General features: G+C 36.2%; 2 long non-coding RNA genes across 4 annotated transcripts; one reads left to right on the top strand and one right to left on the bottom strand.

Moving 5' to 3' along the window:
- Positions 1 to 20327: 20327 nt before the first annotated feature.
- Positions 20328 to 32760, bottom strand: LOC118687764 (uncharacterized). 3 transcript variants are annotated; one of them, XR_008508473.1, is made up of 4 exons: positions 32472 to 32760; positions 31662 to 31772; positions 31374 to 31451; positions 20328 to 22028 (listed from the first exon to the last, which is right to left on the bottom strand). It is a non-coding gene; the product is annotated as an uncharacterized LOC118687764 (long non-coding RNA). The 3 variants fall into 3 exon arrangements; XR_004980385.2 differs by lacking the exon at positions 20328 to 22028 and adding an exon at positions 28081 to 28949 and having other exon boundaries at positions 31354 to 31451; XR_004980386.2 differs by lacking the exon at positions 20328 to 22028 and adding an exon at positions 28081 to 28949.
- Positions 32761 to 43379: 10619 nt separating this feature from the next.
- LOC118687765 (uncharacterized) lies at positions 43380 to 99864 on the top strand. The gene is made up of 3 exons (XR_004980387.1): positions 43380 to 43425; positions 88212 to 88282; positions 99805 to 99864. It is a non-coding gene; the product is annotated as an uncharacterized LOC118687765 (long non-coding RNA).
- Positions 99865 to 144179: the final 44315 nt, after the last annotated feature.

Below are 144179 nucleotides of genomic sequence, written 5' to 3'. Positions count from 1 at the left end.
AATATGCATATTTATTACTGACATTAAAATACTTCTCCCCTTGTTCTACTTTGTGAAATGGCTACTGAAAATCTACAGTACTGCTTTGATAATATCTTATTCACATATATTTTTGATGTTTTTTATTTCTACAAATTCAAAGTTTGAGGGTTTTTGCCTTAGCTCAATAGGGTGAAGTGGTAACCTTACAGGAGACAGATTTACATAGACTTTTTCCAGATGATAGTAGTATCATAATCAGCTAAAGACATGAGGTTGCACTTCAAAAATTATCAAAAGTATGATGAAAGCTTCCCTTTTCTCTTTGAGCTCTCACAGTAAGAAATTTAAATTGGCCATGTCCGTTTCCAGATATGATTAAGAAATCCATCTCCTAAAATTTAACACAAGTTCTCCAAACATGTACCAACTCCTGCAAAGACATTGATGTTTGAAAGTCTGAAATGTGGTCTAGGGCAGGCTCATGGAGTTACCTAAGGGCAGCATCCTTAAGGCCACAGCTCAAGAGGAATTTACCAAAATGATCAGGCTTGGTAATGATGGAAAATGTGCATATCTCATTTTCAATGTTTTTTTATGTAATGAATTTCTTAAAAAATCCCCAGTATCCAGGAGTTCACACATTTACTGCATATTCACCTGCAGCAAAACTTGTGCCATACATGTGCTTTCCTTTTGCTTTAGAGGAGGAGAGGAGGCCTAAGAATGCTTTCAGGTGAAAGATTGTATTGAATACCTGTATCTCTATTAATGACATGAGTTTTGAATAAAAATATGTATGTTGATTTCCTTTTTAATTTTTTCACTTTGGATAAGTAATTTGGGAATACAACCTAGAAAAAATTACATCATATATAAAAGAGTCACTAAACATTGTTATAAAATTCAGGAAGAAAGCAGGACTTGAGGAAGAAAAAAAACATTCCGAAAAAAAATATGTGTTCAAGGTAACAAATGGCAAATTGTGGTGATAGCCTTTATAGGTTCTGAAGTTTAATTCTTTACAGAGTGTCTTGAAGAGTCTAGTAGTGGTGATTTATGTCACATCTCAGAAATTGTGTTGCTGGATTTCTGTTTGGAATTTACTTTGTGGGATCACCTTAAGAGCTGAATAGACACTAGCTATAAAATCCTTCTACAGTATTTTTCCCAAGGAGCTATTTCTATACACATGTGAGTAAGTGCACAATAATCCAACAAATAGTAACTTTCTTGTTGCCTTTCTGAGCCATCCTCCTTAGTGTTATGAGCTCACATCAAGTATGTTAATGTTAATCCTTTCTTATTTAATGAGAAAAATCTACAAGAACTCAAACATGGGAGAAGGAGTGCAATAAGTATGGGACTAGAATCAGTTGGTATTTTTCCTTATATGAGCAAAATATTCTAAAATTGTCCCTATTTTGTGTTTCTTCTCCCAAAAGAAGCAGCACATAATATACTGTGCAGTAAGTAAAAAGACTAAGTTATATAAATCAATATCACTTTTCTTATTTCAGCTGTTGAGTAACCTTGAAAGAAAGACTTTGAAAGAAAAAAATTTGAATGAAATAACCTTTAAAAATTACCTTGAAAGGCAGACTCCTTTTTTTTTCCATGTCAAACCTGTGCTATTAAGCTGATTCACCTTTAAGCATGTTGACTTGATTCAACTTTAGCAGAGCAATAACAATGCAAATACTAGAATTTGGAGAGGGTTTTCTGACTAATCCAAGAGTAAATTTTTCATTGGAATGACTGTCTTCCTTGGAGAAAGTGAGAAATAGTCTCTCCTCTGCTGTTTGTCTTTTTCGATGAATGTTGAGTTATCTGCAAAGATAAAGGATGAGTATGTATTTCCAAGATGTGCTTAGTCACTGTTTGAAGAGCTAGATTGAAAGTCTATCTGCTATGCCATGCTGCTTCCTACTTCATTGCTCAGAGGTTTCTCTCTTTTTTTCTTTTTTGTTCCAACTCTCCTTTTGAAAAGAACTACAGAAGTCCTAGGTCTAGAATTTGATATCTATTTTGGTAATTGGAGTTTACACACAGATTTATAGGAAAGGTATTACTAACAGAAAGGATGCTATATGAATGCTATTGAGTATTAGGAGATGATACTGCTGTGAAGTTGGAAGTTCAAGAAAACAAATCATAGGAATGTTTTAGGGGTCAGCATTTTAATTTTTCATTATTCTGTTTTAAAACTTCATCAGTAATTTGTAATCCAGAGACTATAATCTCTGCTAGTGAATTGGGTATTCCTTGAATACTGGCTCAGAGAAAAACCATCTAACCCATCTGTTACTCATTTCTGGCACACCTTGAAAAGAGCATCTAGAAGAGGCTGTTCCCAGTTCTGGGTCAAAGAACAGGTGGGGAGATATATCCTGTGTTTCTACCAGTGTAGACCGTACCCTAATTTTTAGGGAATGCATGAGAAAAAATTATCCTTTTCTCTTGATCTTATTTGCTCAAGAGTTTAGGAAGAGATGCTCAGTCTCCCTAATGCTTTTTCATTTAACCAGTCTGGAAAAGTAAATCAATAACTTAACTTATATTTGAAAGCCAAGATTTCCCTGAGTATTGGCTTACATCCATTGCAAACATCTGGCATCTGTGATGGTGTAGGAAATTTCAAAATAAAAAAAAGTAGACGTACTACTTTCATCTCTGATTCTCACACCCTACCCCTAAAGTGTCCCTTTAGTACTCTGCCATCCCAGTCACAGTCCATCCTTTTCACATAATCCATCACCTCAGAATCAGTCTCTAGGATCTTCCATCAATCCCTGTTGTTGTCCCTTCACTACTAAACTCTGCTTTTTATCAAAACAATCCAAGCAAAAAAATATCCAAATATCACAAATAATGTAATACTGAAATCTCTTGGCCTTAATTTCAGGATTTGGGAAAAAAAAATTCTTTCATCATCCAGTTAATCAATGCTGCCTGATTGCTGTTATCTTCCAGTTTAATCACACAGGAAGAAAAACGGCATCATATTCTGCAGTGACCTATACACTACTAATTCTTTTAAGTTCTATGTGCAAATTGGCAAGACTCATTTTCTCCCATGTAATATTCACCTTGACAGAAATGGATGATAGCAAATCACCTAAAACTTATATGACACTTCTGTTAGGAAGGGTTCAGTTTAATGCTCCAGGATTGTCCCTCTGTGATGACAATATGTCCCTCTAAGACAAAAAACTATTCAGTAACTGACTGATTCCAAAGCTTTTGCTTTCACTCTTTCTGTACATGACCCTCCCCATCACTTTGTTGAAAACACCTCAAAAACCTTGTATGAATGGCATTTTCAAGTTTGTGTCCTGAGGGCTATAGGCATTGTGCTCCAGCTTTGGAAAACTGAGTAATTCAGTTTAGTGATGGAACCACTAATACACAGTTTGGGATCATGTAACAGTACAATTTTTAAAAGGGCTTGTTGGGTTTATGTAAATTTTGGTGTAATTTTGTGAACATCTAATTATAAAGGCTAATTTTGGTTCACCTAAAATCCAAGTGACAAAAGCAGCTTAAGGAAAATCTATATGGGATCCATGTGAAAATGCCTTTTGAAGAGGATTCTTTTCTGTCTTAGTCATATAAAATTAAATGATTAGGTGATTTTCTGTTGTGTGAGTTTGTCCTTGAAACCTTTATGCACAGGATAGCTGTTGAAAAACAAAGACAGAAAGGAGAAAATGTGTTTCTGATTATCAGTGTCTGGAAGAATCAGACATTTGATGTTTTCAGTCAGGAGACATAGTAAGTTATTTATAACTTTTTATGGAATTTTGCAGCATCTATTAATTTTTATTATAATTTATAGGGGTTTTTTTCTATTATATTCTAATGAAGCAGATGTAAAATATTAAAAAGCAAGTAGGTATCAGCCACCAGGGATATTTTAGTTAATTAAACAAATGTATGTATGTACTTTTGGATGAGTGTTTCTATATGTGTGTTCAAAGGGGAGAGCAGAAATAGATATCTACCATTCCTTTGCTGCATTCATCTGTCCAACTGTATAAGCAATTCTCTGAGGAGGCTCTTATATTAAAATTCTACTTCTGATTTTGTAAGGTTGCTGCAATTGCAGAGTTAAAGATCTAGCAGAAATCTACTAATGTTCAAACTTAACAGACAACGTTATTTACATTTTAACACTCCTGTTAATATCTTATTTTAGGCTCTGAGTGTGATGGTTAATGATGAGTCTTTGAACATTGCCATAGCACTGCTGTCCTACACCACTACCATTAGCCTGCAATGCAGCAAATTGTTGACAGCTATAACAAAGCATCACATCTGCCTTGTGAGCTCTCGATGCTGAAATGCTCTCTGTTGCTGCACAGATGAGCAAATATTATTTCTGTTTAATACTATCACTCAAAACAATCAGATCAGTTGGTCACCCAGAATTGTTTTCCTCAGTTTGCTTTCTTCAGCAATACCTATGAAGTTTCCTTACCTGAAAAATATTTGAAGATCTTTGTAGTTAATTTGGGCTACAATCCATGAATGTGTGAAAAATTAGGTGATTTCTTTGCCATGTAAATGATCTTTTGTTGCAGGGTAGCAAATGCTATCTACATGACATGTTGCTGCATTTTAACCTCATTTCCAGTCAGCAACTGTACGAATGAAATGCAATAGTTGCTGTAGATCTACTGATTTTCATCTCTAAATTAATGTAATCTGCTCTGCTGCAGTCATTCTGTGAATACAAGGCTGTAAATTTAACTGACTGCTTTTTCACAGCAAGCTGGTTTGTTTGAGTCTTCCCTGTTTATAGGTAAATAAATTGAATCTTAGTCTTGTGTGCAAGCATCGCTGCTTTAAAAGTTATAACCAGTGCAGATTGGAATACTGATTCACTCCCACACAGCTAGTGTTCATGTCAGACTGCTACATATGTACAGTGGCTTGCAAAATTGTTCAAATATCACAGTAATACCCTCAAAAATAGGACCCTCCAGGAAAAGCAGTTTTCCATAGCAATCAATTACAGGAGCTGCTAAAAACTAGAAACTAGTCTATAAACACTGTTAGTGTGAAGTGATGAGCAATATAATTTCATTCAGTTTATTTTTGCATTGGTCTGGGCTGTATTTTTATTGCCCCACTGTTGTAATGGTGACCTTGCCTTTGTTTTCATTAATAAACCTTTTTATTAATTTTGAAAAAACAGAAACGGCTAATACTTTTAAAGTATTTAAAAGTAAAGATTTATGCTGCAGTCCTTTCTCTGCTGCAGTCCTTTCTCTGGAACACCAGAATTAATCAAGAGCAGAACATGAAGATTTGGTTTTGATGAAAAAAATGCAAATATGAAAACACCTCAAGCGGCAGTTTCAAGTACTTTGTCAGCTAGCACCGCTGCCTCGAGCAGCAGTCCTGACCTCCTTCTCTACCTGACAGCTTATTCTCACCCTGCTTTGCTTCCTCCCTTGGGCTAGCAGAAATGTTTGTGCTGCTGCTCATTGAACTAGATCAGGGAACCAATCAGAGCTGAAACTGCCTTTTTTTTCCTCAATTAATTTTAACTTAGATCAGATTCTCAATTTGGTTCACCACAGGATTGAATGAGCAGGAAAAGGCTGCTGGCCTATGAGAAAGGGAGGGTGAGATGCCTATTAAGGTAACATAAATACTATCTTAAACTGTGGCTCCAAATCTCTTTTGTCTCATTCTTGCTGTTCACATGTACAGAAATTTGAAATCTTCTGTTTCAGCTTAAATCCTTGATCTAACTTTTGATTAGCCAGGGTTTTATTTCCCCAGAATAACTAGTGAACCTCCCCAGGTGCCCCTGATATCTATAATCAAAAGGTATATCTGTAAACTGTATTATTCACAGTAAACATACAGTATAGCATATACACAAGGAAAAGGTGTTCAGTCTCATGACATCAGCAAGTACTTCATAAAAATAAAGTACAGAAACTTAAAATCTCAAATCTCAGACATTTAAGGAACTACATTAAACATTTTTTTTTCTTCAGCTCTTATTAGCTTTGTTAAAGAACCTGTCAACTCTGATGGAAGTTGCCTTCTAGGTCTATGGCTGAAAATATTCTTTGCATTATAAATGAGAGTAACAGCTTGGATTTGAACCCTTGTAAGAAATCACTAACACTGTCTTACAGAAAAACCTAGGAAGCATTTAAATCTGAGATATTAGTATTCTTTCAGGGTGTTAAGCAATTTAAAATAATTTCAGATAATATATATTGTTTATGTGGCAAAATTTTGGTAGCAAGTGGGCTTTAGAGAAGAGTGGCCTCTGTGAGAAGAGACAAACTCTCCCTGTTTTGGGCACATTCACTTTCAGCTGGCTCCAAAATGGACCCAGTGCTGGCTAAAGCTGATCCCCATCCCCATCATTCTCTGATAGAATATTTAGGGCAGGGTAAAAAGTGCTGTGCAGCAGCAAGAGAGAGAAGTGAGAGAAATGTGAGAAACCCTGAAGACCCTAAGAAAGGGAAACTGGACAATCGTACATAGTCCGCAGAGGAGGCTCCAGTGAAGTACCCTGTTCCCCTGTGGCAAACCCAACTGCAGCCTGTAGAGAGCTTCAGCTGGAGCAGAGGATGCCTTCATGCAGCAGGAGGCTTTCAGGAAGGAATGGTGGCCCATGGGGACCCGTGCCAGGGCAGTGTGTTTCTGGAGGACTGTAGCCCATGGAAAAGAACTATGAGGAAGAAGGGGGAAAACTTAAGGAGGAAGGAGTGGTAGGGATGAAGTGTTCTGAAATGACCATAACCCCAATTCCCCATCCCTTTTGTGCTGTTTGGGGTTGGGGAGGTACAACAGTTGGGAACGAAGAAGAAAAATTGAACTTGAGAAATGAGAGAAAGAAGACGTTTTTAGTTATGTTTTTTGTTACATACTGTCTTATTCTATTTTTTATTATGGACTTTTTAAATTGAAGGCTTTTAAATTAGTCTTCCTAAAGTTTTCTGTTTTGCCTGTGATGTGATCTCGCTGTCTTTGCCTTGATCTGTGAGTTTGCTCATCTCATTTTCACTCTATGCCCTGCTGAGGAAGGGGAGTGAGAGAGTTTGGTGGGCCACTGGCAACCAGAAGTTAACTCACCACAGGTACTAATAGTAAGACAGAGAAGTATATTTGCAGCATTTTGGTGAATTGGTCTTGTAGTATTTAATATATTATTGTCCATTCTATGAAAAATTATCTGGTTTAGAATGAAAATGTAGTAGTCTTCTGTTTCTGTTAGAGATACTATTTGGATTGAATTATGATTAAACTATTGAATTGAATTTTTTATTTAAGAACAGTCTGGAACTGATTTTCAAATTCTGTTTTTTTCAAGGCACTTGTAAATGATCTTGAGTAAAAAAATAAGGTTGCTCACATGTATCATCTTTTCTTGAAAAATGTGTGTTTGCTGCCTGAAAATTTTCATAAACAGAGCTGCCTTTTGTCAGCTTAATTTTCCGATTCTTGAAACCAATTTGATAAAAATCCAGCAGCCAACAAACACAAAACCAAAAACCCAGAACAACAGAAAGTCAGGGAATTGCTTTGAACTTGAGTTCAATGTATTGAATTTAATTTTGTTTCAAATTCTCTCCTTTGAAACTCAGAGAGTCAAACAGTTCATATTTAAAATACTCTCTGCAACCTATTCCTATGTTTTGTATAATTTAAGAAGTATATGTTTTGTATAATTTAAGAGGAAGGAGGTCCTAGCAAATTAGTACATCAAGGACTCAAGTCAAACAGATTTTAGGAGTGTTATGTCAGTCAGACAGCATTTTGTAATAGAGAAAATAATACATTTACAGCCTTACTTTAGAATAAACTCTTTTATAAGAGCAATCCAACTACATCATAGTGATATTTCACCTTAACAAAGTTAAAATTATATTAACTTATTTTGAAATTTGCAGTTCATTTAAAAGGTGTTTCTTGAATCTCTGTGTGAAAACTCAGTAATGAAGTGATTGTAACGAACAAAATATTTTTGAATTATTCTGAATAATAGTCTTGTATTTAGTGTCCTCAAGGCTGATGACAAGACTGCCCTGGAGATTTTTATTTTCAAGAACTGGAATACAATTTTGTTGTGGTTGTTGTTTGTTTTAGAAAAACATCAAATCTCTACATGTCTGGTTAAAACCTTTTGTGTTTCCCCCTTGAGACACGATGCTAATAAAGCTGTAATCCAAAGCCATTGCCCTTGGGTTGCTAGGATGGAACCTTCAGGTAGGAATATGTGAGGAATGAGGTGATTATCTCTTTTTTCTGACCATTTTGTATCAGTATACATGATAGTAAACATATAAAAGTGTTAACATATCTTGCAGCTTGAGCAGTAAGGGCACGTCTTAATAATGAGGGTTAAAATTAACACCCCTTGTGAAAAGAATGTGAGGACTTTTTGCAGTGGGCTATTTTTAATAAACATCAGGGTTAAACTGGCTTCACAGAGGGATCCTTTTCAATTTTTGAAAATGTAGTTTTACTACTAAATGAATTTTATCAATGAATTAATGTAAATTGTGAAAATGCACAACTACAACCTCCTTCATGCATTCATTTTTAAAACTGCTTGCATCAGTTAGGCTGTGTTCTTAACTACCAAAACCATTAACTTTAACAAGTATGTGATTAGTGCTAATGCTAATCAGCTAAACAAGTAGGAAAAAAAAGGTGTTATTGACTTCTCAGGGACTAATAAACTTACATATATGTTTTGATAAATAGAACCCTCACAGGTTGAATGGACTGGAGAGTAATTCAAATAGAGTAAAAGACTCCCTCCTTAATTTAGAGGATGAGAACAGAGCTGAAACTCTTATCACAGATAAGACAGAGCTTAGCTCTTCAGCAAATGCTAATTGTCAGTGCCTTTCATATTAGGTACAGAAACGAATGGCAATATTGTTCACACATCTTACAGGCAGTTTTCAGCTCTCTCTGTTAGAACATGTCTGTAAGGTTTCAGTTCTGCAAAGGTGCTTGTAGTCAGAACAAAATGAACCAGCCCTTTCAGTCCAGACTATGCTTACAGAGTTTGGGAGAACCTGGGACCATTCTCTTAATCTGAAGAAATACCTGAATAGTCAGGTAACTAACAAAATTATGATAAACTTCAGAGAAATTAGAACTGAGGAAAGTGCTTGCTAAATGCGTGCCATAGAACATGTATACTATTCAGTTTTTCTCTGGACATTGCTACTTTTCAATCTTTAAAATGATTATTTTGAAGAAGAGGTGTTTTGTCCTGTTATGAATCTGTTTTTTCAACAAGTGAAATGGGTCACTGCTTTTCTTTGGGCTTCTGTTCCTCTTTAGTAGTCTTCAGGTTCGCCCAGGTCCATCTGTAGGAACATTTCTGTAATAAGACTGTGAGAATTCTTACCAATTTCCTCAGTTTAGTGTTTTCCTCATATTTATTGATATTAATGTGGTGGATTTGAAGACCTTTTCTCAGGATATCCTCTAAAATTTGTGTCATCCTTCAGATATTAATTTGCTTCAGCACAACTGACTGGAAAAATTGGTTTCTGAACTCTGGAACTTATATCTGCAACATCCCTGAGTCAATATAGATGAGACATTATCAGGAGGTTTTTACCACTTGAGAGATTAGGAGTTATATGGAAAAATCAGTGGAAATTTATCAGTGGAAACTAGATTTTGAAGAGGGCACTTCTAATTAAATTGCTTCAATTGTTTCAATGTCTGGCAACTGTGCAGAAACTATAAGGACTAGCAGAAGACAAACCTGCTACACAGGCTCTTGGAGCCATGCTTTTTCACAACAAATGTTATTTAAGCAGGCATAAAAGTACAAGATCATTTTGGAAGCATGAAATATTTTATAAATGTTCACTATTAGGAGAGTAAACTCATGAGACACTTTCAAATCCTTTTCTACCCGTTAGGGTAGGATTATAACTGCAAGGCTTCTCTGGGCAGGTAAAGCTTTTTAAGTATAATATTTCAGCCATTAGTTAAGGCAGCAGCTAAGGCTGATCAAATATAATGAGGAGGTGAAAATTTGGGGGTCTTATTTTATAGTAAAAAAATCTGTGTCGTGCTTCTGCCAGCCTGATTTATCATATTTTAATTTTTTTCAAAAAAGGAACACTTCAAAATTCTTTAAAAGCTGGGAAGGTAAATATTCAGGCTTATGTCCTCAGAACTTAGCATTTGTATGGCTTCTCATGTAGCAGAAAGTAAGACAGCAAGCAGTCATCTCAGAATCAGTTCTTTTCTGAATATTGTGAGCTCCTTTCTTTGGATAATACTGACCTTTAAGACCAACTATGAAAGGGTTCTATAAATCCTATTCATAGGCAGCTGCTATTATAAGATTAAAAAGAAAACCAATGTTCAATATAGATTTTACTTCTCCTGTCTGATTTCCTTGTCCAAAAGAGTGGTAATTAAAGTGATGTGTGCTTTAGTGCTTTTACACTAATCTGAATGCTGAAATTCGGAGAAAGGATCTCTTTGGTTCTGAATGCAACCTGGTACATAACTGTTTCTATGCTATTTATTGATAAATAAAATACTCCTTAGTGGTGCAAAAGCAGACTTGTAAATTCCCTACTTTACTAGCTTAGTGTAGCAGAATTCTTGGAAGTCACTGAAAAATTCTTGAGAAACTGATGATGAAAATTTATGGAAAGAAAATGACAAAATGACATATCTGTTTATAAAAGAAAATTTGCCTACTCCTATGCAAAATTCAAAAGGGCAAAACCAGCAGAAACTAGAAAAGGATCTAAAACAATGCTAGCAAGATAAGTGCATAGTGAGTATTTCCAAACCCAGGAGCAGGTGAATGAACAGGGAGCTGATCAGCTTTGAAATGAGGAGCTCAGATGATATGACTATAAATGACAAGGTACAAAATGGAATGCAGTTCTAAGTGGGCTGAAGACAAAAATAGTAATAGCATAAGAAAGGAATTTTGAAAGAAAATTGTGAGCTTTAGCTTCTGTTTTTCTAATATAAGTATACAAAGGAACTATTTTCAGGTGCAATAATAAGGCCACTAACAGCTAAAGTTGCTCTCTTGTATTGTAAAGCAAAATACAGTAAATAGATATTTTCCTTCCTTTGTCTCTAAATAGGTGCCATTTGAAGGTTTTACCTTTGAAAAGTAAACATTAGCAAAAAGCTAATGTTGGTTTATTCGGTTCACTTCATAGACATGAAAATATTTCTGAAATCTCAAAGATTATTTCTGAAATGTTTCCTTCTGTAGGTGGTGAGTGGTCTGATATCTTAATCCAACTGTCTTATTTTGTGCATATTGTGCTAATTACTATGCAAACTATTTTCTGGTTATATTAAATTTGTGACTTCTTTTATTCTGAGCTTTGAATTTCAGTATGATAAGAAAATAATGAACTTAAAGCCTTTGATCATGAAAGTCTCAAACACAAAGAAATGTTCTGGATGTTCAAACATAGGGAAGTCCTAGAAACAACTCCAGTTTGTTCCATGGATATAATGCAGAGACATCGTTCATCTACACACTTATTGCCATTTAGTGCAAAAGTCCAACTTAAATGCTTTAAAATTTAGAAGAATAATTCAAGGATTACTTTCAGCAAATGTGATTTTCTTTGCTCCATTTTCTTCAAAGAATTGCAAGACTTGAATATTAATGCTACCAAAGTAATGACAAAGTTGGTTGTGATGGGAAATCTTATTAGTAAACAAAAGCTGCATCTGAAAAATATTGTCATTAAAAGCTATGTAGTAGTTAATTGAGTCTGATATGAAATTTAGTGCTGGAAAGTTAATGGCTAATGCAGCTATTTCACAGAGCTTGGTTACTGCAGGCTCTGTAATGATCTCCTTTGCTTCATGGCAACAATGAAATTAACCTATCCTTTGTCCTGCAGGTGTTGTTCTCTGATAATGCATATCCTCTACAAGTATGAGCAAATTATTTGCTTTGCATACAAATTGAGCATAAGCTGAATATATATGGATAGGAAAATGAGCTTTTCTTATATTTTTGAACTAGAGAATACAGACTGGAATATAAGTCACAATTCAATAAGCTGGCATCTTGGGTGACATAGAATAAAGAGTACAGCTAGGAATTTAGATGATTATTGGCTTTCTGGATTTCTACTTCTATGATTCTACAGTCTTAAAACCATATTGGACATAAACCCACAGATTAGCAAAACTCCCTCCTTATTTCAGTTTATGACTCCCAAAGGACAGACAATTTTAAGTAGAGTGGTCTGAAAAGCAGGCTGGGGAGATGAGGGAACTGGGGTAAAAGGAAAATTGTTAGGTTTTGATTATCAAGGTATCTACTGGATTAAGAAGGCAGAGGGCATTTATAATTTGGATTGAAGAACATATGAAGAACATCCTGGCATGGTGTCAGAAAAACATTGTGAGCATATCAAGAATGAAACAATATGAAATAATCTGGTATGGCTGGAAGAAGTTTTATGTGAATTCACATACTTAAACAAAAATTTAATTTTTTTGTTCATTCTAGTGACTAAACTGCTTGTGCACAACTTATTGGTTGTATTATCAAGAGATATATTTGTATTAGAAATTGTGAGAGTTGATTTTGGTTTCACTGTAAGAAGGAAAGGCCAAGAAAAGCTTAAGGATGCTTCCTCTTTTCTCTTTTCCAATTTTCCAGGATTCTAAAAGAATGTGGCAGGAGAGATGACAGACTAACAGAAGATTGATAGGTTTTAACAAATTGTTGTAGTACTGTTTTTAATGTAGACTATTCCAACTCGTTTCTTCCTCCTTGTATGAAAAGCAGACATAGGGGAAATGTGGGAAGTGCTTACTATCATCTCCAGAACAACAATTACTGCAGACAGAGTTAACTATAACACTCCTATCAGCTGGACTGTGTAAACCAATTCAGTTTGCACATTCAGTAGCCACATCAGCAAGGCAAAAGCAACATAATAACAATAAATTTCAGGAAGCAGCATGCTTGACTTATTATTGCAAGCTCAGCCTAAGCACCCAGTATTTGTTCATGCCATAAAAAGGATGCATAAACTTGGGTATAAACAAATATTGATTTTTTTGGATAGGAGGTAATTATCCAGGAATGACATTTTCAAAGACTAGCTTAGAGTCAGAAAATGAGTGGGAAACCATTCCTTTACATAAACCACCAGTTTAATAGGACAATGCTGTATAATTCTGTATGTCAAAGTCATTGATATATAACTGAAGAGGAAATTAGATGCTGGGTCAAGAAGCATGCAATATAGTAAATCTTAGTCAGCTTTTCTTTATTCTGAACACTACTTTTCTATTATTCAGGGGTTTTTTTCTCCCTATACATTTAATAGAAAAAACTCTTACGGTAAAGAACAGTTGTGTAAAAGCGTTTGCTTTTTGGCTTAATTTCCCAATATAGAAATGATATGAAGGAAATATTTGATAATAGACCCAGAAAAAATGTCGTTATCCTTAGAAAGGTCTGAAAATTAGTAAAGGAAGACACACAGAAAGCCAGAAAATCCCTCTGAGGAAGAAAAACACTGGAAACCATTTCTTTTACAATGATAGCATTTTTTTTTGTTGGAAAACTTCACAATTCTTATTTCAGTGAATGCTTTCCACCTCTCATGCACATCTGAAATCTTGAAGTCTATTATTAGTGCATAGAATTTAGATATCTCACAGTAATGGCTATTTGTTGGGAAGAGGCCTTCATGAGAATTGAAAACAAGAAATAATGCTAAAACTCACAGTGACTTTAAGAGTGCCTCAAAATTTTCAGTGATTGCAGGACAAGTTTGATAAAGACAGGAAGTAAAATTTATTTGTATGGCTCTGTGTGTACTGAGAAGTAGGAGAAAGAAAGGGAAAGTTCAAAAGGCAAGTGTCCATAACTTACTTTAACAATTTGTATATAAATTATAATACCTGAAATATTTCAGTATCTAATAATAGATGTTTGTGGGAAGTTCAATTTCAAACACCATATACATCAGTAATGTAACGGTCACCTTTTGTTTTTTTCACCATAGAATCACAGAATCATTAAGGTTGGAATGGAACTCCAGAGATCATCTTGCACAATCTCACTGCTCAAAACAAGATGATCTAGAGCAGATTGCTCAGATATGCATCAAGTTGGCTCTTTTCTTTCTCCAATAATTGAGACTCTACAGCCTCTCCAGGCAACACGTTACAGTGTTCAACCACCTTACAACCTTCAGCAATCTGTTAAAAAGTCTAACCTGAGTAAAAGATGTCCCAGCCCATGGCAGAGAGTTTGACTAGGTGATTTTTAAGAGATCCCTTCCAACGCAAACTTTTTAGTAATTCTACAGGAATTATACCTTCCTTGTGCTTAGTCAGAATTTCCCGTTTTTTAGTTTGTGTGTGCTGCCTCCTGTCTTTTTGTTAGGTGTTACTGAGAAGAGCCTGGCCTCTACATCCTTATTTTCTGCCATTAATTATTGATACTCATTAACAAGATCCTGCTGAAACCTTTCTTCTCCTGGGAAATACTCCCAACTCTCAGTCTTTCCTAGTTTAACAGATGCTGCAATCCTTGAATCATGTTAGTGGTCCTTCACTGTGCTCTCTCCAAAACATTCTTGCCTCTTGTACTGTGGAGCCTAGCACAGGGAGCAGCACTCCAGATATCTCACCAGTGCTGAATATAAGGGAAGGATCAACCACACAAATCTGCTTGCTGGTGGTGGTCTTCCTAATACAGTCCAGAATGCTGTTGACCTTCTTAGTTGTAAGGGTGTCTTGCTCGCCCTTGTTGCAGATTGATTTGTGAGAACCAAAGGGACAGAGTTAGTTTTTCAGTCTGTAAATCAAGTCCTGATCAAGTAGTCTGATCTCAATCTTGATTTGAAACTACAACATACCTATATTTCAAATGTATGCTTTATTTCTTATTCAAATGTCTAAATTCCACAACCAACCTTTGGACACTTTATTTTTCCACCTAACTGAGCCAAAATCTTTTCATCCATCTGGAACCTTACTGAGTTCTATCAGCTGTGGGGCATTTGTTTGTTTGGTTTTTTCCTTCCAATTTATTGATGTATGAGTTGAATTGGGAAATGCAGAAGACACAATGGTCTAGTGTCATATTATATAGCCTCTGTGCCCCATGCCCTCTATGATTATTCATATTCCAATCATGCAAAGATTTAATAATCAATAATTAATTTAGCTTTTTTAAAATGTCTCTATTAAATTTCCATCAGTATTTATCCTTTCCAATATGTGAAAACGGTCAGACTGGAAAATATATAGTTATTTGGGCCATTGGTTTTACCTTATTAAACCAGACATACAGTGACAGTTTCTTACTGGTCTTTTGAGATCCTCAGTTATTGAAACAGATTATTAATGGTCTAGAGACCTCATTAGCTGAGCCTTTTCGAATTAATGTTTGTAAATTATGTATAACTTGTGATTTTAAAAGTGCAACTTTATTAGCTCGTGTTTAAGTTCTGCCTAATATCTGCTTGGATGAAAAGTATTTTTTCCCTTCAATCACCACTTACTTATTTCCCAAACTTAAACTAGGTTTTACTGAAAAACTTTACTCCTCTATGTTAGCAGCTTTATTATTTACATCTCATGGGAATACCTAAGAAGCAACCAAAGATTCATTGACCGCTGAATAGTCTATATGGACTTCAGGGAATTAAAAAAAGATAAGAAGGGAAAAAAAACCACTAGTCACTGTCATGGTTTAAGCACAGCTGGCAAGTAATCGCTAAGCAACTACTCTCTTAAAATTACATTAAATTATAAAGTTAAATCTACTTACTCCATGTAACAGAAAATTGAGTTTTGAAAGAGGAAGTTATAGAAAGGAAAACCAGGAGAAGTGCACAATTTAAATACAGTAGAGTCATCTCAGGAAACACCCATGGGAAGGCAAGGAAGCTGTGACATTACTAGTATTCCCTAGGATTTGGGATGTCAAATATTAACTAAGACTAAGGAGTGATGTCTAGTGTTTTTAGAACTACAACTGTTTTACTAGAGGAGCAGAATTCATTTGATTAAGAAAACTGAAATTTTGGTTGAATTCATAGGTTATAATTAAGGTAGTCTTGGTATATTATGTTGTTATTATATTTTAAGAGTTCCATTATCATTAGCTTGCAAAGGTTCCATATTGCTAGAGTTTCATACCTCCTTGGTGGTTCTTATAGGCAGCTCCTCTAGGCACTGACCCTTCCTTGTTCTTGCAGCAGCCAACTGACTCCAATTCCCCTCAAGCAACCAATCCACTCTTTTATAACACTCTTCTGATTGGCTACAGCTGTGGCCTGTTAAAATGAGGCCTGCTCCTAATCTTTTATAATTAACCCAGCTGCAACTCTTTAGGGGGTAGGATTACTTTCTAGTACCTTCACCCACCTATATTCTAACCCCCTACAATATTAAACATAGCTCTGGTCCTGGGGTGGTTTGTGGTGCTCCCTGAGGGTTATGTACTACTTCTGAGAAAGACTGTGTCAGCTACATTGTGGACCTTTTCCTGACTGCAAGGCAATGCAATCATAAATATTTGAATACTCAACTGGATGTCTTAGAAGGTGCAATTGTGTGAGCTGAAGTTGTCTGCAACAAGCTTCACTTGTTGCTTTCCCAGGTGATTTGGTTTAGGGATACTTTCATTGAGGCATCCAAGGAACAATTCTGGGCCCACTCTGTAGTCAATAACTGTACCATTTAAGCAAAAAGTAGGGTGAGACTCTTTTCCATATTCACAACAAAATTTAAAAGATTTACTGACTTGCTAGTTATATTACTAGAGCCCTGTAATAGCCCACTTGATCCATTAATAGAAGATAAAAAGTTGCTAAGTTAAAATGGCTGTCTGTCAATTAAATGTATTTTACTTCCTCAAGTTCTGGGTTCTCCTTCCAGGTAAGAAATATGAAATCCTGTTATCTGAACAGATAATCTTGGGACAATGTATTTCAAGTAGGCCCAGAAAGTCTGAAGATTTGTCTTTAGTTTTAAAGTCTCTGGAAATCAGATAAATACAACAAACTTGTTTCTTTCATTGGCTTACAGGGCTGTCAAATCTACAAAATTGTATATAAACTGAGTCATCATTATGAGCAACTCTAACTTTAAAAACTATCTGTCTATCTGTGGAAATATAGATTTATTGGACTCGTGTGAAGATATCAGTGAGACATTTCTCTATGGAAGAAATTTAACTGAACTTTCTCAGTAAAACTGCTGAGATTTTGTTTCAAGGAATGTTTTCCTAATACTTTATACGTAAAACTGCAGCAGAACATAATTCTAGTCCAAATTTATTTTTTCCAATCTGACAGCTGAAAGGTAAAGGTTGAAAATGTCTCATTTGAAAAGTCTGATATAAGGACATAGATTAAAGAGAGCCTCTCATTTATCCCAACAGGATGGCCTTAACCTTTTTATTCCAAACATTAACAGTGGTAGAAAATGAACTTATAAAAGACTGAATGCAAAAGAAAAACAATAAAATATAAAAAAAAGAACACCTACACTGGAGAATACTGTGAAAAGTTAATAATGTATTGTCAAATTCTTCTCTGAGCTAAAATGGATCACTCGTTGCACTACAAAGTTTCAAGTTTCATGTGAACTAAATGTAGGAGTTTTAGGAATTAGGGATCTCATGAGAGGATAATATTCTTGCCAGTGCTTGACTGTATTTTTAAAAAATTTTAATGACTCTACTATTAACTATAGGCCCCTGAATGTAATGAATCACTTGGAAATGTGATGGAGCTGTATAAGTAAGAAATTATTCCAGTATTTGCAACAATTGCATCTCAAATATAACCACAGCATGTAAAATTTCTGTGAATAACTAATCTCTACAACAAAATACATCACAGGAGCATTTGATGGTCGTCAGAATCAATGGAATTTCACTGATGATAATTTATATATTAGAATACAGAAGAAAGACATTTGCCATTTTCAGCAAGATTATGTTGTGTGGATTTTTCTTTTATTCTTCCCCCTGCAACATTTATATCTGAGTGTTTCTAAGACTAGTGTCCTGCAACAGATGCTGCCAGCAATACTGAATACTTTCAATTAGTAGTTCTCTACTTCTCTGGTAGCTAAGCAACTGACCTGTGGTGAAGAATACATAATGATCTTGTGCATATCCACCTTAGAGTATCAGGGAGAGCTAGACTTCAAAACATGGGTTTGTTCTCCCATATTGATGACTTTGGCTTAGCCTTCTGTGAATTATAAAGTGTATTTACACTGTGCTTAATGTAAGTAGGTCAAAAACATAAATAAGAGGCTGTGTACGTATGTGGCTTAATGTTTCCCCATTCATTGAAATTACCATGCTGTTAGCAAGCAAACATACAGAACTCTATAAAATTAGGGTAAATAAGGATTTGATATCATCAATATACAATCATAATTAACTACATAACAATATTTTTGACTTTCCTTTTTAACAATTTGGAGTAATATGGTCTTGTTAATAAGGCAGTGTTTACTGAATGGGAATTTGAGAAAAAACAGCAGCTGGCACGGATTTAATCCACATAAAAGAGAGGCTCCTAGTTGTCAGGGGGATGGTAGCATGAGAAAAATAGCTGAGAAAAATAACCTTATCCTTTGTAAAGCCTTCCAGTACATTGAGTCTGTACCTCAGAGTTGGCCAGGACTTACTAGAATCCCAGATTCTAGAAAATGCCTGAGCAGTTTTCTCCCCTCAGCTTTGTTTGATCAGAGGACTTGCTTATTCAGGTCCAATGAAATTTTCACACTCTTAATCCATTTATTTATCACCTATGGGAGACTGAAGAATGCAAGAAGAATTGGGAGGGTCCTACATATAAAGAAAACCACAGAAAGTCTTTAAAAATCCTGGCCAAAAAAACTCAAAAAAAAAAAAAAATCCAAAAGAAGCCGAATAAAACCATTATATATTACTGGGAAAACATTGAAGTGGTCTAATTAGACCAGATAGAAAACATAAGAAAACTTTGGCCAACAGAGGTAATCCAAGTTTTGTGAAAACATGAAATTTTAAAGGTGAAGCTAGTTGTCAAAAATCAGTCTGGCTCAGCAGTCAATTTTGCAGAGCTTTAAAGAGTGTTTGGGTCAAAGTGTTTGGGTTTTGGTTTAGGTCAAAACATTCTTCAAGATAAAGAACATGTTACACTAACTGAAATTATTTGGAAAGTTCTCTAAGATGTTTGTGTCAGTCATGAAAAGTATTCACCTTTCATATAGTGTTTCAGCAGCTCTCCTTTTTCAGTCAGCTCAAGTCTCCAGGGAGGTTTTAGGAATTGTACTCTGCTGTAAAATTAATTTAAAGGGAAGAGAAAATGTGTGTTGTCAGAAAGACTGGAGAAACTAACATTTACCTAATGGAAATCTGGGAGAATGTCTGTAATAGTTCATGCTTCAGATTAGCTGTATTTATATTTCTTTTGGAATAACTTTTTATTTTTTTTTAAATCACAATTATCCTACCAGTCATTAAAATACCCTAATAATGACAGCTATAAGTTTGTAGTGAGTTGATCCTGGCTGGACATCTGCTTCCCAACAAAGCTGCACTGTCACTCCACTCCTCAGCTGTACAGGGTAGAAAATATAGAACCAAAGGTTTGCAGGTTGAGGTAAGGACAGGAAGAGATCACTCACACAATTATAGTTACAGGCAAAATAGACTCAACTTGAGGATATTAGTTTCAATTACTGCCAATCAAATCAGAGTAGAACAACAAGAAATAAAATAAAATCTTAGAAACCCTTGCACCCACCCTTCCCTTCTCCCCAGGCTCAACTTCACTCCCAATTTTCTCTATGTCCTCCCCGCCAGTGGCACAGCAAAGATGGGCAATGGGGATGTGATCAGTTCATCACACTTTTTCTCTATGTCTCCTTCCTCCTCAGTGTAAGGACTTCTCAAACTCTTCTCCTTCTCAGTGAAGGAACTGAGAGATGGAGAACCCAGTGTGGGTTCCTATCTCTATGGGTCCTGCCAGGACCCTGCTTCCCACTGGGTCACAGCCTCCCTCGGGCATCCACCTGACCTGCTCTGACATGGGGTCCTGCTCACAGAAGACATCACTGTAGCTCCCCCCAAAAAACAAACCAACCTTGCTTAATATTTATTTATTGAAACACACACTATCTGTAAAGTCTTCTTACTGTATGCTACAATTGCAATTTCCTACGGAGAGCGTCAAAACTGGTTTGTTTGACTTTTCAAGGTGTATATATTCAGAGCTATAATGTAATTTACTAGCTTTACCTAAGTTTGCAAAAAAATACAGCATGTACTGAAATTAAAAAAATTAACCAGAAAACAATCAAACAAGCAAAATAAAACTGTTTATTAATGATATTGTCTTTTTGCAAATAAAATATATTCAGCCCATTAGGTGAATAAAATGTCCTCAGGAACTGTCAATGTCAAACTGTATATGTCAATAGCTTGATAAGATCTTAAAGCCTCTACAGAAACCAGAAAACAACAGCGTTTTCCTTGGCTTGGCTCTGAGACAGCCTTGATTATCATTTTTGCATCACAACATCTTTGCAGGTAATTACTGTACAATTGAAATAAAATATCTGTTGTCATGTACTGTCTTTTAATATTCGTGGATATCAGAATCTACAAACCCACAAAAAAACCCCAGTGTAACTAAGTACTCAAATTCAATAATTAAAAAAAAAAATGAAATAAATAAATTCAGAAGTCAGACAGTCTAAGATGGCTTTCACTATACAGTTAAATAAAAATCTCAAGTTCCTCTCTGCAAAATCAATCTGAAGTTATATGGGCTTGTAAAAATATTGAATTATTAAAATAAATAATCTGAAAAATTATTTTCTAAAGCAAGTAATTTTCTATATCTTAAAGCAGAGTATTTAATTTGGGAACAATGATATAAAAAACTTCTAAAAGATAGATAGATCTGGATTCTATTTCAGTCTGGGACTGAGAGTCCTCTGTGATGTGAGGAGAATAGAGGAGAATAAATAAATCATGTGGTCTCCCTTAACAACTGTAGCTTACTGCATTGGTCTCATACTTTTTCAACAGTGATGGATATAGGATATGTTAAATAAAAAAAAAAAAAAAAAAAGGGGGTGGTAAGGGTACCTCGACTGCTCCTACTGCTCCTGCCTTAAACAGAGAAGAATTTTTCCTTTCTGTGAAGGAAAGTGTTACCTTGTTGAAAGAACTTTGTCTGACTCCTGGAAGTCTTTGAAGTGTGATGGTGGAAGAGGAACAAAGTGGAACAAGTACTATGATAGAGTGAAGGACTTTTTAAAAAAAAGAAAAAAGGAGAGAGGAAAAAAATCAGCAGCCAGTTAGGGGAAGAAGAGTGGAGAAGAAAAGCTGATAGAAAAATAGTCTGTATATGTATAATTGCAAGTAGAATGCAAAGGATCCTATATCCTATATAAAATCTCATTTAAAATTATATACCACTTTAATAAATTTTGTTCTCATTTTTGCTTTGAGTACTTCTAATTTTAGGGCTCATATTTTGGTATTTTATTAAGTATGAAGAACATAATTAATGCAATTCTGCCACATGTCACAGCCACTGTGAACGTTATCAGCCTGTTTCCTCCAGAATGGATGTTTAGCCAGAAGGATGTGGCTGTCTGCCTTACAGTGTGCAGATCCCTTCCTTTCTCCACCTGCTCTGACCATGACAGGTGTCACAGTGTTTCTCAGGGTTGTGCTGTTGAATAGTAAACCATGGTAGTACTCTATGCTACATCATATTATAGCACCCTACAAGAATGATCTGTTCAGTAGTCATTCAGAGGTTGGGAATGAAGAACCCAAAACATAAAATGCCTTCCCAATTTGATACACATTTTCCTAAATTTAAACCAAGTTACGGGGAAAGTAGTGGCTAATAGACATTTCTGATTCATGAGGATGTTGGAGTTGAACATGTCTATTGTTGGCTCAGGATGACAATTTTTTCCAACAGACTTATACACCAGGAGCAATCACAGATCAGCAGTGCTAGATGAGCTGCAGGAGGAAGCTGCAATCAGAGGAAAGGGAAAATTTGGATTAGAGCTGCATTAGCTATAAAAATAATGTTCTTACATGCCTACATAATTTGAAATGCAGGAATGGGTTGGAATGAACCATACATACTTCTCCATTCACAAATACATCCAGATGTGATGACAACTTCCAGAGAATAAGAAACTATCTGTAAAAGTCATTATTGTGAATTTCAAAGTGCTTTCTTAAAAAGTTATGATATTAAACAGAATTTTTTAGAGTCTCCTGCTTGGTTACTGCAACAGCATCCCTCAAAGTCTTAAACTTCACTTCCCATTCATTACCACTTCAAGGTGGTTTTGTTGTTGTGATGTCTGTTTTGAGTGTTTGTCATGGTTTAAGTCCAAGCAGTAAGCAAGCCCCAAGAAGCTGCTCACTCACTACCCCACTATCAAGATCGGGCTGGGTGAATTGGAGGGGTAAAAGCTGGAAAAATGAAAAAGCTGGGTTGAGTCAAAGACAATTTAATAGCAAAAGCAAAAGCAGCACACACAAACAAAGGAGAACAAGGAATTAATTCACTACTTCCTATGGACAGGAAGGTGGTCAGCCATCTCTGGGAGAACAGGGCCCCATCACATGTAATGGTGAGTTGGGAAGACAAACACCATCACTCCAGACATCCCCCTCTTCCTCTTTCCCACCACCTTATATGCTGAGCATGATGCCACATGGTCTGGAGTACCCCTTTGGTCAGTTGAGGCCACCTCTCCTGGCTGTGACAGGCTGCTCCTCCAACCTCCTATGTACCTCCAACTTCCCCCCAGCATGGCCGTACAAGAAGCAGAAAAGGGCTCGTCTCTGGGTAAAACATGCTCAGCAATAACTAATTCAATTTTGTGTTCTACACAAATCCAAAACACAGCCCCACACTAGCTGCTGAAGAAAGTAAACCCCACCTCAGCCCAAACCAGCACACTAATTCATTATTTTTAATTGCTCCTGCAAGACTGTATTATTACATACGCTTATAAGAAACCTTGTTTTCAGAGTATGAAGAAATAAAGGAAGTATGAACTATTTGTTGCCAGGTAAGTGCAGGAGCAGTGGTTTATATATTCTGTATACAGGCCAGCTCAAGATAGGTCTGTAATATATAAATGACTGCAGTACTTTTAAAGTCTGTAGAAGGAAGAAAATTAAAAGCTTCCTCCTGAAGAAGGATAAAATGAATTCTGAATATGGTCTCACAAATATTCTGTTTCCAGAAAGCTGCCTGTGTCTCCAGAAAGGGTATTCTGTTCAGAGAGCAATCCTTTGAAAGAAGATATTGATTTCACAATCTTGTGCAGTATCCCAACTACTTTTGCTGCATGAACCAGATAGCAAAATCTCTTGAGTTCTATGGCAGACATAAAAGTGGTGTCTCTACATGGAATAAATATATTGCTACATATTATTTATTTCCTTGTATTAAACCTTTTTCTGGCTTTAAAAGAGTTTTCAAGGTATTTGATACGTGAGGTCTTAATTTCCCTTCACCTAAAGTAGGAGTACTAGCAGTGGAGTATCCAGCAGTCTGTATAAATCAGGCAGCTGCAGGAAGTTGCTGTGCTGCCTGTTACTATGAGACCCTGTCATTACTGTTAATGGAAAAATTTCTAGACCAGGAACCTGTTTGGTGTTGTGATGTTGTTTTGTTTTTGGTGTGAGGAATTGTTTTCTAGATGTGAATGATGTGACTGAACTTTGTGAATATTGTGTGATGAATGTGGATTTTTCTGACAAATTTTAAATATGTGATTCACAGAGGCAAGGTGTGGAATAGTGTTTGCACCTCAAGGTGTTGGTAGCAGGGAGCTAGAGGAGTGGCTTCTGAAAGAAACTGCCAGAAGGTTCCCTTACATTTGACAGAGCCAGTGCCAGCCGTCTCCAAGGCAGACCCACTGCTGGCCAAGGCAGAGTCCAATGGCAACTTTGGGTGTAACAGTCAAAAAGAGGGTGGGGATAGGAGGTAAATGGTGTATGGACAACTTCAGCCAGAGAGATGAGTGAGAATGTGTGAGAGAAACAACTCTGCTGGCACCAAGGGGAGTAAAGGGGGAGGAGGAGGAGGAGGAGGAGGAGGAGCTCCAGGCACCTGAGATTCCCCTGCAGCCCATGGTGCAGCCCATGGTGAGGCAGGTTGTGTCTCTGCACCTCATGGAGCCCCATGAGGAAGCAGAGATCCACCTGCAGCCTGCGGAGAACCCCATGTCAGACTGGGTGGATCTGTCCAAAGGAAGATGTAACTGTGAGAAGCCCAAGCTGGATCAGGTCCCTTGTAGGGCCGTGTGGCCCCATGGAGAGAGGAGCCCATGCTGGAGCATGTTTGCTGGCAGGACTTGTGACCCTGTGGGAAACCCACTGATGGAACTGCTCCTGAAGGACTGCATCCTGTGGAAGGGAGGACCCATGCTGGAGCAGTTTGTGAAGAATTGAAGCCTGTGGGTAGGACTCCTGTTGGAGAAGTTTCTGAAGGAGTCCTTCTTCTGAGGAGAAAGCAGTGACAATGTGTCTTGAACTGACAACAACATTCCCCATCTGCCTGCACTGCTGTTGAGAAAGAGGTAGAGGATTTAGAAATTTGAGCCTGGAAAGAAGGGAGGGGTGGGGGAGAGATGTTTTTTAAGATGTGTTTTTCGTTCTCATTAGCTTTGTCTGATTTCATTTGCACTAAATCAAACTAATTTCCCCACACTGAAACTGTTTTACCTGTGACAATAATTTGCAAGTGATCATTTCTGTTCTTATCCCGTGAACCTTTCCTAATATTTCCTCTCCCTCTGTCCAGCAGAGGAGGGGACTGAGAGGATGGTTTTTTGGGCACTTGTTGTCCAGCCAGGGTCAACCCACCAGAACCCTGCTCCTTCATACTATATGATCCAGGGGAAAGGATATCTCTGTATCAATCAATCATTGGCAATCACCTCAACTGAAAATGTCTCTAGGGGATAGTATGTGGCATAGACATGTTTTATTTACATTTACACAATTATTAACTTTTATTTTATGTTCAAAAATATAACTTTTGCTTTTCAGTAGATTTGGGAAATTTCCAAAAATATAATAAAGACCAAATTATTTTCAAACTTAATACATTAGGTGACCATGCAGATATCTCATTATCTAGAACAGTCAGATATTTCATTAGGTTTTTGTGTTTAATTTTAAGCTATTTTTATTTACTAATGCTAAAATATGTAATTGTGGAGGTGAAACACAGTGGACTAATTATTATTATTGTTATTATTGTTTTTTGTTATATTTTCATGTGTATCATGGTAAAGTCAGTTATATATTACCTACTATGAAGGCAAACTATTTTATATGCAGATTTAAGGTAATGGGCATTCAACTTTAAAAAAATGGTTCTGATACCCTGTAGCTTCTCAATAATAGTATGCTCTTACAATACAACAGAAAAGGATGGATTATAGGTTTTTCAATTTGCATCAAGCATATTAATTGCAGAGTAGGATTTCCACATAAAATATCAATGTACTGGAACAAACTGTTAATGTACCAGAATATGAACACTTACATTCATTTCTTGAGATTTAAAAGCAATCTTCTTTTTCATATATCTGAAAAGTATTTTTTTTAAAAGTCTGCTAATGAGAACATCGTAACCAATGTTTTCTGAAAACCTTAATTAGCTTAAGTGTTAATAGTGATTTCCTAGTCATTGTACTGGCAAACAGTACAACAAGCTATTAAGGAAAGAAAATAATTTACAGGGTATGGAAAAACTTTAATGCAGTTTTTAAGAAATGTGTCATGGAAGATCAACTTTATGTTGGATTAGAAGAGAAGCATTGAATTCAAGTTTACTTGTTTGGGGTTGTTTTTTGTTGCTCTGGATTTTGTGTGTTTTGGTTGGTTGTTTTTTTTTCCCCCTTGGAGAAGATATTCCTAGACTAATAAAAATGTACTTGGAAATTAAGTTCTGCTGGGAATTTGCAAAGAGTTTTTAATGATACAGAATAGCAAATGTATAGTTTATGTATCATCTAATTTGTTTGAATTGCACACAAAGAATCCAAGAAAATTGTTTTCATAGGTAATAATAGTACTAAAATTTTTGTTGTATAAAAGGAAAACAATTCTTTAAGAGCAGGTAAGTAAAGAGTCATGATTCTTAACAGTACAAAAGGCAGTACAAAAGGGGTTGTTTACAACCATTATCTTGTTATTAATACACCTGGGCAAGTACATATCTTCTCAGTCACTTTCAAATACTAGACTATAGCTGCTTAAAAAGATGCAAATTAATTCCTTCTTTGTTTATGCAGTTTTGTTTTATGACTGCTCTGTTTCACACTACTAATCTTTAATGGGCCTTCAATTTCTTTTTCCTTTTTCCTTAAAACAGCAAATGAATGCAGGTCCTTCCTTTTAAATCCAGACAGAAAGAGAAAAAATATTTAAGTTTTCATGCCGCAGCTGCAGGCTGTGAATTATCCCACTAGGGAAGAGTGGAAATACCACCCACATAATCCAACAAGTGGTTTGATTCATTTTGTGTCTGAAGCAATCGTTGTGGTCTTACAAAGCTGAAATGAGTTTCCTTTGCAATCTTCACAGGATAAAAAAATGAAAATATCTTCCTTACAGGCTCAAAGCAAGATCCCACTTTTTAATTTATTTTTACTCCTATTTATCATTTTTTATTTTTCTTAGTTCCTCACTACTTTGCAACTGCCTTACTTTACATATAATGGAATTGAATATGAGACAGGATATAAAGAAGAGCCAAGCAATCTCTTCCCAGGCCTATCAATCCCAGCTGAACTTGTGACAAGTGCTTTGGTTAGTGTCTGAGAAGCAGATATAAGGGACTTTGCAGAGCTTGTTTTTAAGGATCCTATTTGTTCCAGGACAGTTAGAAAACCTTCCTGTCTCACAGACATGAGGAGTTAGTTGCCATCTGTTTAACATCCCAGAAGAAGCAACTGCCTAGGGTTCTCTCTAAATATGCAGGACTCCACTCAGTATGCATAGACACTATGTAGCTTCCTACAGATCATCAATAGTGAATAATGAAGAGAGAGAGATTAAGTTCTGCCTTTTAGGTTCTTTACTCAAGGCTGTAGGGAGGTTTTTTCCTCTTGGGATCCTAATGCTTGAATTTTAGCTTGGAGAACTTTAAAGTGCTCTGGATATATGTGTGTGTGTATACATATATACATATATATATATATATATATATATATATATTTTTAATGAGCTGGATAAAAGATTTAAAAGTTCAGCTACTGACAGATGAAATGATGACTGCAGTAAAAGTTAGCTGGTTGCAGTTCTGTCCAGAAACAGTCCTTTAGTCCTTTCTATTGCTTCAAAATATTCATACATTTGCTGTCCATCCCTTCATACAGTGATGTAGTATTTATTAGGACAAGAGGACAGAAGGAAGGACAGAAGGCAAAGGGGGGAAGGGGGGAAAGGAAGAAAGGAAGAAAGAAAGAGAAAGAAAAGAAAGAAAGAAAGAAAGAAAGAAAGAAAGAAAGAAAGAAAGAAAGAAAGAAAGAAAGAAAGAAAGAAAGAAAGAAAGAAAGAAAGAAAGAAAGAAAGAAAGAAAGAAAGAAAGAAAGAAAGAAAAAGAAAGAAAGAGAAAGAAAGAGAAAGAAAGCAAGCTGGTTGGTTTGAATTCTTGCTTGATGAGAGTGGAATTAAATAGATGTTTTTATCAGATGGACTAGCTGATTTTTGTAGGTCACCTCCAACCTGGACTATTTTATTCCATCTCTCCAGTGGATATCGTGGACATGAGATTAGTGCTTCTGATGTACATGAAATAGAAATTGCTGTGGAATGTTTAAGATGTGTGAGCAGGTTCACTTTGAAAACACTTTCCAGATCAAAACTCTCAGCTGAGTTGGATCCCTGCATGAATGATTTCAGGATACTGACCAAGCTTTGGGCTGGGTGGTGTAGTAATCTTCTCAGTTCTGTCAAGAACTTGTAAGGATGTGGAAAAGCTCATCTCTTAATCTGATTTCAGAAGTCTTCATCATAAAAGGCTTATTCATTTCAGATGCAAGTAAAGATTTGAACTAAAGAATTTAATTTAATTGTAATTTCATTTTACTTTTAAATAGTAAAAAAAATCTAATATTTCAATAATTTATTACTGTAATTTTTCTCTACATTGAAACAGATTTAAATTCAAGTTATATTAAATACCTTTCTACATTTTTCATCACATCTCTATGTGCTTAAATTCATGTGTGTTTCAGATCTAAAACCTTGATAAATGCTTATTCTAGTGACAGCAGAAATATGGCTCAGAATTCAGTGAACTCACACAAATTTTGCTGGGACCAGTGAAGTTCTAAAGAGATATGGGCAGTATTTAATAGCTTTAGACATATGTAATGAACTTGTAGTCATTGTTTTAAGATTCTATCAAAAAAGATAAAAATGAAAAAAATACATGTCAGCTTACCACTTTTTAGTTTACTCATAAATCATAGCCTTAGCTGTATTTTGTTATGTATATTTAGGAGCTGTAATCTCTGGAAAGCTTGCCAGGCCTTGCCTGTGAACTCACACTAATAGGCATCCTAAACAGAAAAGAAACCTGAATACAGGGGAAATAACTGTTCTGAGAGCTCTGGCATGGTCCTCGTTGCCAGGGAAACCTCTTCTTTGTCTCTACGTGTTCAGAATGGCTGCCTCATTAGACACTGAACCTGATCATCACACTGCACTACCAGGAAAAAAAAAATAAGGAAGAGGAGATGCTAAGAGTTCCACAAATCTTTAAGAAAATGCCAAGAATAGGGGTAATCTTAAATAAATCTATGTGTAGCTATTATCATAATTATGTTCTGTAAGGGTAAATCTGTCCAGGCTGCTTCTTTCCACATTTATTTGCAGGTGGAGGTGAGCAATTCCGGATTTTCTTTTACTGAATAAAAAAAGAAAAAAGAGAAAAAGGAAAAAGAAAAAAAGAATGTGAACACAAACTGGTGAATTGCATATTTTATCTAAAAAATGTCTTACTTTTAAATATTGAAAAACACCAATTTAATAAGGTCATTCTGCTTATTTAACTGCCTGAGACATTGTTTCAGCATTTCTATAGCAGATTTTATTCATGGAGTCAGAAGCATAAAATTTCAGGGAAAAACCTGTATAGGTGCATTTATTACTCTGATCATAAAGAGGAATGGTGAAAAAATAATAAAACTTGAAAATATATAGTGACAGGAGAGTTACTTTATGTTTACTACTAAGTTTTAATCAAGATACTAAAAACAGCACCACATAAACTTCTGAAGTGCAGAACTGGATGCAGTTTCAAGGCATTAGTCATTGGCAATAAAACTATGAACCCAAGGTCCCTCAGGAGCTCAGCTCCTGACCTTGGCTGATGAGAGAAGCCGTTGAAAACAGAGCCAGAGCTTAACCTCCACCCTCTGTGGTTTATAAATATCAACATAGGAAAGGGATTTTAAAGTCATCATCCCAACAAGTCTGTTCTCTCAAAAGAAAAATGAAATCCAAATCACAGGTGAAATAGTTAAGGAATGCCTGACTTTACTCTTATTTATGAAGAGAGAAAGCGACCCAGCTAGACCTTTTTTCCCTTATTTTTCCTTGACTGGGCCAGATGTTTAACTAAGTTGTTAGGTTCAAAAACAAGAGAGAGCCTGACCAGGTGGTCTGGGATTAACTGGTAGCTTTCCAAGAGCATAAAGAAATTATATGAACTAGATTTACATGTACCTGGAGCAATTTTCCTTCTTAGTAAGTGATAAGCTATGCTGAATCTCTGACGTTGCCTAAGTAACAGTATTCAAATTAATATATTTTCTTTTTTTAAAGAATGCCTTTTATCTAACAAACATTTCAGTGATTTTTTTCCCTCCTCTGGGATAATATTGCTGAAAGAGGACTTGCAGACTGCGGTTAGAAGAAAAGAGGAAAGAAATGGCTGAATGTAATTGCCTGTCCACTACATGGCAAGGACGCAGTTCCTCTCCTTGTAAAGTAGTTCTTTTCAGTTCCATGTGAAATGTTTCCAAAATTCAATGAGAGTTGAGTCATTAATGAGAAATAATTTCTCCAATTGGAGACTTGAGGCAGAGAAAGCTATTCTGGAGTGCTCCTGTAACCACCAGAGTTCTTTCCTTCCTTTATTTTAAACAGTTTCACATAGAGAGGAACTAGAAGAAGGTATTTAAAGTTAATATACAAGGCAAGAAGGAGTAGCAGGAATGGTACTAGGATATTACTTGAAGTGGGTCTGATGTGCGGGTGTGAATTAAGTGTTCTTTGCACCACTAATTTAATAAATTTTGGTAAATACAGAGAAAGTAAATGGTTCATCTTGGCTTCGCTTTTGAGCAAATACACACAAGGATACCAAGGGTTGAAAAAGAATATTAAAAAACATGGCCCAAATCTTAATGCATCAATGTGTGAGCCTACATGTCTGTGAGAAAAGGTAATTAATGAAAAAATACAGTTATAGCTAGGTAGTAATTATAATCACACTATTTTATTATGATACTGAAGCAGGCTGGAAATTCTAGGAGCTGCATTTCTAAGTCCTATTTATGTTCTGAGCACCAGGTTTTCTTCTTGAATTAGTTTCCATTGACATAGTTCTTGTTCTATTAACAGACCCAAAATGCAAAGTCTTGTGTCTCTTCATTATTGAAGGTGAGTTTAGAAAAAATGCTGAAGAGATTTCATTAACCTAAGGATCTCTCAATGCAGAAAGCAGAAAATATTTGAGAAAAAAATTGTTTACTTTTCAGTCCCAAATACTTTACAGATATATATATATGTATACTTTCATTCGCAAAAGCACAAAAAAAAAAGAGGAAAAAAAGAAGGGAGATGCAAATGCAACTTTTGATCCAGTTTTCTAAAAGTTCTACAAAATATGTACTTAGCAGTGTGTCAATTTTTTTTTAAATATACCAGACTATATAAGGTACCAAATAGTTCATACTCTGTTTTATATACACCATTGTGAGACCTAAGGAAACAGTATTGTCAAAGTTTAATCCCTTAAAATATTACACATCCAGTGTGCATGATGGTGATGGGTGCACATTCACCACCAGCATCAAAGCAGAAACTTCTGAAACTAAAAATATAAGCACTTCTAGTTGGACCATGAAGGAAAAAGGGGACCTGTACAGACTGCAAAAACCCTTTAGAAGTCTCTAGACAATAGTCCTTAAGTTATCGCTGAGTCCACAAACTGATGCTTGCACATACAAGTCAGCCTTTCAATAAAAAACACAAAATAAGTAAGCAGAAGGGTTGCACCTTTGAGAGCGACTTAAATCACATACAGATGATATATTATAGATACCAAATATCCTCATAAGATCCTTGTTCCCATGGTGCAGCATGCATCTTGCTCTCTGATCTCAGCATACGTCAAAGCCCACTGTAAGAAAGAAAGCAGCAGATCAGCTTCATCTTTATCCCATTATTTTTCACATTACAGCATGCACCCCTAAGTAACCAACTAGCAACACTAAATGGGAGCAATGATGCAATTCCTAGGTCTTGCACAAGACACATGCAGGAAAAGGAATGAGATTGTTTGTTTAAGGGCTATAAGAAGTGACACAGAAGAAAGACACAGGTCTCTTACCTTAGCTGGTGTTATAAGAACATCGTGAGTACCCATGTTTCTTGTTTGTGTTTCTTTTGTCTCTTGAAAACCCAACTTTAGAGGCATATGCACATCTTCTTGCTAAGGTACCTGAATTAACAGACACAGTGATGGGAATCTAAAAGTTTGTATTTTACTGCAGTGTGAAAATTGCAGTCTGTTGTCTCTCTTCTCTATGTCTCTTTTTTGTGAGTATAAGCAACAAAATTAGTTTCTTAAAGTTGGAAAGGTAAATCAGATATATAAACTAGAAATCTGCCTGCCAAATGCTTCTTATTCTACCAGAGCCCCCAGATAACACCCTCCGGATACATGGAATGCAATTTCACTTTTAAAAGGAAGTATTCTAAGCAGTCAATTTATATTTTTAAACACCATATTGTCACTGCAAAATGAAAATCACTGGTGACTCTAACAAAAATTTGGTACTGGCAGAGCTACAAAAATAATCTTTCTAAGTCTTGGGACATAGTGTTTATGTAGTCTAACAGCTCTTGTCTCAGCATAACATATATTAAAAATCTAGAACACACTTCAAGGATTATTTTTAGGTTTTTTTTTTTCCTGGTTCAATGGTTTTGCCTTTGAAATTATCTCTGAAACAATAGTATTGCATGCATACTTGTGCCTGTTATCCCAGGTATACTCAAGAATATTTGAAAGGATTAAAAAAGATACTTGCCCTTCTGGGTTAAATGTTTTTAGCTTTACTTGCATTGACATTGCAGGTTGCAGAAAGCCAAAAATTAAATAATAAAAAAAGAAATGAACCTGTTGGTAGCAACCTACCGTTTTCAGTCTTATTTCCAATCACACCGAGACAGAAAGTAGCCCTGACAATTCTGTGACTGCTCCAGCCCATTGTAAACAGGAGGTGGCAGTTCTAGTCTTTGATCCAATATGCTGCAGTGTTATAAAATGGCAGTAACTATAGCTAGGGAAGACAGTTCCACAATATGCAAGCTAAATAGCTTTTCCAAGGCTAGCCGGAGCTGCTTCCCCTTTATTCCCTTTTTGTAGAAAGCTAAAATGTGTCACACAGAGAGAGAAAAAAAAGAATAAAATAGAGCAGCCTTCTGACAGCTCAGAATTGGTACTGTGATAGAGACTCTAGAGCTAACTACACTGCATCCAAGGCTTTTTATTTTTCTTTTTCTTTTTTTTTCTTTTTGTTTTGAGTGTGCAAACATGTAAAGATAGTCTTTATAGGGCTTGTGTGGAAAAAAAATCCTCTCTATTCATCTTGCGCTCTGTCTCATGAATTAGTTTCAAAATAATTTTTATCTTGGAAAATACTTTTATTCTAAAATACTAAAATTCCACTCAAAAGTAGATCAATAATACCCCTCCCCCAACATATGACAGGTGAAATCTAGCAGGAATGGCTCTAAATTCCAGTTCAGCCTATTCAACAGGCCACTTTTTTTAAATTTCTGATGCCTTTCTGAAATACTGCTGAATTGCTGAGAAGACATTGCTTTATCATTAAAGCAACTTCAGGATGAAACCTCCTCTGTTGGCTCTATGGAAAGGAGAGCTTTAACCTGCATGTTATAAAGCCCTATGACAGTAAAGACCAAGGGCAAAGTAGAGCCATTGCAAAGTCTTTCACCATAGAAAGAAAATAGCAGAGCAAGGGAGATAAAAGGGTGTGAAGGATGCAGTCTGACATCTAAGAGAAACTATATGAGCAAGCATTGTACTTATTGCCTTTTAACCCAGCTCAGTGTCTGATCATGACAAATACCAGGAATCACAGCAGAAATATATTACACAGCCATATTGAGAATTTTATAGAATGCCTGGAAGCTAGGTGGAGGTGAGAACTACTGAAAACACCTGACATTCAGATTCATGCAGAGTAGCACATATCTGCAAGGGGCCAGTTTTTGGGAAGTTGTTTAATGTAATTACAAAACAACATGCTTTCTTAGGAAGAATCGTGGGATGCTTCATTTTGATCAAATAATTTTTGTCTTTGTGCTATTCCACCTACATCATTTCTGTAAGTAACTTCTCTGAATAGAACAACTTCTGTATACTGTGGTGCGTGAAACTAGGACATAATGTCATGGCCATAGATAACAAAATATCCTACTGTTCCCATCATGTTGTCCAGTGGGAACTCCTTTAGTCAGAGATTCAGCAGTGTACATTAATCTTCACAGTGTTGTACAAGACATCACAAACTCAATCCCCTTGCATCCTCACAATGGAGTATGTTCCAGTGTAGAAAGATAAGACGTGAGTCTGATGCTGTTAATCAGACAGACACATACTCTGACATGTTTCACAACAGGAAGAGAATACAGATCATGACTTGTAGCTGTGGAAAACAATAAGAGTGTTAAGGGCAGTACTGAACCAAGGAAGAAATCTGGTTATAATTGTAAAAGTGTTGTAGAGGCAGGAAAGCAGTACAGTAGTACATATCATTCTGCCAGGATCCTTCTGAGAGATTTAGGAAGCATTTAAGGGATTTACACACAATGAAATTCACTTTAATTACTGTGTATCAGCTGAGCAATGGTAGCAGTCTCCAAGAGTGCCATATGGCAAAATTCAGGTCTGCAACACTGCTTACCCTTCTTTACATTCCAACTTAGCTGTTTAATGACATCACATTTACTGAGCACTAGAGGAGCACAGTTGAAGAGGTCAGTGGTTCTTTTGATGTATAGTACCTTAGGCTGTGTTGAACTACATTTCATTGGAGTATTTCCTTAAAAAAGTATTAAGGCAGGGTAAAATCAGCACTGCATAACCTAATTAGAGGGGACATCCATCAAACCAAACTTCTCACACAGAAGATCTCATGGTAAGAACTACGAGGCTGTGCGAAGACTCACAGATGTTCTGGGTATAAAACGAAAAAAAATAGAGTATGACACAGGTTCTTAAATCTCTGTTCTAAGCAGAGGTATGTGCTTTCCTGTCTGCTACAAAGATCAATCTATTTAAGGTTTTAATTTTATTACATTAAGACATTTTTGTAATCTCCTTTATCCATGAAAAATAAGATCAACCCCCAGCTGCACCACTCACAAGGAGCAGTGTTACTTGTTCATATGAAGGAGATTTGGAGCCAGAACTTGAATTTAATTTCCCTATGTATATGCAAAACCCACATATGCTGGAGCAATTTGAGAGTTTTTTCCCAGTGATTCCACTGAAAATTGTATCACTTTTACATATTTATCTCAAATTTCCTGGGACTAGAATCTCCATGAATCTCTGTGTTGCATATCCCTGACAAATGCTTGAAGAGCAACCTACAGAGTTAGTCTTTTTTTCTCCCCTTTCTCCCACACTAATATTCTTGCATGGAATAAGCACAGCTCTATCTCTGAAAATCCTTCATCTTAGATCAGTTAGCACAAATCTAGTGGTAGTTATGACAGCTGTGTAGACTTGTAGATGTCCCCTGAGAGAGGAAGAAAGATGAAAGCATGGAAACTGAGGCAGACAGAGAGCAATGTGGCAGTTCAGACACTGAAAAGTAATGTGGTATTGATACCTCTCTCAGAAATAAGATTTATAAACCTCTTGTTGAAGTTCAGGTATGTAAACTGTCCTGATAGTTTCAATGAGACTACTGATGAAAAAACTTAAGTGTGTGGTTTGATACCTCCAATAAGAAACAGATTACAACATATGAACTTCACTAGATTTTAAAAATATTTGAAAAAAGCTTAAAAAGAAATACAAAGACTTAAACACACAAACAAATTGCTAGAGCTAAAAAGCCATTCTGTGTCAGTTGAGACACTGTAACTCTTCATAAAAATTCTCTTTCATCGCAGAAGTGAATAAATCAAATTATTGCAATTTTGCAAGAGCAGAAGCCCACACATTGACAGGAGAGGAGATGGGAGGAGAGGAGATGAAATTGAAGAGGAAGAGACATATGTAGAGTGAAGAGAAGAAAGAAACTACCTGCCATTCAGAACCAAATAATTGAGAAAAATGTAAAGTATAAAATCCTGGTTTCTGGAAGCAGAGAGACAGTACTTTTAGACATGTGAAAAATACTAATCTAAACAAAAAAAGTAAAAGTGGGACAGAGTTCAAGGGCCTGAATCCTATACTAAAAGTTGGATAATCTCACAGTAAACAGCACATTTTTTCTGACTTTTTACCGACTCAGATTTGTAAAATGCTTTTGTATTACTAAAATAATTTTACCTGAGATTTTATTCATCTCCACATTAGATATGAAAATTTCTGTCTTAATTTACTCACTAGATTTCTACTAGAATTCTATACACAATGAGCAGATTTGTCTAATAAGTTACAAGAGACATTTTCTTCTGCAAAAACATTGAAATGTCTCTTTTTTTCTTTTAATTTTCTGCTCTTTTTTTTTCCCTCTAAACCACATAGAGTCACTGAGTCATTGAGGTTGAAAATGACCACTTAAGTCATTGAGTCTAACTGTTAACCTGAGACTGCCATGTTCACCTCTAAATCATGTTTTCAAGTGCCATATCTGCATGCTTTTTCAATACTTTCAGGATGGTTATTACATCACTGCCCTAGGCAGGCTATTCCAATATCTGAACAGCCCTTCATTGAAGATATTTTTCCCAAGATCCAGCCTAAATCTCCTCTGGCTCAATGTGAAGGTATTTCTTCTTGTCCTGTCACCAGCAGCCTGGGAGAAGAGACCAACCCCCATTTCTCTACAGCCTCCTTTCAGGTGTAGAGAGCAATGAGGTCTCCCCTGAGCCTCCTTTTCTCCAGGTCAAATAACCTCCGTTCCCTCAGCTGTTCTTCATGACTTGCGCTCCAGACCCTTCCCCAGCTCTGTTGACCTTCTCTGGACACCCTCCAGCCCCTCAGTGTCTTTCCTGCAGTGAGGGGCCCAGAACTGGACACAGGATTAGAGGTGTGGCCTCACCAGTGCTGAGTACAGGGGGACTGATGCTGGCAGGGGGACAATCACTTCTGTAGCTGTGCTGGCCACACTATTGCTGATGCAGGCCAGGATGACACTGAGCTAATGTGTGTGAGGTGTAGATCCTCCCTCACTGCCTCTCTGATCTTGCCAGTTGCATTCTTCTCACTTTTGTCACCAGTTTCGCTTCATGAGCATGAGACTGCTTCATTACTCACCATAAAGGTATAATCATACTATTCCTGCTCAGTGTCGTTTGTTCTCACTGAAATGCCAAGTTTGTGCCTGTTGCTGAGATATCAAATGTGTTTTATTCTCTGGATGTCACGGCAAAATTTGAAGCTGGCTTTTCTTATTTCTGTCAAGAGGAAGGATCAAAGTTGTGGGTTTGTTTTGCTTTACCATTCAATTCTTCATGCAATTTCTAACTATCCTAATTTGTTTATTTCCTGTGAAGGGCTTGTTATGAATTATTTTGTTAAATATATGAGATTGTTGTCTAATTTAAATTAACCTAAACATTTAACCAAGGCAATTATAAAAATGTACATTTTAAGCACAAGTTATTATTCATATAATTAGTTGGGTTTTCTGTTTGACTTATTTCCCCTTTAAAATATAATAAGAAAAGAGAAAAAATCTTTTGTAGTATATCTTCATCCATTAATCTCTAGCACCAAAACCTCATAAACATGGTGACAGACACAGAGTAATTCTTATATTTCAACAAAGGTTAATCAAAAAATAGATAAAAGGTAAAAGTACAGTCAATAAATAATCTTATAAGACTAAACATTGCACTCATCCTTTTCAAGTCACTCATTAGTCATCAACAGTGCCCTCAGTGACATTTTTAATGCATTATTTCAAAGTTCTTTCTTTATTATTGAGAGGGGAACTTTTTTTGACTTATAATGCTCCATGTATAGTCGAGGTCTGGTTCACCATAAATGAGCAATTTCCCAGCAGACAAGAAACTACTCTGACAGGAACATTAATAATACCTTTGAACATCTACTGCCCCATTTCATTTTTTTTTTTTTTTTTGAGGAGACTTGCAGTTTTATAGGGAAATGCTGAAGAAAAAAAAAGGAGAAGGAAAGAAGAGGCAGGAAAGGTTATTTTGTGGCTAAAGCTGGTTGAGTTATTATTGTTTAACATTCCATCTTTTAAATTACTGCTTAAAATTACAATCCTGCACCCATTGTCTCAGTTTCAGTAGAAGGAGATGTGTCTTTGCATAACAGGCCATTTTTTAAGGGTAACATTTCTAAAGATGGTTAAAGGACTTAGGTAGAACTTTGAACCTGAAAGATATTAAATGCTTTTCAGGGATTGTCTAAAATCCCTGGAAATAGCTTAGATAACCAGGTAATTTTTTGAGTTTCCTTCCTCTGTTCTTGATATCCAACAAACATTAAGAAGTTTAATATAAACATCTAATTTTAAAGGTTTTTCCCTTATGAAAGTAGTGTTCAATGTGTTCCTGTTCTTCTGCATTGAAACCATTCACATTGAATTTATACAGCTATTGAATGAGAAGAGATGAAGAGTTGTATTCTTCTTTACAATCTAAGAATTTAAAAATCTTAATTTTCACAAACTTTTAAATTACTTAAGTCAGAGAGCCTTATTTTCAAAATGTCCCCATCTATGAATAGTTTGTTCTATTTAAAGTTACCATTTGGCTGTAATATTATTCATAGAATGTATTTGATCTATTCATACTTTATCTATTCACACAGGAGATCTGCTTTTCAGGTGTTTGATGGCAGTCCTACAAGGACTCTAATGACAAATATCCAAATGTTAATGATTAATAAATCAGTTATGCAGTTTCAGAAAAATAATCTGCTCAGTGTATTAAATAAATTGAAGAAACTTTAAAATTGGGAATATAGAAGAGGCCAATACTTGTAAATAATTTGTTAAATGCAAAATTAATTTTCTAACTACTGTAAAAATAAATAAAGATGAAATACAGGGTATTCATACAAAATAAGAATGTTCAAGGGCATTAAATAACTAATAGGAATGTAAAAGAACTGCAATTTTTTTTCTGAAAGGAAAAAATGGAAACCAGGTATGTATAGGAAATAATAAATGATCAAATAAGCATATATGAAAAAATAAAACAAAGAAATTTCCTGTCCTGGTTTTGTCATATAAGAGCAAAAATATAATTAAATGATAGAAGGCTTGAAGTAAATAAAAGAATATAGTTCCTTATGAAAATATTAAGTCACCAAGCAAAGAAACTGAAAATTGTAAAATGAAGACTGGGCATGTGATTCCTAATGTAGATCAGTGGGGCGCCTTTTAACCCGAATGGTCTGGATGAAAGAGAGAGCCCAACCTCTCCTGGCCTAGAACTAGAAACATGAGAGAGAGCTCAGGCAACGCAGCAGAGCAATGCAGCACTCCTCGCTGGGTGATGGGTGGGTAAAGCATTGAGAAGGACAACTCTGTAAAGGAAGGTTCTGTCTCACATGCCACTTGAGTTTGCCATCTGTTTAAGGGGAGGCTAGTCAAACTCAGATCAAGACAGTTATTGTGTTCTATTTCCCTTAATAAACTGTATAAACTTTTGTTGTGCAACAACTTTTGAGACTGAGGCTGAGTGGAAAAAGAAGCTATACATATGGGAGGAGAAACACTGGTACACAAGACATTATACTGGTGGCAGTATTTGGGAAATATTCTTATGACCTATATTTCTAATTACCAGAAGCTCAGAAATTTTTGTTTCTTGCAGAATTATATGTGTGAGAAGACAGTTTTGTATCTATCAACCATTTCTCTCTCTCTAGATGTTGATCTGAAAACTGATGTTTGCAGAGTAATAAGTGTCATATTTAGACATTATTTTTCTGCTATTACGCAGATTCACTCAGTACAATAAAACTTTAGGAAATGAAACAAAAATAATTTTCAAAGTCTCCAACCATAACAATGCATACATGCTTGCTTTGTAAAGATATTGAGAGCATCTAAAATCTTAAGTTCCAATGTGAGTCTTCTGTACAAGGTGACATTGTTTGAGAACTTTTTAAGACACCTGCTCTCTGAAGTTTCATAAACGCAGTTCAGAGAGACAATAAAAGCATTGGATTTAGAGCAACTCTAAATGGGCCTGACTGGATTCCTGCAGCACTAAAACCTATTTAGCTGTCAGCTCAGCCATGATAACCATCAATGTATTTCTGCTGAGTCCATGCCAATTGTGAAGTGGGTCTCTTTCTCTGAAATTTAGGGACACTACCACAGATAATTAATCCATTATTTTGAACTGACTTCACAACATTTTAATTAAGATTGCAGATCAGCCTCAGGGCTGAGTATTATTATGGCGTAGATGATAATTTAGAATGACCTGGACATGCTAGATTAGACGCTTAGAAACAGTTGCATTTTTATAATGGTATTTGAAAAATCTCTATCCTGACTTCCTGGCATCATGTATGCAGCAATAGCTTTCTGTATATATGTGAGTAAAAAACAGTCTTTGGAGAGAGGTTTTGAACACCAGAGATCTTTAAACATAACTTTCAGTAACTATAGAATGGACCAACAATTTAGGGAAACACAGAAGGTGCAGGATTATAAAAATTGTGATGGCTAGCCACAGTGCCCAGTTAAGAGAACAGCATTTAATCTTCTTATTCTAAAGTTAAAACTGTCAATTTCTGAACCACATAAAAATATTTAAACATATTCATATTAAAATCAGTTTGAAACATTTGAAAATGGAAAACACTTGCACTCCAAATGAAAATTATAACTATTATTAAGGAAGTTTTTATAACAGAACGAAATCAGAGTATCAGTTCCCTGTGTATACCAGCTCCAGTCCCTGTGTATACCAGAAAGCCTGAACAGCAAGTGCCCTTTCTCCACCAGATGATTGAAAATAGCAGGTGATGAGACTCGGGTTTACCACTTGTTCTGCTGTATTCATTTGTTTCTGAAGCTTGATTACTTGGGTACAGCAAATAAACAATTCCCATGAGCTATTTTCTCATTTTGAGAACAGAGACAAATAATATCAGGCGCTGCAAGGAAGAAAGGGTGACTAAGACTGGGAGCTGTGAAGGTTGAACATTTCTTGCAGCCCTCTAGGGTCAGTTCCCCTCTGAAGATACTTACCCCTAAGCGTTCCGAATCTGTTGCTTTAGTAGATTTATTTGCTGTAAAGAAGACTGTGGAAGAAAAGGATGTTTATTCTATTCTGTCTCCCATTTCATCAACCAAGTTAGAAGTCAAGTTTCAGTTACAGAAACATTATTAGTGGTGATACCTGATTAAAAATCCAAGCCAAATAAAATCACACCAGACCAAACCAAACCTTGCCTTCTTCACTCGTAGGCCACAAGTTGGGTGGAACTGGCAGCTAGAATAAACTGTCCTTCCACTTGTACACAAAGCAGATACTACCTGCAAATCACTGAGATTATAAAAGCTGCACCCCCCAACACACTTTAGAAAGTGGCACTCCAGAGAAGAGTAAAACTTTCACCAAGAATTGTTTGTGTTCTGAGTGAAATTTTTTCTACAAACAAACCTTAACTTTTTTCCTCCTGTATTTTTCCCACTGTTTTCATACAAGAAGTAGTGAATCAGCACATTTGTGCCATTCATTAAATATTAAAACAAATACAAACATTGCCAATTTTCCAGAAAAGAAACCTTGTTTTATATAGTGCTGGAAAATTAGAAAGTTTTTATTACTTAATCACATGTTAGAGAATGTAAATGATGAAGGAATGACTATATGAAAGATTATGCAACATTTTAAAATACAGTTATTTAAGAAAAATAAGGTTAGAAGTGTTTTGTTTATGCTATTGTTTACAAAATAATTGCAAATTTGAACATCCAAAAGATATTAAAGTAACTTGAAGTATTTTGAGTTTTTACCTGTACATATTTGAGTTTTTACCAGTTTTGGTGGCTGTTTGAAAGCCCATATGCACATGAGACTGGTCATGTATCTGTGTACTTGTAATTCTAAAAATTACTTTGTAGACTATTAAGCATCTGCCCTTAATTTCATAGAGATCACACTCCAAGGACGTGCAGAAATAATCTGTGTATAAAGCTTTGATCCTCTTCTTGATCAGGCTTGCTTTACTATTGATTCCTTATTATAATTTATTTAACATAAAAGCTGTTACATAAGGTGGTTAAAGTTGCTTAATGAGCTAACCGATTAGGGAGAAATGAATTTGAGATCACTTTGAACCCAAAGAACCAAAATTTATGAGGTTTGGGGTCCTGGAGGAAAAGAGTAGAGCACAGTCCTTTAATTAATAGGATACTTGGGTAGAAAAGATATTAACTACTGAACAACTTTGATTTTTTCATGGAACTGGAACGTGAAATGAGCTCATTCTCTGCCTTTACTTACGCCCTTGACACTGAGCAGAATTTGCCCTGGGGCAGACTGAAAGCCCCTCATGCTAACACAGACTAAATTTCAATTGTTCGTTATTTTTAGTAAGATCAGAATAGAACTACTTAATCAAATAAAGTTATAGAGGAGGGGACAGAACAGAAAAACTGTGATTTAAAGTATAAAAGGAAAGTTTGCTTATGACAGTCATTATCACATTCATTTCTGTATCCCATTTTTAAACCAATTGTAGCTAATTAAATGTCACAACTTTTTTGCACCTGAATACATTAATGTATGTGATTTTTGATCTCTAACAAAATAAAGGAGGTCACAACTAAAATCTTTGCAATAGAATGGTAGGCAAAGTTAGCAGGGAAAAATGTTTCAAAATAAAATCTTCATAAAACACCTTGTACATTTTTCAGTTGTTATCTCTGTTTGAGTGCCCTAAACCTTGTTATTTCTTTTAATGAAGGTATAATAGGGACTTCAGTAATAATCCTTGCACTGTTTTCCCCTACTGCTGGGTTAAAACCAGTCACAGTCACTGTCTCTGGCATCTTGACTTGTACTGTGTGCAGTTGTATAACAGCTCAGTATTCAGTCAATGAAGACAAATTCAGGATGAAAAATAACTTAAAAGGGAAGTATTCCTAATACTCAGTATACTGATATTTGGCAAAATTGTGGCACTCCTTTATGTACATTTGCAAAACACCAAATTAATCAGAGGGGATATGGATGCTACACTGTTGCTATGGCAGAAAACCAGTAGAAAATAGCCCTTGTTTAGCTTTATGTGCCATTATCATAAATAGGACATGATGTAGAGAATTGAAGAAAAACAGAAATAAAAGCTAGCTTGAAAACTATGTTTAAATATTTTCTTCCCTCAGGAAGATTTTTCTTCACTGGTAATTTATGAGACAAGTATAATTAGGTTAACTTTTTTATTTTTCATGACTCTTCTCACAAGAATATGGATGATTCACATTTGAAAAAGAATCTTTATTTCTGATGTTTGCTTTGAAATATTTTTTCAATCTTAAAAAATAGTTTGACTGATACAGACTATCTGTAGGAATTACAGTGGAGTTATACTTCTGACTATCTGGGATTTAAAAAAATTGTCACTTAAGAGACAATGCAGACCATAACCCCTATATGTCTGTTAACCACCTAAAATCTATCTGGAAAAAACCTTGGAATTTCAGGTTAGAAAATATGTCTTTAAGACAGTATGCCTCAGTATGGTCAGCTGTTTGAACTCTGCACCTTGATAAAAAATAATGTAATTCTCTACTGAGGCATCACAAAACATAAATTCTTAACTATGTTCTATGACATCCAAATGAGGGATTTTAATTCTTAATGATATCCTTTCTTTTTCCTCTCCAGGAAATAAGAGTAATTTCAGCTTTGATCCAGCCTCCTGAATTCATCCTCCTAAGGTATCAATTCAAACTACTAAACTGAAATTCAGTTCACATTGCAGACAAAATCAAAAAGTGCCTCATCCCCTAAAAACTGGTCCACATAAAATTATGAAAAATTTATTGAAAATTTATGGAAACGTTCTAGCCCAGTCCCCACAAGGTGTCTGCTTGACATTGCAGCTGTCTGCATGCAAAAGCAAAGCCCAATTTGGACAAAATTTTTCTCAAGAATTTTGACACATTCTGGATTTATAGTGGGTTTATGCAGGGCTCTTAATAGAGACAGGAATGAGAGAAAATTTTTGGAGAGAGACAAGAAAATGTTAATGTAAGGGAAGATGTTGGGAGAGGATGTAATGTTGACAAAGGTCTCTCTGTATTTTGTATGCCAATCAGGCACTCTCTCTGCTGTATAGAATCTGTTGATGTATTAGTTCTGTCAGACCTTTTGAACCTGCTAACACTACTCATGGGATTCATCATATCCAAATCTAGCCTTTTCTGTTAGAAGAATATTTCATTCAATCAAGAATTTTCTGATGGCACTGTTAAGGTTAATGAGAACTCCGAGTAAAGTGCTGAAAAAGAGAGCTAAAATAGGATTTTCCCTGTTAAATATAATACTCAATTTTTGTTGAAGTTTTAGTGCTTCAGACAATAATACAAGTTATCCTGCAAATTGTCTTTCATGCACCTCATTAAAAAAAGCTAAAATTTAGCTTTTGGTATCAATAAAGGTGATGATAATCTTGCCAAAGGTTTTGGAGAAGATGAAAGTAATATGTCTAGCACAATGATTTGTATCAGAGAATGTAAACTGCAATAGAATACTGGCAAATATTCAATTCTTAATTGCTTGAATTAGTTTTACTGAGAGGTACCTTTTGCCTAATGCCAATGAAAATAAGATAATGGGAATCACAGGGTTCAGAGGCTAAATCTCTACTCAGTCAGACTAGATTCCCTACTGGATTGCCAAAGTTGAGGGTGGTGTTATGCTGTAATTTGATTGGTCAGCTAAAATGCTATAAAAATAACAACAATGAAAGCAAAAGATTCAGTATTGCTCTTGGTAATGGGAAGAAAAAGCTTTAAGTAGCAGTTTGTTAAAAAAATAAATTATAAATTTATATATATATATATAAATTCAGTGGCCTATATTTTAAATAAATCTGAGAGTAATAGCTTCAGAAACATGAACCTTTCTTCAGATGAAAACTGCTCAAAGTAGCTTTTTGGTTTGTTACTAGTGATACCAATTGCCACAGAGACAATTTTCCTAAAGATGAAATTTAACTTTGAACAATTAACCTATTAAAACCTATATTTAATTTATTAACAAGCATTGCACTTAAAAGCAAAAGTCTAATTATGTATAAATTAACAAGGAACTTTCTAAGTGATCTTTAAGTACAAAGAATTATTGTGTTGTAAGATACAACTTGCATAATAGACAATTTGCACAGAGCTGAAACATAAGTTATAGTTTTAACAATGATGCATGGCCTAGATAATGGGTATAATCTTTAGAAGTATAATTTTGATGTCAATAACAAATACAGTTTAAAAAATCCTGCTTTATATTACATTGCATTTTATTGAATAGAAGTATTTGAAGAGGAAATACACATCTAGCATGTGTTAGGAATCATTTGATACAGACACAGAGGAATCTGAAAACAATTTTAAATAATTTTCATATCTGCTCATGATTGTGAACAAACTTTGAGGAGAAGGACTAGTTAGCATAGCCATTGCTGCAGTCTGAAATAGAGTAGTAAGTGGGTGAAAAGTGGCATTAGAAAGTGTACTAATCTAAAGTATCTGGCTTATCACTGTAACAAATCTGAAGCATTTATTTTTCCTTTCTTTTTCCTGCCTCTGCAGCATGTGTGACTGTAGGAAATGCACCCATAGGAGTACAATCACTCAAAAAATTTAGACAAGCTGGGTGGACAACCAGCACAGCAACCCATTTCAGATTGCAAACAGTGTCTAAGTTGCATTGCTCTGTGTCTCACCGCAGGAGAAATTTGGTTTCTCCAGACTCCCAATTGGATGTATCAACCCTCAGATAAATCTTTTATACATTATTTGTGCACATAATAATGAGTTATCCCCTGCAATGGAACACTGCTGTCTTGATGAACACACTTATAAATTTTATAGAAAATGTGTCTTGAAATATAAAGCTCACGTCAAGCTGATATTCAAATACTAAAGTTATTCACTAGCAAGTGTGTTCTGAAGAAAAGCATAACACAACAGGAGACAATAGCAATCAGAAGAAGCAGATACCTAAAAGGGAATTCATATATGTCTGGCATTTTGTAAAAGTAAACAGATTCAAGTTCTTTCTAATAGAGTTGAATTCCTGCTGTGCACATTCTGGCATTTTCAGGATCCCAAAAGCATGAGAATCAGTTGAAATTTCTAAAGGATTTGATAAATGTTTGATTTAATTTATAAGGTGGAATTTTGGCCTTGTGAAAGCTTGTGGAAAAATTCCCTTTGGCTACAAAGGAACTGAGTTTCCAGTAACCAGGATTGTTTCAACACCTGACAGGTCTGTACCAACAGTAAGGGAGAGCAAGCACAGGGAATTTTTAGTACTGTTACCAAAAGTTTTTCCAGTGATGAATTCATTCTGACCCATTTTTTAAAACAGTAACTATTGTGGAAATCACAGGAAGGAGAAAAAAATGTATTTTTTCCTTCTGATATATTTAAAGAAAGATAAAGGGATAAAGATCTGTGCTTATATTCTGAAAATACTTCTTTTTACTATCAGTGATGTAGCCAAAACAGACTGCAGGACTAGAATGACTGTGGAGAAATTATGAAATATTTTTAATACCCTTTTTGCTGTGGTTTTGTGTTTATGAGCATTTCCTGAATTTTTTGCTTTATTTTCATGATAGGATTTAGCACATTCTATTAACATCAACAGGCAGACTTAATCTAAGGGAAATAATAAATGGCTTGAAAATTAAAGCCATTTATTTAGGAATTACAATTTGGTGTTCTGTATTACAAAACAATCAAGTATGTTTAGCTAATATTTTTAGTAGAACTTTAAAACTCTTTGGCTTAGACAATATACATTTTGATTTTCTTTAACATAGGTATTTTTTATCTCGTTTGACACTAGCAGGGCAAAGTGAATCATTAAAACATTCATCTTGAAAAAATGTTGTGGTTTCTTTCTGTAATATTGATTATGTTTTGCCCATCTTATTTTGGCTTTCCTGACATTTAGGTAAGGTCGTATCCACACTATAGGGTCTAGTGATGAGTATCGCACACTATTGCATGATTTTCAAATAAGGGTAAAGAAGTCAATTTTCACAAAAAGAGTGAAACAGATATTAAATGAATTTTAAGCCAATTTCAGTTAATTAAATGTTTTAGTCTAATTTCTGGAGTCAAGGCATGAGTAATTTTCTTCAGGCATTAAGCGGTTTAAAAATGGGGAGAAGGCGGTATAGGCCAATAGACAGCAGTCAGTAATGAGGTATGAAATGTTAAGTAATTGAGGCTGTTCACTCTTTAAAAGAATGTTCAATTCACTTCTGCAATGTATTTTTCACCTATAGTTGTCTTAACCTTCTAGAGTCATTAGAAACTTATCATTTAATATGTACTGGCACATTTTGGATATTCTGTTTTACTGTATCATTTTGTTTGTGTCATTTTGAAAGGCAGCTACATAAATATTCTTGTCGTTAGACTTCAAGTGAACAGGAACAATTAGTTTCCTACTTCTTAGAAAACTTTCATAATTCTCCAAGATCTTTTTCTTCTGGCTATTTTTGCTGTACTTACACAGTAAAATCATTATTATCGTGAATTTCCTGTTTTATGGTATTTTTGAAGCTGCAAGGTCACAGGAACTTTTGGGGTCCTATAAAAGTTGATATAAAATATAGATATGAAAATATAATTGAATTTCTGGTAGGACTTTCAGTCCTGATAATTTTCATAATTTTCAGTTAGCTTATTTGGAGGGAAAATATGGATGGAAGTATTCTATTTTAATTGACTTTGGAGGCCTATCATGTGTTTACCTTTATGCACAAGCTAACGTTGCAGTGGACTGAGAATTAGTGCTTAGCATCTTGTAAGAATTTAGTGGCTCATTAAGCAAACAGTTTAAAATTTTCTTCAGTTTTTGATCATGCATCATATAACAAAAGCAAAAAAAAAACAACATTTAGGAATACTAATCTATCCTGCCAGTAGTTATGAAGAAGCATTTGGGTTAAAGTTGACTAATGCTTGGAAATTCCCCTCTTGATAAAAGAAAGAAAGCACATTATTCAACATCCTTGATCAGAGGTTCTTGCAAGTTTTAGGCACTGTTTCAGGCAGTGTTAAATAAACCAAATCTAATTGTTACAAAAATCAAAGTAATAATCCACAAATATTTTATGACAAACCATTTTTACTTGAGTATAAAATATGCTATTTTCTTTTCCTCTCCTTGTCTAATTCTGTTATAGTTAGTTTAATTTATACAGAAATATTATAAAGCAGATTTCTGTAGCTATGCTAACAAAGATAAATGGAAGCAGGAACTTCAATAAAACTTTGCAAACAATTCCATTATATCTTGTCAAATGCACAAAAAACCTCAGGTGTAAGTTGTTCATTTATATGTCAGTTTTGTTGACATCACTGACTAAAAGTATGGACCCTTACATTCAATCTCTGCACAAAAGAATAAAATGACAAATCAAGCCTGAAGCTTCTTACTGTGTTTTTAACTCTGACATTTTTTTACTACCATACAAAATTTTACTGCAAAAATGAGAACTTCTCAAAAAGCCCAAAAGCAAACTTTCATGTTATTTGAATATTGACAACTTATTCTAACAAAGTAGAAAGCTTGAATAATTGAGTTTCTCCATTTCACACAATCTTCATGCAAGTCGCAGCAGGCAAATAATTTACAAATTGTTTTATTTATATACAAGGTTTTATAGATTGTTTCTACTATATTCAAAGTGTTGCTGTGTTTATGAGTTACAGCTGTTTAAAATCATGACTTTTCTGTTTGTGAGAACTGAGTTCTTTGCTTTCATATCCTTTATGACCAGCGTGCTGAAGTTCATATACACATAGGGCATTCTTATTTAAAAATCCACTAGTCTAACAGGAAGTGGAAGTGATACCATATAATGGGTAGGAGGAAACTTGCAGCCTTGAGTCAGAGATGGCCTGGCAAAACCCTTGCATTCTCTTCACTCCTGGGAAAGAAAGGGCACCTCTTTGCCTCTCATCTTTCCGCTGGGAAATCTGTTTATCATTTTTAGAGAAAGAATCAATTACTTGATGAGGCAAAATTATGTACTTCAGGAAGTTTTTAGGACAGTCAGTGCAAGTTACTAATCTCTCATTTAATCTGCTTTTATATATATCTTTGTCAATTTTATAAAGAACTATAAAACAAGCAAACAAAAAAAAATCAAGGCCATTGCCAAAAATTCTAACCAGTATCAATTAGCAATGCCAAAAAATTATATATTGTAATTAGGGAATGAAGCTCAGATGTGGCGGTGAATTAAATCTTAGGTGATCCAAGTAATACATTTGGTAATCAAATCATTACATTAAGACAGGATGCATTCAATTCTTATAAGTCTCACTACAGGAACTGAATTAATTTGTTCAGTTTCCTATCCACAGTAGAAGTAATCTTTTACATTTGCTTTAATATAAAAATCCAAATTCATTAACGATCAGTCCTCGGGTCATAAGGAGGTCCTTTTTTTCCTGAAATGTCACTGTGGACAGGACACCCTTTCTCTCCCCCATTTCTTCTTATTCCTGTTCAGTCTTCATTCTGCATCCATAAGAGGCAACTGATAATACATGTTTTCTTACAGGGGTAAACCTGTTTGTCTGACAGTTCACACAAACATTAAAAGGGAATGCATGGCTATGGTTTACCAGATGAAAATCCTTTAGATTCCCAGTGCCTGGAAATTATTCTCAGTTCCTTCCCAAGGGATGGAAATTATTTCTTATGGGAAGGAAAGCTGAATAAATACAAAATATATATATTAAAGAAAATGCCAGATATAGTATATAAAACTATGAGAAAACCAAAAATGAAGACTAAAATCTTTATACTTTGTGGCATATTCTATTAGAATATGTTGTAGTTCAGGAACAAAGGTGACACAAAACCAACAAAACTTTTGCTTTAATCCTCTGATAATTAAGGGGATGTGATATTTGCTAAGAAACTCTCCTGTTCCTGCCTTAGACCGCAAGAGAACGTGTACCTGTGGCAAATTAAGCAATTTGGTAATGACTCTTGTTTGTCTAACTCCATTCAGGATGAATATAGAAGACAGTTTGGAGATATAAAATATTTCAGTGGAATACAATAAATCCAAAGGGCTTAGTGTAACAAGAATAAAATATGCTTAAATTGGGATCTTTTTGATTTTAGCATATTCATATACTAAGTTAAGCCCTGTTGGTGTGATATAGACTGGAACCCAAGAGAATAACATTCAGGGAATGGGAATGCTGAATTAACTGCAGTGGAAACATTTCTCCCTTACAGGAACTAAATCTAAAATTGGTGTTTACCATGTACGGGTATTTTTTATATTTTAATCTTTTTATGACAATATTTTATTGCTTGTGGGTAACAGCCAATCCATGTTTTATGGTACTTAGTTAATTCTGTTAAGAAAAATCAACGTCATTTTCTAGCTGTAATTGGTGTTTCTATTATTTTGTTTTTCTATTTCTTTTATAAACCGTTTGCTGTATTAGCAGTACAATTTTCATTCCAATAAACATTAGAATATCTACATTTCTTTCTTGCAGTAGAATTCTCCTAAATTTAAGACATTGCTTATTCTAAATCATAATATCAGCTAATTACAAACATTCCATGGCAGAATATGTTTATAATTGACTAAGAATGGTTGTTTCTTTTTAATTTTCTGCAGTTGTCATTATGATAGGGAAGTAGTACTCTTCTAATAAGACAATATAATACCTGCTGGGTTGCACTTCCTGTTTCCTGCATTTATAGAAGAAAACTATGAAAATGGTGCTCCCATTTCTTGTTACTCAATCCACATAGTCTGTTCTATTAGCAACTGGGCTTCTAGAAAGTGTAAGTGGTGCCTTTTTTGCAGATGTGTTACACTTTCTTCATGTCATGACCAGATGTAAACTCACCAAGACTTACAAACCCAACAGCAGGAGGATGCACCACTGTGCTGCCTGTTAGAAATCAATGCTGAGAGAAGGGCTTTGTGACATTAATATTTACAACGTGCTTACATGGTCACAGGGCTCCCAGTAGGGTCTGGGCATGGTCAGCAAGTTCTCCTCTGTCTGCAAAGCACCCATATAGAGACATGAGTTTGCAATTCTCTCTGTGTGACCTCTCACAAAGGCAAGCCAGATATAACATTTTAAATAGAGTTAGATCACATGTTCATAGGATCATATGTTGTGAAAATAAGAAGGCTTAAAGTGCAGGCAGTTTGAAAAATCCCCTTTCTGAAAGCTCTTTAGGGTATCAGACAGAGCAACTATTTGGAACTGGTTCTGAAAATACTAAGAATATTAAGAATAAGACAAAGAGGTCCTACTTTCTCTTTAAAGAAAATGCTACGGAATTTTAGACACAAATATTTTTAACCCCATGATTTGAATTGGAAATACAAATAATAAATAAATCTGTACTTACTACCAGACACAACTATAAATAAATGTTGCCAAATACTCATGAATATTGGTGATTATAAAACAACCAGATTAATTTCTTTTTTCTTCCCAGAAAGCATGTCTAAATAGAAATAAATTCAAGGAGTGTGTGATCTGCTTGTGGATAAGCCTTGAACAGAAGGAGAGGTTAACATTTTTAGCTAAATTATGCATTGCAAATGGCTCACTCAGTTTTTTATCATTTGCATAAATGGCCCTGGTTCAAAATCTCACTGATTGATTGCAATGGAAACAATTTTAATGACTTAATTTTTTTTCTTTCTTTTTTTTTTAATCACTATAGGGCTCAAAACTATAAGATGGGGAGAAAACCAGAACAACATCTCCATTTAAAGAGTACTTCCTAATCTTAATTAACATGGCAATCAAACTGTTTTTGTAAATTAAGTTCTATAACTGACCATCTGGAATAAAGAAGTTAGAATTTTACTGAAAGCAGTTTCAAGTTTCAGACGGAAATCCTAACTACTAAGACCAGTATATCAACCTATTAAGCTATTCTTTTTAAGGAGAAGAATTTCTCTGAGTAGCAGTCATTGGATAACTTTGTATTTCAGGAATATTGAAGCAGAAAAAACACATGCTATTAGTTACTTTGCTTCTGTTTAGGAACATGGTAATGAGTTGCTCAGAGGTTTGCAGCAGTGGGTTCTGAGACATGGAAGGAGGAAAGCAAGGGCTATCAATCAATTTTTGTGAATTTTCTGTATTATTTATAAGACTTGCATCTTTCAGCAACATTATTTAATGTATGCTGTTTTCAAACTATTTATAGTATCCTTATTAGTCTGATGAAAAGCAACAACCATTGAATTGCAAAAAAAATCAAACCAAAAAGTGCTAGGTAATGTAAGGTATTTTAAAAAAGTCACTCAACCATTCAGATTTGTATTATTTCTCCTTTAGTTGAAAAACTCAGGAAATGTTATGGCTTGAGCTAAGAAATAAATAAAAAACTTCATCTTTATTTCATTAGCTGACTAAAACACGACTGAAAAAATCAGATTCAGAGCTTCTATGTACTTAAGTCATGAATGGGCTTTTTCTGTTAATTATTATATTACACTGATACTTTCATAGGGCTGTTGTAAACTGCAGAGCTGTATAGTGCATATAGATAAGTCCTACAGATACTTACTTTTATTTTTTACTTCTCTGCATCATCCTTACACTGTTTTGTAATCATCTTCTGGTCAGAATGGATAATTTTGCTGTCAGTGTAGTCACAGTTAAAGAAAATATGAGAGCATTTACAAGGCTCATCAAGATTTATGAACCAATAAGGAGCCTAGACTGAGGGGTTTGAGAAAAATAGACTTAGCATGCTAATCCTATTAAAGAATTTTTAATTCTGGAGTAGTTGCTATTTCTGATGCACACCCTCTGCAGAAACATGGCTTGAAACTTGAGATCTGCAACTTGCAAATTTTTACTTTATTTTAATTTTTACTTTATTTAACTAAATTCATTAGTTTTCCAGTTTTTATCTCTTACTGTGATTTAATTGGTAGACTCCTCATAGATGAATGCCGTTCATATATATTCAAAAAACAAAATCTCTTTGATGTGGTTTTAAATTGCAAAAGATTTTCAATTTTTGCAGTTCACATTTGAGAAATGTGAACTGCAAGGAACATTTGTATATAAGAGCAAAGTTGAACCATTTGCATATGTCTTGCTTCCCAGATTTGGCCCAAAGTCAAGCAAAGCAACTGAAGTTCTGTGAGCAAAACTAAATCCTTGATGTAATTCTCCTACTTGGAAAATAGACTAGGTACCATACTAGAAAAATTATGGCCAGGTATCCCCAAGGAATTCCTGCAGTATAATTGTATCACCTTATTTTAACCTAAAGTGTGATCTAGATAGAATTTAAAATAAACTGTAGGTCTGAGTTAGAATATTGACTATACTAGAAAAACATTTGTTGAACATAAGATTGATTTTTTTTTTTGGTCTCTATCCGCATTTTCAAGTGAGCAAAAGGATATTTCTGCAGGTTAGAAGAACAGTCAAGCTTTAAGAGCCTTGCACTGTGCTTTTGTCCAGAGGCATTTTAGGTAAACTTGAGAAAATACTTGACACATCTATCATTGATCTAAACTCATAAAAAACTAGTGGGTTTCTTCATCTGAGAAGGGTGTGGGGAAGATTATCAAAAAGAATGACTACAATCGTTAATATAAGAGGAATGGGTGTCTTAGAACTAGTGGAGACAGATATAATGAGAAAAACAAAAAGTGGTTAAACTTTAGCTAAATGCATTAAAAAGACATTATGATCACTCACTTAATGTTACCATAACTTAGGTGTTAAGTCGATTGTATTGATTGCAGCTGTGACAGTGTAAGGATACAAATTAGGTAAAGCTTGTAGGAAGATATAGTATCTTTATTCAGATCAATTGGTAAAGCTTGAGAAAAGAGGGAAGCTTTTGGATCCATAAGCTCTTCTGCCATGAGAAAAAGAAGAAACAATCTTCAAATCTATGTACAAGTTTTAGAATAAATGCTGTGGCTGTTACAAGGTACACTAGTCAGACTGGGAGAAAGAAAATGGTTGATAGCAAAATTCTGTTAAAGGAGATGAGATGAATCTCATGAGATTGAGATGAATTAAAGATGAGATGAATTACTATGATCCATGAAATTATTATCTCTAGAATTTATGATTTTGAAATCTGATGATGTTGTTTTGTTTTCCATCCCAGTCTTTTAAAGCCTGTTTTGTTTTATTTTGTTTTTTTTTAGTTTAGTTTTTTATTGAGAACAAACACTGAGAGGTAAAGGTAACAGGATTTTTTTTTTTTGAGAAATTTAGGTGAAAGCCTCATCACCGCTAAGAGAAGTTCAGCACATTTTTTACATTATCTTATTCTGGTGTGTGGTGATTTTTTAATTTGGTGCCAGTAATTTACATGTTTATAAGTAATGACACATTTGTGTGTGCTACTCAGTTACAGTCAGCTTTTTTGGTGCCTAATATTGGAAATTTTGTTTCTGAGGACAAATATAGTTGTGAAGTCAAGAGGATGGTTGAAGACAAGTTTCTAGGAATCTTTCTTCTCCAGGTAGGATCCTTGTTTTATACAACTCTTATTGTACTGTATAAGTCCTAGATGATTCTAGTATCCAAAACAAATAACTATAAAAAAGTGCAAGCAAGTTCAACATTGGTTTTCTCTGTATTCCAAAGTCACTCTCTACAAAGTATTTGGACTCTTCTCTGTAAAAGTCTGCTTGCTGGGAAAAACCTCTCCTCTAGTTTGTTGAGATGGGAATCAGAACCATGTTCCCCACAGCATGCACAAATGCTTTCTGCATGTTCTCATAGTAATTTAATATATTAACAAGACAATTTCCCAGAACTATTACATGTGCAATACACATCAATGACAGCATTTTCCGCTATATTGTGGGATAACTCTTCATAATAAAGTCAGTAAGAAAAAAACCCTGACAGTCAATTCAATCAATGTTTCACTAAATTTGGTGGAAGGCTGCAGGCAGATTTATTCCAGCATTCCCTAACCTAAAGTTAATGCAAACTATATTCACTGCTACCAAGCAAAAGATAGAAGCATTTCAATCTGGTTTTCCCCTGAACTCCTGGCTCAATTTAACTTAGATCTTTCCACAGCTAGGGCAGTATCACATTCTCTGAAATTATTGAAATCCAAAATTAATTTTATCTTATTGTACAAAAACGTGAACAAACTCACATTCTCTATACCACAGTTTATGTTACAAGTGAAAAGGAAAGCTACAAAAGACATTTCAGGAAAACTTACCAGAAGAATTATTGCACCCAGATGCCATTAATTTGAAATGAAGACAATATTATCATTTGAACAAAACCTGTTGCAGCAAGATTTGGGGCTATGCTTCCTGATAAGAATCACGAAAAGCACTGGGAAAAGAATGACTACCTGAAGTCCATTTATTCTGTTCTGCCTCCCAGCCCCCCACCCTCCTCCAGTTTTGTATTCTTGTCTTTAAATGCATTTATTTATGGAAAACCTGATTCCCTTCCATTCTCAGCATAATTGGACATATATGTAAGACATCTTAGACTTAAAGCTTACAGCTTAAATTCTATTCTTGCTAAACAATCAGAAGTACATATTTTAAAACAGGACATTGTTTTTTCTCAGCAGAGTAGCATTTAAACTACTTGTTGTGCTTGTCAGGTGTGTACGCCATGCTATTTCATACTTAGTTTTAGAAGAAATTTTTGGAGAAAATATTTTACACCAATTTTAAAGTCAGAACGCTGAAAGCTCAGCAGTAAATATTAAACTTTAATTTAATCAGTCAGTTATATGAGATTAATTTACAAATGGAAATCACAGACTAAAATATATAGAAAATTTGCAATATATCACTGAATTTGTTGCTCTGTTCTGGGCAAGATTAAGAGCACCTGGACCACTAAAGAGTATTTGGATGACTCAAAGATTTTTGCAGAAAGGCATCTTTAGAAAAAGAAAAGAGAAAAAATACTCAGACAAAAAAAGGAAAAGCCAAAAAACCAAACTGACAAACAAACCTCTGTTAAATAGAGTTCAGAAGTACTGATTCTAAGCTGTTGTCAAAGTTTTATATTTTCTGTCTTTGTCATAAAAGTCTTTGTGGTTGTAAACTACTTCAAAACTTTGTATTTTTCATGTAATTTTTTGAACTGGAGAGACACTCAGGTGTCCAAATTATGAACAGCTGTGTCATCTCAGATCCTCTAAAGCATTTAGGATTTTCTTATGAAGTTAACAGATATGACACTACAGAAAATAGATGTTCTTATAAGAGAGCTACTGGAAGCTAAGGAGGACATGTGGACTGCTTTAATTGGCTCTAGACATTAATATTTAAGCAACTAAATCTTACCATAGATTTTCAATTACTATAAACATTATATTTTCATTATTTATAAACATTATATTATAAATTTGGATTTGGTTGCCTTATTGTTAATGCTTTCCAAACATCTTCCCCTCTCTTGTTCTCCTTTTGACTTCCTTCACTATGATGAGTTTTGAAAATGTAGCAACCCAAAAAATTATAGCTGAGACCTACCCACATTAAGTAGAATGACCTATTCCCCAAATATATATTATCTCATTTTGGATATAGTCTTATTTTTTTATGTCAACCTCTTTCAAAATTCACATTTTTCTGCCTGAATTCATAGCAATTTTAATTTTCCAAAGCCAAGGTATTTTCTCAAATGAAAAATATTCCTGATTTGTTAGAGAGTATTTCAGCTGTACAGTGGTCAAGGACTGTGATGAGAAGGTTGAGTGCTTATGGGTAGGAACCTGGGGGAAGGCTAACAAGGCAGATATCCTGGAGGGAGTCTGATATAGAGCATCCAACCAGCATGAAGAGGCAGGTGAAGTATTCTATACTTCAGTGGCTGGCTAATGTTTAAGATTGCTTATTCTTGTCAGAGACTTTAACTTGCTGAATGTCTGCTGCAAGCCCAACACACTGTAGGAGGCTCCTGGAGGGTGTAAAAGGTAACTTCCTGACACAGTTGTCAAGTGAACCTACCAGTGGTGGAATCCCATTGGACCTGCTGCTTATGAATTTAAAAGTGCTGGTGGGAGACGTGGTGGTCGGAGGCTGTCTTGGACATAGCAACCATGAAATTATAGCATTTTCAGTCCTTGATGAAGTAAGGAAGGGGGCAAACAAAACTTTTCTTCAAGAAACAACAATGTGGCATCTAGTGCTATGGTCTAGTTGACAGGCTGGTGCTCATTCAAAGGTTGGACTCCATGACTTTGTAGGTTTTTTTCTGATCTTAGTGATTCCATGATTCTATTCAGAACATGATCCATTCCAGAAGAACATGCTACCCTTACTCGTCAGGTATCACAAGTATGATTTGTTATTTATCTGGTCCATTTCCTAGATTCTAAGACCCAAAACCCAGAGGCATTATAACTTTAACAAATATAACCCCATATTCCACAAATAGACCTCCTTTTAATATCCTCTCCTTTTTGTTCATCTGGGGACTCAGTCACACATGATTTCATCTTCACCATTTTTTGTTGTTTTGCATATGAGAATGTTATACAAGACTATACTAAAGACTTTTTGAAAAAAGTATGTGATACACATACAACCTTCCTACAAGAGCAGTAATCTCACCAATAAAAGGAAATAAGGCTTGTTACAAATATCTTGATTGTACTAATGCCAGATTTTGTGTATGTTTCAATATCTCATAGGTACTAGAAGCTGATTATTTAATCCTTTGTTTAAAGTGTTTTTCTTCTCTCCTACTCTCCCTGGAATGGGCTGATTAGTAAATATTTCTGCATGCTCTCTTTTTTCCACTGGCTTAAATTTTAAGACCAAACTTACCTATATGATCTGGATCACCTGAAACTGGAAACAAACCCACTTGTCAGAGCTCCAAGTACATCTTCCTCCTCTCCATGCTGCTAATCTGGCTGACAGGCCACAGGTGGAGGCAGTTCCTTGCTTTGCAGAGGGTCACCAGCAGTACTCTGTAAGCATGTCCCTTTTCACTTAGGAGCTGCTGTAGCTTGGCATTGCTGTTTCTGGTAACAGGCAGCAAGCTTTTATGAGTTTGCAAGGCCTCTAAATTGAGACATCAATTTTTTCTTAATCTTTCTTTACCTGTAGCTTTGTTTTATTTGTTTTATGACAGAAATTTCTCTAATCAGCCAAATGCATTTGTCCAATGTGTTTACATATATGTATGTGTGGCATATTTCCCATGCCCGTTAACAAGATGCTGAGAGTAAAAACCTTTTTGAGGTGAGTTCTCACACTTGGGTCCCAACCAAAGCTGTTCTGCATCAGCTGGTCAAGTATGCCCTTACTTTCCATGTTGTTTTTTGGATCTGATCCTGACTTGATGTATGAGAGGCATGTAATGGCTATAAGTTTGTCTGGTAAGCCTTGCTTCCTGGCTGCTCCAAAAGGTCTCTAGCCTGCCATGCTTGGGATTGCTGGGAAACACCCCGCTCTGTGGACTCCATGAGAGTCCCCACACTACAACATGCAGTGCTTGATGAAAGCAAATCATCCACGGGGGCTTGGAGCAAAAGCTAGTGTCATAGCAATGACTTGGGTGTTTATTTGTGTTTATTTACACATAGGTTTGTGTCTAAATAAAGGTGGTGTGAAAAGGGAATTATGGTGGTTTTGTATTGATTAAGTTCTTTTTTTTCTTTTTTAACACAAGGGGTTAAAAGTTTTAAAGGTACTACTGCAGTTGGGTTAAGGGACGTAATTGACTCTGTCAGATAGATAAAGAAAAATCTGATTGAAAGCTCTGTCTTTCCATTTACTCAATTAAAATTGAGTGACCTCACCAAAATTTGTGTTGTGTGTTACTCCTTTTCCTGTTTGGAGCACTTCATGCAAATTAGTATTTGCAATACTCGATTAGAAAAAGTGCTACTTAATTATAAGCTATTTATATTTTGCAATTCTTCTTTCCTTGTTTAAATTTAGGAAGCTAGGCCAGAAATTGGGCTAGTAAGGAAAGTTGGTTAAAATGGTGGATTTATTTGTCCTAGATAAAACAGATTTTAATATTTTTCTCCTTTATAAATCTATAACAAAATGTTGGTCAGAATAGTCTTGATTTGCTTTAATACATGTGGATTTTAACAGATAGAGGCAGGGAACACATTCTAATAAATACAACTTTTAGGAAAGTTATTTTTGTCTATAAATAGAGAAAGGAACAGTTCCAAGGGTGGGAGGGGAAAAGTTGCTAGATCCTGAATAGTTTTACTTTCTATAGGCTTGGGTTAAGTGTAAAGCAATAGATACTAGAAAAAAAAAAAGATGGCTGGCTTTGCACCACTTTTCTTCAGTGAGTCTAATCAGTACCATGATTGCAATCTTAATGGGATTTTGGCATTTAACAGTTTTCTTTAGAATGAATGCCTTGTGTTTTGTTAATATCACATTTCTTATATTCATAATTTAATTTTCCATTATTTATGATTCTCTTGAATCCATTATTCATTGAATTCAAAATGTTAAAATAATGGAAATCTCTTTCAAGAAGAGAAAATAAGCCAACCTCTAGAAAAAGAAGTGACGGCTCTACAGTATTTAAATTATGCTCAAGAATAATGTTTTAGGAATATTACTTGTTAGATGGGCTGATAATTTGAGTTAATTTGTTCTCAAAACTTTGAATTTAATTGTACTGTTATTACTATACATCATCTTTTGGAAGACACAATTTGCACATGCCTACATTCCAAAAAACACAATATGCTGCAGTCTGAGTCATAAAACTTTTGTTCAAATACCCATTTCGTCTACGATACTTGTTAAAAGTATATACTTATTTGGTTTACCCCTCCCCTGGACATTCATCTTTTTTGTTACAATTTTAAAGAACTTGTAAAGCTGACGAAATGTTTATTTGAAAAACTTTTTTTTTTGCATCTTATTAAAGATTTCATTGTTTTGAATGATCTTACCTTTATTTAATATACCTTTGTTAAAAAAAAATAAAATCTGTATTTTAGTAATTTAAACTTCAGCCAGCTCTAGAAACTAATGCCAGGAGACAAAAATGATATAGTCTTTCCAAAATCCCTACTATACGTGGCAATGTGTAATCAAAAAGACAATACTAGGAAGTTCTTTTCAATTGTTATGTGCTAAGGGATGACATGCCTAAAGATGTTCTCCACACATCAAATGTGAGGCCAGGCTGAGTCTTCTGAGTGTCAAAGCAGTCCAAGAGCTACATCCTTGAAGACATCTTAGAGAATTTTCCATTTAAATTCTTGGCTTCTGTAAGTTCTCTATATATTTTGTGGAGAAACATAAAAATCTCCTTTAGGGCTGTAGACACTATTAAGTGTTAAGACATCTAAAACAGACTGTAATACCTGAGTCACTTATTACATTTAGGAGCTATACTCAGTCTTATGAGTCACAACTGACTAATTATAATCCATGAATTTGAAGTATAGTTTGTCATTACTACAGTTCATCATGTCTAATTGTTGTGGTAAAGACTTCAAACTTGGTTCTTCCCAGGAGAAATCTGCAGCCAGAAATACTGCAAGGCCCTTTTAAAGACACTATGATGGTGTATTTGTGTTTATGATTTCCTTGTGCTGTCACTAAACAAAATAAAAGAATCTCTGCCTCCTTTGAGCAACATCCTGCTACTCGCTATAATGTTTGTAAACCATTTTCGGTAAATCTATATTGAATTTGAAGAACCTACTAAAATAAGTGTTGCTGTCTTTTGTGCATTGGTGAAAAGTTTTTTTTATTTGACTACTCCTTGAAAAGTGAGATACAGAGTAGCTGCAAAAATGCCCATTGATTCTTTGCTTATTTGCTTGTTGTTTTATTAAATACAATATGTTTAAGGAGATCGCCTAAGAGAACATTTGGAACTAAAACATCCATAAGCTATGAACTAAGGAATAATAACAAAATTTATTGCAATGAATACACCAATTTGTTCCTTGGGAGGCCAGAACATGCTTTTTCTTTCCAGGTACATACAGCAATTCTCAGTCCAAAACTAGTCCAAGTCCTTAAGTTAAAACAGATAAAATAGAAAACAGTTGAATATTTACTTATAGATAAGAGCAGTCTCTGTTCACATCTGTAAAAGGGAAAGTAGAATTAATACTTGTGTTCCCAGTGTAAATTGTTAGCTATGTAACTGCTGGTCAGAGACTTGGTATTATTTTAGTGACCTGAAAATGACTATGGGTATGACATCTACTTCATAGCCTAACACCATGAATCTTGGGAAAAAAATACGTTTCTATCACAATTTCAGATTTTTATGTAATTAGGGTTACAGCATCCTCTGAAGATTGAGAGAATTCTGTGAATTTACTTACTTATTCATTAGAGATCCTTCTGAAATTTCCCCTTCAAATAACTGGCACTAACTTGAAATTTTTTTCCTTTGTTTTCTTGTATGGAAATCCAGAATATCCGTAATACTTCAACACCGTTCTTCGCGCTCTTTCCGTACACTTGCTACTGAGCAACTATGCTATAAAAACCTGCAAAGGGTGATGACTCACCTCTTTCAAATTTCAGGCACATAGTAAGATCTTTACCTCCTGCACCATGAGTGTGGTTATACTCACTGCAGGCAAAAATGCTTAAAAGAAACTCACTGATGAATAAGCAGCCCTGTCAGAAGCATATGCTGCAAAGATGGCTTAGCTTACATTCAAGATGCCTCACACATTTTTCCCAGACCCAGTAGCATTTTTATCAGTGGTTACAGAGACACATAGGTCTCCTACAAAAATCCAAATTTTTGCTTATTTTAATTTTTTCCCTGATTTCAGGAAAAAAAAAAAAAAAGAAAAAGAATCCCAAATACAACAGCAACAAAGCAACACAAATAACCACTATCACAGTGACTATGTTTTCTGGATATTTATATGAATTTGTGTGATTAGTTTAGGACCCCTTTTCCATCACTTTGATATTCCCTAGTACACACTGTAATGGAGAACTCTGAAAATTATTTTTTCTACAAGTTTTTAGAAAGTAAAAATATACATCTCACCCCTCAGAAGTTCAGTTATGGAACTCTGCCAAAGGACTGATACCAGAAACATATATTTGTAGGTTTTGGTATGTTTCCAAAGTAGATAAAGACCTTAATTCAGATTTTTCTTCTGACTTTACCTGTAGGTTAAATTATATTTTCCATTTGATTGGATCTTGACTTATTTAGGATTCAATTTAATTGACAATTAAAAAAAATATTTAATCTGAATTTCAGAAAGCTTAAAAGCTTAAACTTTAACAGTTAACATTCACAAGAATGTTAACTTCCCAGAATGTTTTGAATGTTTACTGATGTTTATAGATTTTTTTTCACAAAGTAAGCCTCTGTCAATGAATTGCATTGTACAGCTATTTTTATTTAAACCTAAATATGTGTCAGTATACCTTGTGCCTGTTGCAATACTTTCTTTCTACATGAGAAATAATTTCAAGTAAAAAAGTGTAGATCCAAAGAACCTAAATCTGTCAAGATGAATGAAATTTCACACCAGCACATAATACATTGTTTCCCATTAAAATATATTAAAAAGTACTGTCTGGATCATTTCAGAGGTAGAGCCCAAAAATCCAACCAAATTATATCAGACAACAATAATTAAATTTTATTCAAATCAAATTCAGTTAAAAAAAATTAAGGTTAAAAGCAATCTAAAAGAAAGGTTATGAGTATCATGCTTGAGCTTTAAAATATATCAATAGTAAGCAGTTTTTTCTTTTGTTTTTCTTGGCTAATGTGAATATCATAAAATCATTAAATTCCATGATGTACAAATAACTAAACCATGAAAATGAACACCTGGTGCCTGATTTATAACAAAAACTCTAATGAACAATCTTCTGCCCCTTATTCTCAGTGCACTTTTTGGAGTCTCTGTATAGCAGCTTCATTTTAGGTACAACTTTGTACTTATCATTCTACTGCATAGTGAGCACTTGAAAATCTGGACTCTTCATTTAGCTCATAAGTGAGTACTGCATTCTTTTGAAAATCTGGCCCTTGTGGGCCAAATTCTTGAAGTTCTAGTCTGGTAATTACTCAAGAAAAACCCCGTCATGCTGTAACTTGAATTTTAAGTTAACCATGGAAGAATGAGTATTAGGAATCACTAAGATAAAAGTTTTTGTTTAATTATTTTCATTTAGTAGAATAGATGGGAATTCTCTCAGGGTTACAATAAGTTGACAATTTATGTATTTGGTATTTTAAAAACACATTTAGTCCACCTTTCTTTAATTAATGGAACTATACAGCAAAAGCCATGTCTGATTTAAAAACCAGCCAGTATCAAATGGGAGCAGAGAGTGCCAACATGCCTAGTGCTTTCATCAAAGCAATATGTACATGACTTTCATTATCTTATTTAAAAGTAACACCACAGAGGATGCAGAACTTCATCCTGTCTCACTCCTCTGAGTCTCTGCTTACCCCATTTGGTACACCTGCAGCTAGCACATATTCCACTTAGTACTTTTTTTAACACATCATCTGCCAAGGAAAGAAAGGGAGGGCAGGAATAGCTTAGCAAGCAGCTGCTGGCAGAGAATGAAAGGTTTCATGCAGCGTGAATCAAGGATTATAGTGTGAGGTTGGCAGCTGATACAAAGTTTGGAAGCAATAATCTCTTGTTTTAAATCATGAATTCTGAGAGCTGTTTGTATAACTTTGGTAGTGAATCCTAGTCACTTATAGTTAGGTCAGATATTATACTGACTTACATGAAAAGGAAAAGCAGGGAGATTAAGTGCAAAGCAAAAGGAGGATCACTCTTTTAACATAATTCAATTTTGAAAAAGATTGCAGAGGTGAATGAAATCAGCAAGTACAAAATTAGTCTTATGTGAGAAAATGTGTTGTGTTTGTTACTTAAATGCTGTGGCTATTGAACCATTATGGACTGAACTCAGACCCTCAAGCTTGTTTCAGTTTACCAGCTTCATACCATTAGATGCCCCAGAGGAAACGACAGTGCCTTGAGCTACTCTTACTGTTTATATGTTCAATTTATTTGTATTGATCTGAATAATTTGTCTGTATTTCTTTACTAATGCATTATCTCTCAGCTCAAATTCAGAACATTGATGAATAAATGAATTCCAATTGAAGTAAACCAAAGTCTTAAGTAATAGAGCAGGCCATTTGTATCTATCTCAAACAACAAATCCTTTTAAGATCCCCAAAGCAAAATTAGTGCCATCTAGTATGCGCAGGGGGCAGGCTGGGGGTAGAGACTAATTCAGAGTGAATTAATCTGCAGTTCATTAGCAAACACTAATGTTGCTTTTGGGAATGAGAAAATTAGCAGGATTATAATTATAAGCAACAAGTGTTTTCATAAACATATTATTGCTTGTCAACAGTGTACAATATACCAGTAAGGCCATTAGATAGGATTGATGCCCGTCACAAATCACATTTGCTGTTATGCAAGAGATTGTGCTTATAAAATAACACCATTTCTGAAGAGCCATTATAGTGACCAAAGCAATTTCACAGGTGTCAACAGGCCTGGTGAATTGCAATAAGAAATTATTTAAAGTAAAATTTCTTTATCTTTGTAGATAAGGCACCCTACTTACAGCTGTCAGCTGAATCCCCTAGTAATGAGAGTAAACCAGCATTAGGCACTGAAGGAAGAGGTTCAAAGAGCAGATCAGGGTGTCTGGTCTCTGTCAGGCTTTGCGTGTGTGCACACAAATGCAAGCAGTGGTGAGAAGGAAGAGACGCAGCCAGTTGCCAGTAAGTCTCTGTCTGCAGTGGTAGCAAAGTGATTGGCTGCCAGGGGAATCAGCTAAGATATTGTCTCCTATGGGGGCTTGTTAGGTTATACAGCAGACATCCTGAAAAAACATTGAATAACAAAGAAGCCTGGCAGGCAGAAATGATTGTGCTGCCTGTGGCTGCTCTAACCAGTCTCTTCTAGCAGGGTCACTGGATGGGATACTATAAAGAGCATGAAAGGGATTTAGAAGAGCTACGTTGCCTAGAAACTGAGCCTCTTTACAGGGGAGAAATTTCTACACTCAAAACTCTTTAAAGACTTCTCTGCTTTTAGTGTCTTACAGAATGTATTTTAGATGCTAATTCCAAAGAGTTTTGTGAATGCTACAGGAGATCAGTCGTTTGTAAAACTTGCTTGATACAAATTTCATGAATGTAAACTCCTTTGATTCTAGTAAGGCTTCAAAGAGAAACATTTCTACCTGTATTTTATGCCTGTTCTAAATTTGATTTGCACTTTCTGCCACATTTTTATCATTTGTCAGTTTAAAGGCCTGCATCAATGATTCAAACATTTGCAAGGTGATAGCAGTGACTTGCAAATACACAAATAAATTAATTTCTGCAGTTACATAGATCTAGATTAATGACTGCTGCATTTCTTATAAATGTGCTCTTGACAAAATTCTCAGGCAGCAGCAAATATGAAATATCCTGTTTTTAAAAACCATAGAAACATACAGAACACATTGAAACTGCTTCTAAAATTCGAATATTTACATATTCCTTACTACATTTCTTTGAAGTAGAGAGGATAGGGACACAAAATAGCAGGGTGAACTATCTTCTCATGGTTTGGCTTTCAGTTATTGAGCCAGTTCCTGAAATATTCTCAGGCAAAATTCTTGTTGTTTTACTTGACTAAAGAATAAGCAGGGAGAGATCAGAGAAATTTATGTTTTAGTGAGCTGTAGTGGCACACAAAGATCACTGAGAAATGATGAATTCTTTCTAATTGTAAATGGTATAAATAGATAATATTAAACAGAGATTAAGCCAATCCTAGTGAAAGAGAACTGTTTTGTCCAATATCCTCTGAAATCATGCATCTAAACCTATATATTTTGAGTAAAGGGAAATTGGAATATGGTGACAGGAAAATTCTCACGTACCTCACCCAAAACATGCAGACTTCAAATACAGTAAAATTCTTTCTGATTTCTTTTTCTTCCAAAGAAAAGAATTTTCAAGGTCTGATTGAGACATTTAGACCATGAAGGTAAGTTACATAGAGAACAGAGACTTGTGTATTACAATATATGGATGGAGTAATATCTACCAAAATATATTGTTAAATAACAACAATTCATAAACCTCCACTAATGATATAGATCACTGTGATAATTTTGAGTTAAAAATCCTCTGGATTCATTAATGATAAGAAGACCTTGAAGCAGGTCTTCTTTGGAAGGCATTTAATTTTATTTTGTTGGTATTTGTTACTTACCTTAAGCATATCTGGAGGTCTTGTTATGTAAAGGAAGTTCTTTGTTTAGAGCCTTAATAACTTTATATATCATCACTATTTTCTTGTGGATTAATCTTGTGTGAACCAGATACTATGACTTTTGCAAGGGCATTGAAGTTCTTACAGACACTTTCACCAGTATGTGCATCTTGAGCTTGATTCCAGAAGTACTCTGAAACAATCAAAGTTTGTTTCCTTCAGCAAAAAATTTTCTGTGATAGCTGTCTATATTTAGATTTTGAGCACTAGGATTTTTCTCTTTTAAGCTCAACAAAATAGATTACTTTGCTGCTACGTCGGGCTTATGTATGAGTGAAAGAAAAATACATCTGATGCTTTGTAAATAAAATAATAGAAATGATGTTTGTTTATAAGGTTGAGAGACCTCCCAAGTTCCAGCTTGACTCTTAAGGTTGCATGAGAGATTCCTCTTTTGGTGCCTGGAATATTAGTTTGATGAAACAAAACGTTTCACAACTTTAGAATCTAATTGTGTTTTTTCTTTGAGAAAGGAGAAATAATTATTTCTAATAATTCACTTCAAAAATTAACTGTCAGAGAAGATATTTAAGTTTTATTTGATTAAATACATGCACAGTTTTTTCCCTGTTTGCCTGAAAATGAAGATGACAACACAACTAATTTGGATTCATAGTTTGATGCTAATTGCATAGGTCATTGTGAATAATGTAGTACAATGAAATTAGTAAAAACTTCAGCCCCTCTTCATGGTCTATTAGTGTAGCTTGAAGTACATGTATATATTTTAAAAAATGTTATAGAGAAAACATATTCCACAGGATAGTATGTTAAAAAGGTATAAAAATCATGTTAATAACAATCTTTTAATATACAAATATGAATATAAAAATGATGCTTGTTTTATACTTGCATGAACTGTGATTGTGCATGAAATATGGATAACTGTACATAAAAATGATAAGAAGGAAAGCTGGTGTATACACATGATATGTCAACAAGAATGAAGTTAGGCAAAATTTTCATTAAATACTGAACAATACTCAGGTTCAAAAAAGGGAAGGTATTTCTTGATTTGGATGATAGACATAATTTTGATTTCCCATGAGAAAAAATATCACAATGACTTGTCTAATTTGTATTACAATTCTAGATAGTTATAAAAAAGAAATATTAAACACATGTTTACGTATTGCTTGAAGAATCTAAAATGTTATGTGTTGGTTAATCACTTTGCAATAAAATGAATTTGCAATTTTCTGTTCTTATTTAGAACACTCAATAATGTATTGGACAAAATCAACAGAAAGTTGCCCAATTGCAAGTCTAAGAACATCAGGAAAATCTTATGTAAGACCTTTCATTCTGTTCAGAAAAACAGATGATAACACTTAGTGGCAGAAGAAGAGGTTTAGGTATCTTGCATTGCTTATCAAATTGTGATAATACAGTAGTAAACTGTGTGATGAGCTGAAAGTGGCCCATTTTCTATGCCTAGATTCCCTAAAAACAATGGACAGCTATCATTTAAACCTGTGTAAATGCATCAAATTACAGAAATGGAAATAACACTCTAGAACAAAGGACATTTAAAAATCACCATTAGAATGGTGAAATGTCAGGAGCCGTTGATTTCCAAATGGCACTTATTTTAAAACATCAACAATGCTTTATTCTCAAATACTGAGTTGTAGGTGTATTTCAGCTTCCCACATTCACCTATTGCCTTGGAGTTTTATAACCTCAGATATTTTGACATGCTCTTCAAGTTGCATAAACTGCTTTGATTCCAGGATATTTTTTGCTCTATGACAGACTGAAAGATGCTCACCTTCCCAGCCAGGCATGTGAAAAAAGTCACTAAATATCATACTACTCTAGATTTGTTCTGCTTGACAAAGGAGCACTGCAGAGGAGAAAAAATGCAAAGATTTAGGCTAGAAAAGTAGAACACATAGCACTCTACATCAAGTAGGCTCTTTGCCTTATAACATTGCTATTAGACACAGGTCACTTGCTCAGAGGGAATAAGGAATATGTTCATTCAGGCAATCAGCTGAATCAGACTGCAACTTTAGGGGAAATTGTACTGAAAGCTTGGCATTAAATCAGGTTCCTTTTCCATTAGATTTTGAAATGCCTCCTTGCTAGAAATAGTTTTAATGAATATGTGGATATGAAAGTTAACTATACAAATTTATAATGTCAAGTGATGGTTCATCTACGTTTTTGCTGTGCTCTTATTTCACACAATCACAGAATCAACTAGGTTGGAAAAGGCCTTGAAGATCATCAAGTCCAACCTATGACCTACCACCACCTTATCAACTAAACCACGACACCGAGTGCCACATCCAGTCTTTTTTTATACCCCTCCAGGGACAGTGACTCCCACTTCCCTGGGCATCCATTCCAATGCCTAACCACTCTTACTGTAAAGAATTTTTTCTAATGACTAGCCTAAACTTTCACTGGTGCAGCTTAACAGAAGGATTTTTGTTTGTTCTGATGCCCTACATGACAAAAATGTCTAACTAAACAAGATTCAAGATACTGTGAGTTTGTGTGTGAGAACCTAAGTTCACGAACGCTATCATTCTTTTATTCTTTAGAAACTACATGCATCTTTATTCAGTTTAAGAATCTAAGACTTCTAAATAGTTGGAACTGAAATGTCTATATTCAAACAGTATCCAGATACAGGTTTCTCAAAATTTTCAGCTCATGCCCAAACTCAAGAAATATTGATTTTTAGCTCTGTTTTCACTGACCTGTGTTTTATAAACAATAAAAAATAATTATTCCATAATGTGAGTTAAAGCTTGAATAGCTATGAACCTTAGGAGTCCTACAGAGTCCCTCACTTTGATCACAACATACTTGTTTTTAGTGTTAACCCAATTGGACCTCTCATAAACATTAAATAATTCAATGAGCTACCTTTGACTTGCCTATCATGAGTCTGGAAGACAATACAGTTATTTGAGTTTTTTGATACGGAGGCAGTTTTTAAGTAGAATATTATCTTGTGTAAAAGTTACATTTACCAACTTGCATTGATTGCCAGGCTTCATCTCATGGAAACATGAAAGCACATTAGTAGTGACTTGCTACATTCCTGCACCACAATATATCACCAAAATTAAATTTCTAATAATGAAAGTATGAGTAAAAGGATATTTTAATGTGCCAATGTAGAATAAATTATTTAGATTCAAATTAATTTTATATTTTCAAAAAATATAAAATAACTGGCTTTTTCCCACATTCATAATTTTTTAACTTTGGGTTATGTTAACTTTATTTACTTTGGGTTTACGTAAGGTTACTTTTCCTCATCTTTATCCTTTTTTAGAAAATCTAAATGCAGTAGATTGAGAATTATGGCTATATTGGAAAAATTATTTGCAGTTTGAAGACAATTATATCCACCATATTAAAATAGCCCATCTTCAAGCACAGGTATTCCCACTGTACAAAAAAGAGTTTCAGTGTGTTTTGGAGAAATAGGTACTTTTTTTCTAGATGACTGATAATTAATATTTTACCCAGGAGCTGTCACCATGGAACAATAGCCAAAATATTTTTTTTTCCCTTTGGTTGTTTCTTTGTTGTTCTGGAGTCCATCCCTGCCATCTTCCATCTGTTTTCCTACTGGTTACTTATGAATACAAATTTTGAAAAGAATCTGTGGAAGTTCTTCTGGAACACATATGTTCCATTTGCTAACAAGCCTTTGTTTTCCTGTTAAAGAAATGTTTGCAATGGCCCCCCAAAGTGAATTGACCTGGATAGGTCAGTATTTTTGCTCAAGTCAGTGTAAGACTGTAGCATCACGAATCTTTAATTCAGTAACCATCTAGTAAATTGTTTTTCAGCAGTTTGAATATAAAAAATAATACAGGGAAGTTTCTAACACTAACAGTCTCCATTTGTTATTTCTTTGGTGATTCTGTGGTTGTTATTCACTGTGTATTTTAAAGTAACTTTCATTTGATACTCTATGAAACACATTTGAACCAAACTGCAGTAAGTATCAAGTACAATGATTATTAAATATAGTTGTACTGAATTTTTCACAGAACGGCTGAAAATTGAGAGTGTATAGTGCAGGCTTTGATTAGACACAGTATATTTTATTCTGGCTGTACGAGTGAGCTCCTATTTACTATGGATGTTTCAGTGTTTGTAATTAAGTATAGCAGCATCCCACCTGGCATGTCTTTACTGCAGCATTGTTCTTGAGAGAACATTTGACTATTTTGACATTTGCTGTTGTTTTGCATGTTGATAGATAGAATTCAAGGGAAATAGTAAGGCAGACCATTCTTGGAAGATATAAGGGCATTCAATAATTCAAGTACTGTAGAATTAACGCAATAATTAATCCCGCTCTATTCTGGTCTTCTGTGGCCTCACTTCAAGTCCTGCATGAAGTTTTGGGCTCAACAATATAAGGCTATAAAGCTCTTAGAGATTGTCCAAGGTGGGACTGTAAAGATGGTGAAAGGCCTGGAGGAGAAGCCATGTGAGGAGCAGTTGAGGTCACTTGGTCTGTTCAGCCTGGAGAAAAGGAGACTGAGGGGACACCTCACTACGGTTAACTCTCCCTCCTGAGAGGAAGAGGAGGGGCAGGCACTGATCTCTTCTCTGTGGTGACCAGAGACAGGACCTGGAATGTCCTGAAGGAATGTCATGAAACTGTGTCAGGGGAGGTTTAGGTTGGATATTAGAAAAAAGTTCTTACTCCAGAGGGTGGCTGGATGCTGGAACAGGTGCCTCAGGGAAGGGGTCACAGCACCACCCTGCCAGAGGTCTGATTCTTGGCTTTGGCTTGCAAAGAGCTGGGCTTTAATGATCCTTGTGTGACCCTTCCAACCGAGGATACTCTATGATTCTATGAATTGCAATGTATATTCTTTCAAGGCTGTAAACTGCGATGTTCCCAGACCAGTATCAACTCTCAATGTCTATCATTAACTGACAAACTGACAGCATGAAGATGATAAGACCAGAATTACAGGGTGTGTTCATAGCAGTCATAAAATTATTGTTCCTTCAGAAATTTATCCAGTCACTTCCTAAAATCACAGAGGTACTACCACAATAAATTGCAGTAAGGTATTCTACAGCTTCTTTTTTTCCTGTGCAATGGCTGATTGTTTTGGAATTGCCCTTTCAACTTTAATGTCATGCATTTCCCCATGTCCTCCTACTGGGAGGACATAAAAATCAGTAAATCCACATTTGGTGTTTCGCTTATAAAACAATAAAACAATACCATATTCTTTTATATATATATATAAAAAAATCACTGTCAATATTCCTTACATTAAAATTTTAATTTTCCATATATGTCTTCTCTCTCTCTCTCCATTTTTTATATTTATTCTGTCATTTCCTTTTAGACAGAGAGGTCTGACCTGTGCACAGAATTCCAGAAGTGGCTGTGAAGGATCTACATTGTGGCATAATTTTTCTTTATTTCTTTCTTAGGAAATATGAGGTATTTCGACAGTAAGTAAAGTTTCTTCTCAACTGCATCTTAAATTTCCAAGTCATGCTTGCTGTTAACACAACTGATTCCAAATACATTAATTTCACTATCAGAGTGAAACCAAATCTAGTTAAAAAAAAAAAAATAGGAAAGAGGAATCTTGTAAGGAAGCAAACTGTCAGAGCCAGTTCATTATAAGTTTAGCATTCATACTTGACTACAATTTTATTTTTTATTTTTTCTCCACAATTTTATTTTTTCAGTAACACAGGAAAGTTACTAGTGGGAAAACACATTATGTAGAGTAAAAATAATTTTTAAAAGTAAGCAAACTCATGATATTCAAAAGTGGAGGTCAGTAGCTATTTATGATGCTTATCTTTTTTTTTAATTAATTAATATTTCACTGGGGATTTTAAAACTTATTTTACATTTTTGTCTGTTCCTGACCTGTATAAGAAATTTTAAACCACTTATGTCCAGTTCTGTAAAATTTAAGTCTATCATGACTAAGGAACTGAGTTGTATTCAGGTGCAAAATATTTTAATTTTAAATTATATTTGAATACTTCAAAAAGGTACTACCACTAAAAAGAGATGTGTATATACGCATTTTGGTCTCTAAACACATATTAAATAAGTCCATAAAATCTATTCACATAGGTAAGTCCATAAAATTCATTTTTCCTTTCAAATTTCCAAGCATTGTTATGCCTATTTTGCAATGAGGGAGTTAAACTCTAGGAATTGAATTTTCAGGCATCTGTGCAAGCTCCTTAGCCATGAGGCTTATTCACCTGTCAACCTTCTATAGATAAGTTCACTGGATATGGACATATACTAAAATAAAGATAGGCAGATATATGTGGCTATATATTTATACACATAGGTAAATAAATGAATAACTGGGTTTTTTTACTAATATGAAGTACAGGTAAAAGAACTTCTGTCTGTGTTGTATGATTTACAGTTTATTGTGAATCCATGAACTCATAAACCTATAGGTAATAGCATTTTCTGATAGATAATGTCCTTGTGGCTTCATAATTTGATATTTTTTCAAATGGAAAGATTGCTCTCTGTGATGATTCTTTCTGTGTGCATGTATGGGCTGTGGATAAATATTAGCAAACATGAGAGAAGGATAATGGAATGGTCAGCCATCAGCTGCTGTGCAAGTTCTTGTCCTGTCAATTGATCTCAGTCACCATTTAAATCAATTACATTTAATGACCTTTAATTTGACTTGGAAAAAAGAGATATTTTATTTAAATGGAAAACCAATGAGATGATTGTCACAACACTGAGAGATAGTAAGAGAGCAGAGCAAAATAGATTATGAGTGTATCAAAAGGGAAAATCACTGTCTCAATTAAAAGAGACTTTTGAATTTTCTGCTTTTGGGGTTCCTTTTTAATGGAGATTGCTCTTCTTCATCAACCAGTAAGGAGATAATGAAGTTAAATAGTCTGTTCATATTTTTCTGTTTACATACTCAATGAAAAGAACCTGTTATATTTTGCTCTAACTGTACAGTAGAATGAGGTTTTGTTTTCGCTATGAAAACAAAAATTCCTTTGTAACAGAAATGGTCAGTATGATTGCTGAAGATGGTCAAAAAAAAGCATCTTTGTTGGTTTGATATGGATTCTCCCATCTTTTACTGAACTAAGAGGTCCTGGATATCCTAAGCAAATTCAGGAGTCATCTTAACATGTTGTCCTTCATGCTCTTTGCCTTTTCCTGCATAAACTATGCACATTCTACACTTTGCAATTTTTTTAAATACACAGAAAATGCATATTTTATATTAAAAAAATATATACCAAACTGATTATTTCTACAAGAGATATCTCTTTTCTCTCCATCTGAAAATATTCTTTTGTTTGGTGGCAAATAACATCTTTTTTGTCTACTTCTAAGCCAAATTATTCCCCTTTCTAGTCCCTAAGATTTGAACTATGTATTTATAAAAAATCTGGATGCAAAGAACATTTTGATGGTTTCAGACAATAGTTAGGCTGCTTATGTTTTACCACCTTGGTTTTGTTTTCTTACATCTGAATATTCCAGTTTTCAAATACAAAGGCATATCTTACATTTCTTAGCCCTACCCATGGGATCAAAGGAAGGATGAGCTGAAAGTCACCAACATATAAGGAATGTTCAAACAATACTGCAGTGCTACATTTGATAGAGATTAAGATGCTCCCCATATCAGTGAATAACAAATAAATATACTTATCTCAGTGAAGTCAGTTTTAAATTATGTTTAAACAAAGGAAAATAATCATCAAGAATGAGCCATTTTTATTCTCAATATTCATCTTTGATTTTAAAAGCACTGTTTTACTGCATGGACTGACAGCCTATATTATTGCTGTTTCCCTCTCTCACAAAGTACCTCTCCCTCCGTTCTTTACAATTCCTAAATATTTACAGAAATATCATTGCAAAGGAATTCCATACAGGAAGCTTCTCTGACCTTTCTGATTCCTGCCTATCTAAATGCACTATTCAGCTGTCCATAAACAAACTCTAAATGATGCCAGCATAGTCACTATTGGACATGCTGCTTCTTTGATCCTAAGGGGCTATTTTTGTATTTTATATTTTTCCGGCTACCAAAATGAGATCTTCTTCGCTATTTAAACACTGTAAGCAAGCTGGTAATGAAAGAGGTGCTCTGATCTACAAATATGTTTAGAAGGGATGTGGCATCTATAAATTAGGCTGAATTTTTAGTAGACCAGGTGATTTGGTTAGAAGAATCAGTCCAACTTTTGGTTAAATTGCTTTTTTCTAAGTCTGACAATGTAACAGATAATTTCAAGAATATCAGAATGGGATAATTTCTCTTAGTGTAAAAGTACATTAATTTATATAATCCTAACAGTGGTTTTCCAAATCTGTTTGTCACTGTCTTACATATGCTTTTTATCTGTTTTGGTCCCAGATTTCTGAAATATCCACAGTAGTGCTAGGAGTTTTATCAATCTGGTTTTGAAGGATAATTAATATTCAAACCACCATGGATAATTTAATATTTCTCTCATATTAATTATAAAATTCGCCCTCATGTTAAGTGACTTTCACAAATTTCAAGATCCTTTGTGGGATTAAAAGGGTTGTACTTTACTCATTTCTTCACTGGCATAGCTTACATAAGAACTATTTACTCTGGTCAAAATTTTTCTGAGAATTAGGCCTGAAGTCTTATCTTTAATGATATAAATTAAAATGCACATACATTGTTACATTTTACAATCAAAACATTTCCTTTCTTTACCCACTAGAGTGAATTTAATTTACAATTGATCTAGAACTTGATGCGTTTACCTTCAGTACTTGCATACATTACCTTCCTCATATCATAAAACTGCATTGCAGCATTTCAGGAAATGCTGCCCCAGAGGGTGATAATATAGTGAGTGCTTCTTTGTATCAGCTATTCATTTTCTCACTGATTTAGAATGCAACATTTTGAGCATCATTTTCAGGATGACATAACTGTAGGAGTCTAACAAATATAGACATACTCAAAAAGAGTATTTTTTACTGCAGTTTAGTGTACTGAAGAGACAGCTAACCTGAACCACTGTAATTCATCTCAGAAAAGAATGCAGCAAGCACTCTCTCATCAGATTATGTATGGTGGAGTTACACAGTTGCAACTTCATTCCCCCCGAATACCAACATAAAATCACAGCACAGTGCAATATATAGAAGAGTTTGAAAGAACATCCCAAGAAGTTTACAATCTGCATCAGATCATTAAGACTGAGAGAGCAAATCAGTTCACAAGAATGTAAATATTTTGTCAGATAAAATTTTGAGAAAATTTTTCTGGGAAATATATTTTTCTGGGGAATACAATATATTATATTGTATAATATGTAATACATATGTGTGTTATATGTATAGACTATCTGTATGTATAGACTAGAGGTGCTTCACTCTCTTCCCAATCAAGTGACCTACCACTAAAACACACCAAATGACAGATAATGCATTTACACTGAGCTGCATGTATCTGATGCACCTACCAGAGAGACATGCAAATCAGAAAAAAGAGAAACACGGTTGAGATATATCCTGTTTTACTCTTCCCAGTGCATTTCTAGATCATCATCAAAAAGTGGCAAGCACAAAGATTGATAATGATATAATCCTTCTGTACTCAGAAGAGAGCTGGCAAAATATCTGCATTGTCATAAAAATAAATTCTAGAACCTTTCTGTTTCATAATTTTTGTTTATTCCCTTGTAATTTTTCTTTAATTATTTTCCTAGCACTCTTGTCCTGTTTTACTTAGCAAATAAAATAAAGAAGTGAAGAGAGGAAGGAAGGAAGGAAGGAAGGAAGGAAGGAAGGAAGGAAGGAAGGAAGGAAGGAAGGAAGGAAGGAAGGAAGGAAGGAAGGAAGGAAGGAAGGAAGGAAGGAAGGAAGGAAGGAAGGAAGGAAGGAAGGAAGGAAGGAAGGAAGGAAGGAAGGAAGGAAGGAAGGAAGGAAGGAAGGAAGGAAGGAAGGAAAAGGATGTGGCAAAATCTTACACATAAAAAAATTAAATTTTGTACCATAAATTGGGAGGAAAAATAAAACTTGCTTTGATGGAAAAGTGGTAAAAAATCGCTGAAGTACTTTGCTTCCTTTTACAATTTTCCCTCTAGCGTGCCTAATATTTTTTTTACTCACTTGAATGATATCTTTAAAAGCTGTATTTCTGCTTACTGATCAATTCCACTGCCTCTTTTTCTATAGATGACAAGGAGAATTAGAAAAGATAAAGTCTGCTTACTTTTTTCAAATTTATTAATGTCCTTGTTTTGCTTTTTACTTTCTGTTCTCTTCAATAACAGACAGAGTCAATAATTTCTTATAGTTCACTTACAAGCTTGCTTCAGTTTCTGTTTCCCCAGATAGCTGTATCCAATGTATATTACCAATTTACTTCCCTTCTTATGTATTCTTTATTTTCACTTAATATTCCTTCCATCATAGCTTAATTTTCAATACCTTCTTGACCATGAACCTGCATGTCAAGTATTACACTATAATGCAGAGATACAGTATCATTGCGGGCAGATCCATTTAAGCAGCTGAGATATCATTTAATAAAGATAAGTTAGTTCAGTGAAACTACAGACTCATAAGCTTCAGGAGAAACCTTACAAGCATGCCTGAGATCCTAACTACTGCTGGCAGGCTATAGAAATTATTAAAAAAAAATCAGACTTTTTTAATTCTCAATTTATAAGGCCTGTCTATATTTACAGCTGTAGAAGCTGAGTTTAATTTAGTGGCAAAACATGCAGAGATTTCAGTTGCACTTCTCTTTGCATCACTGACATATCCAAACTGCAATATTGGCAGGCTAAGCCTGAGACCATTTACTTGAAGGAGGTCATAGGAGGGATAAAAACTTCTGAGACAGTACATTTTGGATTAATCCAAGATTGACCTGTTTGAGTATTTTCTTTGCAGAAGTTGAAATGTACATTTTTATTCCACAGAATTTTCTTCACTGTATCCCGTTTTTTTGTGGAGAATGGGACAAGAAAACTATTGAGAAAGGAAGAAAAAGAAATTAATACAATGTTTTTTTCTTTCAGTTTGGTTAAGATTGGTGTAAATTATTTTCTCCTGCAATATTCATAGAAGTCTGCTCTGAGGATTTGTAATTATATACTCACTGTGAAACTATGTGTGGTTTTGATACCAAAAAAGAGAGATTCTAGCACATATTAATGTCCTCTAGATCCAGGTATCTTTTGCATTGCTCTATGTGTTAAATTTCTCCATGGTCACACACAAAACTGTGTAGGGTAACACAATTAATCTTTTTTTTTCCCCACCATTTTCTTCAAGTCTATAACTTTACCATTATTATTAACATAGTAAGATATGTGAGTAGAATATTAACTCCTTCATCCAAACGAATAGAGCAGAAAAAGTGCTGGAGTAAATGTTCCTATTTAGTTTTCTCTTTCATGAATTTTATGAAAATGGGTTCTCTGTATTTTTAATCTAGTCTAATGAGATTTACAGCTGTTGAAATTTGTAACAGTGACACAATGCCAACTGTGCAAGGGTTAGGCTGATAAAATTGTGAGATGACAAAATGATACCAACAATCTCCAAGTGAAGCTGAACTCACCTCAAGTTAAGAAGGTAAATCCTCAATTCTAAGCCTTCATTAGAATTTCTTGTTTCTTTTCAAAGCCACTGGTAGAGTAGGGATCAGACTCTTCTCCAAAGCAGAAAGAGATAGGAAGAAAAGAAATGGCCTTAGGATGTGACAGATGAAACTTGGATTAGATATTAGAACAAAAATCTTCATCTAAAGAACTACCAAGCATTGGAACAGACTGCCCAGAGAAGAGGTTGAATCACTATCCCTGGAGGTGATAAAAGGTCACCTGGAGGTGATAAAAGGTCTTTAAAACACCTGTAGACAGAGCAGTTGGGAACATTGTTTAGTGGGGAGTATGGCAGTCCTGGGTTAACAGTTGGACTAGGGGATCTGAGAGGTCTTTTCAAAATTAAATTATTCTATGCTTCCATAATTCTATGAATAACTGCCAAAATTTAATACATTTATATTACGTCTAACACAGAATTCTAAGAATCTTGGGATATCTGACTGTTTAATTGACTTTCATTTTTTAGTAGCTAGACCAAGCCTTTAGTCCAGCAAATCTAAATTGCTATTGCTTAGCCTTAAAGATTTGTATGCCAAGTTGTGTGATTCCTATCAAGCAATTAAGTCATGTAATGTTAGTTTCTTTTCTGACACTGAGGTCGGACTTCTGATTTGATACCCTCAAACCCACCAGGCTGAGTTACTGTGATAGTTAAAGTTTAATATTGAGAAATTTTTTTACTTGTTATTACAAATATTGAAATGACACAGTATTTTATAGTCAAAATAGGTATTCTATTTCTTATGCTTGTAGTATTCATGAATTTATAGTGGATAGCTATGATTTTCCAGAAAGGTCTCTAGATGGTATAACTATGTTTCTAATGAAAAATGTCTCTAACAATGAGAAACTTATGGTAAAATATAAGGCTGATACAGAAATGGTATTTCTTCCCAATACTTTTTGTGTCCATCATGTGCCCAGTGTGGCAGAAAATGTCTGTAACACAGAGCTCTGCAAGACATCAGAGGCAGAGACCTGTGACAAGAATTCTTTGCGGTCAGACCTGAGAGGGCAGACGTTGTGTCAGTCCTGATCCTTCTTTAGTCCTTAGGAGTCCTATCATCTTATTCTTCTCAGTGTCACAAATGTTACAGTTTGCCCTGTGTGCACAGAACTACAAGAGCTCCATAGCCATTAAACTCACAAGCCTTTTATTTCTCGAGCTACTAGTTACTACTCTGTGTTATGAAACTGTGGTTGTACTGTGGCAAGTTAAGAAAAAGAAGAACAGAATAAAAATGCTTGTTGCAGATAAAGCAGACCCATTGAAAGCACATTGAAAGCAAGAGGCAGGTAAACATGAGCTCAGAAATAGTACACCTCAGAACTCAGGCCTTGCAAACTCAATGCAAAGCTTGCAGGCTGCTCTTAGCAATGGCAGTGCTGTGGTATGGGGCTACAGGCTGCATTAAAAAATTCATTGCACTCACTCTCCAAATCATCGTCACCACTGCAAACAAACCTACACGGGATCATTTATTTATTTATTCATCTTAGCAAGAGGAGACAGGTCTTCATTATTATTAGTGATTCTTTTAAGGCATTATGGACTTATAACTGAAAAAGAACTTATCTTGGTGATCCCATGCATTAGAACTGCAAGCCAGTAGTGTGGCTATGTTCACATGATTTAGCCTCCTGATATCTCAGATTTCTGTCTTTCCAGTTGCTTTGAGTCCTTTTTTATTGAATTAAATGAGGACTATACTAAGCCTTAGGACAGGCTATCAGTCAGATTCATGTTTGATGTAGCTCTGCTCAACAATAATTATATAAGATTTCCCATTTGAGAATATCACCAAAAAATATCTCTATATATGAGCAAAAAGTTTCTTTTAAATGAAAGCTTATTAAATGATATAAACTAGGAACACTCTAGAATGGATTCGTAATTTGTAATACAGTTTCATTAATGACTTTATTTTGGTTTCTTCATATGTTTGAGAACAAATTCTCAACTGTTTTTAGCAATCTAACAAAAGAGATGCAATTGAGCTTGATTTCACAGAAGGTTTTTGGGTTTTTTTTCCTTAATTGGAGAAACAGCGTGGAATACTGATGGGTAGTCTGATATGCAGTCCGTGCTATATGGTAATCACAGAGCTAGAACCATCTCATTCTGAGGACTCTGTCTCACAAGAGAGGGAAATTATTACAAAAATGTACAAAGTATTTTTCAAAATTTATGTACTGATTGTGTTTCTGGCCAAAACTATTGTTGGGAAACGGTTCTTGGCAAAGACACCAGGGGAAAGGAATTTTATCTTCCTCACATTTTTTGTAAGAGTTTTCTGATATTTTCTACCTAAAAAACAATTAAAAATCCATAGGTGGACCAAGTATTAATGTTCTTTCACCCCAATTATACCTAACAAGGTATTTCAATTCCTTTGTGAATTTGTTTGCAGTGTTCTCTCAGTTCATTTGGTTTGTAGATGCTTTGCCAGATCTTCTGAATCTGACAGTTTGGCAATGCCCCCCTCAAACTGTAAATACACTGACTGTTGTTTTGCTAAACTCAGGTAGGTAGGATTTGGTACTGGACAGTCCAGGAAAGTATTCTATAGTGAAAACAAAGGCTCCTAAATAAAGGAAATCTCCAAATAAGCTATCAGAGCAGGATTTTTAGCCTCCATATTAAATTTCCTTTCATGTGTTTCGTTTGTATTAAGTGGCTACCTAGGGATATTCTTTACAATTAGTTGACATATTGTTTGGGTTCTTGTTGCTACCCTATATGTATAATGATCTGAATTCAGATGAAAGAAGTTTTATCCCCCAATACCTGAGAGACTGCAACCCCCCTCCAAGTTTGCCATTTAAATCCCAACTGTGTTGTTGCCTTTAACTGTGTAAGACAGCAAGACAGCACATTTTGTAGATTAAACCAATAAACTAGCAAACATAAAAGAAACAAATCTCATAATTGTGGATTTCAATTAAAGAAAGGAAGATCAAAGCAAACATTCTGCTTGAAATTGCACAGCTGCTATCTACACAAAATGAGGAAAAAAAATCCTTCTCCAGCTAGCCATAATTTTTGGGGTGGGAGAAGGAGGAGGGAGAACTCAAACCCTGCAGTAGAACAGATTGCTTATGCTTCTCACGTCCCAGTCAGTAATACAGAAATATTGAGTAATAAATTCCCTGCCTCTCCTGATCTGAGAAGCTCCCACCATCTGTGAAAGCCAATTTGTAACAGCTTTAGTATAAAGATTCAGTAAACAGACAATCACAAGCATTGTGCCAAACTGTACCAACATTGAAGAAAAAACATAAAGCCAAAGCATGAGTAACACCATGACCTTTGTATTGCAAAATTATCCAGCAACCAAAACACTTTTGACTGCAGAGATTTTTTTTCCTTCTTTTCCCTGTCAGCAAGGCGTGCTGGAGCCTGCACACAGCTCGGCTACATCTGTGGGCTGTGTACACAGGTCTTGTCCTAATGCGCTGAATTATTATTGATGGCTGGGGCAGTTCTGCTCTGCTGGTGAACCAATAATGTCAAGGCAGTACCTGCAAGATTAATTATAGGAGAGAATGGGCTCTGCTTTCCAGGGACTGAGACTTTAATAGAGACTGAGCATTAGTTTCAGGGGATTCAACAGACAGCTGAACAAATGCCTCAGACAATGTTATACATGCTAAATCCTGGCACTTACCTCTTAGCAGTACTGAAAGAAAACTTTCAACAATTGTGCTTAAACTGTGAAAAACCGAGGGCTCTATAAAGCAAATGCAAATGAAACAAACCCATACCAAGATTGCTGAAACAGGTTAGGCTCTACAAACCCATATTGCCCTTTGCAATCACCAAAGAGAAGGGAGACTGTAGCAAATTACCCTAGCATTAGCAGAAAAGGAAATGGCTTTTTGGTGACTGACAATTCTGTTTTTCAAAATACATACGACACATACACATGGAAATGTAAGTTGGATCAAAGACCAGAATATTTTATGCTGTTTCTTTTGCACCATTGCAGTGGAAATTTGTACTCCACTGGGCATTTTAGCTTTAGAGAACTGAGAATATGCAGTGGATGAAGCTGCAGCCATAGCAACAGCTACATAAATTTTCAGGCAATGGCAGGCACACAGTACACAATTTAAGCAGTATAGCTCCTACACTGGCCTCAAAAAAAAAAAAAAAAGGAAAAAAAAAGAAATACAAGGAAATTGGAAAAGAGGGTGTCAAATATGGCTTATTACCAAGTAATCATACCTTCCACTTTATCAAGAGCTGGGCTTCCTGCATTTTGCTTGTGTGATCAGAGAGACAGCTGAGAGCTTAACTGTATCTCTCTTTTACTTAAGCCCTCACAGATATTATTCCTCTTTATTGTTTTCATTATCTACTAGGCCTAATAGTTTTTGAAAACTCCTGGGAATTCCGAGGCCAAATTTTCAATGTATTGTTCAGCTGCCCACATCTTATGTCTCTTTATTGTTGTGCAATACTTTTGACAAAATAATCCCGAAATTAATGAGAGCCACAGGCTGATGTAGCTCACCACAGCAAAAGATAGGCTTATGAAATTAATCTCAAAAGGGAATGAAATAAGTTCAGACTTCACTGACTCTTCAGTTTCACAATTGCTAAGCACTTTATTCCTTCAAACTTGAAACACCAGCAGAACTATTAAGCAAATGCACTTGAGGCTGAAAGACCTACAGTAAAATGATACATTCAAGCTTTCATCTTCACTTTGTGTGCTTAGCTTCTGGGTGATTTCTTTCATAATGTCCTGTGAAATTCCACTGTCAAAATTTCATTGGCCACAGGTACATGGTGGGAGACCCTGAATAACTTTGCACATTTGAGATTATCCAGTAGTTTTGCAAGCCCAAAGAGCAGTTTAGAGGTTGACCAAAGGAACTCAAATCCTGCTCTAAAATGAAACAGCAAGGTTCCTAAAAGTTTTTTCTTCGTGCTGGAAAGAACAACAATTTTTGGAATAATGCTTTCAGAACTAAAAGATATAATTTAAGCGGGAACACACCAGTGTTTTTTCTTGGGTTTTTTTTGGATTTGTGTTTTGAATGAGTCCATGACAAAGCTTAGAGATGTTGTTCTAAAACAGACATAGCTTCACAAACCTTGCTGTTCTGACAATGAGGAGAATTCCAGCAAAATTATTTTGAAAAGAATGCAATCAATTTAAATAGTAAACTCATTTTCTTCCTCCTAAGTCCAATTAATTTTTCACCGAGAGCAGTTTCGTTCATATTAAATAAATAAAAGTACAAAATCTAAACCTAGCACCTGAGTGTAGGAAAGCATCTCCTGCTACAGTGTTCCCAGATGGGGCTTGTGAAGGAGTGAAGCTAACATAGCTTCTAGCAAAGTACCTGAGCTAAGAAAAAGAACTGGTATTTGTTTTGTCCCTGTATCTTTTCATGCTAACATTAATTTAAGCTGCTCAGAAGTCACACAAATGGTGCTCAGTTTCCTGTCATATGCCATAAAGAAGCAAAAGATATTAGAAGCCTGACTGACAGTAGGGTACATTACTATGTTTGTTACCCCCTGAAAACAAGACTAGTTAGCTAAAATGTCACATTATTCTCAACCATATTTGAATAAAGTCCAATGTTATGGCTTTAATCTGTCTTTATCCCACAGTGGTTTGTGAACATGTGAAAAAACATGACAAAACTATGTTACATGAGAGCATCATTCTATTTGATGTTCTATTTTGTCTTGTAGTCGAAGGTTCTGTTATTTTTTTTACTGATGGTCTGAATTTTGGGATGAAAGACATGCTGAACTCAAAAGCCTAGACATGGATATTTTTTTCTCCCAAACACTGAAAAGTTTTAAAATGGGAAATAAAAAGTCTTGAATGTTATAAAAACATTTTTAAAATTTTGTGTAGATACGTCAGAGGTATTTCAATTGAAATAAATTTATAGTCATTATAAAATGAAAGCTCATAGCAAGAGTGAAAAAGTTGCCTGAAAAAAGGTGGACTCAAACAGAAGATGGGTAGGCCAAGTCCAGAGTAAATCATAGGTAGGATAGGTTATTTTAAAACAAATAGGTCTCTTAACAATCTAATCTAATCACACAAATGGCAGAGTATATCACTGAATGCTGTTGGCGCGCAAAATCGTCTGAACTCAATAAGAAACAGATTTATGTCAAAACTTCAGAGAAAAACCTCTAAATATTTGTAATATGACTTTTGAAGTCACAGATTTCTTATAACTTTGGTGCAACTCTCTCTGGTCCAACCAATAGGATTGCTTCTGTCCCTCACACTTGAAAACAAGTGGTACGAATGTATCAGACACATCTTTGGTCAGGTGATAGGAAACAGTAGGATAAAGACTAAGTCTAGATACTTTCTTCTGTGTTCTGGAATGTATTTTGCAGGTGTTCTGACCTGATCAACTTCAGTTTGTACTGCAGTACAATGCATCATGCTAAAAATCATGCCCTGTCTGAGTTTTCAATTGTTCAAATGTTACCAAATCCCAAAACTGAGTTCAAAGGGCAAGCAGTCTTTGGACGACATTAGCCAAGGTGACTTATAAAGAGAAGCAGTAAAATGAGGGGAAATGGATTACAAAACAGAATTGTCATTTCTAAATGAGATGATTCATCAAACTTAGTTATTTAGTCAGTGGACACTATCACTCAGAAAAAGTAATATTCCACACTAGGCTTGAAGTAACTTTTAAGTGTTTAGTGAATCGTAGCTGTACCACTTTTGCCTCATATGAGTGTGCTTGCTGTGCTAGAGCACTGATACTGACACCCATGTTTTTTTATTGAGCTGCATGGAAAAGCTAATGAAGTGTTTTTAAAAGTGATTCCTACTTTTTCTGAGCACCAACTTAGTGAAGTACATCACGTTATTTGAATCAGTGATCAAGAGAGGCATATTTTCCCATGACAAAATCAATTTCTGGCAAAAAATGCAGTAGAAATTTACAGCACAAAAAAGCACTAGCAGAATAAAATAGCTTTTAATCTCCTCCCATTTTCTTCCCTTCAAAGGATAATCAAGAGTCTCAACAACACAACTGCCACATCAACTATGGAGATATGCCCTGGCTTTTCAGGGAATATTAATTTTTTAAATTAATTATAAGAACAAAATATTTATATTGTGTTTGTGAACTTCTAGGGAAAAAAAATCCAAACTCTGCATTTGTGTGCAATTTTCTTACGTGTGGCTGAGTGGTTTCACAGCTTTGTAACTGTATTCATACAGTTTACCTCATGAAAAATGAAAGGAATTCAAGATTTTTTGTATTTATACTTGCTGTAGTCAAGTGCCATAACTCAGGGAACGTTATTCTAGATAGGAAGCTATTAATCAAATAAAAGTGAAGCACCTACTTTCAGAAATGTGTGAGTAGTGCTCCACAGTCTCTGTTTGTGGCTCTTCATCATGGAGCCCAAAGACACCATTTTAGCCCAGATGGCTGTAAGGGATGGAAGGTGACTGCAGTCCTCCCTAAAATGGATGTTTGTAACACTGCATGACTGTGTGTGGCAAAGGAAGAGACAAGAATTGTTTTTCATCATCATACTTTTTTCCCAATAATTCTGGGGGTTTTTTTCTGAAGGTCACATACACAACATTGATGGGAGTCAGAGAGAGCCAACTAGTAAGGGTGCTCAGGAAACCAGGCTGTGTCTATCTATTATCAGAATCAGGAATGTGTTCACTTTCAGTGTTTTGAGCCAGGAAGAGAAATAGTACCTGAAGGAATACTTCTGGCTCTTCTACAAGACTGAATTAATTTTGTCATTATCCTTAGGGTGATAAAATTCAATTTTGCTTACCATACTTAAAAGCTTTGAGCTATCTGTGCTACCACCTCACCAGAAAGGAAGGATAATTATTTTTGTAGGAATGCCCTCCTGTGACACAGGCATCCTAGATTCTTCCCCTGTCTCTAGGCAAAGCTTCTCATGAAGTCATAAACAATTCAGCATGTTTACAGGTTTAGTAGTGACCTGTGTCTTGATCTGGATATGTCAAAATCCAGGAGATAAGAAGCACAACAAAGAACAATAAGACTAAGGCAAGAAAATCAGTATTTGATGCCATTTGAAGGGAAAATCTATTTGGGATAAACAATCAGAAATTATATTTTATTTCCTTTTAAAATAGAAACCTGTTTGTGAAAATATGAGACCTTCCATTTCATTTTCTGATTTAAAATAAGATACTTTTTATTGCAGTTTGAGTTAGTCTCATAGAAGTACAGTTGAATCTGAAACTGCCTACTCAAGAATTTCTTTTCTTTGCAGCATCCTGTTTCTAGGTCAAATGAGATAGAATTTTATGATTATATGAAAGATACTGTCTTCTAACTAGATTTTATTCAGAAATTCATGATCTGATTTATCTGAATTCTTCTTTCCGCAATTCACAAGCTCTTCTCATTGCAGGACAGACTGTGAGACTTCCTCCTCAAAAATTCTCTTTTCTTACATTTCCTTATTTCTGGAACAAATGAAATAAAAAACTCAATAGCTTTTTATTTTCTTGTCCAAGGAAATAAAATATTTTCTAGTTAGTATGTCACTGATCACACCAGCTTATCTCTTAATGAAGATTAGTGTGTATGTTTCATTAATTTCCCTCTTTAGAACAGTCAGTAAGCACAGGGAATCTGAGATTTTTAGGTAGCAAAGGGATTCAGTGCGTGGTAAAATAGACAATACATCAAACTCATATACCTAAATTGAAGAAATCATTCATAATACTTCTTAAAAAAAATATGGATCAAACTTATTTTCAATTAAAATGACAAAGCTGACAACATCAAGCCCATATAAAAGTAATGAAGTATGACTACTTTCAGTAGCAGAAGTGAATACCTTCTTGTGGTCTTAATATTATGTGCCTTGGTGTAATCATTAGGGAATAGATTCTTATCTAGCATAAACTGCCATAACTACATGAGGAAGTTACAACATGTTACACCATCTGAGAATCTACTTTGAATTTCATAATCATTTGCACCTAATTTCAGCTACTCTTGGGGTTTTTTTCCTAATATAAGGAGTTTTAGATAACTACTGAATAAAAGAAATTTCTTTTGGAGCTTTGCAAAGACAACCTTTGAAACTTACTATGATGTACAGAGTATAATCTACAAATCATGTCAACAGAGTTTATTTCCTTTGATTTCACACCATAGCTCTAGGCATCTGCCATAGCAGATAGAAGCAGCTTTTGATAGCTCACTAAAGCTATCATACCAGCAAATGACTTGAAAAAAGGGCTAACAGATTTTGTAAAAACAAAAATAGGGGAGGAAATTAATAGTAAAAGAGAAACTCAAAGCTGGCTTGTGCCAAAACAAAACATGTAGCTAGACCTGCCAGACTGCCTTCAGTAGTGAGGAGCTCATGAATGTAAGTTCCCCAGTACGCTTAATCTTGTCATGTGAAGTAGTGCACAGTGGCAGAGAATGCTAGAGCTGATTGTTAATTGGAATGATAAGACTGGTTTATCATTATCTTATTATCTTTCCAGAATATAAATTTGTTCTTACTACGTATAAGCTAGGTGTTTTCAAAAACCTCTAAATTCCGCTGGTATAATTGAAAATTATTTTGATTCACCTTAGGAAATGGGATTGTGTTTGATATCTTCTGTTAGATATCTGAATTTGATATACTGTCCATAGTATCAAGCTCTGAATTACCTCAATATTTAAAGAATCTAGTTCCACAACACTTCCTGATCTAAAGAGAGAATCATCTGAAAGGCACTCCTGCATGATATTTATAGTGCAACTCTTTCTGATCTACTGAAAAGTTAACCACAAAATCTGTCTGTTTTTAGAGAAATGTTATACTCTATGCTTCAGACTGTAAAAGATGGTAAGGACAAAAGGGAAAACCAAACTCCAATACATTAAAATGTTATTGTGAAAGAATGAATTAGACTTGGAATCTTCACCCTGCCTAGAAAGAGGGGAAGTGGGAATGGTAGGATGTTTCCTTGCACTGACTCATACCCACATATCTAGTAAAGGCTGAGCTGAACTGACACTGTCTGTCAGTGAGTTTGTTTACACTGTAGTTTTAGTTCTGCATTCCACCAAGCAGCAGAGAAACAGTTTGTTCAGTGTGCTTTGAAGTTAATGATGAGAACTAGATTATGTTCAAGAAACTTTCTCTCCAAACAAGTGTTTACATGAAGAAGAGTCATGATTTAGCTGGTCAGAAAAATTCCAATTGCCAAGGGACTTGCAGACCACCTTAATGTATCCTGAGCCCTAAACTCCATATATGCAAAAACCACTGCTTTGCAGCTGGCACTGACAGATGTGAAGGGACACAGGGTGGTCTGTTTCACAAGCTCTGCAAACTACAGTTAAAAAGCAAGCAGTTGTAAGTAGCTTGGCTCGAGCATCCTGACATGATTTTTTGTGGAGGGTGGGGGTGGAATGATTCTGAAGAGCTTCCCAGTACAGCTGTCACTCCTGTCAGTATTACTTGAGCCACCACTGTGATAACTTGAACTCCCACCACCACTGCATCATTCACTATGCTGTTTGATCCTAGGAAACCCTGTTGCTGTACTGTGACTTCAAAGCTGCTGCCATAGCTGCATGTGTGGAAAGTTATCATCTACTGTAAGTAATAAAAAAGTACAGAAAATTATTAGCCCTTCTGTAACAGACTAAGTTTCTATTTTTTATAAATACATCCTGCATCAATGTGCTTTTAAGTTCCTAAATCGGTATACAATTTGGTCCTGGTTTCCATCTCTGGGACTGGGTTTTCAGTTTGGTGTTCATTACTGAAAGTTTCATTTTTAGCATAATATTGGTCTATTTCTGGAGCCTTCAAGCTAGTACTCCCTGTCCATAAATTAACGACAAGATGCAAGACTAATGTCACCACTACCCAAACCCTAGTCATGTCTCTGAAACATCTTCTCATTAAGTCTTCAAAAGTAGAAAATATTTCTTGAAATGGACCCTTTAAAAAAAACCAAAAAACAAACCCAAGCCACAAACACTCACACACATCTGCCTAAAACCACAAAATAACAAATAAATAAAAAACTTTGTTCACACTGTACTTAAACATATGGGACTCCTTCCCTCATACAAGAGAGACTTTGGGTTGAGGTCAATGACATGATTTCTCTTAGATGCACTGGGAAATTGCAGCCCTGATTATTGCTCTGTAATATGATAGGCAAGTATGGCAAAATACTGAAATAAATACTTTTTCACATACTAGACATGCTCTTGCATGCTGGACATGAAATAATGATATGACTCATACACAAAATCTGGATTATCCTCTAGAGACAGATGCTGATCTCTTCTCTGTGGCGACCAGTGAGAGGACCCAAGGGAGTGGCCTAAAGCTGTTCCAGGGGAGCAGAAAAGTTCTTCACTGGAGCAGGCTCCCCAGGGAAGTGGTCACAGCAACAGCCTGACAGAGTTCAAGAAATGTTTGGAAAAATCTCTTGGGGTGGCCTGTGTAGAGCTGGGAGTTGGACTTGATGGTCCTTGCAGGTCCTATCCAACTCTGTGTATTCAGTTATTCTGCGATTCAACAATATATACTAGGACAGAAGTATTTAATTACTGATTCTTGATACATTGTTACTCTTAAATAAATTATATTTATGATTTAGTGTAGGGCTTTAATAAAAATGCAGATATAATACCTAAGATTTTTTTTTTTAATTTTGGAAGGCAAGTTACTTTTAAAAAAAAGAAAAAGAAGTGCACTCCAAGTAATTAAATTTTATTTGATCTCAGAGACTTTAACATTGTTCTAAGGCAAAATTTAAGAACCTTGTTTACATAAAATGTCTGAATATTTTAAAACATACTGTGAGGTCTAAACACCTTAGAAGTCCCTAGAAATGGTCAAATTATCAGCCAAGGAGGAAGCTTGATTTGATGATTCCTGGACCTGAGTCTGTGTTTCTATATAACTTCAAAGTGTTCTTCTGCAGTTCGAAATAAAAACAACCCATGATACTTTGGTATTTAGTATTAACACTAAATCAGGGAAATATTCCAATATTATCTAGTGAAGAGGAGGAGTCACTTCTAACATTCTTATGCATTTAGCAGTCTCTAATGTATTTCAAGGAAAGAAAGTCCTGTCAATAAAACTTAACTGTTTCCCTTATTCAAAGACTACTGAACTCAAAAAGGATTTTATGAGAAGCCAAAAAGATTTAAAAGTTTCCATTTCCCTTGAATTTCGTCTAGAAAGGGTGTGAAAACAATCCTGTTCTCCTTCAGGCTGGGTGGATAATCAGTTGCTATTTAGACCTTAAGATGTGCACAGATGAGAGTTCAAGGCTTCAGTGGAGATCAGTTAGGGAAATTGCACGTGAGCAGTCACAGCATCAGTGTGGCAGGCGAGTGTCAGCGAGGGACAGGTACTTTAGTCTTCCTTCTTATTAATCTGTGCTGCCATTCCAGACCAAAAGGAAAAAAATCATGATTTTCAGAGGCTTCTAGTTTAATCAGTTTTTTCCAAAATTGTGTGTGAGAGAGAAGATATTTCATCTCTCTTTTTCAAGAGTTATTTACAGCCTCGCCCTGAAATTAGTATCAATCCCTAAACATGCTCCCTTGTGCAGAACTCAGATGAACTATTTATCTCATCATATGTGATCTAGGCATCCTCTAATCTCTGAGTTTCCCTTAGTCTTAAACTTCCAGAGCCTGTTATCTGTTATTAGGGACCACTCTAACACTGATAAGCTCTTCTCCTCTTTCCTCAGTTGAATCTTAACTTTCCTCACAATTTAGGAAGATTAAATTGAAACATCAAGTAGGCTGCTTAAGAAGATGAAGCCATTATGACAAGGTGATTTCAGATCAAATTGGTGAAGTTCTCCATTAAAAAGTAATTAAAGAATGAACCTAGAATACTATTTATGCTGGAATGCACTTTCATCAATTCAGTTTTTATATGTGCAGTTGGAAAATTAAAAAAGTTATCATATGAAGTTTCTTGAGAGCTGTAAATTGCTTTCATGTTCAGCTAAGGAGAAAGCAATCTGATGAATCTAATACATTTCAAAATATACACCAAAGAATGAATGAGACCAAAACCTAACTAAACAGAACAATAATCCTGAAAGGTAAGCTTGAGACAGGTATTTATATATTCCCATTCAAAAGATGCCCACCAGTGCCCTTCATCTGACTCTTTTGAGGTCTGTTCTGTTGCGTTTAGGCTCTTTTCTTTACTTTTAGTTTTATCAGTAGTTCCCTTTTAGAACAAGGTTGCGTACTTCAGGAGAAGGAAGCATAGAAAAGATGAGTTCATCTTTTTCTTAGGACAGTAGCTCAATGGCTTAATGTTAAGCACCAGGAAACCATTCCCATCTAGCTAGGGAAATAAGATATGAGGTCTTCTATAGAGGATTCTAAAGAGGAACACTATCATCTTGTTGAGTTTTGATTTGTTGGCAAAGGTATATCTACAGCCTTAGGGTAACGGCCAAGTGACAGATGCAGGTCAGAAAGCAGTCAGTGTTTTGACCTGCCTTAGGAACAACTACCTACCCAGCAGTGTAGATGCAAAAAACTTAATCAGAATGCATACAAAAAGCCGAGCCATCTAGAACTATTAGTACTATTTTTCCTATGACACTTGCACGCAGTAAAAAACAAAAATGATCTAATAATACTCTACATTTTCAATGTCTTAAATGTCTTAAAATGACTTCATAGTTAAATAACTGTGAATAAACTTCCACAGCAGCTACTCTGAATAATTACGGAGTATGATGATCCTTAAATAAAGACTCCAACCTCTGCTTCCCTTAGACTTAAATCTCTTAATCTTTAATATAAATATCTTCTCCACTAAAAACACAGGAGCACTGCATCAGCAGTTGTCAGGGGAAATTGTAGCACCCAGAAAGCCAAACAAGTCATTCACTGAAGGGTAAGCCAATGAATTGGGCTGTGGCACTTAAACAGTGTTAAAATTAGCAGAGCCAGAAGTGTGTCTGTATACTTTTGTTAGATGATACTACAAGTCACAGTATGTAAAAAGCTGACAAAGGGAGAAAAGATGAAAGTAAAAAGCTAGGATATAACTAATGATAATAAAACTCTTGGCAAGTCAAATTACTGAGAGTCTCATATCAAAAGCAACTTCGACAATAATGGGATTCCAGAGTCCATAAAATTAGTCATGATTCAAAGATAAAAACATCAACAATTTGCATAAAAGCTTTCCTTGAAAGATTTAGCACTGTGTACAAAATGAAGAGAAAAAGCACTACCATAACAGCAACACTTTAATATAGGTATCCATTATCTAATGCTTATATAATGGAAGCCAAATTGAGCTCATTATTATCAGTGCTATTATGCTGAATACTAAATTAACTCATCATAGAAACACACTTGCTTAAAAAACTATTACCACAACATCAGTGACAAGGAAAAAAAATTGCATGCAAACTTCCTGAGATGACTAATTTGATTTCAGTGTTAACTTCTAATGCATTATTAATCAATAGTTCATTATACTTTAGGATAACATTTAGTTTATTTGTGGTTTATTTGTATACATTTCATTTCTGTAATCTTTTACTGTATTGCACTTTATTCCTATGTAAACAATGCTGGTTGCTCTGATACAGATTTACAGTAAATGCAAGTATGATAGATTTCTGTGTAATTCGAATTTGTTCTGTTTTCCAAAACCAGGAGAGGTACAAAAAGGGAGATGCAATTCAATGTAAACAATAAGTTGAAGCTACAAGAAAAGACTGAAAATTTTACATTTTTAAATGGCTTTCATAAATTTATTGTTAAAAGATATACAAAAATGGTAGAATAGGAGATGTTTTAATGTAATAGAGTCATGAATATGAAGCTCCAAGGTTACTTGGAGTCTAAAAGTCTTGTGAATTTTTTTTTTGTATCAAAATAAAATGCAATATTTATGTGATGGAACATTAATACTCCTTCTTTCAGGACTAAATAAACCATGACTTGTATTAAAAGTGGTGTTTCAGAGTAATTTCAAAACTCCAATATGATTTTGTGGTAATAGAGTTAATGAGCAACAGAATAAAGGAAGTTATGGTTCCTGGAAGGCAGAAGTCCTCTTACCTTTATGACCATTTTAGCACTTAAAAAAGTTACTAAAGAGCTCCTTTTACCCAGTGTTTCAGGAAAAAGAAAAAAAAAGAGTATTATTTTTATTTACTTTTCTTTAATATTTTCATTTGTATTCACATTACAAATTCAACTATAAAAATCATATAGTGTAAAAGTTAGTTGAAAATTAGAAGTGAATTGAAAAATATTTTCAAAGATAATTTCAAAATATTGAAGTCATTCTTCTAAAATGAGTTTTGTAACAAATATTTTGGAAACAAAATTGAAAACTAGTTCTCCTGTCATGAAGATATTTGGTATGATATAATCTTTCTCTGATGACATCCTATTTACAAAGGAAGTTCAGTAATCATTTTGCTTCCTAGTAATACTGAGAGAGTACAGGAAAGCTTTACAAAGGCTGAGGCTGGCTGCAAAAGGAAAGTAAAGAGATAATTCTGAGGAAATTTTATTTCCCTGTTATTAAATGGTGCAGTGTCATTAACTTATAGGATGATTCACACAATGGTAATTCATTTCATCCTTGTATTGAAGGCTTGAGATATTCTCAAAAGTAAATGAGCCAAATAAAGAATTGCTATGTGATAATATGTATACAGATTTTGAAGAAATTTCTTCATAAGTTTTTCAATTTTCAGTGTCATCTTTCTTTTTGTGCAGTGGTCCTTTGTGATGAGAGAACTCTTCAAATCTGAGAGGCTGTTTCCATGGGGTAATTAAATAATATGTATACAAATCCTCTTATATTCTTTACAGTGGCATAGGCATAATTTTCATATGGTACACACATGGGCAGAAATTCCAAAACCTTAAACCAAAAAACTTTTCATTTAATGGAAAACTTGGAAAAAGATCTTCTCAGGTAAACTTGAAAACCATTTTAAATACTCAAATATTTATTTTAGTGATACAAACAAAAAACCAGAAGCATGCTGACCAGATGAAATATTTTATTTCATTCTCTGTTTACTTTTTCTGTTTGCTTAACTTTTTTTTTTTGAGAGGAAATATTCAACAAAAAGGCTTTATGAAAGGAAAAAAACCAAACTATTAGGGAAATATTTTGAAGGTATTGAAATGTGAATAGCTTCAATTAAAATTCAACAAAAAAAATAAGACTGCCAATGTGTAAAGTTTAAAGATTGAATTCACTAAAATAGCGATTGTCTTATTTACACATTTCTAATAAGCAAAATAGCTATATATTTATTTTTCTTAAGAGACTTTGATTCTTCTTTTTCTTCCCACTTGTTTGGGTAACAATGGAGGGATTATCAAAAGAGGTAAAATGTTATGTTTTGTGAGTTTTGGTTTCTTATCTCTTAATGAAAAAAATCATCTTCTTTTAAAACCAAAGCATAAAGTCATAGTTACAGCACAGTAGTCTTCATTGTTAAACCTTTCCTTGATTTTCTGCACTAGAACAAGGAAGACCTGGCCAAAATCTCAACATTTTCATGGCACCTTTAAGGCCCTATTCCAGTAGTTTGCCAATATGGCAAGTACAACTTACATCAATATTTTGAATGGAAGATGCTATTTCTATATGGTTACTACTGGCTGGAATATTACTGAGACATTACTGAAACAAATTTTTGAAGCATTGTTTTTCCAGTCAAAAAGATCCTCTTGCAACAGCTACATTTATGTGTAGGGAAGAGTTGCAGTTTAAAACAGGTTGAAAGAATAGTGTCATGTATCTAGATAATTTGTTACATGATCTCTATTTTGCAGCCAAGATACACAGTTAAAAGCATAAAAGATTGTTGGATTTGGCCTATGTATCCAGCCTTTCCAGGTCCCTTTGCAGAGCTCTCCTAAGTGACAGGGAATTTTCAATACTTGATCTTAAATTGGATTCCACTTTTCTTAACTTGTCCAAAGGGTACAGTCACAAACCTAGTAAATGAGAGACAGAGATAAACCCTTCCAGAGAGTATTTCATCAGTATGAGAAAGCTATTAAGCTTTTAGATAGTGTCCAAAGGAGGGCAGTGAAGATGGTGAAGAGCCTCGAGGGGAAGCTGTAAGCGAAGCAGCTGAGGTCGCTTGGTCTGCTCAGCCTGGAGGAGACTGAGGGGAGAGCTCAGTGCAGTTACAGCTTCCTCATGAGGGGAAGAGGAGGGGCAGGCACTGATCTCTTCTCTGGGGTCACCGGGACAGAACCTGAGGAATGGCCTGAACCTGTGCCAGAATAGGTTTAGGTTGGATATTCGAAAAAGGTTCTTCACCCAGAGGGTGGCTGGGCACTGGAACAGGCTCCCCAGGGAAGGAGTCAGCAGCAGCCTGACAGAGCTCCAGAAGCATTTGGATAACGCTTTGCAGGTACATGATGTGGCTCTTGGGGATGCTGCTGTGAAAAGCCAGGAGTTGGACATGATGATCCTTGTGTGTACCTTCCAACTCAGCTTATTCTGTGATTCTGTCATCATGTTTATCTTTCATGCCTTTAATAGGTGAAGATAAATTGCTATTTGAAGGGTTTTCTATTTCACCAGACCACTAGTTGACTTAATTTCTCATTTCTGATCAGATAGATCCCATCTCTGATTTTGGAATCTAAGATGTATTATTTTCAAGTATTTTAATTGATTAAATTAATTTTCTGAATATGAGTTTTTATATTTGTACCCAAACCTACGACCACTGCAATCTATAAAGTGTCCTGGCTAAAATCATTATAGTAACCTCCACTCCCTATATTTAGTTAGGATGGTCATTGATCACATGTTGATCTTTTTTGTCCTCCCACATTCTATATAGCTACAACGGTTCAGAAACAACCTCACATTTTTTTTAATGTTAAACCAACCACCAGATGGCGACCTTACAATTGCGTAAATAAAATGCAAACCAAATTGAATGTGGATTGATTTGGTCGAGCTTATATTTAGTGGGTATTATTATTTTTTTTTAAATAAAACAAAAACCAGGACCTCAACTGTGCATCAACTGTCTCCAGGTATTTTAATTGGCTGCAGGTTTTATTAGAGTCTATTCTTCATAGTGAATTTTTAGAGAATTTTGTTAAACTGAATTCCTTAAATTCTTCACTTTTCCTTTCTCCAGGGTAATACATTTTAGTTGTCTACTTATTATTAAATCTCTAATTACTGAAACACAAAACCTTAGCATGGGGACTCCCACAGAGTATGCAGTGCTGCATTTTTCAATGAAATTATGGTCAGCATGTCATTGCTTCCCATTTTGTATAGCAGCAAAGCCTTTTTAAAGACTTTTCAGTTTGCATAGCCAGGCTCACAAATTGATCTGTCTGTCAAACTGATGCAGGTGCCAGACTGATGTGAGTGCCAGACACATACTAAGAGCCTTTTCCAAAGTCTGAAGCCTCAGCTGGTAGGCTTTCTACTGCTTAGACTAAGCTTTGGGCCAATCCCCTTTTTTTCTCCTTCAGCCTCTGTCTGATATATATCTAGGATAGATCTGATGTAGAAAGCAATTTCCTGTTAAAACTATGTCCACAGAATACGCTATTCTCCATCAATTTAAAATGGCAAAGTCAGGTATTTAAAAATAATTTTTGCCAATATATTCTTTCGCCCTGAAAAGCAGTGTTGGATTGTTCGATATTTGATCATGTTAATTGAAAAGAATAAAATGAGTAGGAGTTTGCAGACCAGACAGACCAACTATGATATTCAAGAAGATAGTAGAACAAATTGGTAAACAATCAATTTTTAAAAGCCTAGAGGAAAACATGTGATTTTGGAGAAATAGCCAACATGGATTTGTCAAAAAGAAATCAGGTCAAACCAGCCAAATTTCCTTTCCTGAAAGGCTAACCTCTCTAGATGAGGCAGAAGACAAAAGAGGTGGGAAATTTTGATGCTGGAATGAAAAGTTCCACTTAGCATTTATGCCAACAAAAGCTGGGATGAAATTACCATATAGGTACAAAACCTGTTAAAAATCATACTCAGAGATTAATTAGAGTTCATGGTCTCACCAGATAGTCTATGTTGAAGTGTGTCAGCACTTTCATCACTGGCTTGTATGATGAAAAAAACCATAATTACCTCCGTTGGTTAGAGCATGATGCTACTAACTCCAAGATTGTGGATTCAACGTGGGCCACTCATTTAAGAGCTGTACTTGATGATCCTTGTGGGTCCCCTCCCACTCAGACTTTTCTGTGGTTCACAGTGATTCTGTGAAAAGTTCACCTGGGCTACTGACACTCAGGATGGGAGAGCTGACACACTACTAAGAGGAGGACTGGAATTCAGAGTAATCTTAGTAGATCAGAGAAATCACATAAAATCAACAAAATGGAGTTCAGTCAGAGGATAACAAAGCATTGCTCTTAGAAAAAGGAAAGCAGATGCATTTAAGTTGCATAAAAGATGGGAAATAAGTAGCTGGAAATGGGAAATTATTCTGGAAGGATAAATTACTTCTGCAACACATTTAGGGAGACTCACTCACTGTGGGGCAATGGAACTGATACATACAAATCATTATTTTGCTTTATTTGACAGTGATAAGTTTTCACAGAGTGTTTCAACCACCTTTGACAGTAATACTTTTGGGTACAGAATAACTGGGGTCAGTCCTGAGGAAAATAATTGTGAGGACAAGTTATTTATAAAATATGACTGACAGAAAGGTTGAAATAACTGATTTTTTGGGTTGCAGAAGACTTCAGAGACATAAAAGTTCTTCAGTAACAAATAAAAAGTTTCTGTAAAGACAACAGTACTTTCTATGCCACTAGATAGGGCAAGAAACAAAGATCTTAGTTTGCAGAAAGGTTTTCTCACTATAAGGGTAGTTAAATGTACCAACCAGTTAATGAGCAGGCTTGTAAAGTCTTTTCTTGGAAGTATATAAAACCAAATTCAATAAACCTACCAGGGAGAGGTTATTCAAAGAAGCCTTAAGAGAAAAAATAATGGATGGGTTTATTCAAACTTTTGAAAAAGTTAAATAGCTATTTCTACCACTGTATTCATCAGTTGTAAAATCCTTAGAGAAGATCATCCAACACTCTCTTTAAATGGTTCCATTCCCTATTGTTTTAATGAAATTCAGTTAAGGTGCAGTGCTCTCTTTCAAAATTCTGATTGTTTCCAGAGAGAAAAGGCAGTGGACATCTTTCTTAAGAACAAATTGAAAACAATGGGGGGCAGATAACCATTTCACCATAATCACCTAGAAGCTGGCAAGAAGCTGTGAAAGAACACAGTACTGTGTGGAATATTTTGCAGTATTCATCAGTCCTGTGAAAGGACCAACTTCAGGAATGAGATTATGAGAGGAAAAATTCTTTTATCCTACGTGACATGAAGACAGGTTGTACCAACGAATCCTACAAAAGAGTTTCAACCAAGGAACATGGAAATCTTTACCTTTCTTTCATTCTAAGGATAATTGAAGATGAAGGAACAGTATTATCTCAGCCGAAGTAATTTATGTAAAATTTTTTAAATTTATCCATGAAAGCTTATTTTCCAGTTTTCAGAAAAAATGAAGAATATAGCTTTGTTACAAAAGAAGATCATTAAATGTTTACTTTGCCTCTAAAATTCTTTACTCTGGAACAGCAAGCAGTAGTGCCACAGCAAGTATTAATATAGTAGTATCTGTAACAGAGGAAAAAATATTTTTTGATTGTACCTTCCAGTGAAGTCAAGATGGAAAAAAAAATAACCTAGAATAATGAAAAAAATATCAAGAATATGTAGAAAGAGAAATGGTATAGATAACAATTTTATATTTTCATTGTGGGCCACACTGTAGGAGAGAGACTTGCCCAGTCTTGACATTTTAAATTCATAGCACTTCAAGTCCATTTTGTGATGACAAAGAGTGAAAACAATATAATGCTGCATAGGTCATAACTGAATCAGTTACTTCATTATGAGTAATGTTGTATCAAACTGGCAAACCTGATATAGAATGAAGATTACAGAGTAAGCAATGCGGTGAAATATCTTTCACATACCCTTACTGTCCTTCAACCGTATGTGCACATCTTGATCATGTCCAAGGGAAGCCACTAAAGAGCAAGCAGGGCTCTTATTTCCTCTTGAAAAATTTCCTCATTTCCTCTTGCCTATTTTTTGCTATAACTTTTTAATACATTTATTATTAAAGAAAAAATAATCATAAATTTTTAAATGCATCAAATTGTTGAGCATTAAAATCACAGACATAACTTTGATTTTTTTACTTCTTACATTCTTAGGAAGGCAAACACAGAGAAGTATCATGAAGTCCCAGACAGCCACTAGCTGACTCCCCCACCAACAGGACTGGGGAGAGAACTGGAATGTTGAGATAAAGACAGTTTAATAGGGAAAGTAGAAGACATGCACACAAGCAAAGCAAAACAAAGAATTCATTCACTACTTCCCATAGACAGGCAGGTCATCAGTCATCTCCAATACAACAGGTCTCCATCTTGGATAATTGTTACTTGGGAAAACAAATTCCATATTTCCAAACATCCCTCCACCTCTTCCTCCTTTTCCCCAGTTTATGCACAGAGCATAATGTCATATAATCTGGAATGTCCCTTTGATCATTTGGGGTCACCTGTCCTGGCTGAGTTTCCTCCCAACCTCCCATGCACCCCCAGCTTCCTCCCCAGTCTGGCAGTACAAATAACAGAAAGGGCCTTGGATCTGTGTAAGCCCTGATCAGCAGTAACAAAAACATCTATATTATTATCACTGTGTCCAATGCAAATCCAAACCCAGCCCCATGCTAGTCACTGTGAAGAAAATTACCCTATCCCAACCAAACTAGTGCAAGTGGGTATCAGTGGAGGAATTCAAAAGCCATAGGCTGAAAACTTCATATTAATTTGGAAAAAGACTATACTATGTGAATGTCCTATTGCATATGTTTTGGTTTTGAAACATTCACTACTTACTAATTTTACACACTTTATGTTACATCCATATAGCTGGTAATTTTCAGTTATGACTAATAAGTACAAGACTCAAAAGATTATCTGCAATTTTATAAGGAGACCTTTTTTCCCAATAATTTTACCCTCTGCAGCAGTGTTATGGAAAGAGAGGTAGACTGAGGCTACCAGCCCTTCCCGAACCAATGATCCCAGAATCTCTGGAGGAATTTGTGAATTTGAAGGTAAACTTTCTGTCTTTTAGAGAGAATATAGAATCTTTAAACAGTTGAATAGATTTTCCTCCATGCATTGAGTAACACTAAATCTTTTTAGATCTATTTCAGCTTCATTGTTCCCCTGCCATTTGAATTGCTGGCCCAGAAACATATAATTCAAACAGAATTCAACTGAGAAGTGCACTATAAATAATATTCTCACCATACAGAAAAGTGAGTATTATATAACTAATATTTTAACCAAACTAGAAGAGCTCTGACTGTGCACTAACTCCTATTTTGTTCTGCAGTGTTAACACTGGGGATTATAGTTAGATTGCAGCTGGAAGGAATGGAATCTGCAACTTCCAGATTTCTATTCCAAATAGAAAAGGTTTGCTATTTAGTTTGACCATTGCTAACACATACATTTGAAAAAAAATTAGTAGCAAAAAATACAAACATGGTAATTTGAAGTCTGGTTTAAATCTTAATATTTTTCTTTCCTACAATTATAAAATAAAATTTTTCATTCCAGTGGATTTGTCAAATGCCCAATTAAGGGCATTTTGTGAGAAAACAGAAACATCTCATGTACTGTATCATAAAAAGGAAAGAGTATTAAGTGGTTTTCTTTGATAAACTCTTAGGCCAAACTGTGCTTCTAATCTGGTCACCTAGAGGCATTTCAGAGCTGTGTGAAGCACTTCTCATTCTGAAAGTAGATGATTTTTCTGACAGGCAGATAATGCAAAATTGGACTATGTCATAAGAGGACGGAAGCTTGAATTGACTTGCTCAGCACCTATGCATTATCCAGTATAGTCAGAATATAATTATAAAAACATGGTAGGAATTATCACATTGAAAATTCAAAGAAACAAGCACATATTTTAAAAAGTCTAGAGCTTCTCCTCTGTAGTTGCTCTAATCTTACTTTTGTTAATTTCAGTCTTTTAAATGATGATTACTACCTTTAAATTTTTTTAATGTATTTTGAATACTGATAATTTTAATTTGAGATATTTGGACAGCTTGAGAATCTTCTGATGAAACTGAGATATAATCCTCACTGAGTTATATTGTCCTCCTCCCCAGAACCCTTCCCCAGACAAATTTGTTTTGTTTTGGTTTTGCTTTGTGTTGAGTGCAGAACACAATGAGAAATTGATTGTTATACTCCTGGCTACTGCTATCCCATGGGTTTTTAAAGTTGTAACTGTAATATACTGTCCCTTTTTTCAGAAGAAGGCACTATAGGTGACTTGCTTTCATCTGTGAATGTTTGTCTATCCATCTTTTTCTTTTTTTTCTGGTTAAAACTACCTCCAGCTAATGTGTCATTCAGGATTCTGGGTGCCCACCACCCAGGTTTTGTGTCGGTTCCTTTTTATAGATAAGCTTTTCCTGCCCTGAATGGAAGTTTCTCTCATGCTGTAGAAATTAGTCATCATGTAGAGTTTGTTCTTCTAGACCTTTCTGAAAGTGGGCTGGAGGGCTTCAGGAGGCTTTGGTGAGCTTCTACCCCACTCCAGATTGACCTCTGGTTGATAGTATAGGCTCAGTTCTCAACCTCATTACTGCTTGCCCTGTGCTGCCTGGTGCTTATTCCCAGAAGCCAGAACAAGGACTTTTGTCCCCAAAAAGACTCCCCTGCCTCCATGTGGCCTCCTTCTCCAGGCACAGCTTGTCCTTTTGTCCCAGCCTGTTCTTAGCAGCAGTCCTTGGTTATTTGCCACAGGTGTTTGAGACTTACATATTAGCCCCTTATCTTCTGGGCTTCTACATCTGGACAAACCAAATATTTTTGGTATCGTAGCTAAACTGAAAGAGATTAATTTGTGTAGGCCGAAGAAAGAAACATCACTTTGGGTTTTTTTAATGTACAGATTGTGAGATTCTATTACTTTTTAATCTTGTAAACTTTAAATTTCTTTTTGACATAGTTATTCTACTTGTTACCATATTAGTTATTCTCTTAGTCAGAAAAAGTAATGTCAGTGAAAGCAAGGACTGTTGCCCTACTTAATTACAATAAACTATAGTCAAGATTTTATATATCTAATATCACAAAGTGGAATGAAAAGGGAAATATTTGTTAAAACAAAAATGTTTACAGTATTGGGAACTTTCTCTTTCTTTTAGCATAAATATATTCTGAAGTATGCTGTACTCTCCCGATTACCTAAGTTTTCCAGCATTTTTAAATTCTAGGCCACAAAGGTAATCCTTTTATTATTGTGATATGCAATTAATCTCTAATGTTACTTGGACTGCATATTTTTCTGCATTTCATATTAACCAAATTATTTTTACTCATTAATTACTTGCTAATTATTTTAATTCTAAGGAAAGGATACTATTTATTGAATAAGGTGTAATACTTTGTAAAAAACATCAGAAAGTCCAGCCCTCAATTTTTCAGTAAAGCACTGTTGCTGTCCTTGTCTAGATGCCTTTAAAATATCCATGCAACACTGGTTCAAAATTGCCCTTCAGGGTGATTATCATAACTGTAATTTTGTAATAAGTCATAGTCTTAAAATAGGCAGGATTGCAAGATGGGTTCAAAATGAGCAAATATCACAAATCTAATTCCTGGATTCTCCTGGCTATGCTATTTAGTAGTGATTCCAGATAGTTTGTACTTTACAGCAAACACTTTCTATTAAGAAATTTGTCACTTCATTTGATTATACTATTGTTGCTCAAGTTGAATGAAGCCCATGGTCCAGGGAAAGTCCACTTAAATAATTTAAACTTTTCAATTAAAAGAAATATTTTGTGTTAAAAACTGTGTATAGAGATTAAAAATGGACATTAGTGTGAATAAAAAATGTTTCATTTACAAAGCCTAAAACAGAATTTCATACTTATGAAAGGTATTAGGAATCTGCCCTAAGTGACACTATCCATCAACAGTTGGGTGATACAGGTGTGAAATATTCTCAATTTACTGTTCACATAAACTCCTCCACAATCTCATTCCTAGATAATGGAAATGAACTGAAATTTTGTTAATGTAAGCATGAGAGGATATTTCTGTACCATAGTTCTTCTTACAGTTAAGTTCTTAGTTCAGATTTTGTGCTACCTTCTATGCCATGTTTTTTTCATTTTGTACCTGTTGAAAACAAACTATCCATCCTTGAAGGAAACAAATCTCTCAAGCCTACAGGGATAGCAGCATAGTTCTACTATACAGTTCTACTATAAATCAAGTTTTTCCACCAAGAACTAACTCCTGAAAAAAGTGCAAATTGCTATTCCTTGAAAAAAAAAAAAAAGAAAACTGCCCCTATAATATGCAGCATTCTGTATGGGAAATGTCATTAAATACAATATCCAGTGTTAAACCAAATGAGTCTGATAGTCCCCCACTTAATCAGTTACTTATGAAATTAGAATTCTTGTTGCAGAAGCCTTACCCATGAAATACAGAGGTTCTGGTGTTGTATACAAATTGAGAAATCTCCAGAGTTTTTGATACTCATTTAACACCTAATTTGTATGAAACTGAAAGGTCATAAGCTCCCAGCTTCTCATGAGCACAGTGAAGTACACAAGAAGGGGTCATTTTCATTGAATACAGAAGTGAGTTTACCTCAAAAATATTTTACATTTATGAATTCCATGTGGTTTTGTTCCAAGTTTGGGTATTATATGCCTGATATTTTGAAGTAACTTCCTTACAATTTAGGTCAACTTTATTTTTATTTCTTATACTTAACTTTATATTACATTTCTGCAAACTCAAAGAACTAGCTATTATTTCAATGAATAAAATGCTTCATAATCAAGACATTCTGTTTCGAATGTAACAGTAGTTAGGGCTCTTTATTTCACAATTTCCACTATTACCTTTGTTGTCAATAGCAGTTACCTGTATAAAGAGCAATATTGTATCATTTGATACAAATAATCATGAAATAATTATAACCATAATAACTGATGAAAATGAGTTATTTTCTGTCTAAAGGTAAATGAAAGTCCTATAATTTCAGCTGAATTAATGAACTAATAAGTAAAGTATGAAGGAGCTGTCTCCCAAAAATATATGAAAAGAAAAAAAGAATAATTCGTAAATCATGTATTTCTGATTAAATCATTGAAAATAACTGAAAGCCATAAAATAAGAAGGTGAAAAATTCAAGCTGTTCATGACAGTACTAGATCTAACAAATGAGATACAAGAATTTAGTAGAAAGATCCACAGAAATCCACAGAATTTCTTGAGTAGCTCTTTTTAATTTTAGCCTCAGTGGTTTCCTCTATGATAGCTTTTCATACAGTGCTTTGTAATATAATGACTGCTGTTGATAAAGTAACCAACTTACATAATTAAAGAAGCATGCAAAGCATGAAATTTTTAATACATTCTGTAAACAAACATATCCTGTGAGAGTGACAAGTAGTCATTGACTTATGCAGATTTGAATCATTCTCTGCTGAGAAGGAAGTTGTTCCAAGGATCCTGAGAGAACGAAATTGTACCAAGGCAGACATCAGAAATAATTGTTTTTATTTAAATTCCTAGATTTTTCATGGTATAGCTAAGAAAGTTTTCTTGAACTGAAGCAATCAAATTAATCTGTGCTTTAGAAGTATTAAATCTTTAATAAAATACAGAAATTTTTGCAAGCAGAACTGACTGGGAACCTGAAAGCCCAAAATTTGTTACTCTTCTGTTTTTACTCTTACTTTAGCGTTATGAAGATAGTTAATACAATCAGTGTAAGATTTGATGTTTTGCTGTTTTGCCTGTTTATGTGAGGGATCCAGAGAAAGAATTAGTAAATCCTTGATCCTACATTTTTTTGTGGGTATTTAGTCATAATATTAGTTTAATGGTTGAACTCAATGATCTTAGAGGATTTTTGACAAAAAATACTGAGACTCAATTATTTCTGTTAAACTTGTTTTACTTTTTCATTTATTTATAAGATTAAGATCTCTAAAGAATAGAAGTGAATGTTCTTGGTCAACATGACCATTTTTGCTACCTAAATTTTTGAGAAATATTTGCAAAGAAAAAATATGCACATCCTTTCTATGCAAAAGTATTAAGGGTTCCCATAACCCATTCTCTGAGAAGTCATAGATGTTTCACTCCGTCATCACCCAATCAAAGCTTATTCTTTTCAATTGTGTATCTTTATGTACTCTGACATCGCAACTACAGTTTCCTATTGCAGAAATACCAAATATTCCAGTGTACAAATAATGATCTCTCTTTGTTGCCTGGTTTAAAGAAACAATTTAATTTTAAAAAATTCATGAAAATGCTGTACCTAAGCATCCAACATACATGTTCTCAGTTATCCCCTTGGGGATATCCACTGAGTATAAAACAAGCTTTAAAAAACTAATCATAGAATTATGTAATTTTCAGAATACCCATCTTCTGAAGGTGAAGGAGTTCTTCAGATTAAATGTATTTGTATATTCTTACTCTGTACTTTTTTCTTTTTATACACCTACAAATCATTGATGCATAAGCATCTGAGAGACCAGTCACTCTTACTTTCAGGTTTATGTTGAACAAATGTCAGTGGGTGACAACCTAAGTTTTACTGGTGCCATAATGTAATTGACCAGTACTGTAAATTGCTGAAATTCCAATAGCCTCTGTGGTGGGCACTTTATCATTCTGACACATTTTCCTCCAACACATGGGGACCAGTAGTGGTACGTCCAAACCTATTTTTCACTGTAAGCCACTAAACTACTGACCAGTAAAAACCTGACCTAAACATTTAATATCCAATAAGAATTAATGAACCAGGGGAGCCATACGTTTACTACATGGCTTGTTGGGACAGCCATTTTAGCAGTTGCAGAGTTCACATAAAACCACTCAAACAGCAATTTTTTCCCAATGAAAATTTTTAGGTGAGACTTTTTCACAGGGAAAGCTGTAGTGTATATCTGCATGTTAATATATCTACATATAGGTATATATTCTGCTCAAAAAGGGCATCTACTGAAACTCTGGAATTAGTATGGCTCTGAAAATATCTTTTTGATGAAGTCATAAGGATATGTTAGGAGAAATGAAGTAATCAATGTTTAATATAAGAATGCCTGTGTAATTGTCAGGGATTATGTCTATAGGCCAGATAAACAAGGAAATTTCAACCTGCCTGTAGCTCCTTAATATTGTCTAATGCAATTCAGTAAGGCCATTGTCTTATTTAAAATAACAAGAGACCAGTTTAGTGAGCTATATTGGCATGGTGCATGGAATCTTTCTCTAAAAGTCTAACTGTAGTGATTGGGAAAACATAGCTATTATAATATTGTAGAAATAATCTGTCAATAAAATTGAACTTCAGCATGTGAAATGTGTACATCACGTAATCATTGTGTACATAAACTTGCAAATGAGCAAGTGCAAATAAAACAGTTGAAATACCAACAAAAACACTCACGTAAAGACTAGTGATTAAAACTCCACTTATCTGCACCCTAGCATTAGTTAATGATTACTCAGTTCCACTCTACTTATGCACCTAAAGTACTCTATAAAAGACTACTAAAGTACCTCCATATTGTACATCTAAAGTACTTAAAGTAAATTAGAAATAACTTAATAAAGTTTTAGAATTAGCTAAGCTTTAAGAATTCAAAGAATTCAAATTTCAATCTTTTCCCTTTTTTCAGTACCCAGAAGTGTAACATTGTTAGTTCTCCATATTTTTAAAACTGGATATACATTAGCAAGCAGTATGATGCAACAAATTCTTTTACTCTCAGGTGAGAAGGGTACTTTGGTGCATGAACTGCAGAATGGTTGGGCAGAAGCAAGATAATTGACAGTCAAACTATCATGATCACAGCTTGTCCCTGCGATGGCTCTAAGCTGCTTCAGAAACAGAATGTTACATTGTCATAAAACTTTCACTTGACCAGATTTATGTGTCTACATCAAAATGAAGCTGTGAAAGCACCAGAGAAAATATCAGATTTGTAGGGAATCATCTTAATAGTTCATTATAAATTATTTGTTTAACATCTTCTATGAAACTGCTTTAAGACCCTTGAAATTTTTTTGCAAAGAGAAGATACCTTCAGCATATATGAGCTTACAGAATGGTAAATTTCTATATTCAACACAATAAACAAAAAATAAAGGTATAAATATATTAGTGGGTTTGGATCTCTCAAACCTACAGGACAATCTACACTGTGATTAAAGCCTTAATTAATGAGCTCATTAAGAAGCATAATGAACAAACTTGGCAAGCAAGGGCTCAATCCTCTTTTCTGCCAGACCAGCCTGTCACATTAATTCCCTTATTATCCATTTAAGGCATAAGATTTCATTATTTATAACCTGCAAGTTAATATCATGCACCTATGAACAAAAGAGATTTTTTTTTTTTTGTTAGCTGATGCTGAGGGTCCTCCTTCTTCTTCCTCCATCTCATTGTGAGTGTCCTCTGTATCTCATTTGGAAGCAGGAAAGACTCAGTGATCCATCTGCCATTAGATCTACTTCTAAAGTTCTTTTGAGTAAACCAGTTTTACACCCTGCAGCTTGAAGGTTTAATCTAGACCATTTCCATACCTTAGTGAATGCTGAGGAAACGGGGAAGAAAAAAACCAAAAAATGATAGTGGCTGCAGGAGACATCAATTTTCATGTCACCATGAATGCATAACAGCCCTTCAGCTTCTCCTGGCCGCCTTTCCTACCTACCTGATGCTCTTGACTTGACCTAGTGCTGCAGCTTCTAGCGTCCATCGGGCCTTTGCATGAGCTGGGTTAGCCAAAATCGAAGCAGCAGCTGAGTGAACAGTCAGCTTGGTGCAATAAAATACTTGAAGAAATACTTTAATAGATGTAAAACTATTCTTTTAACCTTTTAACTATACATGAAATGCAATTCAAGGTGAAAAGGATATATGACATTAAGCAGCACAGATATCCATTCTCCTTACAGCTATCAGTAAGATATATGAATTTCCTTTTGCAGTAGGCTGATAGCAGTTACGGACACCAAGTATTTTTATGTCCATTATTCTGCATAATTCTCTGTCCATTTTGTAACAATATTGAACTTATGACACTTCTATTAGAAATCAAAGATCACAGTAAACTTTGATACTGTCTTGCTGTATAATACAGCAGTCAGACATCTGTGATCTGAAAAACTAGCTTGACATATACCACATAGATTCTTTAAAATAGACCTTTCTATATTTTCACAATGTAAATAAATATGCCAGCCTTCAGGTACCTTGATAGCAGAAGAAATTATATCAGCTGGAGGCAATCTAAAGAAGAGCAAGGGAAAAAGATTATTGGATGGAAAAGTTGCTTTATTTAAAAAGATTTAAATTTTTGTATACAATTCCTCTGACTCTTTCTTTCATCTAGATGATTTCACTAATCTAATTTGTAACATGTCATCTCAAACACCCGTATCAACACAACTGACAGGATAGTCAATTGCTTTGGGAGGAACAAGGGAAGCAGATAGGAAACAGAGAGACTGTAAGACTCTTAAACTAGTTGCAATATAGAATTTTACCTATGGTAGAAGTCAATCAAATTTTTCTCATGAATCACAGAATCACAGAATTGCTAGGGATGGAAGGGACCTCTGGAGATCATGTAGTACAACCCTGCTGCCAAGGCAGGTTCACCTAGAGCAAAATTACACAGGAGCTTGTCCAGGTGAGTTTTGAACATCTGGCAGCATATACTTAAGTAAAAAAAAAAAAATTGTGAAGGTCCCATTTAAGTGATTCTAAAACAATTTATAGAAAAGTCTGAGTCCTACCAAGGCTCCACATAGCCCTGAAGCAGAATGTGGAAGATAAGCTTGTTGAGAACACTTATCTGCAAATGAGTGGATCATAGTTGGGTTCTGGTGTAAGAGAACTGATCTTGCAGTAGGAGCCAACACATAGCTGGAGCCTCAGAGACAAGGCTGTAGCTTCAGGAGACAACTGAATGCACAGAGGTGGGAAAAAAACATGGTGTAGGACCTGGTCACAGACCCTTAGCTCAGATGATAGAAGTACCCTGCCAGAAGATGTGGAGGAGTTTCAGTGGAGAGCAATGTTTTCAGTAGTGCTGTGCTTAGCTAGGGTCATGGGTTTTATGTCATCGTAGGTGGGAAAATGACAGAGGTTATAAAATAAGAGAGACATCAACATGTTTATGTGCCCATCATTATAGGTGGAGGAAACATTTCTGCCTCTATTATTGCTAGTGTCATCAGTGGAGCTTAAATGAATTCAACTCATTCTCACATGGTATTCCTAGAGAGGAAGCCTACATTAAGGATGATAAAATTGCTCCAAATACCTGTCTTTTTTTATACAACATGCTTCTTAGAAATTTAGTATCTTTCTATATAGTTTTAGTATCTTTCTATATAGTTAGAAACTAACTCTCAAAATGCACAATTCAATTCTCTGTTACGAATTGAGGCTGTTCTTTACTTTTACTTTATGATTACTGCTTTAATTTTTCTCTTCCCTTTCTGCAACATATATCTGTATTTTCAGTGCTTTAGTGGTGAAAATGAAACTTCCAAAAGAAAGTTCTATTTTCCCTATTCTGAGGCCTGTTTCCAGAAGGATATTAAGAATGCTGTTCTCATGGGAAAATACACTTTTATCATTGTGTAAGTGATGCCTTTGAAAATCCAGAGATTATTCTGCAAGTTTTAACATATGCAGAAGTTACATATCATACTGCTTCAGATAGAAAAAAAAAGAATGTTGATGGTAGATTTTTTTTAATTCTCAGTTCCCAAGGGAGTTTTTAAAATGTATCTGCCAAATCTAAAAAGATTTTGCTTTAGGAAATTAGAACAGCCCTGCATTTGATTTTAAATACCATTATTTCAAATAAGTCCCAAGAAAGGTAGGGCTGCAAAGAATGAATAGAGCAAAATCTTTTCCTTTTTCTTAGGAAAATATTACGTTTGCGGTAAAATAATAAAAGCTAAAAAAATGTGCAAACCATATGAAATACATTTTATACTATGCCCCTGGGCTGTCACTCTCTTCCAAATTGCAGAGGACCAGACCAACAGAAAATCAAGGTTACTGAGCTAGAGTATATATTCTGGCAAACATCTTTAGGAGAATTTGTGAAGGGGAACTTTGTTATAAGGAGAATAAAATTACATTTGTATTACTTACAATTATTTGCTCCTTGAATAAGAATATAATTTTATATATATATCTCAAAAAAGAAATAGAAACTGAGAATGAAATTAATAGCAAATTTGTGAGTGTGTTTTCTGATTCTTCCCAATATGAACATTGTGCTAATCCAAAGGCTATACAATAGAAATGTTGCAACTCATGAAAAAGAAATTTCTAATATTTTTCTTTACAGAATATTTCCAAATAACTGTCAGAAAAGATCTTTTCTGCCCCTATGTATGCACCTCAACAGTCACATATCATGGTGTCTTTTGTCTGTTTCCAGATGATGAAAAATTAAAAAATTGATTAATGGCATAAGTTAAATATAATTACAAGAAATAATTTTTAAATGTTAAAGTTGTAGTTTGGTGACTTTTGCTCATTAATTACAACTCTGGAGGTTCGTTTCTCCAAACTACAAAGCAACATTTATTTTCACTTTTTGTACATGCCTTTTTAAATTTGCACTCTGTAGCAGCTGCAACTGTGCATACAAACCTAGTTATTTTAAGTCAGGCAGCATTATGCTCCATTCTACCTGATATAACAAAGCTAGGAACACCAAAATGTTCTTTAATACTAGAGCATGCTCAGTAGAGATGAAGTCTTAGGTGAATTTACTTGCTACAGCCTACTAGGTTTCTGTCAGGCATATGTAAATGTACATCTTTAAAGATTTCCATCTTAGTGTTGTGTCTCCAGTTGTTAGAAAAAGTATAGGTTATAACCCTAACACTGAGGGTATGTGTTTTGATCAATTTCAAATTCCAGTTTGAACTATGGGGCTGCTACAGTGTTTTGTTTAAACATTTTTAGCAATCACTTTTAATTTGAGATTGAAAAGAAAGAAAGGTTTTCATTAATTTATTTTCAGAAGAGGTTGGAGTATTCCTCTATGAAATTTAAAAAAAAAAAACCCAAAAAACAATATTCAAGCAGTTTTATGAGAAAAAGCCTTGTAATGCAAACTGTGAGGTGGCTGAATCCTTATTACCTAGCTCTGCTACTGATGACAGGTTAAATCTAATTTCTTATATTTACATGAAGAAAAATATTAATCTCACAGGGATTTATAGAAAATTATTCCATCAGTGTGAGAAAGTGACAGGACTACAGGTTTGGCAGAAGTAGAATTGCACGCACAACAGAAGAGGTTCAAAAAGCCTTGAAGACTGACTACAAAAAACCACTAAACCTTAAAAAACCATCTTTCTAAGACAAATGCTGTTCTATGTTGTTATTTCACATAATTTTCTAGATTAAAACCTTCATATATTTTCAAGGAGAATTTTTGCTAATGATTGTTCTAGTCCAGTCCCAGTACATTTACAGAGTAGGAACAAAAAGTTAGAAAGTTATCCTCTATCCCCTCTGTAGTCCATGACTTCAGGAATCAGGATCTGCCAGATAGGCACTTAACCAATTACTGTTCCAGAAAGCCATGTTTACCTAATTCTTTTTATAAGCTAAGATAGTTTAACTGGGCAATAATCCAACTTTCATGGTAGCATGAGATGAATTGAAGAACACAATGTCATTATGTCAATTAAGGATGTGCAATACTGCTCTTCTGAGAGTGAAATGTGCAGAGCCATTGGGTTCTAGCAGTAACCATGCACCCCAGAGTAATTGGTCCTTATGAAAATGGATGACAGTTGTTAAAGAAAAAGAATCTATGTATGACTCTAGTCAAGGCTGGATTTTTTAAAGACGCTATGGTTGAATGAGCAGGAAAGTCAAAAGATTAAGAGGATGCAGTGCATCACCTATTGCAGTTCCTCATCCCCAGAATCTCTTATTTATATTTGCAAAGCTGCTACATATGCATCTTCAAAAGTATTTTTAATTATTCAGGGCCTAGACTTTCTTCAAACCAGTTTTCTTAGGATCAGCTCCTAGATCATGACACCTGCAAATAGCTAGGTTTACTAAATGATTTTAACTGAAGATCAAAACTAATTGAAAATAACTTAATTATGCAAGTGCAAGGCACAGTTTGTATAAGGACTTTTTATATCCCTATTGCTTCTTATTTTATCCTACCTATATTGCCCTGCTATTGTAACTTATGTAAGAGACATCAGGTTCACACAATGTTTATATAATACCATTTACAATAAGTACTAAAATACTAATTTTTTGTATGAATTTTTAACTTTAGTCCAATCTAATAATAATTATTCATGTTTAATGAACACTCTAAGAACCAAGATCTCTTTCCTACTTTGAAGAATTTCAAGTTTCTGATTATCTGTATTTCATAATTCTCCAGCTGGTTGCCTGAATTAACACTTGTTTCTCCTGAAAAAGCATTACTTCAAAAAGCAGTAGTCAGCTAGGAGAAATGGGGAGAAATGGGGTGAATCTTGAAGTTTCTGGACTAACTAACAAACTTCTACATAAAATTTGTCATGAATACAGACAAATGGTTTATTATTGCAAAAAGGGAGAAAAAAAAGATAGGTATATTTATTTATTAAAATAACTAAAGGCAAATCCTCCAAAATCAAGAACCTCTGCCAGTTTCCATTCCAGGAAAAACATTTTGAGAAAGGGGACAAGAATGTTAATTTAAGCAACTGACATTCCCTGCATGACTTTTCCCTCAAGTTTGTGCTTAGAGTTAAGAAACATATAATGAAGGAAATTCTGTCCGAAACTTCTTACATAGGAAAAGCATGGCAGTTGGTTCAAAATTACTTTATTATCACATATCAGCCAAGAAGATTGTTTCTTCAGAATACCCAACAACAGAATACCCCAATATCATAATCAGCTCTTATGGTTTGATGTAGATGACACTGTGCTGCTTTCAAAAAAACAAATTGTTTATTTAGTTTTGGGGGAAAGCAGGAAGAGGTGAAGTAATCTTCTGCGTTCTGTGAATGTAGAAAAAAACCCCAAACAAAACAAACAAAAAACCACCACCAACAACAAAACCAAACAAACCCAAAACAACAAATCCCCCCAAAAAACCAACCAACCAAAACAAACAAACAAAAAACCCCAAAAAACCAAAAACCAAACCAAAACCAAAATAAAGCCAAGAAAACAGCAACAATGAACCCCCCCCAAAAAAACAAACTCCAAAAAACCCCACAAAATAAAAGTTTATATATTTACATTGAATATCCATGATCAAGGTAAACTATTTGGATAGGCGTCTTCTTTGACCAACTGCATTTGGCCAGGGCTTGTGACCATAGACCTATTGTGAAGTGATGGGGTGGGAATTAAACTAATTTTAGTTGTTCTGACTAATGAAAACCTGCTCCTTTTGAACTTGCTGGAAACACATATTGATCCAAGAGGTTAAGTCTTTATTGTACCACTTTGTTATTTGTTTGAACTTATAATTTAAACACTGAAATCATATCTTGATAGTGTTAAAATGGTCATGCTAGGCATGGCAGCTAGCATCCAGTATTCAAATCATCTGTGAATTTTCAGTAAGAAAAGTTTATGCTCAGTCACTTTGTGGTTTATATTATGTTTCACGGTGTTTGACACTGAAGTTCTGCCTCTAGTGTCTGCCTACTAGGTTCTTATTTAAAAAAAGAAAAAATGAAAAAAAAAGAGGAGAAAGTCTTTATAATAAGAGAGGGGAGAGTTAAATCTTTAACTTTCACTCAACACAAAACTGAAGTTGATAATCGCTGGTAACAATCCAGTCTGTTATTTGACCCAGTGCAGAGAAAGGACATCAGGGTGCATCTGGATGGGATCTGCTTCACATGCTGTGTCTCTTCTCTTTATTGCTGATTGTTCAGGCATGAAGAAAAAACACTTCCAAAGAGCACATTCACACACTGATGGAACATAAACTTTATCACACTGTTTAGCAGTATGATCATTCAGGATGCAAGTCAACCTCAGGGCACCTAGTCTAATGCTTCTGTTTTTAACTTTTTGCAAGAACATGTCCTGCTGCTGAACTTCACATAATATTAAAGGACAAGCCAGTAGCTATGCCTGTTATATTTTTTCATTCACATAAAATGAAAATTATGCACGGTTTGTTTTGTTTTACACATGATCAGAAAATACAGTCTAGAATTTAAAGAACTGAATTAACAATTTATTTCCTGTTGGTTAAAAATGTCTGCCTTCTAGGAATCAAAAGCTCAAGTTCCTTTTTCATCCTATTCCCCAAAAAACTTAAATGACCAAACATAATGCAGTCAGTGGGAATGTAGGTTTGTCCAAAGTATCTCCATTCTATTAATGAGCAAGGTGGTTGACACCAGGATTATGTCACTTTTTACACAGCTGTGTCTGGATTTTTTCTTTGGGTCCGGGGGGAAAAGAAAAGACAAGGCCAATACACCACTCATGCCTCACTTAACTCAAAAGCCAAGAGTACTTTGTAGTATTGGAACTGCATGAACATCCAAGGGTCTTTGAAGACATGGTCCCAAGTCCTTGTGGTAAAATATATTTCTATTATTGATCATTAATCCTAGTGAATATGAAACATTTGACAAGAGATTTAACTAGGTTTATGAACAAGGCAGCAGTCCATGAGAGCCCAAAATTAATTTTAAAATAAATTTATTAAGAACTTAACTAGGTATTGTTTCATTTAGCTTAGCATTATAATTTAAAGTGAATTCATAGATGACTTCACATAGGCTGTTGCCAGCTGAACAAGTAGTAAAATATATGTGTTCCTCACAGTTTTGGGACATGCTCCAAGCCTCATCACTGCTTCCCTTGGAACTAAATTCTAGCACACAAAATATCTGATGAGAGTTGTCACTCTAATAAAGATACATTAGTTATAATGCAGATTACATCCAACAGAGAGAATTGCAAGTGGTATCTCACTGTCATTTTTCAGAGGAAAGCTGGAACAGATATGGGCAATATTTGAAAAACAGAACTCTTTAGATCCCCACTGGTAACATCAAAACATTTGTACAAATATAGTCCTATAACCTTTTGAGCAGCTGCCAGAGGTTAGGTGACTGGAAACTATCCAGCAATTACTGGATATTTTTAAGAACTACCAGTAGATCTGGTCCAAATTTGGTGTAGGAAGGTGAAGAAAGAGAGGTAAAGAAATAGTAGCAAAAATATATTTCTGGCTAAACTAGAAGAGAATATAAGGAACTCACATCTCTGTGACAGAGATCAGTTTTTGTAAAAGATTTATTTGACTGTTATCATGCACTTAAATGTCATTTACATGTACATCAAGATCTTTTCACATTAAGAGCTGAGAAAGAAACAGGAACAAAAATAAGTCAGATCTGAGTTATAAATTGGAAGCATGATTGTAGGAAAGCTAATAGAAATCTAAGCAATTTATAAGAGTGCAAGCAGAATAAAGCACTTATCTCAAGGGAAATGTTCATGATCACAGCATAAAAACCAAGAAATACATACATAAGGTTGCTCTCAAAGACAGTGCTGGTAAAAATTATAAATTAACTGCAGTAGAAGAATTTAATCCCTTCCAATACTTTGGTCATAGAATATCAAAGGTCACTGCCAGTTAAAGCAGTACCATACTGCTAATAACTGCCTAAGTAGAGAATAGCATAAGAGCCTTGATTTCCATTTTTCCTTTACTCTATTCACTGGAATATTACATTGCCTTATGTCAGCTTTCAAGAGCCTGATTTATCTTCTCAGAAATTAAAATCTCAGGCTGAAGCAGAAATTAGTATTGTGTTGACTAATTAATTAAAGATGAACTTCAGAAATGTACTTGTCTTGATTGAGGAAGTTCCTCAATTTCCTTACTTTTTTGGAAACAGTTTATATTGGGGTTATGATATAAGGTTTTGATAGCAGGGGGGGCTGCAGAAGTGACCTCTGTGAGAAGAAAGCCTGTCTTGGACAAAGTGAATTCCACCTGGCTCTAAATTGTACCCACTGCTGGCTGAAGCTGAGTCTATCAATAAAGTTAGTGGTACCTCCCTGAAAACAGATCTGAGAAAGGGTAAAAACCACATTGTAGTATCTGTAAAAGAGACAAATGAGAAAAAATTGAAACAACCCCATGGATACCAAGTCAGGGAGGCAGGAGGAGAAGGACTTGCTTCAAGCACTGGAGCAGAGATTCCTCTGTAGCCTGTGGAGGTGACCATGGGGAGATTGTCTGCTGGCAGCCCCTGGAGGACCATGTCAGAGAAGATATCTACACTTCAGCTCAGGGAGGAATCCATGCACATGGATGTGGCCTGAAGGAAGCTGCACACCCTGGTGAGCCCACTCTGCATGGGGCTCCTGGAAGAAACTACAGACTGTGGAGACAAGCCCACATAGAATTGTCTTTTTTTTTTACTTGAATTATGGTCCATGAGGGACCCACTCTGGAGCAATCTGTTCCTAAAAGATTGTCCATGAAATGAACCCATGGTGGAGCCACTCTTGGAGAACTGCAGTGCGTGGGAAGGACAAGTTGTTGCAGTTGATAAAGGACTGTACCCTGTTGGAGGGGACCCCATGCTAGAGCAGGGGAGAAGTGTGAAGAGGAAGGAGCAGCAGAGATGCAGTGATATGAACTAACTGCAGCCACTATTCTTCATCTGCCTGCACCACTGAAGGTGGGAATGAGGGAGTGAAGTTGAGACTGGGAAGAAGTGGGTAGTAGGAAGGTGTTTTTTCTTCTTTCTAACCATACTACTGTATTGATAATTATTAATTTAAAAAAATAACATTCTGCAAATCAAGGCCATTTTTCTTGCGACCATAACTAGAGAGTGATCTCCCCATCTTTAGCTCAATAGATGAGGCTTTCTGTTTTGTTTTCTCTCTGAGAGGGAGAGAGAGCTGCTGGGTGGTGATCTAACATCCAGCCTGGATTAAGTCACCAGACTGGTTGTTTTCAGTATTTAGGAGAAAAAATAGCAAAAGTTGAAGACTTGCTCAACTGATATAATATGAACATGAGAACAAATTATTGTGTACAGTGTTAATAAATGGATTAACAAATGTATTTAATGTCATCATGCTGTATATTCATTTTATATATTTTATGTATTATTTAATTATATGGGTATCTATTCTCCTTTGATATGATATGTTAGATGCTCATAATATATGAACTGAAAACTAAAGTAGGAAACAGAAGCACAGAATGATTTAGGTTGGAAAAGACCTTAAAGGTCACCAAGTCCAACCATAAACCTAACAGTTTCAAGTCCCATAAAACCATGTCCCTGAGAGCCACATCCACATATATTTTAAACACCTCCAGTGATTGTTACTCCACTGCCTCCCTGGGAAGTCTGTTCCTGTGCTTGAAAATCTTCTCAGTGAAGAAGATTCCTAAGATTCAATCTACATTTCCCTGGTACAGCTTGAACGTGCTTCCTCTTGTCCTATCCCTCATTACATGGGAGAAGAGGCCCCACCTGGCTACAGCCTCTTTTCAGGCAATTGTAAAGACCCATAAGGTCTCCTCTGAGCCTCCTTTTCTCCAGGCTGAACACCCCCAGCTCCCTCAGCTGCTCCTTATCTAACTTGTGCTCCAGACCCTTCCCCAGCTCTGTGCCGTTCTCTGGACATGCTCCAGCTCCTCATTCTTGTCTTTCTTGTATTGAGGGGCCCAGAACTGGACAGGATTTGAGGTGCAACATCACCAGTGCCAAGTGCAGAGGGACAATCACTGCCCTGGTCCTTCCTGCTGGCCACACTATTGCTGATACAGGCCAGGATGCCATTGGCCTTCTTTGCCACCTGGGCAAACTCCTAGGTTTTGTTCAGCTGCAGCTGACCAGCACCCCCAGGTCCTTTTCCACTGGCCATCTTTCCAGCTACTCTGTCCCAGCTTGTGGAACACTCTGGGGTTGTTGTGACCAGGGGCAGGACCCAGCACTGGGCCTTGTTGAAACTCACACTGTCAGCCCTGGCCCATAGTCCAGCCTGTCCAGATCCCTCTGCAGAGGCTTCTTACCCTCCAGCAGATCAACACTCCCACCCAACCTGATGTCATCTGCAAACTGACTGGGTGCACTGGATCCCCTTGCCCAGATAATTGATAAAAATATTACCAGATCATTGATAAGAATATTAAACAGGTCTGGCCCCAGTATTGAGTCCTGGAGAGCTGCACTTGTGACTGGCTGCTGGATGGATGTAACTCCATACACCAACACTCTCTGGGCCTGGCCATCAAAACAGTTTTTTTGCCTGCTTAGTGTACACCCACTCACACTATGAGAAAACAGTTTCTCCAGAATTAGTAGCCTGATATTCTGTAATGATGACATGAAAGGCCATGTTCTTAAATTATATTCAGTTTTCTACTGTATAGCATGAATTTTACTCAGGCTAGCTCAAAAAGAGTTGTAACACAAATGTATTTTAATGTAAGGATCTGCTCAGTCTGACAAAGCACTGAACAAAGACAACTTGGCACAAGAAAACAACCAGATACTGGAGTTTATCTCAAGTAAAAGAGACACACTAAGTGATATTTTAGGTATATAGGTATTTATAGCTCTTGAGGGATGATTTATAGACCAGATTTCAGTCACAAGACAACAACCTGGTTTAGCTAAATACTTTTCATACTAAAAGATAGAACTCTCTCAGGAATGCACTAAAAGAAATGTCTATTGTCAATGCCCAGTAAAAATCTTCATGAAAGAATATAAGCCAGGAATGTGTAAATGCCCAATTATCAACATCGACAGATTTTATGGACACAAGGAATCCCAACCAGAAAAAAAAGTGTTGCAAACAAAATTCCCCTTTTTAATGATGTCTTGAAGTTCAAATTTCAAGAGGACATTCAGGCAAGAATTTTATAGGTTAAAGCAATCTTAAAATGTTGCCATAGACAATGAACAGTTTTTCAGCTTTATTCTGCATACTGTCGAGCAATTCAAGAAGTCAAAGACATGACTGAAATCTGAATCTGAATATTAGAACTTCCCATGCCTACTCAGAGAGACATAGAAATAGGACTTGGTTGCATTAAGTGCTGATGCAGTGATAACAATGGCAACATAGACAAGAGACCATTTCTCTGTCAATGTTTCACCATAACTAATGGGATGAAATAGAAGCAGGTGAAACACTGATGACAGCACAAGCAGAGAGAGGGAAGCCTGTCCTCACAACATCCTGCTATGTGGTGGGAAGAGAGTTGACAATGTGGTAACTCACATACCTGCATTTCAGGAGTGGGGATAAGGGTAACTAAACACTCCTTGATGTCCCTGTACCTGACATCTAAACATTTTTCTGTTAATATGCAAGTTTAATTTAAATTTCTAAGTTACAGTTAAGTGCAAATGAAGCTTTCTTATCCTGCTCAGTAAATCTGTATCTACTGACACTCAAGTTCCACATGAGATATTACCTTCTGCTGCCTGGAAAAAGAGAAAGTGTATGGAAATGCTTAGACAGGTGACTGGAACAGAAGAGAGGATTGCAGATCACTAGGAATAGGTGAGCAGGCCTAAGTTCAATGTCAAATTGGCACAAAAAGCGATGAAAAAAGATGACCAACAAAGGTGTGTTGAAACATAAGTCAGATGAGAACAGACACAGGCAGGTGAAACTAAAACCAGCCATCAAATAGTGACCTTACATTGGTACACTAAAACATACTGAGCATGGACCAGAATAAGCACATCATGAAACCCTTAACTATTATTGATTTTGTAGAAGAAATATCCAAAGAAACAATCAGGATAAATTAAAAGTGAGACCAAAGTTATAATATTAGAGTACTTGAAAAGACTTGGGAATCACTAAGACACATTCAGTTGTTAAATAGCTGTAGCAGGAGCCAAAGATAACCTTTGTCTGTAGCAACTCAGAAATGTTGCAAAGAAGTTACAGCCCTAGTTATTGTTGGAGTACATTTAACAAGCACACAACCTGAAAAAGAAAGAAGCCCACAGAAAAGAAAAATTGACATAAGTTTCCAGAAAATTAATCTCTTTACTTTTCTGGAAGATTAAGTTTTGTTTTAGAACTTTGCGTTTGTTTTGCATTGGTTTTCCCCACGCAGTACACAAAACACTGTAGGAGGTAAAATATTGAACATACTGTTCAAAAGAGATGATGAAAAAATAAGGATTAATGGAAAATGGGATTATTTCATCTGAACTGTAAGAAGCACTGCTGTGTACTTCTGAAGTGTCCTAGATGTTTAGTATTTAATTAGTTGTCATATTGTAGGAGTTGTGATGGCATAAGGACTTTGATAAGTTTTTTATTAATTCCGTCAGTCTTTTTATTTTTGCTGGTGAAAGAATATTTAAACACAGTTTAGAGGTAATTATTAAGATAGCTAGAGGCAATTATTAAGATAGCTATAGTTTAGACTTTGTTATTGATTGTATCTGTGGATTTTTAGATTAATGTATTTATTATTTGTCTATCTTCCTAGCATACATTACAAAAGAGATCTGCATGATTTATTTCATGTCAGGAAGGTAACTGGTCCACACCGAGCAAAAGGGAGGTTAAAAAAAGGAATGGAAGAAAGGAAGGCCATAGCTATTGCAGAAAGAACACAGGAAGATAATGTATATTCATATAGGTTGTTATTTTGCCTAAATATTAGGGTATCCTGTAACTGTTTACAAACAGTGACAGAAGAAACTTAGATTATATGGTTATCCTCATTTCACAGGCTGAGAAAAGGAAGGTGATGCTAACATGCTAAAATTGAAGAGTTTTCCCTTCTTGGAGAATTGTGACTTGATCTAACTGTCCCATCTCTCCATTGTACATGAGGTAGCATAGTCATCACTTAGAGTCAAAATCACAAGGCTTTTAAATGGTCAGTTTCCTCAGTACGGAATAGAAATTCTTAGCTTCTATTTTGCACAAACCTTATTTTCTCTCCTTAATTAGAGGATATACAAACCACTGTGAATATGATTACATATGAATGACTGATACATATGAATGACTGGTTGCATTATATCAGTATCAGACATTAATACAGCACACATGAACATTTAATTTGGATGACTGAAGCTGTAATAGACATATGCTTAGATAGGATAATAACACTTCCTGAAATGCTTATTCTTGTCTTCCAAGGCATGTCAGTCAGTCTTTGATCAGCTCTATAAGAAATACATTGGCCTAGAAAGTACACAACCATAGAGCATGCAGCAATCTTTCTAGTAAAGCAAAGACAGGCTGTGATCTCATAAAAACATGCCAGAACCATTTAATTCATGTGACAAATCCAACTACTTATTTATGACAGATGTGCCAGTGCCTGATATATAGCAAGAATTCATGTGAGTTCACAATTAAGAAACATTTTGTCATATTTTTTCTTTTCTTTTTTTTTTTTTAATATTAAAAGAAGAGTACAAATCACTGTACCAGAGCTGTTTTGATTCACAGATCTCTTACTAGTAAGGTTTTATGTAAGTTATTATTTAGTCAACCTATCAGTTAGTGCTGATATTATCATTTGATCTGTTCTATTCAATACCCAGTACTTGGGTATTTGTTCCATGTTATTCAAAGATCCTTGTTTCTATCAGCTTTTATTTATTTATATCTATATATATATATATATATATATATATATATGTAGGTGTGTTTGTGTATATGTCTGTTTTATTAAAAAGGTATCAAATTAAAAAAAAAATAAAGCTTATTTCACATTTCTGAGATATGCAGTTATTTCAAAGATGGAATGCGATTGCTGAATAAGACCACAAGGTAATTGCATTACAGGTAATTGGGTATCTGGAGTGTACTTTACCTGAAAATATTAATACCCAATTATTTATATGCAGCCTAACATAAAGAACTAGGAATTTATTTGTTCAGTCTCATTATAATGTATTTTTACTGCATATGTGATGGAAAATTTAGCAATTTTTTATGAGTTCATAACAGTGACCCCCATTTCTCATTAAATGAGATTGAATTGCAGCTGCAATCTGCAGACATTGCTTGAATATGGTGACAACATATGAGCTCAGGATACTAGAAAAGACAATTGCTCTCCATGTAAGTTGTCACCTACCCTTTATGGTTTTCAGCTACATTGCTCACAAAAACAATTTTGTGGGTTTCCTTTAAAAAATATTTACTGTACTCTACAGAAATGCTGCTCTGCCTTTCTATTGCAAGTTCTTGGATCAAGAACACATACTATCTGTTATAAACATTTTATATACTGTGGTATTTTTTAGCAATGGAAGCAAACAGGTCTTCAGGTTTCAATTTTTATCACTATGTCACTCAAAAATAATAATTAAAAAAACAGTTTCTGCAGTATACTGATATTCTCTTCATAATATTTGAGATAATGCCAAAAATTGATAAGTATTACCTTTCTTAGTCTAGCTCATCCTTGCAAATTTCCTCCATTATTACTATCCAGGCTTAACCTTTATTAGTTTTTCAGGTCTAATAGAATCAGAGCACAAATGGCTGTTTCTGCCTTTTAAGGCACTCTGCAACACATTTCTGTACTACTTAACCAGTTTGGTTTTGAACTACTGACAGATTAGACACTGTTAAAATGAGATAAATGGTCAGAGATCAAGGATAGATAAACCTCAATACAGACTAAATCTGATGCTTGGTATTTAAAATCAACACAGTGAAATCCAGCTGTGAGGAAAATGAAAATGAAGCATTAATTTGAACTGCAACATAAGAACAAATGCAATCCATATATTGTTAATACCTGCATAGAATACTTGCTATCAAAAAATAAAAAGTATTCATATTATTTTTTGAGCCAGAACAAATGAATAATGTAGTTATTGTTGCAGTTGTAAGGCAATAACAAAAAAAGTCCTTTTTGCTAATGTGACACATGATGATGTCTTTCCAATAGACACACAGAACATGAGGAAAGAGAATGTAGTACCTGAAATATTTCTAAAATTTTGGAAGAATTTTTTTATTGAAATTGGAACAATTTTACATGATTTTTGCTCCTATCAAACCAGCATAAAACCACATTAACAAAAACAAGGCATTAATTATACAATTTCTATCATTACAACTTGATTAGCTTTGGTATCTCCTGTGTATTTAAATGCATAGTTCAGAGGCAGTATTGCTGTAGCTAAATTTATTTCCCTCAGAGTAGTACATGATGTGGTATTTGATGCCCTTCAAAGGACACTATTAGCCAAGCTATAAAGTGTCTGATTTTATTAGCTTTGCTGGATTTTATCAGTTTGTAAATGTGTTATTTTCCCCATTTATTGTGCCTATGGGATCTAGAGATAGAGTGAGCTTCAGCTTAATATGTTGTTGGAAGGTAGCAGTGGTCTTACTTTAGCACTCTGCACTGTGATGCAATGACATTGAAGGCAGAGTCATGAAAACACTAATGTCAGGGACATTTATCAAGGCAATTCCTCACTGCTATAAAACTCTGCCCTGACACTGAATTCAACAGTAGGTTTTGGTCTTAAATAGAGTGTTCCTGTGCTGTATAACTACCAAACCCCAAGAACAGAATAAGATGTAGTTATAATAAGAAAGTAAGTCACAGATGTTTGACAAATGAGAGAAGGTAGTTAGTGTTGTGGTTTGTGTTTGGTTTGTTCCGTTCCCCCCTCTCCTAGCTTGGCAAGTTGGTCTGGCTCAAACCCCCAGTTATGTCAATCACGGTTTTCCCTTCCTCATTTTCCCTCATTATCCCTTATTTGTCCTTGTATCCCCTCCCCAGGCCTTCTGCCAATCACCGGCACCCCGCCCCAAGTTCCAGAATCTTCCAGCTAGGGTGTCGAGTGATTGGCTGGTAGGCCTGGGCTCCTCCCCTGACCTATCCCCATTGATCCACACCACCCATCAGTCTTCAATGTATGCAAATTTTCGTTCTGTGATTGGTTTCTTGTGTACCCACCCCTTCCCTGTAAAACCTGGTCCCCGGAGGGGCCCGGGGCTCCTCCTCCGCTCGCCACGTTTGGGTGGCCACCCTGCACTTCCCCTACCCTGGATTAAACCAAGTTAATTCACCCAGCAGAGGAGGGCCGTCTCTTTTCTTCACTCCTGCGGCGTGGTTGCTTCAATATCGGTGACTGTTTCCTCTCGCCCCACCCACGGTCGGCACATGCCACTGGCTTCGTGCCAGGGGAGTGCTGGTATAACTGAAGGTGGCTGGACTCTAAATCCCTTCAGCCGGGCCCCCCTTAAAAACAGCCACAGCTTCAGTTGCTGGCGCCCACGTGGGGCCCCTCTGCATCGATTGCCTGCTCCTGGTCGGCCGGATTCGGGACCAGTAGAGCCTGGACTTACAATCTTCGCAAGGACCCTACGGATTTTGGACTCCGTCCTTTGGACGCAGCAGCACCCCGAGGTGAGCAGGCCCTCTGAGGCAGCGCTCCCCGGGGACCGGACGGGACCTCGAGCACCCCGAGCCGTCCGGCCGCAGGACCCGCTTCGCCGCGCTTTCCTTTGATAGCCCACCGGACACGTGAGTGTTTCGCCGCTCTCCCTGTCGTCCTCCCCAGTCCCCAGGGTGTTCTGCCGCCCTCCCTTGATTTTACAGGCAGGGGCCGGTGGGTGGTCACCTTTTAGTTTTCGTTTTTCCTTTTGCGTGGCAGATTGGGCTCGAAGTTCTTAGTAGTGGACATTTGACTTCGTGGGAAGTCTCTACTAGCTATGGGTGCTAAGCTGTCCACTGCCCAAAAGAGACTTATTATCCAAGTTGAGGGAATCCTTGTTGGGGGGGGAATTGTTTATGAAAAACCTGTTGTTGGAAAATTAATAAAATGGGTCTCTTCTGAGTTCCCGGAGGTTTCGCCTGACCTGATCAAAAATCCGGCCTTTTGGCGGAGGGTTAAAACTCGACTCTCGGAGTTGTTCAGGCCAGGCGACGCTTCCCTCATACAATTGGCCAGGCTTGTTGCCCAAATTAGAAAAATATTAAAAGAAGAAGGGAGCTCAGAACAGGCCACAGTTCGAGTTAAACGTTGCCCCAGTTCGGTTTCGCACCCCAGTTCGGTTTCCTCACCCTCTGTCCCGAATACCCCTTCCCGTACGCCCAAACTTAAAACCGGGATTCTGAAGGGGGCACCCCCCCAGACCAGCCAGGCGCAGGGAGTTCCATCATCCCCTGGCCCTCTCCAGAATACCCGGTCCCCCCGCCCCGAGAGTTCTGGCCAAACTCTCGGGGGCTCCTCGACTTGTCCTGCCTCCCCTGCTCCTGTCCCCAAACCCCAGAGTTATGTACCCCAGTTCGTTGAATCCCCAGTTTGCCCCGGGTCGCCTCTGGTTTCACAAGATGGCCGCGGCGTGGCCCAAAATGGAGGCGACCGCATGGTCGAGATGGCGGGAAAACCCCCATCGTCATCCCAGAATCCTTTTCTTCCAAGTTCCAACCCCTTCCTGCCTCTCGGCCACTCCCCTTTCCCCGCCCCTTCCCTCCCGACCTCCCCCCAGCTCCACCCTCTATCTGACCCCTCCCATCTCGTTTCCCCGCCTCCCTTTCCCATGATAGCTCCTCCCATCGTTCCTCCCACAATCCCGCCCCTTTCCCCGCCCACCGCTTGCCACTGTGCCCCGCCTCCTGCTCCCGCCTCCGGGGACGGCCCCTCGTCATCGGGCCGCCCAGTCTCCCGCCACGCCCCCTCCTCCCCTTCTTCCGGTTCCCACGCCCCTCCCTCCGGTTCCCACGGTTCGGGGCCCGGGGGGGGGGGGGGCCAAAGGCCGGGAACCGGAGCCGGCCACTGTACCATCGGCGGCTCCGGTTGTTTACCAGCCAGAAGCGGGTGGGGGAGTGCGTCGCCAATGGGTCCCATTAAGTCATTCACAAATTAAGGAGCTGGTCAAAGCCCAAAAGGAGTACGGCCGGGAGAGTGAATACTTCCGGGGAGTTTTGGAAGCAACACTCTCCGAAGCAGAGATCACCCCCTTCGATGTCCGGCGGCTTTTCACTTGCCTGCTGAATCCATCCGAGCGGGTAATGTGGGAAGCCGCCTGGAGGAGGGGGGTGACTGAAGCCCTCCCAAGCCTGTGGAGTCAACCCCAATCGGGAGTTGATTTCACAGGTCGCCCTTTGGCCATCGACCAGCTCCTGGGGACCGGGGACTGGGAAGATGGGCACTCCCAGGCGAGTACCCTTCCCCGGGAGGCTCTTAAAGCGTCGGCAGCTGCCGCAGAAAAAGCCTTTTTGTTGCTGCCGGGGGGCGCGCCCCCAACTGCCTTTTCTAGAATCTTTCAGGGTCCAGACGAGGCCTTCCTTGACTTCGTGGAGAAGTTGAGGAAGGCCATTGAACATCAGGTGTCGGACGAAGGAGCTAGAAGCACCATCTTGCGGGAGGTGGCGTCCTCAAATGCCAACCAGGCATGCAGGGATGCCATCCTCAGCCTGCCCCTCCACCCGGCACCGCAGATGGCTGATATGTTGGAAGTGTGCGCGCGTAAGGTCCCGCTACTGACCACCAGGGACAGCGAAAAGAGGAGGATTCAACCTCCCCGGGTCGCCGCGGCAGAAGAGCCCTCCACCGAGCAGGGTGTTGCAGCAGCTGTTTCGTCGAAGTCCTCCGCACCTTGCCATTTGTGTGGGAGGACTGGACATTGGATGCCGGACTGCCCCCTACGGGCAGAATTTTACAAATTTAAAAGGGAGCAGGGACAGTTGGGGGCCAACCCCCCAAAAAACTAAAATCGGAGCGCAGTGCCCCCCTGCGCGCTGACAAAAATCAGGCGGGCCATTTATCATCATCGCGTAGGGGGAAGGGAGATCAGGGACCGCCGCCAACTAAATGTGACCAATACTTACCGGACTTGACTTCTGTTTTACCAATTCAAACAAGACCTGTGCTAACGACCGCTTCTGCTTTTGCACCCTATAGGTTGCGGCTCTCGGAGGCTCTCCACCTGAGGACCTCCGACCTTCAACTCGTTGCTGTCGACCCGGAGTGCCCAGGTAACTGGGGACGGATTCGCTGCAAGTATGTTGTGGTCGGTGATACTAAGCACACACCACCGACAGTGAACATTATCCCGGGCCTCTTACCATCGGACCCGGGGGTGTTCGCCGTCGGCCTGCACTGTGTCCAGCCCCCCATCTTTTTGCCTAAAGGGCAGATTGTAGCTCAGGCAATCCCAGTGCCTGAAATAACCTGGGATTTACATCAAACATCAGAAAACACCACGCCGACCATCGCATGGGCCCAGGTTTTGGGGCACGAAAGACCTTGCCTCGATTGTTATATTACAAAAGGGGGGGAAGGCAAACAGCTAAAAGGCCTTTTGGACACTGGGGCGGATGTCACGGTCATTCCTTCTCGGGAGTGGCCGTCGCATTGGGAGTTGCAAACCGCGCCTGGACACGTCCGTGGTGTTGGGGGTTTACAATTGGCCAGACAATCTAAGAGCATTGTGCAAATTACGGGGCCTGATGGGCAATTGGCTTCTATACGCCCATTCGTTTTAGATTATACGGAGCCCCTGTGGGGGAGAGACCTCCTAGCCCAGTGGGGAGCCCGAATTGACCTTCCAGCGGCTCCCCAGGTTTTTCGGGCGGCGGTCACTGATGAGCGCCCTACCTGGAAGCTCAATTGGAAATCAGATAAGCCAGTCCAGGTAGTGCAGTGGCCGCTTAATAAACAGAAATTGGCGGCGCTCAAGGAGCTCGTTGAGGAGCAACTACTTAAGGGCAATATCGTGGAGACCACGTCACCGTGGAATTCTCCCGTGTTTGTCATCAAAAAGCCCAATAAGGACAAGTGGCGGCTTCTCCACGACCTCCGCCAAATCAACAACATTATAGAAGATATGGGGCCTCTCCAACCAGGGATGCCCTCCCCAACGATGCTCCCACAAAATTGGGAATTGGCTGTGATTGATATAAAGGATTGCTTTTTTCAAATTCCCCTCCACCCGGACGATGCCCCGCGTTTTGCGTTCACGGTTCCTTCCATCAACCGTGAGTCCCCAAGCAAGCGCTACCATTGGCGGGTCCTTCCACAAGGCCTAAAGTGCAGCCCAGTGATCTGCCAATGGTACGTCGCTTCCTTGCTGTCCCCAATACGTGCAGTGGTAAACGATGCCATCATTTACCATTACATGGATGACATCCTGGTGTGTGCCCCGACCGCTGACATACTTGGCCACGCCCTTGACCTGACAGTCGATGCGCTGGTTGCTGCAGGGTTCGAGCTCCAACAGGAAAAAATTCAAAGGGTGCCGCCTTGGAAGTATCTGGGCCTGGAAATTACTAAGAGGACCATTGTTCCTCAGAAATTGGCTATTGTAACAACTATCAAAACCTTGGCGGATGTTCACCAGCTGTGTGGATCTTTGAATTGGGTAAGACCTTGGCTGGGCATACCAACAGAAGACCTGGGCCCCCTTTTCAATTTATTGAGAGGGGGAGAGGAGCTAAGTTCTCCCAGGTCCCTTACCCCAGAGGCGAGGATTGCACTAGAGAAAATCCAGAGACTCATTTCAGCTAGGCAGGCCCACCGCTGTCATCCGGGCCTGCCATTTAAATTCATTATTTGCGGCAAACTGCCACACCTCCACGGGGTGATTTTTCAGTGGGACGACGCCATCAAAGGCAGGGACCGAGGCTCGAGTGACCCCCTCTTAATCATTGAGTGGGTGTTCCTCAGCCACCATCGGTCCAAGAGAATGACACAGCCCGCTGAACTGGTGGCAGAGTTGATCCGGAAAGCTAGGCTGAGGATCAGAGAGCTGGCAGGCGTTGATCTTGCGTGCATATACATTCCTCTTAAATTAAATTCGGGCCACCTAAAACAAAAGGTAATTGACAGCCTCCTGCAAACGAATGCAGCTTTGCAGTTCGCTCTAGATAGCTACTCCGGCCAAATTAGTGTTGATCGGCCGGCCCATAAATTATTCAATCAGGAGTTCGTATTATCTATAAAATCGATCCAGAGCAGAACTCCTCTAAAGGCAATGACCATTTTTACTGATGCGTCTGGAAGATCCCACAAGTCAGTCATGACTTGGAGGAATCCCCAAACTCGGGAGTGGGAGTCCGATGTCACCGAGGTTGAAGGTTCACCTCAAATTGCCGAGTTGGACGCAGTCGTCAGAGCCTTTGAGAGGTTCCCTGGACCTTTCAATTTAGTTACGGATTCAGCCTATGTAGCGGGTGTAGTGTCCAGAGCTGAAAATGCTGTGCTGCAGGAGGTGTCAAACCCAAAATTGTACGACTTGCTCTCCAAATTGGTTCAATTGGTCTCCCACCGAGAGCAACCCTTTTATGTCATGCACGTGAGATCACACACCGATTTGCCGGGGTTCATAGCGGAGGGCAACCGGCGTGCCGATGCCCTTGCCGCCCCTGTTCAAGTGGCCCCGCTCCCTGATCTCTTCAGTCAAGCCAAGATCAGCCACCAGTTGTTCCATCAGAATGCGCCTGGCCTGGTTCGGCAGTTCCATCTGACGCGCGAACAGGCCAAGGCCATTGTAGCTACATGTCCTCACTGCCAGTCCCACCAGCTCCCTTCTGTCCCTCTCGGAGCTAACCCCCGTGGTTTGTCCAGCTGCGAGGTGTGGCAGATGGACGTAACCCATTATCCATCATTCGGCCGCTTTAAGTTTGTACATGTCTCTGTGGACACTTTCTCTAGTGCTGTCTTTGCCTCTGCCCACACAGGTGAGAGGGCTGCGGATTGCAGGAAGCATATGCTTCAGGCATTCGCGGTCCTGGGCATCCCTAAGGTAATCAAAACAGATAACGGCCCAGCTTACAAATCCAAGGAACTGCGGAGCTTCCTACAGCAATGGGGAATAGAACACAAGACCGGCATCCCCTATTCCCCGACAGGCCAAGCCGTGGTGGAGAGGACCCACCAGAGCCTTAAAAGGGTTTTGGAGCAACAGCATTCGGCAGTGAAGGTGGAGTCCCCTCACATCCGTCTCGCACGGGCGTTGTATACTATCAACTTTCTAAATTGCTCCTTTGAAAATCTCAACCCGCCCATAGTGCGACACTTCGGGAAGCACGAGGAGCTGCGACCTAGGGCCAGGCCCCCGGTCCTCATTAAGGATCCGGAGACCTGGAAAACGGAAGGGCCATTTGATCTCGTGACCTGGGGTAGGGGTTACGCTTGCGTGTCCACTCCCTCAGGTCCGAGATGGATTCCATCAAAGTGGGTCAAGCCCTACCGCCCTAAGCGGGGTGCAAAACCGGAACCGGTCCCACAGGTAGCAGAGGCGTGCTGGCGGCGGAAACGGAGGAACTGGTGGGCGAGCCACCATTGACCACGGTCCTGACCCCCCCCCCCCCCTCAAGCCAGACCTTCTTAATTTATATTTCTGTTTCTTTTTAGTTGATCTCCCGCCTGCATGGACCCGATGACCATCATTACCCTCCTGACAGTCCTCCTTATCGAGGCTGGGGACTGTCAGGATGGGCCGGGTCCATAGTTCGGTCTGTCTTATATTTTGTTTTAGTTATATTCGCAATTGTCATCGCCTGCTCCCTAATGTGGGGATTGGTTAAGAGACTTCTGCTGAATGCCTCAGCGGCCAACATAAACCATCTGGAGCTTTCAGATGTCGAGGAGGACCCTGCCTCGACTTCAGACTCTGAAAGCGTGAGCGGTGGAAGCCTGGACTTTAAAACAGCACAAGAGACAGCTGCCGCCTGATTATAAGGGACTGTTTGTTTTCTCCCTTCCTTTTCTTTTTAAAACAAAAAAGGGGGAGATGTTGTGGTTTGTGTTTGGTTTGTTCCGTTCCCCCCTCTCCTAGCTTGGCAAGTTGGTCTGGCTCAAACCCCCAGTTATGTCAATCACGGTTTTCCCCTCCTCATTTTCCCTCATTATCCCTTATTTGTCCTTGTATCCCCTCCCCAGGCCTTCTGCCAATCACTGGCACCCCGCCCCAAGTTCCAGAATCTTCCAGCTAGGGTGTCGAGTGATTGGCTGGTAGGCCTGGGCTCCTCCCCTGACCTATCCCCATTGATCCACACCACCCATCAGTCTTCAATGTATGCAAATTTTCGTTCTGTGATTGGTTTCTTGTGTACCCACCCCTTCCCTGTAAAACCTGGTCCCCGGAGGGGCCCGGGGCTCCTCCTCCGCTCGCCACGTTTGGGTGGCCACCCTGCACTTCCCCTACCCTGGATTAAACCAAGTTAATTCACCCAGCAGAGGAGGGCCGTCTCTTTTCTTCACTCCTGCGGCGTGGTTGCTTCAATATCGGTGACTGTTTCCTCTCGCCCCACCCACGGTCGGCACATGCCACTGGCTTCGTGCCAGGGGAGTGCTGGTATAACTGAAGGTGGCTGGACTCTAAATCCCTTCAGCCGGGCCCCCCTTAAAAACAGCCACAGCTTCAGTTAGCATGGAATTCGAGGATGTAGGAGCTTCAGGAAAGGTTTAGTTATCATCACCTTTATTTAAGATTTGGGGGGTAATATGCTGCAGCAGAACCCAATTTTTCTCATAACCCTTATAAATAGCACACGTATTTCATGGGGTGATCAGCAGAAGTAATCTTTTTTGCAATATGCTGGTGTGAAGGGCCCACCTAGTATAATTTAAAGTCATGCCTAGTGTTTTTCAAAGCCCTCTTAAAGTAGTTGCCAAATGAAAATATAAGTAGGTACCACATCTTTCGTGCAGTCCTATTCTCACATCAGTCTGTCTTCACACTCTATTCTGATTGCTAGATAAATCATATTTACAACAATATATATTTTGGAAGATTTTCTTACCTGTCCAAGATTTTATCTGAAAACCAAGGCAGATATTGCTTGAACAACATCTCCACAAAAATAGAAAGTCCAGAACTCTGAACTATATCCACAAGTTTTGATTAGAAATTTTCTTCATAACAATAAAAAAAGAGATATATAGGAAATTAGAATAAATATATGAGGAAAAAGACGCTTATAAGTTATTACATGAAGTGTAAATTGTAGACTTTCAAAGGGTCTTTTAATGTACTTGCATATATATAAAAAATTTTATATTTTAATACTCTGTTGAGCTCAGTAATTGTAGCTCTTAATTACAGTAATTTCTTTCATTTAAATAAATATTTCCTGTTGGTTTAGACACTTGCATTTACTCCTGTGTTTAACTACAGAAATTACATTCAGAAACAGGAGTATTGATGCAATAGTAAGACATATTCAAAAGACGAACTATGAGAGTGAATATTTTAATATTTTGAAGATAAAAGCCTTAGAATGGACATTTTAAACAGTAATATCTCCACAACAAAAAGGTTGCATAACACATGAATGGATTTTAAAAAATTGCTAGAACAAGACAGAAACCATGAATGCAAAAATTATTTAAGGTCATGAAGATGATTCAATATATGGAGCTTTTACTACATTCATCAGTGTACAATGCAAAACGTGTAAATTCATGGCTACAGATAGGAATCATTAATACTGCTGGTTTCTCATCCTAAAACCAGCATTTTTTTTAAGTAATATCAAATTTGTAGAAACAAGAGAATATCCATTTACTATCCCTAAAAAAAAGTTTTTTAAGCTTGTTGCTATACTAGCATCATCTTGGCATTTGTAAGGCTCTCTCAGCAACACAAAGGAGATGGCAAAACCACTCACTGTCACAAATCAAGGGATGAGGTATACTCTTAGATTCTCTAGTCATTCTCAGGTCTTTATGTTTAGGGGTGAATATACTTAGGAGCTCTCTCAGTCTTTACTGGATCATTTTTTAAATGACAGACATAACTGGGAGGCATTCTCTGTTTTACCTGTTTTTACACCAAAAAAAACCCCAAAAACCACAGAGTAGCCTTCGATTCTTAAAGTTTGATATACTTTTCCAAATTTCGCATCTGCTCTGAAATCCGTTTTGGATCTGTAACCAAGTCAGAAAAAGAAAAGGGCAAAAAATCTTATTGAAAATACTTTGTCCTTTAATTAGCTATAGCATTACTATAAACTGACTGTATTAGGTTAAAGATGACAAGGATGTGTCTAATACTGTCTTGTACAGGCAGCCCTGAAGTACAAGGCACCAAACAATACAGGCTACATCTTATATGTGTAATATTCAGATATGTAACTTTTCCAGTGAGGCTGCTCATCTTGGGTCACAAGATGACTTCTTACTAAATTCCTTTGCTTAAAAGATTCAGCTTGGTCTTTTCCACTCTGTTTTTTGTGTAGCTTCCAAAGGAGTAGCATGTGTAATGCATAAGAAAATGAGGTTAAAGTTTAATTGCTTTTTAATTTTCTAATGGAATATCACAGGAACTTAGCAAGAAGGGATAAAGATACAGAAGGGAAAAGAGTCTCAGAGACCACTGAACTAGTAGAAATGCTGAAAAACAGACTTTGTGGTAGAATTCTGGAAAGACAGGCTGATTTCTAGAGTGGAAGAAGATCTTTTTCTGAGACAGCCTTTTTCAGCAGCAGCACTTATAATTTCCAAGAATTTCCTTTTTTCTCTCCTCCGTTCCTCCACCCAGTGGGAATAGGACTGGTGCTCCAGATGCAGCCTCACCAATGCAGGAGAGGCGCAATCATCTCTGACCTGCTGTGAGCACAGGTAAACACATACATGCTTTTTTTATGTATGGCACTGAAACATGACAAAAGAGTTTGCAGTGCAACTCCTTGTTCCACACACAGCAGCCTGTAACAATGTCTCTGTTCTGGATCTCATTCCACTTTGAGGAAGGAGAGTAAATTTTCATCGGTTATACAGCTCCTCTACAATTGAACTCCATAGGAGAAATTGTGAGTTCTGAATAAGCTGGTATTACTCTCAGGAAAAATATCATACTTCAAATCTGATTTGTTTTGTTTGGTTGATTTTTTCCCCCCAAATAAGAGCAATTGACTGGATTTTTTTTTTCATAAAAAGATTTTTCAGATGTTTGGGGAAAATAATTATCGGCCAGCCAATTCAGTCAGCAGAATATAATGATCAGCCAACCAATTCAGTCAGCAGAATATATTCTGGAATTATAAAATATTAATAAAATTTAGAATTCATAACTGCACATGATAGTGTGTTACTCAAGAACCTAAATTTGTAGATGTATCATGAAAATAACTTGTAACTAGATATATCAGAAATCAGTAATGTTAAATATGTATAGAATTAATACTTTCTCAGTTAAAAAAGGCTGTTTTTCTTGCAGAATTGTTTTAAGCAGATTACCATAGTTGCTTCAGAGTATCCTAGGATTTACCATCTCTAGCAAAATACAAGTTAAACAATTACCTATGAGCAGTTACTCTGAAGAAATTACTGTAATTAGAAAATCCTGGTCCTAAAAATTTCTAAATGTCAATACATGTTATATAAGTTTTTTATATCATTTATGAGATCAAAATGTATTAAAGGAACTTTTTCTGTAATTCATTTATATGCAATTTTTTTCATATAAATGTAAGTTAATTTAAATAAATTTACAAAAACAGAATTCTTCATTTTGTTTAAATAAAATTACATGTTTTCCCACCCACAAGTGTTATTTCATTTGAAATGGAAAGCAATGTCATTTTGATAGAAAATCTAGTAAACATCTGAAGTAGTCAAAAAAACCCTAAAGATAATATTTTATATTTTTCATTAATTGTTTGTGTCTTAAACCTAGCTCCCACCTCTATTTTCACATAACTAAATATCAGAAGAATCAATATAACCAATGAATTGAAATACCTTGTTAGAGAGGCAATGTAAAATAATAGCAGAATGTATTAAAAAAATAAAAACTTTGAGGGAGAAATAAAATGTCTACAAGAATTCCTTTGTAGAAACCTTCTGCCTATTAATTCTTTTTTTCTATAGAGGATCTGTCTTGGATTTGAACAGAAGAGAAGAGAAGAGAAGAGAAGAGAAGTGACCTCAGACCAGCCTTCCAGTGCATAAAATGGGCATAAAGGAAGGCAGGAGAGGGACTTTTCATAGGAAAGGGGGAAATGACTTTAAGCTGAAGGAGAGTAAATTCACATTAGATATTAGGAGGAAAAAAATTCTTTACTGGGACACTTGGGAGATACTGGAACAAGTTTCCCAGAGAAGCAGATGGCCTTTCTAACAACTTTGCGATTGTAAGACTGTTGCAAATCAAATAAGCTGCTTCTTTGTAAAGAAGTAAACAATATATTTTATTGCCATAGCACCTAAAACTTAAGATATACTTAAGATATACAGCGTTATACTTTGAGGATAGTAGGAAACCAACATTATTGGTATCTTATGCAGGAGATGATTGTGAAATATCTATCAATGCATTAAGTGCAATTAATAGTGTGGAATATCAGGAGCTTTGGTTGTATTTCTGTATAGGATTGGTCATCCAATTTTTACACTGTAAAGATTACTGTTTCTACATCATTCCAACCCTGCAAGCTGCTTTTACAGAATCTACAAGTTACCAAGTGTTGATATTAAATGTTAATGTTTGCTGATAATATTTTTTGTCTCAGTCAGTAAATCATGCAGCTGCACTGCCAAGGGTCAGTCTTTACCCTGCAACAGGATCCCTAAACAACCCAAGGATTATGGCACTCCCAGATAAACATTTATCTGTGGTAATTTGCAATTGTAATTGTACTTGGTTAATATATGATTGTACTTGGTTAATATATGATTGTAGATTTGTATACCTGATTGTGGGCAAAAAACTGAAAAATAGTTAGGAAATCTAATTTAATTTCACCTAAGTGTCTGGGGTTTTTTGATTTTCAATGCCTGGGTCAAGGTACTGTGGTTGTATTTTATATGCTATGTTTTGGTCCTTGCTGCTTTTAACAAAAAAAACAAAATTCAAGCAATTGCTTGTTGATATTTCTCTTACCATAGTCTGTGGTGTTCTAGCCTTCAGCATGTAAATGTAAATGTGAACATGTTTAAGGATATTGAAGGGCTAAGCAATACAAGTTACCATACTAAAGTAAAAATGCAATTGGTGGTGACAAAATTGTGGCTTAATTATGAAAGTAATATTTGTTTACCAAGCTATTAATTTTGAAAAGCCCTTCTATTATTTGTATTTCTGAAGATAAAAGTTGCTTGCTGGTAGATGTGATAAACCTACAGCAGAAGCATAGTCTAATTTAATTTATTTTTATTAAGAAAAATAAGTTTTCTTATTAAGTTTCAATACTTTTCCTTTTGCTATACCTGTAGTTAAATATACCTTTTCCTGGAGGTTATATTAGAGAGGATAATCCAGCAGACACACTACCAACGTACATGATTAAAGTTCCATGAAACTGAAATTGCCTTACACTGTCCTTGACCAAAAAAAAAAAAGATGGGAAAGTTACTTATTTTTATTACCATATTCTTTATACAGCCATATTTGTATTTTCCCAAGATATGTCTGCCTTTATGTGCTTCTATCAAACATGGTTCTTCAGCATTGCTTTTTAAAATCAATGTAAGAAAATCCATTTTAGAAGAGGAATAATGGTTCAAGCTGTCAAATTTCGAAATAAATTTTGTTGGTGGTTCTCAGTAACTGTTTGGAAGTTAATCATAAAAGCAGTCAGCTTGAGGTAGTTATTGCTCGAGATAAATAATGCTTGGCAGGTTTATTTTAGTTTTCTGCCTCCAGGCCTACCATTCTGCCACTGGCCGTTTGCCTTGATGTCTGTCATCTGGTTTTGATCTCTTCCCCATTAGTGTACAAAGTAGATCAAAACTAGGCAATAAGCCATTTGGACTCTGTAAGGTCAAACGTTTTCACTGCAAAGGATATGAAGACAACTGCTTGCCAATAATTTTAACAAAATGTGAGAGAATTCAGAGCAAGTACATCTTCAACTGGATTTTAGCCATGAAAGCACATAATCTCCACTATAGTGTTGTAAAATTTGGAAACAGATACCTAACAGAAGGCTATCTTGAGATTATGAAGAGACAACTGTTTGGCTCATTATAGAGTCAGATGTATTCTATGGCATTTGAGTGGACAGCAGAGACCCTGACATTATGCATGGTCCATTAGAAGTGAATTTGAGTTTGGTGATTACAGTTGCATAAACAGATAGTTAATATATACACGAATCATCTTGAAAATACCGTGCCACCTCTTTAATACATAAAGTCTTAATTTAAAATTAAAGTGCTATCCGTTTCACTTTGCAATTAGAAAAATGGTACTAGCTAAAAAAAAGCAGGAATAGGAATGGTGTGACATGAGGGAAAATCAGATGCCTGTTCAAGTCTCTTATGTCTGATGATACCTGCACTGTTTAGCCCTTTCCCTGTCTTGCCATAGTTACAATGAGAAACTGATAGCACAGCGAAGTGTTATCAATATAGTCATCACATCATGTTTAATGCATCGTAGATATTTACAGGTGATGTATCTTTTACCAAGTTTGGTATTATATTTTTGCTATTCTAATTTGCATTTTTCTGCAGCCTGCCATCCTGGACTATGGTGAAATATTAGCCACACTGGGATCAGTGGCAAAACTCTCACTGATACCAGTATGGCCAAAGTTTCAATCAGGATCTCTGCAATAATGTAAATCTTTCAGCTAGTCAAATATTCCTGTCTTATGCTTGATGGAAGAACAATGTAAAATGTTTATGTGATGCTTCAATTGATTTCACTGATGGATTGTTTATTTTTAATAAGGTCCAGCCACTGGACCTTATATACAGGCATTGATTTATTACTTTTGGTAGCAAGTACCCGTTGCATATCATATCATGTCACACATGATCAAAAGTGAATGACTTATTTTTGCTAGTTGGTTAGACATGTGGATAACTAAATCTCTAAAGTACTAATATATTCAGATTAATTGTCAGACATAATTTTTCTAGCAATCTCATGTAATGTTACTTCTTGTAGATTTGCAAGGTGGCATTGCCAAGGAGGAAATACTGTTGACTACCTAAAATATTCCAGTGCATCCATGCCAATGATTCATTCAAGAGAATTTCTCATACATCTGTGCTAAGAATGCTAAAGGATTTCTACCCATAGTGAAGTTTTATCAGCACTTTCATTCTCTTTTTTTCACTAGTCTTGCTCACCTTGGTGTTCAATAGCTGTGAAACACTGTCATTTTAGACAAAGGATTTTCTTGGATAGTAAAGATTAACCTGTTTTACTGAGCAATTAATGATAAATAGCACTGACAACTGCTAATGTATATGAGGAAAAAAAAATTGTGAATAATACAGATCAAATTAGAAATTAGCTCTGCTACTAAACATAGCAATTACTTATTCTAACCTCAGCACGTTATGAGGCAGGGGATGTATTGCAGAGTTTATTTATTCATTAATTGATACAAAGGAATTCATTGATCAAACTGGAGACATTATTCCTGAAAGGATATGGTATTTGACAAAAACAAAAGGCTAGCAAAGGAAACCTTGATAGCATCTAAGGGGTAGCTCATGCTAGAGCTTTTTATTTGTAGCCAGAAAATAACTTAGTAGTTGCAAAGTTTTACTGAGGTGTTGCCTTAAAATTATACTAAATTGTCTCTGTTTAGAAAGACTGAAGGTCATTCACAGGTTTTGACCTTCCTCAGGAAGGTAAAAGTTTAATCCAAATTGAATTTAAAAACCCTACAATTTAAAATTTAGGATTGTCATTCAAAAATATTATACATCTTTCAACGCAGTGTAGGACAAATCAGTGTGTTGAAATACTTAATCTACTTTTCCATGAAAGGATGGAATCCATACAGATCAAGTGAGTACAATTCTTACCAAGAATCAAATTTACTAAGGAACAGTTAAGGGTTTTAGTGGATAGTGAATGAAAATTTTTTTATCAAATAAGCACAAAATTTATCAAAATATATTTTTAAGTTTTCTCCTTTTTTGAAATTAAGTCTTCCTTGCTCTAAAAATAAATAAATAAAATTATTTTTAATGTTTCCCTCTAAATCTCTATCTATGAAGTTAAATGTTTTATCACAGAAGTCCTTAGAGTGTTCTTGTCCACACAGTCTTTTAGTTCAGTGATTTTGCTTTTAATGGTAGCACTGAAATACTTTTCAATAGTGTTGAAAAATAGTATTGTTTTTCTCAGCATTTTCCATATGGAAACCAATGCTATTACATATTCCTTAAAGATCACTCATGTGTCTTTTATGTGTCTTTTATCATTAGTCACATTTTTACTAAGTGAATTTGTCTTCTAATTATGAAAGAGCAAAAATGATTAAAAATACAATGTTTTCCTTAGTCTAATGTGGGAAATACAAAATGTCTGTTGGAAATGTTAAAATCCCTTTTTTCTTTATTGCCTGTATTCATTAAAATTTTCAAAATAAAATCAATTAAAAGTAAGTTAGAACCTTTTTTTTCTTTAAATGGATGAAGTTTAAAAATGATTACACAGCTCGTAGACAATTAATTTACCAACTATTTTGTCTTTAATCAACATTTCCCATTTTCAAAACATTCATTTTTAATAGTGCCCTGCAGTTTTCCACTTTATTTAGTTTATTTTATTTTCAAGACACAAACCTGAAGCAGATACTTACATGGCTGAGAAAAATTATGCAATAATTAAGTGTACCTAAGAAGAACCCAAACAAAATCTGCATTTATGGAATCTATGTTTTGGAATGTAGATATATGACATTGCTATACTTTGACATGAAGTTGTTATAGTCCTGAAATTGCTGCTGTTCAGGCATTTACATGCACAACCCATTTTATGGCAACCTGAAAAATTTTCAGGAACTTAAATACAGTTTACATAAAAGACACAATGACTGGACAGAAATAAGTAAGCAATGATATTTATTAAAAGCACAGAAAGTGTGGTGAACTTGGCTATCAAAGGAGATGCCCAACAGAGGGAGCAGCATTTTTTATTATAATGATTTCTTTCTCTACTTTCTAGTCTGTCTCTTAAAAATAAAGAAAAAAGAGAAAAAAAAAGTAAGAGTGAAGACAACTTTAAAATATATGTTTCCATTAGGTTTAAAAATCTCGCAGTAACCAGTAGATTTTAGTCATCTCTGAATTTATGGTTGTGGTTTAATAAATTTTAGAACATATTTAATAATGCAAACATGCTAATATTCATGGTTCAAGTGTAACTAAGCTGATACAGCGTATTACTTAGCTGGCAATGAGACACGAAAAGGAAGTGGTGATGTTATAGCCATCAGCAAAATTTGGGCATAAAGTCAGACATCCAGCAAAGTGCCTCCAGCATTTAAAATGAGTGTACTTTTTAGTGATAATAAGGGCCAGTCTTGAGTTAACATACAGTGTTGGAACTTAAGAGAAATTTCTGGAAGTAGAGCACTTCAGTGCTGTCCAGAGGCTGACCCACAGCACACAACACACAACTCTACTAGGACCAATCAATCAGTGGGTATTGTTGGGATGTATGGAACAACAGCTGAGGAGTTTTGTTTCCTTTCACAGCAGTTCTTTTTATTCTCCCTTGTAACATCCTATTAGCTATTTTTATAAAATGGGATTAGACCTATGTGTCTCACTCAGGGGTAGAGAAAAAACCCTTGAATCTGTTCAAATTGATGTAGCCTTTTTTTATATAAAATATTTTGGGGACATGTCTAGCACAAAAACATGAAGGATGAGATCCATATGCTCTCTAACTCGAACTACAAATGCAAAAATGAAAGATATCAATCTCTAAAATTGATTGGATAGAGATATCTCAGAAAAATGAAGATATATTGTAGAGAAGATCACTTCAAAAATGTGCCAAGAACAAGGAATTTGTGTATTCTGTTGTCTCTTTTATTTTAATGTACCAATCTACTCTGATAATAGGAACATCATAAGGTAGAGGTCATCAGAAAATATGTACTGGTGTTTGGCTAGGGAGACAGCTGCTCTAGTTGCTTACAGTTTTCAGCCTGAGGACATTGTTTATCTTAGCAGCCATTTCATTACAACTCATAAACAGATCACATCAAAACTAGTCATAAGAAATCCCTGCATTTCTATGTCAGCCTAGCTGAGACCGACAGTGCATCCCCTGATTTGAAAATGAGCTGTTTCAAAATGCTTTAAGGATCAGAATTGAATTTAAGCCATCTATAAGGTCAATTACACAGCCTTGGGGAGTGTAATGTTCTTTATGAAGTGGGGAAATAGGCAGGAAAAGGCAGTTGTACCAAATGCATGGGGAAAGCATCTATTTAATATTTGTGGGTTTCATAAAAAAATATTCACTGTTGTATTGTGCACGTAGCTTGATTCAGAGAACAGTTACAGCATCAAAATCCTTAATGTATTCAAAACCACCTACTTTATAGATCCCTGTTAGCTTTTATCAGAGTATTGTGATTTTTTTCTTAGCTCCTCTGGCTACACATACAGCCAGAATTCAAGGTATCCAAGTATTTCAGGGTGAAAAGGTGTTCCTTATTAATACAGGAGTTTACAGGAGAGTTATAAGGGTCAGAATTTTCTTCTTAGTTTTTGCAGGAGGAAAGAATCTTTTTAAGTTGGTCTGTAAATAAATAGAATTGCAACATATGTCCACAATTACAAAAAAACCTAGTTTGTGATCTGAAAGAGGCTGCTTTTTGCCCTTAAAGCAGCACAAAAGGAACAATGAGTTACTCAGAAATCTGAAGATAAAGTAATATTAACTTTACAAGATTTGATGAAAGAATTGTGCCACCATTTAAATGAGGAAAAGCAGATGGGGCTGCAGGCAGTGTGATTGCCTTGGAAAGCTTCAGGAAGAGCTTTGGGATGTGCATGAGAGAGAATCTTACAGGAAGAATTGCAGGATATGGAGCACTTCTGTAACATTTTCAGAAACACAGTCTTATAACTCAGATTATTTTTGTGTCCAGTGGAGGATTTTGGAGAAGGTGAACAGATCTGTTGTTCTGATAAAGTGCAAAATGTGGCATTTGCATTAACATCGGTAAATGAAGTTTGCATTGACATCTGATAATGAGGAAGTAACATTACGACCCCTTAATTAAAACTAAAACCACAAATGATTGTGTAGCTCAGCAAATTCCTATTAAAAAGGTTCCATATGCAGCCACCAAGATATCAAAGTTTGGCCATAAATCGGGTGATATCCAGTCAGTATTAATGCCGTGGGATGCTGGAAAGCTGGGTGTACTACACAGACAGCAAAGAGTTAAAATCACTGGACTAAGCAGAGCAAGTGTTATCTGCCAAACTGATAAGGTTAATTTATGGCTCCTGGGTGAGAAGCAGATGTCTGCTAATCTTAACCCTAAAAGAAATCAAGAGACTGCAGTGCACTCGATCTGAGCAGCACTTACAGTCCCTAAATAAAGAATTGCTGGTGTATCACAGTGCTGAATTTTTGCTGCAGCAGAAAATGGATTTTCTGAAGTCACAGATGATTTGGCTCCACTAACAGCTGCAGCACCCAACATGGCAAACCTAACAACCACAATACAAGCACCGGAGTACTTTGACATTGTCGAGGTGGTTTCACACTCCCTTTCTAATTCTCTTATCTGGCCAGTTTATTGCAGGCAATTGAATGATAATGCTGCAGCTTTAACCACTGCTGTGCTAAATTTTCTGGAACTGGTAACTCAAACTCAGATAGCAGCAACCCTAGATGTAAAAAATATATCTTTTATGATTCCAAGCCAGAAACATGACAAGGCTCAATTGGTGCTTATCTGGAAGGGAGAACAATACTTAGACCCTCAGAGGTATAAGCATTCACCCCCCATGGCACAGGCTGTGCTTGTCGAACTTCTACAAGTATTCTCACTCCCTCTGGACATGAAATTAGCCAGAGATACCCTGAAAAGGTAGAGGAAGTAACAATAGCAATGGCACACATTTAATGAAATAGAATTTCAGAGTCTACCTGAGAAATATAAAGTCCAAGCTGTTAAACAATTTGAGCCACTAAGGGGTAACCTGTCCAGGGACCAAGTCCTTTGAGACTTGCATTGTTTTCTTTTTCCAGGAATAATGCCAGCACACCCTTACTGAAGGAACCAGTTCAGAGTGGGACACCTACCAGTGGATTTACATGAGAAAGGAAACAGGGAGATATGATAATGACTCTCCCCAGAGGCCCTTTTAACTTGGTTACTTTAGTAGTAGACATAGGAACTGAATCAACACTTAATGGACTGTTCCTTCTTTTAATAATCGGTGTGTAGTAGGCAGAATTTTGACTTTTCTTTTTCTACAGAAATCTACTAACAGATGAGATAAAGCTGCATGGAAATGTAAAGTCTGAGGCAAATAACTTACTAAGTACCTCAGCCTTCTCTATGTCTGTTGCTAGTTCCCCCTTCTTATTTATCAGTGACCTTTCATATTCTTGGCCTTTCTTTTCTGACCTATATACTTATAGAATCCCTCCTTATTATTTTTCTTCACATCCTTTACCAAGATCCATTCCATCTGTGCCTTGTCTTTCCTTATCCTATCGTTACACATCCAGACTGTATTCCTGTATTCTCTCCAGGTCACCTGTCCCTGCTTCCATTGACAGTATTTCTTTCTCACTGCTCAGTTTGAGGAGTAGATCCTTGCTTAACTATGCTGGCTTCCAGTCTGCACTGCTTGATTTCCTACCCAACAGGATGGAGAGCTCTTACTCTAAGAAAAGTGGCCTTAAAGTGCTGCCAGCTCTGGTCAGCTCCTCTGTCTCTAAGGACAGTTTCACAGGAGATTTCATTCACCATCTCCTTCAACAGCTAGGATTTGCTCTTCCAAATTTCAGGGTCCTGACTCTGTTCCTTGTCTAGCCAAGGTTCTTCCAGATGGAAGACTCAACAATGATGTGGTTGATACAGCCAAGGCTGTCTCTGATCTTTCTAATGATCCTGTTCACACTGATAAGCCCAAGGACCAGTGACTCTTCCCCTCTGGGATAGTTTCTCCAACACCTGGACCAGGAGTTCAGATGCACTCCACGAGTCTCATGAATTGCTTACAGCCTGCTGTGTTGCTTTCCCAGCAGCTATTCAGGTGGTTGCAATCTCCCACTGGGATGAAAACCTGTGAGCACCATGATTCCTGTAGTTGAATAAAGAGGCCTTGTCAACACTCTGCCCCTGTTCAGGCAGGCTGTGACTGACACCAAACATGAGGTGTCCCTTGCTGCTCCTGTCCTTGATTTTTACCCACAGGCTCTCATCCTGTTCATGGCTCTTCTTCAGAATCAGTTCTTTCTGATTTAACCATACCTGAAGAGAGAGCAACACGCCCCTGCCCTTTCTTGGAATCCTAGAATCTGCTCAGTTGAAAGGGACCCAAGAGGATCACCTGGTCCAACTCTTGGCCCTGTGTGGGACACCCAAGGACACTTGGA

This window comes from Molothrus ater, chromosome 6 (assembly GCF_012460135.2).
Source record: "Molothrus ater isolate BHLD 08-10-18 breed brown headed cowbird chromosome 6, BPBGC_Mater_1.1, whole genome shotgun sequence".
In the NCBI taxonomy this organism is placed as follows: Eukaryota; Metazoa; Chordata; class Aves; order Passeriformes; family Icteridae; genus Molothrus; species Molothrus ater.
Note: the sequence above shows the minus strand (reverse complement) of the source record. Positions and strands in the feature narration are given on the sequence as shown.